Source organism: Lytechinus pictus, chromosome 12 (genome assembly GCF_037042905.1).
Source record: "Lytechinus pictus isolate F3 Inbred chromosome 12, Lp3.0, whole genome shotgun sequence".
NCBI classification, from domain to species: domain Eukaryota; kingdom Metazoa; phylum Echinodermata; class Echinoidea; order Temnopleuroida; family Toxopneustidae; genus Lytechinus; species Lytechinus pictus.
Genome location: NC_087256.1, coordinates 5530874 through 5675052, shown reverse-complemented (window position 1 = coordinate 5675052; position 144179 = coordinate 5530874). Strand labels below are relative to the sequence as shown.

The 144179-nt window shown below is 35.7% G+C and overlaps 7 protein-coding genes across 9 annotated transcripts; 5 read left to right on the top strand and 2 right to left on the bottom strand.

The window, feature by feature from the left end:
* The first annotated feature begins 19426 nt into the window (after positions 1–19426).
* Positions 19427–33288, top strand: LOC129272874 (RNA-binding region-containing protein 3-like). The gene is made up of 10 exons (XM_064107522.1): positions 19427–19530; positions 20162–20287; positions 21236–21416; positions 23095–23210; positions 25027–25283; positions 25875–26084; positions 26998–27092; positions 29990–30048; positions 30686–30818; positions 31358–33288. The coding sequence occupies exons 1-10, from the start codon at positions 19505–19507 to the stop codon at positions 31451–31453; spliced, it is 1299 nt and encodes a 432-aa protein (XP_063963592.1). The 5' UTR covers positions 19427–19504; the 3' UTR covers positions 31454–33288.
* A 52881-nt stretch (positions 33289–86169) lies between these two features.
* Positions 86170–87303, top strand: LOC129273232 (putative nuclease HARBI1). Its single transcript, XM_054910258.2, has one exon. The coding sequence runs from the start codon at positions 86170–86172 to the stop codon at positions 87301–87303; it is 1134 nt and encodes a 377-aa protein (XP_054766233.2).
* Positions 87304–93640: 6337 nt separating this feature from the next.
* LOC129272871 (uncharacterized) lies at positions 93641–109113 on the top strand. Its single transcript, XM_054909960.2, has 8 exons — positions 93641–93824; positions 95380–96140; positions 100293–100457; positions 102345–102476; positions 103037–103118; positions 103685–103761; positions 104643–104715; positions 105346–109113. Exons 1-8 carry the CDS (start codon positions 93664–93666, stop codon positions 105347–105349), a joined length of 1455 nt encoding a protein of 484 aa, XP_054765935.1. The 5' UTR covers positions 93641–93663; the 3' UTR covers positions 105350–109113.
* A 1218-nt stretch (positions 109114–110331) lies between these two features.
* Positions 110332–117286, top strand: LOC129273424 (2-hydroxyacylsphingosine 1-beta-galactosyltransferase-like). 2 transcript variants are annotated; one of them, XR_010295310.1, is made up of 5 exons: positions 110365–111394; positions 113038–113272; positions 113783–114005; positions 115598–116577; positions 116784–117286. XR_010295310.1 is itself a non-coding variant. In XM_054910451.2 (4 exons), exons 1-4 carry the CDS (start codon positions 110483–110485, stop codon positions 115830–115832), a joined length of 1605 nt encoding a protein of 534 aa, XP_054766426.2. In that variant the 5' UTR covers positions 110332–110482; the 3' UTR covers positions 115833–117286. The 2 variants fall into 2 exon arrangements, 1 of the variants encoding a protein (XP_054766426.2); XM_054910451.2 differs by having other exon boundaries at positions 110332–111394; positions 115598–117286.
* A 1-nt stretch (position 117287) lies between these two features.
* On the bottom strand, positions 117288–122413 carry LOC129273425 (aqualysin-1-like). The gene is made up of 9 exons (XM_064107686.1): positions 122246–122413; positions 121263–121373; positions 120597–120737; positions 119840–119969; positions 119378–119487; positions 118884–119025; positions 118548–118732; positions 117989–118160; positions 117288–117541 (listed from the first exon to the last, which is right to left on the bottom strand). Exons 2-9 carry the CDS (start codon positions 121368–121370, stop codon positions 117402–117404), a joined length of 1128 nt encoding a protein of 375 aa, XP_063963756.1. The 5' UTR covers positions 121371–121373; positions 122246–122413; the 3' UTR covers positions 117288–117401.
* Positions 122414–131371: 8958 nt separating this feature from the next.
* LOC129272867 (aqualysin-1-like) lies at positions 131372–137111 on the bottom strand. The gene is made up of 10 exons (XM_054909957.2): positions 137050–137111; positions 136223–136336; positions 135237–135347; positions 134570–134710; positions 133891–134020; positions 133447–133556; positions 132938–133079; positions 132602–132786; positions 132043–132214; positions 131372–131624 (listed from the first exon to the last, which is right to left on the bottom strand). Exons 2-10 carry the CDS (start codon positions 136271–136273, stop codon positions 131485–131487), a joined length of 1182 nt encoding a protein of 393 aa, XP_054765932.2. The 5' UTR covers positions 136274–136336; positions 137050–137111; the 3' UTR covers positions 131372–131484.
* A 1061-nt stretch (positions 137112–138172) lies between these two features.
* LOC129273423 (aqualysin-1-like) lies at positions 138173–143345 on the top strand. Of its 2 annotated transcripts, none has more exons than XM_054910449.2 (9): positions 138173–138246; positions 138648–138758; positions 139248–139388; positions 139888–140017; positions 140482–140591; positions 141328–141469; positions 141958–142142; positions 142500–142671; positions 143112–143345. In XM_054910449.2, exons 2-9 carry the CDS (start codon positions 138651–138653, stop codon positions 143249–143251), a joined length of 1128 nt encoding a protein of 375 aa, XP_054766424.1. In that variant the 5' UTR covers positions 138173–138246; positions 138648–138650; the 3' UTR covers positions 143252–143345. The 2 variants fall into 2 exon arrangements, with proteins under 2 accessions (XP_054766424.1, XP_063963785.1); XM_064107715.1 differs by having other exon boundaries at positions 138204–138279.
* Positions 143346–144179: the final 834 nt, after the last annotated feature.

Sequence of the window (144179 nt, the reverse complement as noted above, 5' to 3'; positions counted from 1 at the left end):
TTGTAAATGTTTGTGCAAAAGCTTGATAAGAATGCATGCCGTTATCACACAGTACTTGCCAACTTTTAGTATCTTTTATCATGATCCTAGGCCTGCCAGTACTGAAAATAAACGTATTTTAAACTGTATTATATAGCGTATATTTTTATTTACTCAAACTGCAGTTGCTTTCCATGATCATGTCCTGGTTTTATAATACTTGCTATATGTGTCCAGCCACCCCAATACCAACAATAAATACATTGATTTAAAGATTCTCATTGATCTTGAACAATCACATCCTAAGCTGTAAAATGATTTATCTTGTTAATATTGATTAATAATATCCCTCGCTAGTACTTGATTGAATGCGAATAAGTTTGGTGAGAGCTTCAACAAATAAGAGAACAAGATTTGGGGTTCTCTTACGCATGCGATGTGTAATATGTAGTTCAACTACTTAGCAGCGAGCAAAACACGGATATCAAAGTCTTGTATTTTGTCTTCAACTTTTACAACCTCACATTTTGACAATATGAAGAGTTTTTTTTCTTCGGATAAACCAATATTTAAATATGCGTTTGGAAAACTGAATTACTATTTTGGTTATTTTCTACGAACCTTCCCTGGCAACTTATTGTTGATATTTGGGTGGCTGGCCACATTTTGTTTTGTTGAGAAAAAATATCAAAGAGTATATGAAAAAAATATTTATGTAAAAAAGCTTGCCTAGCTGTTGGTATTTTCTTCTGTTGTACTTTGTCATGTAACTCTGATAGATTTAATTTCGTTACACAAAATGGGGTTCAGTATTCAGAAAAACCATTAACCTTGCCTCAACCACAACAGTACTTGCCAAACTGGATAAATCAACATTATATTAAGCTGTGTAGAAGAACTTAATGATCATGTAGATACCATTAAGTGCATACATATGTAATGTATTTCAAGCTGTATGACATAGATATTCTTTTCCATCCAACATCAGCTTCTACTATTTTTAAGGTTAGTATTTATTGTCATGTTGGCAAATTGTGAAATAGTTCATGTTGAAATATGTTGTATATTACCTGTAATGCATTTCTAATGTTATTTTTTTAAGAATATAATCTGTCATCATTTTCAGTACATAAAAGTTTATTCAATGTATGCCTTTACCAAAGTTGGCCATAAGCACAGTGGGTACCAACTATCACTGAAGACAACACGACAATTACTCAAAATATATGTATAGCCTTATAAATGTACAAGTCAATAAAATCTACTATGACTACATAGCTTTTCTTTGTGCAACACAGTCATATTTCATTTGGATCAATTCAAAATTGAGTGGTGTTTTGGGGGTAATGCTATGGTAACTGCAGTTATGTTGTCCTCAGACAGTTGGTGTTGTAATGATGTGATTGGCAGTGTGTGGACGTCATGTTATAAGAGAAAAAAGAAAGTTAAAGTGAGAGTGTTGGCTTTGAAATGGACTCAACCTATGAAAGTTAATGCTGCAGAAACTGGTGTGGTAGTGGGATGATAATGATGATGAGGAACAGGGCCGGTATTCAATGCTACTCTTAAAGCCACAATTCTAAGTATATTTTACTCAGTATTTTGCAAAAGTAAAATACTTATCCATCTTTGGTATTCAATTGCTTTTTTTTTTTTTGCTAAATATTTTGCTTAAATGTAAGTCAGCCATCTACTAGACTTAAAGTGATTGTTTAACATTGGTTCGACTTTAAAAAAAATCTGAGCTAGAAGGTCATACATGTCCCCAGTGTCTGTGATATGTTACAAAAATGAAGCCCAGAAAAAATTGCGTTCGAAAATAATTATTTAGTGCTTCAAAAATTGAAATATAAAGTGACCGGAAACACCACCTTAATTTCATCCCATACACTTATGTGTACTTTTTAGGCGTCTAGTAGACGCCTATTTACAAAATCGGGGTTTGCCTTGTAGTTTTAGCTTTTCTTTCTCAATAATGGTTGTTTTCAGGGCTTTTTAGTTCTAATACATGCACTTGTAAACATGTTTCATCTTGGTTTAAGAATTTTTTTAATCGGCTGCTCAGAAAGTTAAACAATACCTTTAAGTCTACATATACAAAATTGAAGGCACAGAAATACATTCACACATTTGGCACTATTTGGCTCAAAATTTATAACATCACAATGGGTATTAGTATTTACTTCAATTTGGATAAGGTAAATTCTGAGATCTGATCTGCATCAAGTTTAAGCATTTTGTTAAGCCAGCCAAATTGCTAAGTAAATTACTTACAAAATGAAAACTTAGAATTTAATAGGCGGCCGAGGTTTTTTTTTTTCCAGAGGACATGTTCAGATTTCTTGTTGACAAAGGATGACGTGATGATTATTTTGCATAACCTGGCTTATCAAAAAATATATTATGTATATTCCATTTCAGTGATAATTGCATTTTTGGGGAGGGGATATTACATATTTGGGGAATGGAAAAGTTCAAAATCAATGCATACTTAACCTAATTACGCAGGGGGGGGGGCTCTGAGCTCTGTGATAAAAAAAAAAGTCTTTTGCATGTTTTGAGACCAGTTTTGCGAAGCCCGGGTACTGGGTACTGAAAATTACCAAACAATTTGAATGTGCATATCAGACAAAAATGGCTCAAAATTGTGATATTTGTGTACCGCGTCAATGGAATATGCGTTTTCAACCAAAATTCATAAATGCCTAATTGTTTTTAGTTTTATTGAACTAAACTGATTTATTTTATGCTGTTACGAGAGTCCCAGCAAAGTTCGTTGAAAAAAAAAATGCAATACAAAGTACGTAGAACACCACAAAGAGTTTCTAAACCAAAAATTAGAACATTTGGAGCTTTATTTGGGGAGTTAGAGGAATAGGTATAGTATACTAATTATGCACAAATTAGCATAATCAATTAATAGCAATTTGCATGAAATAAATAACTACACAATTTTGTGGATTATTACAAGCAATTGCAATCTATTTCTTCACTATTCATTGTTTTTAGAAACCTCATTGTAGACTTGCCTCATGCACCTCCTCTCAAGTTGGCTTCATCATTTGAATTATATTCTACACTTATCATTCTTTAAAAAAAAATAATTGTAGACTTGCCTCACCTCCTCTCAAGTTGGCTTCACCATAATATTAATTCTTTTTTTAAACATCATTTTACACTTGCCTCACCTCCCCTCAAGTTGGCTTCACAATACCTTTTTCGTTAAAACATCATTGTACGTTTGCCTCACCTCCTTTCAAGTTTGCTTCTACATAATATCCATTCTTTGTTAAAACATCATTTTCATTTTACACTTGCCTCACCATAATTTGTACTACAGTTTATTCTTTTTAAAAACCTCCATTGAAACTCATTGCCTTGCCTCCTTTTAAATTTGTAGTACAGTTTATTCTTTAAAAAAACCTCCATTGAAACTTGCCTCACCTCCTTTTAAATTCGCTTCACCGTAATTTGTAGTACAGTTTATTCTTTTTAAAAACCTCCATTGAAACTTGCCTCACCTCCATTTAAATTTGTAGTACGGTTTATTCTTTTAAAAACCTCCATTGAAACTTGTCTCACCTCCTTTTAAATTTGTAGTACAGTTTATTCTTTTTAAAAACCTCCATTGAAACTTGCCTCACCTCCTTTTAAATTCGCTTCACCGTAATTTGTAGTACAGTTTATTCTTTTTAAAAACCTCCATTGAAACTTGCCTCACCTCCTTTTAAATTGGCTTCACCATATAATGCAGTTTATTCTTTTTAAAAACCTCCATTAAACTTGTCTCACCTCCTTTTAAATTTGTAGTACAGTTTATTCTTTTAAAAAACCTCCATTGAAACTTGCCTCACCTCCTTTTAAATTCGCTTCACCATAATGCAGTTTATTCTTTTTAAAAGCCTCCATTGAAACTTGTCTCACCTTCTTTTAAATGTGTAGTACAGTTTATTCTTTTAAAAAACCTCCATTGAAACTTGCCTCACCTCCTTTTAAATTCTTGGTTTTTTTCTCTTTTTTCTTTCCTTTCTTCTGTCTTGCGCAACACATCCTTTACTACGAAGACCTCTTTGTGTGAAAAGTTTTGCATTAGTTCAGTAATTATATTTGCATCCGTATGATTTCTTTTGTTCTCTTTTTCTTTCCTGTAATACATATATGTACGCATATCAGAATAAGTCTACTATACTTTTTTCATTTCCAAGGGGGATCCACACTTTACAAGCTTTGCTTTTTAGTGGATCCCCCTCATTTCCATATATTATACTGTTTTTTTTCTGTTTTTTTTTTTACGAAGTAAGAATGCCCTTCTGTAAAATTGTACTGGATTTGTATTACTTTATATTACTTTGTATTATGTTTTGAATGGAAATGAAATAAAAAAAGAATTGAATTTGAAGTACAGTTTATTCTTTTAAAAAACCTCAATTGAAACTTGCCTCACCTCCTTTTAAATTGGCTTCACCATAATGCAGTCTATTCTTTTTAAAAACCTCCATTGAAACTTGCCTCACCTCCTTTTAAATTTGTAGTACAGTTTATTCTTTTAAAAAACCTCCATTGAAACTTGCCTCACCTCCTTTTAAATTGGCTTCACCATAATTCGTAGTACAGTTTATTCTTTTAAAAAACCTCCATTGGAACTTGTCTCACCTCCTTTTAAATTTGTAGTACAGTTTATTCTTTTAAAAAACCTCCATTGAAACTTGCCTCACCTCCTTTTAAATTGGCTTCACCATAATTCGTAGTACAGTTTATTCTTTAAAAAAACCTCCATTGGAACTTGTCTCACCTCCTTTTAAATTTGTAGTACAGTTTATTCTTTAAAAAACCTCCATTGAAACTTGCATCACCTCCTTTTAAATTTGTAGTACAGTTTATTCTTTTTAAAAACCTCCATTGAAACTTGCCTCACCTCCTTTTAAATTCGCTTCACCATAATTTGTAGTACAGTTTATTCTTTTTAAAAACCTCCATTGAAACTTGCCTCACCTCCTTTTAAATTTGTAGTACATGCAGTTTATTCTTTTAAAAAACCTCCATTGAAACTTGCATCACCTCCTTTTAAATTTGTAGTACAGTTTATTCTTTTTAAAAACCTCCATTGAAACTTGCCTCACCTCCTTTTAAATTCGCTTCACCATAATTTGTAGTACAGTTTATTCTTTTTAAAAACCTCCATTGAAACTTGCCTCACCTCCTTTAAATTTGCATGTAGTACAGTTTATTCTTTTAAAAAACCTCCATTGAAACTTGCCTCACCCCCTTTTAAATTGGCTTCACCATAATGCAGTCTATTCTTTTTAAAAACCTCCATTGAAACTTGTCTCACCTCCTTTTAAATTTGAAGTACAGTTTATCTTTTAAAAAACCTCAATTGAAACTTGCCTCACCTCCTTTTAAATTGGCTTCACCATAATGCAGTCTATTCTTTTTAAAAACCTCCATTGAAACTTGCCTCACCTCCTTTTAAATTTGTAGTACAGTTTATTCTTTTTAAAAACCTCCATTGAAACTTGTTTCACCTCCTTTTAAATTTGTAGTACAGTTTATTCTTTTAAAAAACCTCCATGGAAACTTGCCTCACCTCCTTTTAATTTGGTTCACCATATAGTGCAGTCTATTCTTTTCAAAAACCTCCATTGAAACTTGCCTCACCCCCTTTTAAATTGGCTTCACCATAATGCAGTCTATTCTTTTTAAAAACCTCCATTGAAACTTGTCTCACCTCCTTTTAAATTTGTAGTACAGTTTATTCTAAAAAAAAACCTCAATTGAAACTTGCCTCACCTCCTTTTAAATTCGCTTCACCATAATTTGTAGTACAGTCTATTCTTTTCAAAAACCTCCATTGAAACTTGCCTCACCTCCTTTTGAATTGGCTTCACCATAATTTGTAGTACAGTTTATTCTTTTTTAAAAACCTCCATTGAAACTAATTGCCTCACCTCCTTTTGAATTGGCTTCACCATAATTTGTAGTACAGTTTATTCTTTTTTAAAAACCTCCATTGAAACTTGCCTCACCTCCTTTTAAAATGGCTTCACCATAATTTTATAGTACAGTTTATTCTTTTTAAAAACCTCCATTGAAACTTGCCTCACCTCCTTTTAAATTGGCTTCACCATAATACAGTTTATTCTTTTTTAAAACCTCCATTGAAACTTGTCTCACCTCCTTTTAAATTGGCTTCACCATATATTCAAGTAAGGTACATGTATATTCATTCTTTAAAAAAAAAACATAATTGTTCACTTCACTCTACTAGATCATTTGGCTATATATAATACCTTTTATTCTACACTATTCTTCCCTTTAAAAAACCTGATTGTACTCCTGCCTCCCCTGATCTGACATTTGCCTCTCAACGTACTGTACATAGTGTTATTTTATTATCTCTTTATATCGGAAACTTCGTTTTACCGAATTGCCATGCACTCTCTCCGACGCGTTTGAAGTCATAGACAGCATGGAATACTACCAGCCGATGGTACACACACGCACACACACACACGTTATTTGACAACTTGTCTCTGGAGCCAAAGTTCCTCGCATATAACTTTCTGCATGCCAGCTGTACTCAGTGTGTATTGAACACGCACGACCACGATCTAATGAATATTCATCGGTGAGAGTGACGTCATTTTACGAGTCTCCTTTCAAACTTGGTTCATAAGTACAAGTGCCTACCTAAAATTACACCAAAATTATCTCTCCCTCTCTGTCTCCTCTGAGCCCTCTGATACAACTTTGCTAATTATGGACGGGAAACGTGAAATGCAAAGCAATATCCTCATTATCAGACATCTGCCTAGCTCTCTAGACGCTTCCGAAAAAGAATCTCTTTTGAAGCATTTTGGTGCAGTTAGTGTGAAATGTATGGCGAGTTATGGAAGAATGGTGAGTTTCATTTTACTTTATTCCAGTCCCACACGTACAATAATTTGTAATGTTTGCACGGCACGCACTGAGTCTGAGGCCTGACTCCTGAGGAATTAAATTCGACCTCACATGCTAGATCGCACCTAGACCAAAAGCTTCGGTCTCTGTTATGTTGGTTGTTCAGCTGAACTCCGTTGGCTTCACTCACCAAATACAGAGACCGAAGTTCTAGCGCGATCTGTACAGGGGACTCAATGCCAATGGCCATATGTTTATGTGTACTAATTAAGTTCGGATAAAACAGGGCAGTGAAGTTGCGCGACAGCCGAGGTAAGTCACTGTTTTTGTTCCTTTTAACTTGATTTTCCCCGTTTTTTGGCAATTAATGCCAAGAGGGAATATTAATTTGCATTTCGGTTGCATTAATTTAAAAAAAATTGATTCATTAAAGACAAAAATTAAAGAGCCCCGACGGGGGGATTTTGCATTGTAAGTCCCCTAATGGTGGCTGCACGATAGCGAGCCGTCTGTGTATGAGGAGAAATTAAAAAAATAAAAAAATATGTTAAAAAACTCCTCGAAACAGACTGCTGCCAGCTGTCTAGATCGCACCTAGCCAGGAGGCTTCTAGAGAGTAAAAATCATTTACTAACGTATGCTTACCCACACGTCCGTAACGTTGGGGAAGAACAATAGGAAACAAGATGGCGGCGTAAACATCGCCATCGCATCGAGCAAGTCTCTTCCGTCTTTTCATAATATTTTTCTCATTTTTTTGATGAATTCTTGTTTAAAATTAAATCGATAGCGTAGAAATGTCGGAAATGAAGTTGTATCCCATGTACATGATTTAGGGCTAGATCTTCTAGAAGGAAAATAGAAATCTCGGGGGCGAAAGTTTCAGGTTTTTGGTTGGTGTACGTGCAGATGAATAGGAAGGAATTCCTGGCTTCGTGGAGAGTAAGCATACGTTAGTAAATGATTTTTACTCTCTAAGCCTCCTGGCTAATCGCACCGTAGGCGTAGCGGCAAGCCGGAGATACTGGCAGTACCGGTCCTCAAGATGGTTCATGTACGCTCCACTACAATGAGTGCACTACTGTAGACTTCACCAGTTCACTTGAGGTATTCGGCAACTGTTTCACTCCATGTCCATACTTCTCAGTATAAAAATTAAATTTAAAGCCCCACAAATTCACCAGTCTCAGATTAGAAAACATCGCTTCCGCTATCGCAAGTATCATAACGGCTGCCAGACATGCCCATGGCTTGCGATTTACAAAGTTCACATAATTGCATCATGATTAACCATCAATGTTTCATAAAATCATAGCAAGATCAATGATTTTCCATTAATTAATTATTTTTTTGCCTTGAATAAGTTATCAATTAAAAATGTAAACATGAGTTACAAAAGGTAAAGTAAATAAAGCAGTATTCATCTTTTCAATTTTGTTGTCTTTATTTTATTAATCTCTTTAATATTATATATTTTGCCTTCATTATTGTTATTTTTATTTTTAACAGTACTGTACATTAATCTTTTTCTGTTGGAGCAACTCCTTTAGGAACTCGGCAAAGCAACTATATGCTGCATCTCTTCAATATGTTTGTCTTTTAATTTGTTTGTCTCTTCAATATTGTATCCATTTTTTCGTTATTAATTTTCTCACTTTATTGTTATTAACTTTATTATTATCATTATTCATTTTTGTTGAAAATTTGGATCAAGTTTTATAGTGATTTCATTTTCTTTTCTCTTCCCTCCAGAAACATACCGCTTTTGCTGCATTTGAGGATTACAGTGCTGCTTCACAGGTAGAAATTATTTATTTGTACTTGTTTTTTCTTTAATACAAGACTCTATATTCTACCCATTGTCATTTTTTTTCTCCTTCAAACACATTTCAGTAAAATTAAGATAAAAATATGATGCTATTACTTTATAATTCTGTAACGCAGGGAAATAATGCTCGACACAGATGTTTGCATTTACTTCAACTTTTTATTCCAACACCAATCATGTGGTAAAACGGAAACAAGAAAAACCTGTATCAAAGATATAAAAAATACAAACATGATAAATACATGTATCAAACAGATATACCCATTTACTCTGGAAAGTAAACATTATCAAACAATAAGAATACTGAATCATGGTAAGTATGAAATCAAAAAGATTAGCAATATCAATAAATGACAAACTGAGCGTTTCATTCATCTACCAATACATCAATCAACACTTCCCAAATAACAGTGTCTTATTAGAATTCTTGTCTTTCAACAGCAATTTCACTCTATAATTCCTCTGGCAATTATAAGAAATTGTTATACTCTCATGCATGAATGCATAGTATTCTAGAACAAACAAGTTATTATCAGCCATAGATAAAGATATATATATAGCTTCAAGTAAATAAGTCAAAGATATACTTTAAATCAAACAATAGACTTGCTAGGACGCTAAACTGAACTTGTGTCATATATATCAAATAGATAGCATACTGTGAATAGTAGACAAGCAGTCTAAAATCTAATCCATTAGTATAGTTCATATGACAGCTCAAAAGTAATCCGCATATGTGATTTATAAGTATTGACAGAAGAATCAAAACATAAGTATAATGTAATACAATGAAATGCAAAGGCATACTTAGAGTAAGCCTGGTGTAAGAAACATGGAATACTGTCAGGCTTGACAAATCTTAGACAAGGAAAATATGTACAGTTATAGAAATTAATAAAAAGAATTTACATAATGACAATTAATTGTTTTGCACATTTCTTGTCACAACTCACCCCGGCTATGCAGCCTCACAGATGAACCAACATGACATTAGACGGAAACATTCCGAGCAACACACTAGCTGTCTAGGAGACTCGAGATGCTCACTCTAGAATAACAACAAATAAACAACATAAATTGGCGAACAAGAACTAGCAAATTGTACCACAGAATGAATAAAAATGCATTGTTCAATTCTTAGCAAATTTGTTCAATTCTTAGCAAATGTGCTCAAACTGTCACACAAATATGATTCAGAGTAATTAATGGAAATAATGTAGGAACGAAAATGGAAGAGTCAATGTAATACTCATTATAGAATGACCAACCTCTTTCATAAAATAGTTATACTTCAAACGAAATAGAACCAAACTAACTTTAACCCTAACACACTAGTTACTCCACTGAGGTGGTTGTCATACCAACCTCCATATAAGGAAGCCCCATATACTTTTTACAAGGTGTGTATACGCCCAAAACCTCAATACAAGTTTAATGTACACAATCCCTTCTACCTGCACACACCTCTCTCTCTCTCTCTCTCTCTCTCTCTCACACACACAGAGTAGGCCTACACATGAGTGAACATGTGCCCACTCAGCAAGATCATCACTCTCCCCTTTGTCTTAATACATTGTACAACACTGTCTGTGCAAAGATTTACATCACATGGCCTTGCTTGACCAAACTTTTGCTAAGTTTTTATACATGAATTATAACTTTCTTGAATGTCTCAGCTAGGCAAACTATGTCCCAATAATGACTATAAACTGTCATATCTAGTCTATTCATACATCATATAAAACTGAGATGTTCAAAGTAACTTTCTGAAACTATTGTGATCATTATGTGAAAATACACAGCAAATTATTTCCCGACATGAATCAGAAACTGAGACACAATAATCGTGACATTGGCAATCATTCAGGTATCTTGAACATATAACATCAACACTAAAGTAATTTCTATACTTTCATACACCATATTATGGAAATATATTTACAAAAAGAGTATTCAAATGAGAATCTTACCCCAAATAGTGATGATGGACACAGTGACATCCTCTGATAAGATTGACAACATGCAGCAGGAGTAACACAATAGCATGCCCACTGCATGGCTTACACACATTAATAGTAGATAAGGGTGGACTTCCCCATTCCGCTAGGAAGGGGGGATGGGAAAGTCACAATGAGGGACAATTTACTGACAAATTACCTTGTAACCTTGCAGTGTCAAACTGCCCTGTTACACACTTCCCTGCTTAAGGGTTGCTGTCCCAGCAATCATAAACATACACACATAGAAATAGAGTATAATAGTTTCCGTCAATCAGTCCTCAGAAATATCTAATGCTTATTTAACAATTGCAGAATCATGAGATTTGATTGAGCTATAGTAGCTATAATACTTTGGTCGACATTAGTGGCGACGTTGGCTTCATTCACCGTAGACCTAGGTAGATTGTGTCGATTTGGGTGATACCCAGCATTTATCCTCGACGACCGTCTCAAGCCATGCTCCACAGGGGGATCATTCACATTACCTGTGTCATCTACTTTGTCGTCAGAATCGCTCTCTGGTTCACTTTCTCTTGCTGAGTCAGATAAAGAAGTAGGGAGAGGGGCGTCAGGTTGTCTCTCATTTAAAGCATCAGAGTCAGAAGTATCTCTTTTCCCAATCTCTTTCTGCAAGGAGCTGTGAGCTAATGGAAGTTCACCTGGAGTGTCGTCTATTTCCTCAATGACAATATCGCCTCCTTGACTTGGGTTCTCACCAGGTTGAGGTTCTTGAGTAGCTGCTGAATTCCATGACTCTCCAGCATCTTCCTCAGACGTAGGAAAAGGTTTTGGGGGTACAATGACAAACTCGATATCCTCAAAGTCGCTTTCTGACACATCATGCTCAAAGTCGCTTTTTGACTCATCCTCTGATGGATCTATGTCAACCTGCTTCTCTGTTTCTGCGATTCTGTCCTGGCTGTTTTCTGTAGTCATGTCTGATACAAGATTCCTGCAGTCAAGGAGCTCGCCTCGATGTACCGTCCGAGATGGTCCTCCAGTGACAGGCTCTACAACATATGTGTGACCACCGGTGGCAAGTCGTTTCACAACTTTGTGTGGCTCGTCATCCCACATATCTTGGATTTTGTTTCGGCCAATTACTTTGCGGTTCTTCAAGAAAACTCTAGCACCAACAAGGAGGTCAGCATCACTAGCCTTGACATTTCTCAACTCCCTTCTTCTCAATGCTTCCTTCTCGGTTCTCTCCGAAGCCGCTTGGAAAGCTTGGCTGAGTCGCTCATGATGTTCTGTAATCCAATTATTTGCTTCGCCTACAATTCCAGTGTCTGAGTCCAGTCCAAGTAAGTGGTCTACTGGGAGAATTGGATCCCGACCAAAAAACAGGTAATGCGGCGTGTAACCGGTCGAGGAATGAGGAGTACTATTGTAGGCATATACAAGTTCAGGTAAGTGTTCAGGCCACTTACGCTTCTTCTCTCGAGGAAGGGTGCGCAAACGATCATGTAGGGTGCGGTTAAATCGTTCGCATTGTCCATTGCCCTCTGGGTGATATGCAGTGGTTCGGCTCTTCACGATTCCGTATATATTACATAGCTCTTTGATGACTTTACCTTCAAAGTTGCGGCCTTGGTCGCTATGAATGCGTTTGGGGACACCGAATCTGACGAACCACTCTTTCACGAGGACCCGAGCAACTGTTACCGCTTTCTGGTCTTTGGTAGGTATGGCTTGTGTAAACTTGGTAAACACATCGGTGAGTACGAGCACGTTCTCGGTTCCGTTGGTACTGGGGTCCAGAACGGTGTAGTCCATGGCCAAAACTTCTAATGGCCTTGTAGCTGTTAGTGAACCAATGGTGGGGTGGAGCCGCTTCCCTGCTTTTGCTAACGTACACCTCTTGCAGTTCTGGCAGTAGTTAGCCACATCCTTAACCATGCCTGGCCAGTAGCATCTTCTCCTTGTCAGAGCTGTTGTCCTCTCTGTAGCCTGGTGTCCTGCCTGGTCATGGACAGCTTGCAGTACCTGAGGTTTTAAACTTAAGGGAAGAATTAGTTGTTTCACCTCTCTACCATTGTCATGTACCAGCCGATACAGGACACCATCCTCCTCTTTGATCTTTTTCCAGCACTTAATTAGTTTACGTGCTGGTTTGGTTTCCTTCATGAGATAACGCTTTGTAGGAGGGTGTTTGGTGCTCCAGTAGTAATGTAGTCTACTAATGTCTTCGTCGGCCAGTTGGAGTTGCTTGAGCTCTTCCTTAGAGATGGAGGGTAGTGGTGAAATGGTCTGAGGTTCCGCCTTCTGAGATCTGGTTTGGATTTCATTGACGAGGGCTACACGCATACCTTGGAAAACCTCTGTTCGAAGGTCAGGGGGGACTAGAGTAGAGGAGTTGTTACTCTCTAAGGGCCCCTGAACTAGGTCGGCTGTAGTCTCCATTAGTCTAGCAGAAGTAAGCTCATCACCATGGTCTGTCTTCCTGCTGAGGGCATCAGCATTACCATTGCTTTTACCAGACCTATACTTGATCTGGAATCTGAACTGGGACAATTCAGCTGCCCACCGCGTCTCAGTGGCTCCAAGCTTGGCCGATGACTGGAGGTAGCTCAGTGGGTTATTATCCGTGAAGACTTCGAACTCTGCTCCTATCAAGAGGTCCCTAAACTTCTCCGTAATTGCCCATTTGAGAGCAAGTAGTTCCAACTTCATGCTTGAGTAATTTTGCATATTGCGCTCATTCGGCTTCAGGCTCCTACTTGCATAGGCAACGACAATCTTCTTACTCTCCTGCACTTGGGACAGAACTGCCCCGAGGCCTAAATAACTGGCGTCCGTCTCTAATATGAAGGGCAGTCGAAAGTCGGGATACCCAAGCAGAGGAGGGGAGGTCAATGCTTGCTTGAGGGAGATGAAGGCATGCTCACACTCTTGGTTCCAGGGTATCTGAATATTCTGTGTATTTCTATGTCTCGTCTTCCTTTTGCTGGCTCCTTTCTTGTCCTCTGGGACCTTCAGAAGGTTGTGGAGAGGTGCTGCTATCTTGGCATACCCTTGGACAAACCTCCTGTAATAGCCAGACAAACCCAAGAATCCTCGGAGGCCTTTCTCTGTTTCTGGTCGGGGCCACTCCTTGACAGCACGAATCTTCTCTGGATTAGGTACTGTGCCTTCACTGGTGACGACATGTCCAAGGTAGTTTACCTTTGTCTTAAAGAACTGGCATTTTTCTGGCTTCACTTTCAAATTCAGGGTGCTCAGTCTTGATAATACGGTGTCGAGTCTCTGGAGGGTCTCTTCAAAGCTCGAACCAAAGACTAGTATGTCGTCGAGGTAAACGAGCAGCGACTGGAAGTTCAGGTCTCCGAAGGCCTTATCCATGACCCGCATGAATGTCGCCGGAGCATTACAGAGCCCGAAGGGCATCCTTGTATACTCGTATAGCCCACCTGTTCCGGTCCTGAAGGCTGTCTTCTCGATGTCCTCTTCTGCCACTGGAAGTTGGTTGAAACCATGAGCTAGGTCAAGGGAGCAGAAGAATTTAGCACCTTTCAATGCTTGTAGAGCTTCCTCAATTCTTGGCATCGGATAGGCATCCTTGTGCGTTTTGGTGTTAAGTGCCCGATAGTCAACGCAGATTCTTAGTTTCCCATCCTTCTTTCTCACCAGCACGATGGGTGAAGCATAAGGGCTTGATGATTCCCTTATGACGCCTCTCTCTAAAGACTTGGTGAGGTAGTCTCTGACTTCATCCCAATGGTGAGGAGGAATCCTGCGGTAGGGTATCTTGACAGGCCTATCGTCTTCCGTGACAATCTTGTGGCTGACCAAGTCACAATATCCTATATCATCCTCATCTTTACTAAAGGTACCAGTAAACTTTGACAGGGTTTGGTGGAGAAGTTGCTCTTGATCTCCATCCAGCTCACCTATATCTAACTTGGATATCAGCTTTGCGACGTCCTCATCTTGCAAACCTTGTTTGACAACTGCCGCTGGTTTCAGTACACCTATAGGAGTTTTTGCCTGAAGGTACACATCCTTGTCACTGAAGTTTGCTATCTGCATTGGCACCCTTCCTGTTCCATCTACAGTGACCAGAGCAGCTCCTACCGTGACTCCCTGAGGTAACTCTGCCACATGAGAAATATGGCGCTCCAGGAGTACACTTCGCCGTTCTCCATTTGTAGTTGGCTGACAGGATCCTTCAATAAGACTTATCGTGCGTGCTGGGACTAGGATCGACTGGTTTCCTGCTACTCTAACCGTCCTGATGTCTGGCATAGGCGGATAAACTTGTAGGGCACTGAGTAGACTCTTTTGCTCTCCACTGCTTCCCAGTGACTCTTTTACTGTCTGTACATACTTGTCACCATAAAGAGCTTGTAACTCTACTCGCATGTCCCTGAAAATATTTGAACCTAAAACCACAGGAACATTGATTTTCCTAGACTCAACTGGTGTATTTACTGGATCCTTGACAACTAAAAATCCCAAGTTGTGGAAGGTATGGTTTAAAGCAGTCATTTGGAGCTCAACATAGCCGATGAAAGGAATGTCCAACCCTTGAGATGCAGATATGTTGATGAAGGCTGACACGTCCACTAACTCGCAATCCTGAGTTAGATTATTCCTGAAGAAGCTCGCAGTAACGGTAGAGACTTCTGCACCTGTGTCAATCAAACATCTAACATCTACGCCCCCAAGCTTGGTGCTTACTTTCGGACATTCTCCAACAGCTCTCTTGATTATTAAGCCTCCCTCTAAAATTGTCTCGCCCACCACCTGGCTCACGGTGGCAGGCCGGCCTAGTTTGACGACTGTTGGAATGATTGGGGTGCTGTCTGTGTTGGGTTTCTCGTTGGATTATCTTGTCTGGACTGGGTCTGTGGGCAGTCTCTCTTGAAATGTCCTGGCTGGTTGCAGGTCCAGCAGTTCCTTGGGTTTCCATCACCGAACCTCCTAGGTCTTGGCTGTCCAGACTTGGAAAGCTGGGCCAACAGGGATTCAACTTGCTTCTGCTGGGCGGCAATCTGCTCTGCCTGCTTGCGAATGACATCCTGCATCCCACTGTCTGCACTCACTCCCTGCACCGTTACCTCACGAGGTACCTTGGCCTTCTCACGATGCCCCATCAGTGCCAGGACACGGTCCCTTATGTCAAAAAAAGACATCTGAGGGCAGTCAGTGGCCATCCGGCGGAGTTCCATCTTCATGCTGTCATCCTGAACAGCTTCAGCCAACTGACTCTTCAGCTGAGCCTCCCTGCTGGGCTTAAAGGTAGGATCTAGATCAGTGATCCTATCGAAGATACGAACCAACTCCAGGGAGCATGTCGTTAGATCCTCTCCATCCCTTTGCCTGTAGCCATAGAAGCGTTGCTGCAGTTGAGGTAGGGTGTTTCCATCTCCAAACACCTTGGAGAGTGTTTGTAGGATCTCCTTGGAGTCGTGTTGGACTCCCTGCCCTCTTCCAAGTATCTCTCTCCTAGCCTGGCCAGTCAGGTGTTCCATTAGGAATGCGGCCCTCTCTACACCGCCAAGTCGCCGTGAAGCCATGGCTGCCTCTGCATCTTCCACCCACTCTTCCACCAAGGGGTCAGTGGACTTCTCTGGTTTTCCCTTAAACCTATCTAATTTCCTACCTTGTGTGAGGTAGAGAATCTGGGATTGGGTGGCATGCCTGGCTGTAGATCCATCATCAGGGGGAGGCTTCATGGAAGACGAGTCACTGCTGGCTGGCAGTGTCCTTTCCGGGGTCCTGGTCGACATCCTCTCTCTGCCGGCTAGGCGGTCCACCTCTTCCCGAGATGCCTGTACCTCCTCCTCTCTCTCTTTGACAAGCAGCCGCAGTTTCAGGATCTCCTCCTCCAGTTGAAGGACCTGCTTCCCCGAATCTTCTGTCATCTTCCCTGCTTCTGGCTTCTCCCTCCTGAAAGATAAAAATCCTACAGAGACAGGAAACAATACATCAATATGGACAGTTTCTGTTAGCCAACACAATTATTTTCCTTGATTTTACTCTAATTAATGTACAAAGGTCCTTGGACAAACATGGTTGTTTACATTAACATTAACGCTAGCACTCAAGCTTTTGCTTAAATTGAAGTCCATTTAATTACGAGTATTCTTTAATGTTCATTGTTCATACTGTACTGCTGATGATTTCATTTGGTTCCAATGATTCTCGATATCAGCTGCTCCGCTGATGTCATCTGGTCAGATAATCCCTGATGTCGGCTCCCGTCAGAATTCGAACATCGATTACAGCTGATTATTCAGTCCTGCCCATTCGGGGTCATTCCTCTTCCAAGGAGTGGGCAGTTTGCGTCGGCATGGCAGCTTCAGAGGGATACAGCCACGGAGTCATCTGTCATGGTCACAGGCGATCAGCAAGCCAGGGTTTGGTGTTTGTGTGAATATCCTGCCGACTACGCCAAATGTAACGCAGGGAAATAATGCTCGACACAGATGTTTGCATTTACTTCAACTTTTTATTCCAACACCAATCATGTGGTAAAACGGAAACAAGAAAAACCTGTATCAAAGATATAAAAAATACAAACATGATAAATACATGTATCAAACAGATATACCCATTTACTCTGGAAAGTAAACATTATCAAACAATAAGAATACTGAATCATGGTAAGTATGAAATCAAAAAGATTAGCAATATCAATAAATGACAAACTGAGCGTTTCATTCATCTACCAATACATCAATCAACACTTCCCAAATAACAGTGTCTTATTAGAATTCTTGTCTTTCAACAGCAATTTCACTCTATAATTCCTCTGGCAATTATAAGAAATTGTTATACTCTCATGCATGAATGCATAGTATTCTAGAACAAACAAGTTATTATCAGCCATAGATAAAGATATATATATAGCTTCAAGTAAATAAGTCAAAGATATACTTTAAATCAAACAATAGACTTGCTAGGACGCTAAACTGAACTTGTGTCATATATATCAAATAGATAGCATACTGTGAATAGTAGACAAGCAGTCTAAAATCTAATCCATTAGTATAGTTCATATGACAGCTCAAAAGTAATCCGCATATGTGATTTATAAGTATTGACAGAAGAATCAAAACATAAGTATAATGTAATACAATGAAATGCAAAGGCATACTTAGAGTAAGCCTGGTGTAAGAAACATGGAATACTGTCAGGCTTGACAAATCTTAGACAAGGAAAATATGTACAGTTATAGAAATTAATAAAAAGAATTTACATAATGACAATTAATTGTTTTGCACATTTCTTGTCACAACTCACCCCGGCTATGCAGCCTCACAGATGAACCAACATGACATTAGACGGAAACATTCCGAGCAACACACTAGCTGTCTAGGAGACTCGAGATGCTCACTCTAGAATAACAACAAATAAACAACATAAATTGGCGAACAAGAACTAGCAAATTGTACCACAGAATGAATAAAAATGCATTGTTCAATTCTTAGCAAATTTGTTCAATTCTTAGCAAATGTGCTCAAACTGTCACACAAATATGATTCAGAGTAATTAATGGAAATAATGTAGGAACGAAAATGGAAGAGTCAATGTAATACTCATTATAGAATGACCAACCTCTTTCATAAAATAGTTATACTTCAAACGAAATAGAACCAAACTAACTTTAACCCTAACACACTAGTTACTCCACTGAGGTGGTTGTCATACCAACCTCCATATAAGGAAGCCCCATATACTTTTTACAAGGTGTGTATACGCCCAAAACCTCAATACAAGTTTAATGTACACAATCCCTTCTACCTGCACACACCTCTCTCTCTCTCTCTCTCTCTCTCTCTCACACACACAGAGTAGGCCTACACATGAGTGAACATGTGCCCACTCAGCAAGATCATCACTCTCCCCTTTGTCTTAATACATTGTACAACACTGTCTGTGCAAAGATTTACATCACATGGCCTTGCTTGACCAAACTTTTGCTAAGTTTTTATACATGAATTATAACTTTCTTGAATGTCTCAGCTAGGCAAACTATGTCCCAATAATGACTATAAACTGTCATATCTAGTCTATTCATACATCATATAAAACTGAGATGTTCAAAGTAACTTTCTGAAACTATTGTGATCATTATGTGAAAATACACAGCAAATTATTTCCCGACATGAATCAGAAACTGAGACACAATAATCGTGACATTGGCAATCATTCAGGTATCTTGAACATATAACATCAACACTAAAGTAATTTCTATACTTTCATACACCATATTATGGAAATATATTTACAAAAAGAGTATTCAAATGAGAATCTTACCCCAAATAGTGATGATGGACACAGTGACATCCTCTGATAAGATTGACAACATGCAGCAGGAGTAACACAATAGCATGCCCACTGCATGGCTTACACACATTAATAGTAGATAAGGGTGGACTTCCCCATTCCGCTAGGAAGGGGGGATGGGAAAGTCACAATGAGGGACAATTTACTGACAAATTACCTTGTAACCTTGCAGTGTCAAACTGCCCTGTTACAATTCTGCTATAATTTGTGATATAAAATATATTTTTTGTCAGGTATTGTTGTTATTCATTAATTTATTTAATCTTAAGGGAGATAGGAGCATATATTGGATACTTTAATTTGTTGCTGATATTTATGATACTTGAATTGATGGATGAAAAGTCAATCTAATTTGTTTTATTATTATTATTTTTTTTTTCACTGTGTGACTTTTGTTGTTCCATTGTGTTGTTATATGCAGGCTTTGGGTCGCCTTCATCAGTTGAATGTATTGGGTCATGCCTTGACAGTGGAATTTGCCAAAACTAGGAGGCAGGTTGCCATGGGAACACCAAGCATTTCGGATAAGTAAGTATTACTTTTTGTAGTATTCTCCATCGGCAATGTGACAATGATGTGACATGAATAGATTTCCCATTACCTTTGTACCTATCCATCTTAATGTGACACCACTCATGAATCAACTAATCAAAGTTGAAGACAACAGGTATGAATTCCAATTTTTTAATGGATTCCTCTTCCAAGTGTTTTCTTTGTCACTGAATATTGTTATTTTAAAACTGGCTTAGTTTATGATTGCAAGGCTGAACAGGTTGCTTTCCCTGACAAACTGATCAGTTTTCATTCACTTTCATCCATTTCATACAAAAATGGAATGAGTAAAAGAATTAGCCCATTTAAATTGTGATTACTTTTTTCATATGCACTGTTTATTAATACTTCTCTGTTTTTCATTAGGTCATTAATAACTATAGTATCTTTATTTGAAAGCAGGTAGAAAGAATCTTATATTTGAGATTTCATCATGTGCTGGACCAAGGACTAAACAAAGAATCAGTAACTGTGCATATCAGTTTAGGTTGCTTGGGATATTTTATTTATCTAGTAATGCATTGGTTGATTAATGGGCTATTTTTGTAAATCTGATATTTTTACATATAAATATGCTAAATTTACTATATTATGTTGTACAATACAGATACCAACCGACTGTCGCAAGTAATGAAGAGAAGGAGAAGAAGGATGGAAAGTCCAAACCTTTCAGAATTGAAGATATGCATCAAAAGAGTATGATGAAGGCAAATGGTCTGGCTCCAGATTTCGGGTATGTAGTCAAACATATTCATTACAGTTACAGTAATATGAGACACATTGATATTACAACCTTGCTTACTGTATTTATTCATATGTTAGCTTAATCGATTATTCATTATGTTTTTAATTTCTATTATTTATGGGGTATACCTATCCAAATACAAGAAAAACTCCTTATCAGTAAAGGTATATTTGCTGTGTTACGCATTTATGAAGGGTTACTGCTTACTTACATTACATTTAACTGCTGCTATTGTACAACAATTTTATCAATGACTTCATAAAAAGTTTAAAACAATTTCTCACCAAATTTTTTAAAAAGAAATGATTTTAGATTTAGCGATTTGATGAACGAGATACTTTTCAATCAATTCAAAATGACTAACCACATTTTCTGTTAACCAATAATTTTTTATGCAACATCCTAAAAATAATTACAATAAATACATCAGAAGAAAACAAAATCCACAATAACTTTTGAAAGCCCATTTCCAATTTATCGGTTTGTTTCATTCAATGGGAATTTATGAATGAAATAATCACTAAATTAGCAATGCAATGGAAACCTAAAACTTGCTGTTTTATAGGAAAATTCCCAAGATTTTAATTATAAAGACATGGTTCTATCAATCTCTGATTATTTCTGATAATTCAAAAGGAAATATGCAGCCAAGAAAGAAAAATATTAATGTTACCAATATGAAGAATAAACACTGATCAAATAAGGCAACACATAATTGATTGTGAGTGTTTCATCATCATTTTTACCTCTGACAATTTGTCAGATCTGATAGCTTAAAAAAAAAAATTTGATTGGCTGAGAAGCACAGGTGTCTGACTGTTACTATGGGGACCATCTGATAAACCAGACTTTGATACAACATCCAACAAATCAATACATGAAAGCTCCCCTTAATGGGTTTATCTATAACCTATCACCTTAACAATCTTTTTGCAGGCTTTCCCATCCTATAAACCCTAAACTGAAGTACCACTATCCACCACCTACCGTCAGTATTCTAAGTAACATCGTCAATGCTTTGGCCTCGGTTCCAAAGTTCTACGTCCAGACGTTACATCTAATGAATAAGATGAATCTGCCAGCTCCATTTGGTCCTCTTACTCCAGCTCCTCCACTGGTAAATTATTCCATTTTAGCTTAACCCTTATTCTCCCGGGGGGGGGGGGGGGGCCATAATGGCTCCCCCCTCGACAATTTTCGCGATATATCTGCTGCGCAAAATTTTTTGACCTCGCCGCTCACTGACTTTTTACTTTCAAGTCTCACAAAAATTTTGAGACCAAATTTGTGACGCCCATGTACGCGATTACGACATTACGCAACATTATGTAAGTGCATGTCAGACCCAAAATTGCTCATAAACGTGATTTCATGTACAAATCCAATGCAAATTGTGTATTTAGCCAAAATTCATAAATGTATCATTATTTCTACTTTTACTGATTAAACTTAATTAATTATGCCTTTATGATCAGAATTAAGTCTGGAACGATTTCCATTCTAGGAGCTTTATTTAGTGAATCAGAGCAAAAAGTATGATTTCATGAATAAATTAGCATAATGAATTCATATGAAATAAAAATATATGAATTTAGTGAAATTTACCAATGCAACTGCGTAGATTACGTCATTCTCTACCATCATGCAAATTTTCGTTGTGATTGCGCAATCTGCGGCTGAGATCTTAAGGGTGGGCCATAATGCCGCCCCCCCCCCCCCCGGGAATGACAAGAATAAAAATACCCCGGGAGATTAAGGTTAAACAAAATGAAACTTTATGATATGAAGCAATGATGTGAGGACTTATATCAAATGCACATGAGCTTCTTCACTAATAAATAAAGTGTAAATTCAGTCATGATTAATGTGCACATATTGAATTAAGTCTTATTGGTGAATGTGCAGTAGCATGTGTGGTCTGAGCGAAATGAGGCAAGTGCACTGTTCATATTTTCTTCAGTCACAATATTGAGTATATAGTTTTTGTAATCAGATGCAAGCCCACATTGTCTTTCCATCAATTGAAACATGAACAGAAATTCTTTGAGATGTTAGATAATGAGATACATTTTGTCCTTTTTATTTCAATTTTTTTCATTTTGCTTGGTACCCCTACTAGGAGTTACCATAGAATCAGTTGATAGATCCATGCTCTCACAATCTAGTGATCAAGGTCAATAAACAAATAATGCATGTAAGCACGTGCATGCAGGCAGGGCCAAATAATGAATGATGTGCGAGAAGAGCCAATGAATATACTGCACCGAGGTCCGCAGGACCAAGTGCGGTATATCCATTTGACGAGTCGAGCGCAGAGTTCATTATTTAGGTCCTCTATGCACAAGAATGCGTGCATTGTTTGTTTTATACAACCCCCCTCCCCCATTTTAGTGAGTTGCCCTGAATGTTATATTTGATCTAAATTCTAGATAATTCTAGATAATTCCAGACCTCGCACTATCCTGCACTCTGACATCAGAGTGCAGGATAGTGCATTTTGGATGCAATAGTGCAATTCGCTGAATATCATGTGATTCGATTTGGACCAATCAGATTACAGAACATTCTTTGGAGTTGTATAAAAACTATTCATTCACTCTCCACCATATTTCCTATTATTAAGGCAATAACCCTCATTACCAAGTCCCTCGGAGAGGATGTTAAATTTGTCAGTCTAGTATCTTACAACCATTCTTGCTTTCTTCACAACAGAGTTAAATAAAAACTACCGCTGAACTCCTCATTGATGATTGCTCAAAGGGTATTATGTTTTTATCACTTTATTTTTTTTGTAGGAAGATGATCAGATAGTTGCCCCTCCAGAGCCTGTTGATAACACCCCTGCTGAAATGGAAGTATCCAGTTCTAGTGAAGGGTCAGAGTTTGAGAGCGATGAAGAGAGTAGAGAGTTGTACGTATTCTTGAAATCATATTTTAGATATCTATTCCACATATGATTCATGATATTGTTGCGATGTTACTGGTGACCCTATCTTCTGCGAGACCTGCCTTTTCATCAATTTGTACTTCCGTCAGCTTAAGTTGTAATCCAACATTTTTGGTTAAATTTTCTCTTCGCCATTGGTCAATAAGGACCAACTATTAAAGGAGAATGAAACTCTTGGAGCAAGTTAGCTTTTGTGATTGCAGAAAAATCAAAGAATAAGATCAACAAAAGTTTGAGTAAAATAGGACTACCAATAGAAGAGTTATGAGCATTTGAATGTTGAGATCACTAATGCTATGGAGATCCTCCCATAGGCAATGCGACCAAGATCTATGATGTCACAGATGAACAACTCTCCCCTTTTGGACACTGAAAATATACCCCAAAACATCTCTTTTTGCTCATTCTAATCACATGACAAACGATTCATCAATGATATAATGTTGTGAAACCTCTGTACTTGTCCTCTCATAAAGAGAACATCTCACCTTGTGATAGACTCTATAAAAGTGAGAATATAAGTGAAATAAGTACTTAAGTAATGAGGGAGTTGTACGTGTGTGACATCACATATCTTGGTCGCATTGCCAATGGGAGGATCTACATGGCATTAGTGATCTTAATATTCAAATGCTCATAACTTTCTTATTATTCATTCAATCTTCCTCAAACTTTCAACAATATGTTTCTTTGATTTTTCTCTTTGATATGGATTCAGCTGGTTTCAAGGGTTTCATTCTCCTTTAACTATTAAAATATACCAAGCAACTTTGAGGTTACATGAAAGACTTTATTTAACCATAGCCATGAGGCCAACACAAGGGGGCATGCTTACACTTTGCACAGGAACATAGTTTTGGTTGAACATAGAATCATCATATCAATTATAACAACATACTGGTGCTTGTTTTTTACAACTATGTGAATTCAAAGTTTGTTCTTTGTTGAGATTTGATGACAATTATAGAAAACATCTATTATGAGTCATGTTAAACTATGAAATGTAAAATTTGGGGGTGTCCCATTTAACCAGGGAAGGGTCATGAGTCGTGCTCAAATCATGTCTAACTAAGAAACAGCTTTATGAAATTGCCCCCTTGTACTATGAATGATGATTGTTTTTATTATATTTACCTATTACTTTTTAAAATCTTTAGTCTCTATAAAGCATGCAACAACAAACCAGCAAAATGACCCTGAGTAATTTCATATTTCACTTCTATTATCATCACAGTGGACTTTCAGCATAGCCTGTTGCCTAGTTGAACTTGGCTCCACCTACAAAACCTATGGGAATTACAAAATTCAGTAGGCAGGAGGTTGATAAAAAAACATATATAATCAAACACAATTTGTATTGCAGAGTCGAGGGTAGATATTTGAGGAGAAAAAGTCATATAAGATTTCTTAGTAATAATAATAATAATAATAATAGGCATTCGTATAGTGACATCTATCTAGAAACAATCTATTCCAAGGCAAATTGTTATTATTATTATTACCCCGGCTTTAATTTGAGCTGCCTTTCAGCGCTCATGCATTCAAGGAATTAATCCTGCCGGGTACCCATTCATCTCACTTGGGTGCAGCACAGTGTGAATAGATTTCTTGCTGAAGGAAAACACACCATGGCTAGGATTCGAACCCACAACCCTCTGTTTGAAAGGCGAGAGTCAGAACCACTATACCACGACGTGCCCACAAATTAATAATATTCCTAAACCATCCTGAGCATGTACCATACTAGTATTCATACTTCCTCATATTGCTGTTTATGCAGAGCCAAGAAAATGAATCGCCAGCTTGGTCACACAGCTGTCAAACGACCTTCCAAGAAGAAGCCAGCGGCCCAACGGAAGCGACCTCGTCTCCAGGACATGATCACCACCGCTGCTGCAGCCAGGCCAACTGACCCGACCCCAGGGGTCAGTGGGGTCACCAGGACGGAGGTGTTTGACCCAACCCAGGCACCTAAGAAACCAGAGATTAGGCTCGCTGAAAGCATCACAAGTGCTGTGGAGAGACAGATCCAACAAGGTATGTCAGTGCTGTGTCTTACTAAAAGGTTGCTATTGATCTCATTAATCACAACTATGGATAGCAAATAACCCCAATATCTAGAATGGATGTGTCTGTTCAAAGTGCTTTCTAAAGAAGATGAATATTAATGCATACATTATTGTTTTTTACTACTAATCGCAACACTTCATAGAATGAGGCTCAGGTGTCAAAGGTCATTTATGCTATTTTGCCTTTGTCAATAGTAGTTGTTAAGTGTTATGTTGACTTCTGTGTTATAGCAAAGATTATGAGGTCTCAGTTGCCTAATAAACTACAATCTTGGTAATATATTTCTTGCAATATATTTCCATTATTATTGCCACCCTGATCTGGGTTTGATGAAGTGGCAAATGATGTAAAATCCTATTCATTCTGACACGGTCCATTGTATTTTTAGATTTTAATGTTAGAAGTCAAAACAGTGTGTATCGGTTTGTTTCACAAATGTTAATCCTGTCTGCATAATCAATGTATGCTCGAAAGATTGATTTTCTGTGAGGTCAGATTTGTGATTATCTAGCCTTTGCACTATGAAATTCAAAATCATTGTCCCATGCTTTATTACAGGACAAACAGGCACCGTTGAGGACTCGCCCATTCCGACTGATACCACTAGTACTCAAGAGATAGGAGGCTTTGGGACATTCCAACCCCCGCTGAAGGCATCAGATGCTGGAGAGGAAGAAGAAGATGAAGAGGAGGAGGAAGAAGATGATGGACCAGAGTCAGCGGAGTTCATCACCAGAGAGCAACTCAAGAAGAAGCTTTCTAAAGACGGTAGGTTCAAGATTAATTCTAGTTGTGAGAGTGATCTGAAAATGAATTGGAACATAAAACAACAAAATGACCACCAGAGTTCTTGCTTTGATCATACAATTTATTTGTAAGATTGGTGACATTGATTGATTGATCATTTATTTCATTTTTGTAAAAATATTCACACAATTATTGTAAACAATGTACTGATATTATTCATACAGTAATGCATAAATAATGTTCATTGACATTAGATTGATAATGGAAAAGGAGAAACTTTGAAAAGGCCTGATATAGCTTTGCAAAATAAATATTGATCATAACGTGCAACCAAGTGTATCAATAAACCTTCCGATCGATCGCTAAGCATGTGTTATGGGCCCCACTTGATTGTATTTATAGATAATATGTGTCACATGGAAGATTTCTCAAAAATAAGCAAGATAATGTAAGCTCAGTATTCTGTGATTAGATGGACCTTTTATTGTCACGACCAAGCCATCTGCCCATTGGTGCTTATCTGTGTTGGGGATTTTCAGCATACTTGAATTTTAGCTAGATTTCATTATTTCATGTTGGACTCTCTTCAAATTTGTTTGAACTTAAAATTGTAATTCTTTGTTTCAGAATTATTGCTCAGTGGGGCAAATTCTTGCCTCCGTTTTGTTTACCTATTCATGAAACCAGATTGCTGCAATGACAAGAAACATAGTGTATGATTACAATCATAGAGATTGACTGAGTCTGTGTACGAAATACTGTTTTGGCTTAAGATGGCGCTCTTTAACAAATTGGTGTATGCTACCTTTGGTTTATATTGCCCAAAGCTTTAAAGGGCAATGAAACCTGTGCAACCATCATGAAATCTGTTATATGTTAGCTGGGAGATTACATATTTGAAGTCTCATGTTCTCATCTGTGTATTCCTTTCTAGAAATGAAACATATATCTGTCTTCAAGAACTACTCGTCGGGCGAACCAACCACCAGACTGTACATCAAGAACCTAGCCAAGCAAATAGAAGAAAAGGTAAACAACTTTTTATCATCTAGAAAATACATGTATATTTCAAATTTGCTTGTCCATAAGATATATTGTTGAAACAAATGTCTTTTAATAGGAATTACTACATTTATTACATATCCATTTTTAAAATGTCTTCCAGCAGAAATGAAAACTATACACAACAAAAAAAGTAAGTCCCCCCTTAAACAAACATCAATAATTTCCGAACCAATGCGAGTTTTTAATATATTTTTACATGAGCGTGTAGGTAATTTTATAGGCTACCCTCTGAGTAAATGTGATGGACGTATTTTACGTCATGCTTCAGTGAGCACCGTCAGAAGGCAAAAATGTCACTTTTCAAAAGTCACAAGCCACATATCATGACTTTGATTCCATTTTTATTGGAACTAATTCCACATTCTCATCATGAAAAATAGTCAGAAGGCTTGTAAAAGGTACTTTCTAAAAGACGATACAACTTTTCTGGCTAAATTTCACGGTTGAATGAACACAAGTCCAAATTTGCTATAATTTGATTTTTTACACATTTCTATCAATAAAAATGATAGATCCGTCCCTCGGATAGGACGTTAAATGGAGGTCCCGTGTAGAGGAGAGTCACCACCTTTGCACGTTAAGAACCCAATGCACTATTCGTATAAGAGTAGGGGGAAACCCCGGTGTAGTGGTCCACCTGCATTCCCCCAATCAGTTATATCGGGAGGAGAGACCTGCGGGTCACAGTGATTCATTTCGCTTTTCGCCTTCCAGGCACAGGTGACGCCAAAACAAATAATAATAATAATAATAATAATATGATGACAGTTATTTTTGGGAAGAGTATCTTCAACAATATTCATTGTTTCACGGTTCAATTAACATTTATTGAAATCAAAAGATACGATTTTCAAATATCATAGGCAAGTATTGTTTCATTTTAGTAACTGAAAATGATCTTTTCTCAACTTTTTCGTTATGTTCATGACCAATTAACATGCTTCAATGATTCAAAGGCGTTTAATTAAACATTCACGCTTGAATGAACATGTGGAATGTGATCAGCTCTTTTTTACGTTATTGGAAAAAATGCAATTTGTAACTATGGATATCTATCACAAACCTCCTTGCATGGTTCATTTGATTTGATTTTTATGAAAATCCCGATGTTTAATGCATCAGTGAGCACACAATATTAGAAAATTATGCAAATGAGAAGAAAGTTCAAGGCCCTGGCCCCACTCTGTGCCGTATCAAATGGTTATTTTGGTGTGAGCACATTTTGGATAGTGTTACACTGAAGCCATGTGCGAAGTTTCATGAAATAACTGTTGGCAGAAGTAACAAAAACCGTCCATGAAACAAACCCTCATTTCATATTTGTTAAAATGTTGACTTCCTCTCTCATAGACTTGTGTACATTATGGGTGCATATGTTTAAGAATAAGTAACCCCCTATTCAATGTGGTGGAACTTTTTTTCAAGGCTGTCTTTAGCAATGTCATTTGGCAGTAATGTTTATCAACCTATGGGCAGAATTCTGTGCAAAAATGAAATCGATTTTTTTATTTATGGATGAGTGAGCACACATCAAAGTGGGAAATTGGGTATTTTCAATGTCACAGACCCATTTTAAATGGTAATAAAGTGAATATTGGGGGCAAATTCGGTTTCAAATGTGACTTTAATTGCTGTTGTTTTTATCATCCATCATTTCTATCACCACACACTTTCCGAAGTTTTAAAATTTTCATGGTTGAGCGAGCACATTCGAAAACTTAGGAATGAATACTCTTTATACTGCATAAATGTATTTTTTCTTACAAATTCTCATGATCAGTTTAATTTATGGACAAATCAGTGGTGGATCCAGAATTTTAAAATGGGGGAGGGGCCTATAATCGGGGGAGCCACCAACATTTTCAATTTTAACATGATCTAACAAGTTGTAGAGGATACTACCATAAACCCCTTTGATGATACATCACTATACAGGGGCCGCGGAACAGTTTTCAAAGTGGGGGGGGGGGCTGACCATGCAAAAAATCACAATCGTATGGTCATTTTTACATTTTTGTACATGCTTTTGGAAAAAAGTGGGGGGCTGAGCCCCCCCCCCCCCCCCCCCCCCCCCGCGGCCCCTGCATTATTGTGCTCACTCAACCATGAACATACGATATCAAAATTGTGTGTGGAGTGGCTAAATGATGGATAGTAAAACAGCATTAACACCATAAAATTCACCTAAAAACAACTTTTGCCCAGCTTTGTATTTGCACAATCTGAAAAACGACTCTTGTGACTTTCAAAAATGGTCATTTTTAATTCAATCTTTAATTACTCATGCATGACTAAACCGATCAATCTCATTTTTCCCCAGAGGTTGCTTAATGAGTGTAGAAAACCACCACGAAATATCATATCTCAAAATAATTCCGTTCAAAAGTTACAGCAATTTAATTTAGGGGGGACTTTTTTTGTTGTGTATATATAGTTATGGGGTAGACTAATTAAGATTTTGTAATATTTTGTAATATTTAAAAGTTTTTCATATTGCTGTAAAGCTGAGATAAACAAAATTAGCATTTTTGTTTACTTCATGGACAGTTCAAAATATTACTCGCATGCACTATTTACTAAATATTTAATGAAGGTTCCGTTTCCATGCAATTGTTGAACTGGATGAATTGTATTGATATTTTCAACAGTGAGAAAAAAATCTCAATTTAGAGTAATTTTCGTTTCAATATGAATATCCATCAACATGATGATAAAAATAATAATAGCACAGAATTTGGACAGTGCACTTTTCATCTTAATTAGATGCTCAAGGCACTTCAGAGCAAATTACAGAAAGGGAGGAAAGAAAATTCATATTGCAACATTTAGTATGGTCTTTTGTGTGGTCTTTTTTTTCACAGGATTTGAAATTCATTTATGGAAGATACATTGACTGGACTTCACCATTAGACAAAGACATGTAAGTACCTGGCAGTAACAAGCTTCAGATTTCTACTCAAGATGTTTGAGTAAATGTCAGATTCTTTTTAATTTAATAACAATCTTGCACTACCTGTTGACTAGAGTTGAGTAGGTAACAATTATGGATGGCCCTGTAGTGTTCATGTGGAAAATTTCACATTTATTTTTGTTGCATGCAGTGCATTTTTTTTCTTTCTTTTTCAAAAAAAAAATTAGGAAATAGTCTCTTACACCAAATTTACATATTTTTTCCACTTTCTATGAAAATGTCTTTGTATCATCCTTAAATGTATTTAAGTTTGTGTTATGGGGCTTTGATGTAAACCTGTGCTAGCAGCTATCTGCTTATAGTGACCTCGAAAACCTATTCCCGTGGTGGCAAGTTACGTGGATAAGAACCTGACTATAGCAGACACTTATCTACAATGGCCATATCTTGAGTTTCCCTTGGGTGATCACTAGAGATAGGTTTCATTGTATTAGTAATATTTGTAATTTCATCTGTCTGTTTTATCCTACCATACCAGGATATACTGTAACATGGAAAATGTATAATCAGTTGTAATATTAACACACACATAAAAATGTAATCATATGTAAATATCATTTGTATCCAATTATGTTTCACCACCTAGGTTCAACATCCAACTGATGAAGCAAGGTCGTATGAAAGGTCAAGCATTTGTTGGTCTGCCCAGCGAGCTTGCTGCCCAACGGGCTCTCAGAGATACCAACGGTCTGCTGGTCAATGATAAACCTATCGTCGTTGTATCCTTTTCAATTTGGTCAAAATAATGAGCTTGTGACATAATGGCTATTTTCAATCAGTCATCGTTACACATCCCACCGTTTTATTGAGACAAAGCAATATTTATGTTTTTGATAATTTGATTGATAAGATATATAAATTTGATCTCAGTTGTAATCATTTAACTCCACAAAAGAAGACTGCCTTTAAAAAAAAATGTTTTGTAATTATTTTCTTAGTCAAATAATAGGGCTGTTATAGAGTTACATGACCAAGACCTCCTTTTTTAATGCTTTTATTTTTCCCTTTCCTTCTTTTTCCTTTTTTATTTATTCTTTGAAATGCGTGTGCGCTGTAATCTTAGTAATTAAGGCTGCCAAGCTACAGCTGGGGTAATAATATCCAAGTCCTTTGGAAGCGCATAGAGACATTATTCATAATTGTGATATGCGCTATACAAGAACTGTGTATTATTATTATTATTATTATTATTATTTTACTACTTGAAAAATCATAGAGGGGCAGTGTCATATTTTCCTTGACTGTTTGATTCTCTCAGAGTTTTGCACGATCTGCCAAACCCAAGGAGAAAGAAGACCCTAAAAAGAAGAAGAAAGAAGCTGCCAAGAAACCCAGAGATGCAAGGCGGATATGAAAAATGTTGCTACTTTGTCGATCAGACTCAAGGATATCACCACGGTTTCAAGGAGTGAAGAAGAAGACATAGATAACATGCTGATAGAATATCAGGACAAACAGAGGAAGATCTAGACGATTCTGACCTCAGCGTGTTGTATAGGGGTCATAACTGATGGGATTCCTAAGAACAGTATCAGCATTTTCAATGGGTTATGCAATAAGCCAGGTGCATTGCAATGACTGTGCAGAAGCCATCTTATGCATACCTGAAAACCCATCAGTTAGAAATTACCATAGAAAGTGGCACCCAAATGAAATTGGTCTATAGATCATACAGAAGGATAGATAAAGCTTTTAAGAAACTCATAAATCAGGAATTGGAAAAGGTTCTTGGTACATGTACAGAAATGTTACATATTTTTCAGGGAGTAGAAAGAATATTGTTAGAATTTCAGAGGTACATGACAGACCAGACTCAGTCTTTAACACCCTGAAGATTGCTTGCCTGGTAGAGATGAGCCGCTCAGAGATGAAAAGTGAGAAACACCAGTACCAAAGAAGCAAACCGATAACGAATGTCTTTGATTGCTTGCATTGATTGCTTACATTGATAACAAATGTCTTTGAAGATAAATCTTGGGACAGAGCTCTTGGTTACACAGTTAGAAAGAGAATTAAATGCCTATGAGAAACCATGAAGAAGTTTGTAATTCCCATTTAGAGAACCTCCAAAGATCTTGAGTCTTTCAACCCCACAGCCAGACCATGTACCCTCCACAGGACATGATTTGTGTAGTGACCCGAGAGGAAGAAGAAGATGGGTTGGTTAGAGATGAGGAGCAATATATGAAGACTGAAAAGAGCAAACAAGGGCCCTGTTACATAAAATATAATGATTGATTGTAGAGCTGATTTTTACAATTGATCATACATAGTAATCAGTGCAATCAATCACAGAAATTATGTGCAGAAATCAATCCCACAATCAAGTGCTAAGCTTTGTATTGCTAAGTATGCTTTGGGCCCTTGATTGTTTGTAGAAGTGGAAACCTCAGGGCAGAGTTAAAATGAGGAGAGACCTAATCCTATGTCCACAAACCACTATAGAAGTCAGTCATTCTAGTAACCTACTATACAAATAGTGAATGTTCATGAGTGCAATGGACAGAATACTTCATGAGGTGAAAGATGAAATGATCCATTCAATGAGGCATAGTCGAGTTGAATAAATCATTCTTTTCATCTTTCAAGTATTCTGTCCATTGCATGAATGAAAAAAAAATTCATTATTTGTTTTATATGACACCTAAAAATAGGTCATGGTCATTTGGCATAAGTGCATTCAGTGCAAACGTGGTCTGTTGATTGTCACATACATACAAACACATGCACTGTACACACAAGTTTTTTATTGTGTGTACTGCTGGTGGTCTTGACGTGCTCGTGCAATGGACAAATCATATGGATCCAATTTTGCACAGATAAATGACGTCATTGTTAAATGGCCTGAATGATCAATATCGAATGACAAGGATCTATATAGGTGTCATATAATTTTAAATATCTAATAGGGAATATAATACTTCTGGGGCCCGTTTCAGAAAGAGTTGCGATCAAACGCAACTCAAAAAATCTTGGGCAACTTGATTTTCAGCCAATGAAGCACCCGTATTTGGTAATTGCGCTTGATATTTTGACTTGTGATTAAACATAGTTTTTTTTTGCAAGAGGCCCCTGGAAGAGACTGCTTCATAGTTTCGTTTAATACTATTCTTGGTGAATGAACTTTGGTATTTGCACATTCATGAAATTTTCATTATTTTTAGTGAAAATAAAACTACATAAATGCAATTGGTGCTTCAGATCTTGTTTTTAAATTAAAGATTGGCTACGTAATTTTATTGCAGGTTTCATTTTGAACAATAAAATAATTTTTATACGGGTGTGTTGGCTTAGTTGGTAGAGGATCCGTCTCACAACTGGAAGGTTGGGAATTCAAGTACAGGCCGCTTCAGACCAAAAGATGTTAAAAGACAGGAGTTGCTGCTACCGTGTTTGGCATTCAACAATTCCAGGAATAGTCCATCTGGTGCTGCACAGTGGCTGCCGAGCCTACGATCAATTGGGCAAAATAATTTTTTGAGTATTTCTTTTTCAGATTTCATTTTGAACAATAAAATATGGATGGATGGATTCTTATTTAGTCCTATGCATATGTATTTGATGGTGCTATAATTAAGCTCAAGAAGGTCATTTGACAACTAAATGAAGAGCTTTGAGCCTTAAAATGGGTACCAAAAGATAGAGGAAGGTTCAGATGGAGACAAAATATTAATAGTTGATTATTTATACATAATTGTATTCCTCATATATGGAATGTTTCTTTCCAGTTGGGAAAAAAATGAATCCGGTAATAAATTTTAGATTTGTCTCCCCCCCAAAAAAATGGTGTTCTGCATTCTATTGATAATTCCTCTTTTTTGAGGGGGGGGGGGTGGGGGACTCAAGCTGATTTCAATTTAGTTCATTATTTCACAACTCTTTGAAATACAAAATTAGATGTATCAGATTGCAAGATAAAAACAGTGAGATATTTATTATAGTAATTATATTCATCATCAAGGCCCATATGCTTAAAACCTGAATATGTCTAGTTAGGTGATTACTAGCGGGCCCGGTTAGTCCATTCTTTATGTTCTGTAAATTAATTTAAGCAGTGGATTAAATCATGCAGAAATCATAGCAATAAGCATAGTAAATTTAGTGCCTTCTGACAAAATCATGCATTGCATAAGATTGATATTAACCATGGTTTCATACCATGGAGTCGAACCATCTATTATAATTCAGGTGACTGTTATTTGATCAGTGGCTGATCATTCATTGCGGAGATAGTTAAATCTCACATTTTTGGAGGACTGACTTGGAAGATAAATTGCCACTTGGTCTACTCCCACTACGTCTACTTTCCATTTGGCCTCATCCCACATGGTCTTATCCTAGTTCGTCTACAACCAGTTTATCTACTCACTATTTGGTCTAATTGCATTTTAGCCCATTTACCATTCTTCTAATTCCCAGTGGAGCTTTACCCATTTCATCTAATATCCAATTAGTCTGAAAACACTTAGTCTATATGGTGAGATGAATTGTTCATGAACCAAATTTCCATTTTATATATTATCAGTTCAAAGTGTAGACGAAGTAGAAATTAGACCAAAATGAGATCAATAGACTGAGGGGTGTTGAAAGAATATGTTTGGAATTAATTGTAACTTTACAATTGATAGCTCAACTATAGCAGATCAACTTATACTACTTGTTTGAAGAACAACAGCAATCAAGTTCAACTTTACAATTGATAGATCAACTATAGCAGATCAACTTATACTACTTGTTTCAAGAACAGCAATCAAGTGCAACTTTACAATGATAGATCAACTATAGCAGATCAACTTATACTACTTGTTTCAAGAACAGCAATCAAGTGCAACTTTACAATGATAGATCAACTATAGCAGATCAACTTATACTACTTGTTTCAAGAACAGCAATCAAGTGCAACTTTACAATGATAGATCAACTATAGCAGATCAACTTATACTACTTGTTTCAAGAACAGCAATCAAGTGCAACTTTACAATGATAGATCAACTATAGCAGATCAACTTATACTACTTGTTTCAAGAACAGCAATCAAGTGCAACTTTACAATGATAGATCAACTATAGCAGATCAACTTATACTACTTGTTTCAAGAACAGCAATCAAGTGCAACTTTACAATTGATAGATCAACTATAGCAGATCAACTTATACTACTTGTTTCAAGAAGAAGGACAGCAATGAAGTGCCGCTGAAATTAAAAATTAATTGCAAGACTTATGATTGATTTGGGGACCCTAAATAGACTTGCAATTGACCTCAAGTTTCTTGCAATGCTCTATGAATGGTTATAAAAACCAAGTATAGTGTAGACCAAATTGCCATTAGACCACATTTATCGTAAACCAAATGGGTATAGCCCATGTAAGATAGGACTGAATAAACTATTTGCAGGGGTGTCTTGGTCTAGTGGTTATGACTCTCTTCTCTCTACCGGAGGGACGTGGGTTCAACTCCTAGTCATGGCATGTTTTCCTTCAGCAAGAAATTTACCCACATTGCACTGCACTCAACCCAGGTGAGGTGAATGGATACCTGGTAGGAAGAAATTATTTGAATGCTAGAGTGCCTATAGGCGGCATGGCTATAGCCAGGATAATAACAATAACATTATTGTATAGGAGAGGAGACGAGGGAATGAGAAAGAATAGATGAATAAAGGAGAAGAGTAGAAGGGAGGTCTTGTGCATGCAATTGATGTATGGAGCCTGAAATATAGGAGAAAAGAGGAAAAGGAGTAGGGGATGAAGGGAGGAAGATGATGAGGAAGGAAGAAGAAGTGGAGGAAAGGAGGATGAAGAAGAAGAGGTGGAGGAAGAAGAAGAGGAGGAGAGGAGGAAGAAGAAGAAGAGGAGGAGAGGATGAAGAAGAAGAGGAGGAAGAGAAGAAGCTCCATAGAAGCACTGACAGGCATATGGATGGGAGGCTTGGGGAAGCTCCCCCCCCAAAAAAAAAAAAAAAATAGATAAAAGAGAAAAAATTAATTGACAAAGAAAGAAAAGGATTAAAAAAAAGGAAGGATGGTAAAGGAAAGAGAGTGAAATATGATATCATTTGTTGAATATTGGGTCTAAATCTATTACAAACTTCGATTTTAATTATAAAATGCACCATTTTTACTCACATCAATTCCTTTTGGGACTTTTTAGAAATGTTCCCATATTAAAAAAAAAACATGTTGGACTCCCTTAATATATAGGCCTAGGCCTGCATGTAATCTTTGAGAGACCCTGGTATATATATGTTTGTAGAGTGAACATATTAAGGAATCAATGGTTTGTTCATTTCAAAGACACAATAATTATAATAAAATGTCCTTTTCTTTCTTTCTTTCTCATGAATAATCATAATTTTGTAAAACTATTTTATTGTATACTTTACTTTTATGTGATTATGCATTCAAATGAATTTTTTTAAAATTAAAAAAGTCTTTCTTTCCCTCTTTCTTTTACTTTCTTTCTTTCTTTCTTTCTTTTAGAAAAACAGAAAGAAAGAAAGAATTAAAGAAAGACAGAAAGAAAGAAAAAAGACAAAAAGAAAGAAAGAATCTTTCTTTATTTATTTCCTTCCTTTCCATTATGACGTTTTATTTGAGAATATCACAGCTAGTGATGGCAAAAGTCTTTTTTTATATTTTTTTTTTACTCTATAGTCACGGTCTTCTTCACGCATATAGTCGTTTGTCGACAAAAAGGGAGTGGGCCCATCTGGGCGCATCCAGCAAATGACAGCAATTTTCTGGTCCAAGTGTTTTTTTTAGAATGTCCCATCCATTTGTTATGATTCAGATGATTATTTATCGGCAGGGAGAGAGAGGCATCTGAGTCGAGAACGGGGTCGAGAAATGGATGCGGGATGCAAGCTTAGCACGCATCACTTGGCTCCGACTCGGCAGATGCAAAGTACAAAGTACGCTGTGATGTGTGTATGGCCAGGGAAGTGTTATTCCCTGGTATGGCTGTGGAAGAAACGAAACGAGCGCGCATAATGCACGGCTGCTGATGATGCGATCCAGTTGCTCGATACCACCCAACACTACACACTGCTTCGGAATCCACCGGTCGGCCTCTGCTTCAAAAGCAAAGGACCGCTTTGTACTACCAAGTACCAGTCCCGAGGGAAAAATTTCTGACTGACAAGGCCTACATTAAGTATTTCATAAGCGTGGAAATATTGAAATACGTGCATCTGACATCTTTGATGGAAGCATAATTTCTACCACGCAAACCAGATGGATACTTGATTGATGCGCCGTTGATGCTAGTGCACCAACGAACTGGCTAAGGCAAGCAGTGCCGAGCTGAGCCGCAACCCAGGTATGATGTTTGCTAACACAATCACATCGGGATCTGCGTGGAGACAACACTTCATCTCATTGCAGCGTATTATAGCATTGATCCATGTATGAATAAATGTGCATGTTCAACGTTAGGGACAGTTAGATTTCAGTATTAGCTCAGGAATGGACTTCGCTCGCTCAGATCTTCTCGATATGGGTGATGATGGTAAGCAAATTTATATTCTTCAGATCAGGCCTAAGTATTATAATATAACCTAAGTAATTCGATCACTGTTGTTATTCATTATACATCAAACCATTCTGCAACAAAATTGACAAAATAAAAGGGTCTTGATCTAAAGATGTATTGTATAGGTATGATGTCTTCATCCCAATAGAAAAAATGTTTAAAAATATTAATTTGTAAGGGGGGTCCATATGGAACTGTTGCCAAATTTAATCCCATTTTTAAAAACATTTTAATCTACATTATATTTCCAAAGATTATATTCCCATTTTAATTTTGGTGAAATTGCAGGGTGTTCCATCCACTGTTTTAACCCCAGTGGTGTCAAACTGGATAATCCATGCCCTTTGCACCAGCCGAAATAATATGCCTTATGGTACAATATACCCCAACATTCGATCAAGACAATCTTAATTTACCTCTATTGAAGCTGGGAAGTACCTGCCCCTTTTAAAGAAAAGTTGATAATGCCTGAAAATCTTAATTGAAGGCCGATAATTTTTGGAAGTTTTTGTGGATTTAAGTTGTGAGTGGCCCCCGGGGGGTCACTCTCCACATGGACTGCTACTTACCCATGTCCAACAACCTCAGAAATGCACCCTAAACGACGTCTACATTAAAGGACAAGTCCACCCCAACAAAAAGTTGATTTGAATAAAAAGAGAAAAATCCAACAAACATAACACTGAAAATTTCATCAAAATCGGATGTAAAATAAGAAAGTCATGACATTTTAAAGTTTCGCTTAATTTCGCAAAATAGTAATATGCACATCCTGGTCGGTATGCAAATGAGAAGACTGATGACGTCATCCACTCACTATTTCTTTTGTATTTTATTATGTGAAATATGAAATATTCTAATTTTTTCCCCATTGTCAAGTGAAACAAAGATTAATTCCTCCCTGAACATGTGGAATTAGCATTGTTTAATATTATATGGTTCGGTCAAGTTGGTCCTTATTGTCCAATCTGGAAAAAAAATGAAATATTGTATAATTCAAACAATAAAAAACAAAAGAAATAGTGAGTGAGGGACATCATCGACTGTCTCATTTGCATGTCACTGAGTTCTGCATATCAGTGTTTCGTGAAAAATGAACGAAACTTTAAAATGTCATAACTTTCTTATATCCGATTTTGATGAAATTTTCAACGTTATGCTAATTTGATTTTTCTCTATTTATTTAAATCTACATTTTTGGGGATGGACTTGACCTTTAACTAAATTTGCAACCCTAAATGGCGTAACCCATGAGAAAAGCCACCCTAAGTGGCGTTAACAGGAAAAGCCCCCAATTCGATACCCTAAGTGGCGTAAACATATCGAAATCGATTAATTTGAGACCATACTGATTACTGATGTTACATACAACAGGTATAAATTCCCGGCATTGCAAGTAAGGCCAGCATAATTTACTCTCAATGACACCTCTCTTAGCCACTTTGAATAGCCATCTTTTAGCCTAAATTAATGATGCAAGTGAAAAATGTTGCTTGCCTTGACTGATGCATCACTTCCATTCGTTTAACCAATTTCATCAAAACTTGAAAAAATGGAATCCATACCAATTAATGTGTTGAAAAATACATACATAAATTAAACCTGTATCTTCTTTTTTTTATTGATAATTAAAAACAAATCAACATAGGATTCCCCGGTATGAATCAAACAAAATGGTAGACTATATAGGCCTAAACCCTAGGCGTGCTGCCTAGTATATAGCCTATAATCTAGGCGAAGGCTGCAGTTATGCTTCGCATCCACAAATGCGTAGTCTTCGCCAGATCAGTCGTATCTCTTGCGTTCAGCATAACAGCAAAGACAATAACTGCAGCCTCCGCCTAGATTATAGGCTACCTAGTATAGAGCCGGGTGTAAGACTAGAGACTACTGTACGGGGGTATTCTCTCATAAGTGATGCGCTGGCCGGCGTGTGCGAAGATTATTTTGTATCCCTTAAAATCACGCCCTTCATGGTGTTTATGGCTTAGGTCTGCTCCCGAATCTTCTCAAATTTGCAACCCTAAATGGCGGGAAATGGCTTAGATCTATTCATATTTGCAACCCTCAATGGCGTAATCTTCATTACAAAATTAGCAACCCTAAATGGCGTGAAGAGAGAGAGAAAAGGCTACCTTACCAGTGAATGGTCCTGAAATGCAACCCTTTTTTGCCAAAGACGTCGACGACGCCCGAGTGCCACGACGTTTTTTTTGGACGCGGGTGCGTAGCAGGTCATGTAGAGAGTGGCCCTCACCACCCACTTGTACAGGGGTAGAATAGTGGAAGATGGTGGTGGTGGTGGTGGTAGTCCAGATTGGACCTTGGTGTTTGGAAGTTAGATGTATTATAAGCATTGGTGTTGGTTGAAGTAGTGGAAGACACTGATGGTAGTGATTATGTGGTGGCAGTTTCAGTAGTGAACCCCCATTTTTACACTCAAATTTCCGTTCCAAGGCATAGCATTTTTATCTTATGGAGAAAAAGAACAAAGAAAGCCGTTCGAAAGCATAGCATTTTCTTCCTATAGATCGAGAAAAAAGAAGAAAGAAATCCTTTCCAAAGCTTCGCATATTTTTCTTTACGACGTTCTGGCCGCATTGATCTGCTACAATGAGCTGCATTTTTGGTGAAAAGCGGCCTGCAGAGGGCTGTCCGACAATCGCCTCTGCATGAGTGCACCCGGCGTCTGTGCCGCCTGGCTAGCTGCATGCATGTATGGCCTGTTCCATAGGGATGCATATGCACTCACACGCAGGCAAACCGTCCCAAGGACCCCTGTTTTCACAAACATTTAGTTCCAAAGCCCGTTCCGAGAACCATATTTTTTACAATGAGCCCGTTCCAAAGCCCTGTTTTTTTGTCTCGCCAGCGGCATATACCTACCACTTTTGTGGTCGAGTGCCCCCCCCCCCCCCCCCCCCAGCACAACCAGACTAATGTGATGGAGGGTTAGGAAGTAGCCTTAGTGTTAGACAGTATTTTGTGGTGGTTTCCGATGATGGAAATTGCAGGAGTGGAAGATGTCTTGGTTATGTGGTGGTGGTTGTGATGAAAGTTGCAGAAGTTGGAGATAGTCTTGGTTGTTTGCTGGTTCTGGTTGTGGAAGTTGAATTTGTGGAAGGTAATCTTGGTAATAATTTGGTAGTTGTGGTGATTGAAGCCAAATTAGAACTGGAAGACAGTATTGGTTGTGTTGTGGTGATTGTGGTGGTAAAACTAGAAGTTATTATCAGAAGTGTGATGGAGGTTGTGGTGGAATTAGAAATAGTGGATGGTGATGTGGTGGTGGTGGTAGAAGCAGAGGTTGTGGAAGACTTTATTGGTGATGTGGTGGTGGCTGAGATGGTGGTGGAAGTAACTGTAAAAGTGAGATTAATATTGTAGTAGAGGAAGATACTGTGCTTGTGATTTTGGTGGTGAGTGAGAGTAGCAACTAGTGGAAGACAGTAATGTGGAGTGGTGGTGGCTGTGGTGATGGAAATAGTAAAATTTGTAAGTCAGTGGTGTGGTGGAGGTCGTGTTTTGGTGGGAGTTGCAGTATCGGAAGTTATTATCAGTGGTGTGATGGTGATTGTGGTGATAGATTTGTTAAGGTGTATTCATTAAATTAGATCACACAAGTACATTAGTGTTTAACTACCTGTTACTTGTTTTATTCATCTAAATTTGCAGCAAATAACAAATAATTCATTTGACAATAATCTATTTGTATAGGGAAGATGAGTTAATGTTAAGACCATTAACATCTAGTTTCTTTCCCAATCATTCAAAAATCTTACTGATATATTTCAGCTGTTAGTAAGATACATGTATGTGTCTGTGGCAATCAAAAGCAAATTTTATTTTAAGGACAAGTCCACCCCAACAAAAAGAGAAAAATCCAATAAGCATAACACTGAAAATTTCATCAAAATTGGATGTAAAATAGGAAACTTATGACTTTTTACAGTTTTGCTTAATTTCACAAAACAATTATAAGCACATCTTTGTGGTATGCAAATGAGGGAACTGATGACATCTCTATTCCCTTTTGTATTTTATTTTGTGAAATATTCTAATTTTCTCCTTATTGGAAGGCCGGTGAAAAAAGTTTCCTTCCTCCATGAACATGGGAATTGCAATTGTTTTAACATTTTCAGTCAAGCTGGGTCTTTTCCATTCTGTAAAAAATGAAATATTGTATAATTCAGACAATAAATAAACACAAGAAATAGTGAGTGAGGGACATCATCGACTCTCTCATTTGCATGTTGCTCAGTTGTATAACTGTTGTGTGAAAAATAAGTGACACTTTAAAATGTCAAATCTTTCTTACTTTATATCCAATTTTGATGAAATTTTCAGCAATATTCTTGTTTGATTTTTCTCTATTGATTCAAATCAACATTTTTCTGTGGTGGACTTGACCTTTAACATATACTTTTTATCTTAATTCCATCTTATCAAATACTCACTGGTTTCTTCTTGCGCCTATGAGATATGTCACATAGACATCATATCGCTGATTATTCATTTCCTCCACTGACTACATCTTTTTTTTCAATTTCTTATGAATGACCTTGAAGTATGTATGTATTCGAAAATAAGAGTTGTTCAATATTTTGGATATTTGTACTATGTCTTAATACTGTTCCATTCAGAAGCTCCATTTAAGCTTTAAAAAGTAGTTCAACTACACAAGAATTTAATACAGGTATATCAGGCAATGCCCCTCTGAGAAACTAGCATCTGAATAGCAATTGTGAGATATTACAATTTTTTCTGGCAATATACTGTCTAGGGATCCCAGTTTAGATGTGGCAAACGTTATTCTTTCAAACTCAAGCCACGACAAATGTGGTCATCATTCCTGGTGTGCAGCAAGCTGTAACACTAGTTAGTCTTTCTAAGTAAATGTTTTATTTTGTCCGCCCCATGTGGGGTTTCTCTCCTATATTAACACCGCAAGTACTACAAATCAAGGAGCCTACCATGATGGTTTCTTTGAAGGGCTGTTGGGCTGAAAATATCTATATCTAAATAAATAGAGTAAATTTCACTAAGCAAAATGCTGAAAATTTCATCAAAAATGGATAACAAATAACAAAGTTATTGAATTTTAAAGTTTAGCAATATTTTGTGAAAATAGTTATATGCATCATGAATATTCATTAGGTGGGCTGATGATGTCACATCCCCACTTTCCTTTTTCTTATGTTATTACATTAAATCATTATTGTTTCATTTTTGCATACATGTGTGAACAATGCCTCCTTTATAATGAAATAAGTTGCAGCAATGAATATCTAATGCATTAAATCAGTTGTCAATCCAATTTCTTCAGTTCTTGGTAGCAAAATTTGAATAAACCTAATTTCATATTTATAATAAAATACAAAAGAACAGTGGGGATATGACATCATCAATTTGCTCATTGAATATTCATGAAGACATGCCTAGAACTGTTTCACCGGAATAATGCAAATCAATAAAATGCCATAACTTTGTTATTCCTTGTCCGAATTTGATCAGTTTTTTGTGTTTTTGTTTGTCTGATTTTTCTCCATCTGTTTATATCATATTATTACTTTCAGCCCGGAGGATCACTTTCAGTCGAGCGCATGGGGAGTTCATACAGTTCAAAATTTTATTGATCCCTAATTATACTTCTTTTAAAAAATGGCAGTTTAGGTGGAATTTCTATTTTGTGCAATACATTATGTAGATTCAGCTCAAAGCAGTGACTATCATTTACATCAAGAGTCTTGAGTCTGCAACCCTGTTTAGATCTTTACGATAATGAATCAGAAAGCATTCTATGAATTCTCATTAGGCTTAATTAACCCTCTATTTTAAGACCATTGTTGTGAAAAAGAGGTTACATAACTATGTGAAAAACAATATTGACCAGTGGCAATGTAGTCCCTGTAGGCTGTAGCTTTTATGTCTGTTCTAAAGACTTATCATGTTTGTCTGTTTTGCCCTTATCAAAATTCCATTCAATCAAAATTACTACCAGTATCTGTATTGTGGAGGATACAGTAATTAGTGTTATGAAGGGAGAGTGCAGGTAATTACAGACCACACTCCCACTTCCCTGTGTACTGCACATCACATTATAGTCAAATATCTCTCTGCACTTTTCCAAATGACTTTGTTATAGGAATTTCAGTGTCAATATGTCTGGACAATTTTTTTTTAAATAATATGATTTATTGGGCTATGTTAACTGTAAATGTATTTTATAAAAAAAGTATCCAATTTATAATCCAGTAGTATGATTTAGGATACTGTGCACCATTGAGAAAAGCATCTCAAATTCATATGCTGCCCAATTTGGGAAACTATGTGTAGTTTCATGAGTGAGTATTGGAAATGTCATGGCTGTACGGTGGCTAAAAAAAAACTATGTCTTCATCTTTACTAATTTCACAAACTATAGGGCCTTTATTAGAATAAAAATGGCTTTTCATTCTTGATTACCTTCCAATGCGGGAGTTGCATTGCCTGGCTTTATAACATGGTTGCCTAGCAACAGGGATGTATCGTTTGCTGCTTGTGCTTTTACACACACTTTGTAATTTACTAAACGTGAACTTTGGACCATTTGCATTGAATATGTGTAGACAAAGTGTGCATATTAAGAAAAATGTATGATGGATCCCTTAGCAGCATGTTATGTGTCAAAAGGCCTAACTATCCTGGTACATTGAACATGATCTCTTTGATTTGTTAAGATACTGCTAGCTCAGATCTCATCGGTTAGTTTTGATGTGGAATCTGTCCTTTGTTTACATTTAATCAAGTGATGTGGATTGTGGAGCAAGATTGTTTATTTTATTCATAAACAGGGTGATTTTTGACGATGATGGTGTACTGACTGATAGCACAATGTCAAAGGCGAGGGAGGGAGAGGATGGTGTATGTGGGGCTCACATAGAAGGCAAATTAATAATATTTGTTATTAATTTGTATCATTAATTGCATTATTAATTGTATAAAAAATGCCTCATTCAGGGAATTGTTTTAAACTTATTTTTAGTAATAATATGAAAAGAAAACAATTTAGATTGCAGAGTTTAATTAGAGGAATGGTAAGATAATATCATCACTTGCTTGTTCTTCTTCTCATACTCTTCCTCCCCCTTCTCCTTCTCCTCCTCCTCCTTCTCCTCCTCCTCCTCCTCCTTCTCCTTCTCCTCCTCCTCCTCCTCCTTCTTCTTCTTCTTCTTCTTCTTCTTTTTCTTCTTCGTCTCATCCTCCTCATTTTCCTTTTCCTTCTCCACCTCTTCCTTTTTTATATTCTGCTCATGCTCTACATGATAAATTGGTTTATGAAAACATTGTCACACAAAAAAAATGATTCTGATATAGTGATATGGATTTCTTTTAGCAATAAGGAAGATTTATATATAAGATAATAAGAGAATCTATTTTTAGATGGAAGCTAGTACAATCATTTGATTAATACTATAATTCATCAACATTACTTTTAATTCTCTCAACATTCAGTTGCATAATGTTTCATTGCCATAACATAAAAAAGAGAAACCCCCGAGAATTTTGAGTTAGGGGGAATGAGTTTATTGCCAGGCTGTTCAACAAGTACTGATTACAATAACGCTGGAGTATGGAATGCCATTATACTAACAAACAATTAAAACATACATGTAGTGGCACATTTTTCAGATCTTTGAAAAAAATTATTACTATAACACTTTCAAAATGTTATATTTTCTTTATGCAATGGCTTATAAGCATAAACTGGAGTTAATCGCTGATGTGGTTTACGGTACACCATGTGAAGTGTTGTAGAAACAGTGGATAGGAGAAGAGAAGAAATGGATAGGCGAGAAAGTGGAGATTTGAGAGTAGAGTATTCTTTCTTGAAAGTAGTCCTGAAAAGGACTGTAAACCAGGAAAGATTGATGAGTTGAGAACAGCTTGAGTAGTAGAGCTAGTGAGGAGATGCTGGCTTGAGTCGGCGAGTAGAGATGATGAGTAGTAGAGAGACTCGACGTTTCGGGCAGGTTGACTGTCCGTCTTCAGGAGTTTCTACAACACTTCACATGGTGTACCGTAAACCACATCAGCGATTGTACATACCACCATGCAAACCTTCAAACAACATCAAACTGGAGTTAATGGTTTGTTAAAACACCAACAAGCTTGCTTATGGCGCAGTCACATTTCGTCGGCAATTCGGAAACAACCATTTTTATAATTTTTGTACCAGCTTCCCGAGTGCAGTTTAGATAGAAATCCGTAAAACGACGGTTTTCGACTTACCTTAAGGACATCGTAGGTAACTGACTGCAGCATTAATCAACAGGATTTCTTTTTTTGTCCTATGAATATACAATATATTTCAGCTTTTAAAACTTTCAACACCCTCAGAGTGATTATAAATAATATTTGAAATGTCAGTAAACTAATACTATGTACTCCATCATCTCTCTGCTTGCAATCATCTCTGTGTTGAATTTCACTACCCCCTTTCCATCCCAACCAGGTACGTTCAATTATTATACTTGCTTTAACAAAACTTGCCTCCCCTGATATTTCAGCGTCTCCTTCCATCTAAGTCTAACCAGGCAAAAATAATGTAAGATCAGATAAGATAAAATAAGGTAAGATAATGTCATCACTGTCTCCGAGAAGATTGTATAATTTGTTCAGAAATCAGCATAGTCAGATAAAAGAAACAATGACAAGTAGGCATATATTTAAAAAGTCTTCTTGGTGAGATAATTCACATCATAGGAAGTCAACTTGCCAAGACAGCGTCATGTTGCAAAGATGACAGATAATTTGAAGAAGTTGACCTGTCAAAGATGATTCACCATGATGACAATGTTTTCCTGAAAGTCCATTTGATGGGAGTTCTAAAGCCAGGGTAACAATTGTGGAGTGCCAGGTATGCAGACATGAGGGCTGTAGGCCTATATAAGAACCCCCTACATGTATGTGAAACAGGTGGGTGTTTCATAAAGCTGTTTGTAACTTAAAGGTCAAGTCCACCCCAGAAAAATGTTGATTCGAATTAATCTAGAAAAATCAAACAAGCATGATGCTGAAAAATTTATCATAATCGGATGTGAAATAAGAAAGTCATGACATTTTAAAGTTTCGCTTATTTTCACAAAACAGTTATATGCACAAGCAGCACAACTCAAATGATATGCAAATGAGAGAATCGATGATGTCCTTCACTCACTATTTTTGTTTTTTATTGTTTGAATTATACAATATTTTATTTTTTACAGTTTTGACAGTAAGGACCAACTTGACTGACCCACAAAATCATTGCATATGTTAAGTTGGAGAAAATTTTGTTTCACAGAACAATGAGGAGAAAATCAGAATATTTCATATAATAAAAGAAATAGTGAGTGGATGACGTCATCAGTGCTTAAAACTGTTTTGTGAAATTAAGCAAAACTATAAAATGTCATAACTTCCTTATTTTACATCCGATTTTGATGAAATTTTCAGTGTTATGCTTGTTGGATTTTTCTCTATTTATTAAAAACAAGATTTTGTTGGGGTGGACTTGTCCTTTAAGAGCGACCTTAGAACGATTGGTGACCCTTTCTAAGGAACTAAATCAACACTTCTAGAAATCTGTTGTGTATTATTTACCTTAAGAAAGGATCACTGGTCATTTGTAAAGTTGCTTGTAACTTATGAACAGCTTTATGAAACAGCCGCTTGGCTTTAGAGTAAAACCTGTATAAAGCCCACCCAAGAGAGATAAACACTGGTCTTTATTGACAGGTTCCTTGATACATGGGAGACCTCCATCTTACAATTACATTTGAAACCAAACTTATAGTCTTTATACAGTTGGTCCTTCTATACAGATGGTAATTGAAAGCATGCAGGTTTAACTGTATTATCTGATTGGGGGTGAAGAAATATCATCCGAAAGCAAAAACATCACTTTTGCGTGGCAAAAAGAAAGTCAATTTTCTGCTTGAATAATAAATGAAATCTGCTATAAAACGTTGCTAGGATATATCGTATCCTGCACTTTTTTTTGTTAGATAAATTAAGTGCGCGATACCTCCCCCACGGCTTAAAAGAAGTGTGGAGCTTATTACACAGCCATGCATAAAGTCAAAGCAGGACATATTGCAGTTTTGTGTAGTGTTTTATGATGATGAAGTTTCATGGTTTTAATTCATTACAATGCGTTATCCCCATGCAATCACTCTTTTAAAATCATTCATAGCTGTTCATTTTCGTTTGAGCACTAAGCAGTTTAGAAAAAGGATTAGGTAATGTCTTTATATTAAAAGATTGCACAGTTAGCAGTTGATCATAGGGCTGATTACATTGATTATTATGTGTGATCATTTGGAAACAATTAGCCATACAATACTTCATGAACATTTGAGTTGTAGTTAAAACATAGTGCAAGAGTCTCAAACATTACATACATCCACTGGAAATATATTAAGAAATAATTAAAAGTTTGAGCTATCGTTTTGCAAATGATCAACTTCCCGTTCTCGCCTCATACGGCTGTTAATGTTTCACCATTCAGGTTGAAAAGAAATAGAATTTGTTACATTGATTAAAATGATATCGTCTACTTGTGAATTATATATTTTTAAAAGTCTGAATTTCTTGAATTGTAATATCTGTGGAAGGTATTTTGAATACCAAGTGTCTGAGCCGTCTGAATCTATTCCATTCTGAATTTTTGAAGACAATGTCTTACAAAGTGTAGAAGCTGCAGAACCAGGGCAGGGAGCTGAGGCCCCCCAAAATCATAAATTGACAGCTGAAATATGCAAATTAAGTAGAAGATCATTGAGGATAGAAGAGTCAATTAAAATGTAATATGATTCATAAAAAACAACAAATAAGATGGGTATGGTGGTGAAAAAGAAACTAGGAGGATTTCATAGTTTTGAAGAATGTTAAAACAAAAGTGAATGACAGAATGTAGTGATTGAAATGCTCATGAATTTAATAAACGTAAGAATAGTTCATACTTCAATTGAATAAACATAAGAATAGTTTATACAAGTTTGTCTTCTAGCTATATCATTTAGTGGGTAGTCATTACTTGTAAGACAGTTTTTAATGTATACTGCTGGGGTTTCAAATAATCAGATTTTAAGCATGCAGAAGGTTTAAACTGTCTTAATCAATCACATCACATTTTTGTGTATTTTTCATAAAACATAGTGCAATCACTTTGGAATGGCAATGATTGTATTCTCGAGCCCACCATTTGAGCTGAATCTCTTTAAAGGACAAGTCCACCCCAACCATTAGTTGATTTGAATAAATAGAGAAAAATCCAACAAGCATAACACTGAAAATTTCATCAAAATCGGATGTAAAATATGAAAGTTATGACATTTTAAAGTTTTGCACAAAACAGTTATATGTACATCCTGGTCGGTATGCAAATGAGACTGATGACGTCATCCACTCACTATTTCTTTCGTATTTCATTATATGAAATATGAAATATTCTAATTTTCTCCTCATTGTCAAGTGAAACAAAAAGTAATTCCTCCCTGAACATGTGGAATTAGCATTGTTTTAATACTATATGGTTCAGTCAAGTTGGTTCTTATTGTCAAATCTGTAAACAATAAAATATTGTATAATTCAAACAATAAAAAACGAAAGAAAAAGTGAGTGATGGACATCATCGACTGTCTCATTTGCATGTCACTGAGATGTGCATATCACTTTTTTTGTGAAAAATAAGCGAAACTTTAAAATGCCATAACTTTCGTATTTTACATCCGATTTTGATGAAATTTTCAGTGTTATGCTAGTTTGATTTTTCTCTATTTATTCAAATCAACATTTTGTTGGGGTGGACTTGACCCTTAATGATGATGGGTAACTCATTTTCAGGCTATGTGAAGATACTCCTAATGCTTTTTGTTATGGAGCATGATTGTGATTTTAAGATACAACAAAACGGTATACCTTGATGCGATAGATTTTGTGTCTGAATGCTTTTAATACATCCCCATGAGCAGGTACTTGCTACTTCTCACAACAAAACGGTATACCTTGATGCGATAGATTTTGTGTCTGAATGCTTTTAATACATCCCCATGAGCAGGTACTTGCTACTTCTCACATTGTACATAGAATTGGTTTTTAATTTTTATTTTATTTAAGTCCTTTTCTAGCCCAACAAAATTTTATTTGATTAAACCTGTAAAGAAATTGTAAAATTTGATTTCAATTAAATTTTCATTGTTACAGTTTTCCCCTGCTTTTTATTCAAATGAATTTATTAATGTGGACAGCCTATTCTTAAATAAATAAGTAGGCTCTTTGACTACCTTAAATCAAACATGAATAAACTCTTCATCTTGTGTGCGTGTGGGGGGGTTGATGGTGCATACATGTAGGTACAAAGTTTCCCACATTGGGAGTGAGACTCCCTCATAACTATTGCTTACACCCTCCTCTACTACTACTCTTATAAACACTCCTGAATGTCACTCTTAGTCCCTATTCCATGTCTATTAAACTCACAAACATTGCTGTCTTTAATACCTCTACCTACACCACTTTGAAAAATTCATAGCAAATCATCACAATTTTCTTTTCCTGGTGTTTTTCTGTTCTAGATTGCGATGATGAAGACAATCGTGAACCTGAAGACAACATTGTTCTGGCACATCAAGCCGCATCATCCGGCAACATCCCTCTTCTCATGGAGGCATTTAATCAGGATCCAAGTGTATTAGAAAGCTGTGATGAAAAAGGTGAGCTGTCATTTTGTTATTGTGGGAGCTTGGAGGCATTTCCTGATAGCTTTGTACACTTTTTTAACAAAAGGTGACACAACAATTACTCCAGGCTTTATTTCGTCTAAGATATAGGGTTAGGGTTGCAGTAGGGTTTTATGCTATAGGGTTAGGTTTAAGTTAGGGTGTTGTGTTCAACCATTCAACCATACATTCAAAAGAATAATGTTTTACCATTTTGGGGGTTCTGTCAATGTAATTCATTAGTTGTTTTGGCCAATCCCTTTTCACAATGAAATCAATTTATTTGAATGAATATTTAACTTTAACATTATTCAGAATCAAATAACTCCAAAATCATTTTAGTGAAGTTTATGCAAAAAAAATGATGGAATAAGGTTATGAAGATTAAAAAGGTATCTAAGTGTTAAACAGATCATGATAAAATACTCAATACCAACATACATATTCAGCTTATGAGATACCTTGACATATTAAAACTGAATCCCGAATTACAATGTCAAGAGATAAGAATTAAATTGTATTTTTTTAAATTGTGGGTCTCAGAAAGAAGAACCTTCTTGCACACAGCATTATAGTTACATAGGAAGCCTCAAGCAGCGTTAAAATTCAAATATACATCTATTTTCCAACTTTTAAGTTTCAAACTGTTACTTTTTCTTGTTTTTGATGAAGGTTATTGGACTTTGGGGCTTCATTTTTTAAAGTGGTTTTATTCTTTAACAAATGAAGCAAGTCATGTAGTAGTGCATGCCTGGGGCGGTGTTTCTTGAAGATTTCAAATACTCTTCTGAAAGAAAACGATATTAACTCTAAATCCGCTTCAATTCATGCAGTTTTATGCATTACTTGTCACAGATTTCTATATGACCAATAAACAATGAATTATACCTTGTATTACAGGCCTATAATGTGCCTCATTAGGAGGCATGTGCTGCATCAGGATGTATATTAGTTACATAAAATAAGTACAGTCATTTTGGACAATGAACTTTGCCTGTTTGAATGTAGCATTTTGGCATACCGGTAGTTCATTGCACTCTGAAACCTTACCTTGCTCCTGATGATCATGCTCTTGCTATATGGTTACTATATTTAATGTTCTTTCCAGTCTTAAATAGTGGTTTTTAAGTGTTTGGCTCAACCGTGAATATTCGGGGGTGGATTTTGCATGTATTCCCAAAGTAATTCAACCACATTTTAGGATGTTGTCAAGGGAAAAATCCATTTATATTATGGATTGCTTTTGAATTCATGTCCCTTCTGTAGATACTAAGTTGATTTATGAAATGTGTGGAAAATCCTGTCTTATACTTGTCATTTGATGGATGAAAAATCAAACCATATAATTTGTTTCTTTATAAAACCTTCCTGCATTAACTTGATACAGCATTGTCTTTTTCTGGGACATAGTTCTCTCCATATAGTCTTCATTTTTCCTTTACCTATAAATCTTGAATTCATAGAAAGTGAAATTGAAACTTTATTTACCACAATCTTCATAAAAAAACATACAAATCAAGAAATGTGAATATTTCAAATAAAATACATTATAACATAAGTGAGAATATTTAAGAATAGTGGAAGGATCACATAAAAGTTACAAAAAACTTATAAATTAATGATCCTGAAATTAACATAAAACAACACAATAAAACAACAAAAACAAATGTAGTTGGGAGCTACAAAACAAACAAACATAACATATATACGATTGAATCTATATCATTATTAGTATTAGACTTTCTGCATTAAATGGATTTTTAAATTCATTTAGAAATGAAGGTAGTCTATTTTTTTTGTAAATTCAAGTTGGAATGCACAATCTTCTTACAGAAAACTTCCAAGAAATTAACCAATCACAATCCTAGTTATCAATCCTGTAAATAATTATATTTTTTTATGTTGAAAATCAAACAGGTTGATTAAATTACTGTAGTCAATTTTAAAAAAATCCTGCAATTATTTTAATTTTAATTAAAGTGTTGAGTTAGGTAGGCCTAACATTTGTTCAAAACTGCAGAAACTTAACAATTGTAAGTAATGTGTAGAATGAGAACTGGAGAAAAATAAATTAACCCAAACTAAATTGATTGAAAATCTTAATTGAATTATCAACCTTATTGATTTGATTATTAATCTGGTGTAAGACAAATCCTAATGTAATTTCACTTTTCATTTGATTTAGGTATATTTGAATGAAATTAGTCTCTATTCTATGCTCCAAGGATATGTCTGAGGAGGTAATTAAATGTAAATTATGAGAGAAATATGTTGTTTAATTCCCATCAATGTAATTGAATCTTCTGTCAAACACTGCTTACAAAGCAGATTGGGGGAGCATTTCACAAAGACAATTTGTCTGGGTTTTTTTTACTGATAAATGTTATAAGCCACTGAAATCCTTAAATCTGATTGGCCAGGTGCATAGTGATGAAAGTCTCTAACAAACTGATTCATGAAATGCTTCATCTGAGGGTTTTCAGTTATCTGGAATGACTATTTCCTGCCAAGAAAAAAACTCTTCTAAGTGAAACTAAGAGTAGTAGATGGTGGATTATTATAATGGATGCTTGGGCACTGATGGATGTGGGCAGAAAATTACATACTCTGGGTTGAAATGATTTATGAAATGTATAATCTCACTCTGGTTTGTTTATTGCTTTATTTCTGAAGACCAAGAGAAAGAGAGAGAGAGCAAGCGAGAGGGTGAAGAGGAAAGTATTAGACAATGAAACATTGAAAGGTCTATGAGACCTTTTGTCTTCCTTGTATGAGTTTCTGTGAAAAGACACATGCAGTTTGAGTATGATAGACAATGGGTACAATTAAAACCCTAACATATTGAATGAAGTGATTTTATTCAGGTATACTCAATGATACTTCACGTTTTGTGATTGCATCTCAATGAACTGATCGTTAGATTTTTGTCAAGCTTTCACTCCGATTTTCACTATTCAAATTTATTTGCATGACATTGTGCGATATTACAGTTGATCTTTTTACCCACGACTCAAATTATACCATTTTCAAAGTACTTAAATCATTATATTTTACACAAAAGATTGCTTTGACCATTCTCATTACGCGTTAAACTAGTTTATGGTAATGAGAATGGGGTCATTTAGGCCCATCTATTAGGCATCCAATGCTATGGAAAGAGTAATGACCCAGTGAAAAAAAAACACTACATTTGGGGGCATATTCAATCAAATCAAATTCAATCAAAGTTTCGTAGCTTCGTAGTTTGGTGGCTGTTGTTGTCTCTAAAAATCATCTCTAAATTAGGATCATAAATTCATACTTCTGGACTGCATGTTACCATAAATACATCTGAACATCTTCTGCTACCATGTAAGAACTACTAGATGTCATTTTTTGTGCATGTGTGAAGTAAGCATTTCATGGGAAATTTGTGATACATGATGCAGTGAATCTGGATAGACTCAAGTATGGTCCCATATGTACTATTTTTTGCTGGAGCTTACTCAACTACAACTTGCATGTCCATCTATCTTGACTTTGTAAGTTCTTAATGCGATTTATATTGCAATGGTGCTTCTATCTATAGCTATGATATACTGTTAATCTTGAGGGCTAGTCATTGGAATGTGAATCCATCATTTGAAGGAGAATTCTCGATGAACTTTTGGATAATTTGAACTTTGTCCAACATACATCTACTAGACTAGACTCTAAGCCTATGCAATATTCAATTTCTTGTTTGAACTTGGACATGTAAGATGTACTACAAGCAAGCTGTCTCAACGTTATCTCAACCACTCTTACAATTACAAGGCTCTTTATTTATTGGTTGGATAAGGATTTGAATGCTTTATCATATCCTATTTGACTTAACCTAGCACCAGTGCAGTGGCAGTGTCACTATGGCTGATAATCAAGAGGACAGTTCACGACGGTCACGGAGAAATCAGAAGTTGCTTCCAACACCAACAGAACACCAAGTTCCTGTTAAAGACCCCCTCGTTGATACAATTGCATCTGAAGTAAGATCCTATTTTAATAGTGTCAAGTTTGCCAATTTGTTGAAATCAACAATCTCTGATGCCATGAGTAAGGAACTCCACGATCTGCGTGTCCAGCTTGAATCAGCGGAAGGCCAGATTCTTCAACTAGAAAATGATCTCAAATCTAAGGAAAAGGTCATCACCAACCTACATGAACAACAGGAATTAGACCATTCTGCAATCAACTTGCTTCAAGAGAAAACAAATGATGCCGAGCAATACCAACGAAGGAATTGTTTACGATTCTACGGTATCCAAGAATCTGACAACGAAGACACAAATCAAAAGATAAGGGATGTAGCTCATTCCAAGCTAGGCATTACACTCGGGCCAACTTCCATCGATCGTTCACATAGAGTGGGTCCACCTCGGGGTAGACAGTCTGGCCCAAGGGCAATTATAGTGAAATTTACCCAATATGATGTAAGGCAGAATGTGATAAAGAACCGCAGAAAGCTCAAGGGCTCACGGATGGGAATTGATGAAGATCTTACTTCCAGGAACAGATCATTACTTGAACATGTAAAAAAAGCTGTTGAAACCAAGGACTATCTTGATGCAGCGTGGTCTGTCGATGGGAAGATTACCGTCCTTGTGAAAAAACCTGGTTGTAGACCAGAAAAGAAACGTATAAAATCTGAAAGTGATATTACGAAACTGTTACTATAGTGAATAGGACATTACATGTATCTGACTACTTGGCAGAGTCTGTACTTCTGTCTGTGCCTTGCAGTAGGACCACAGAAATTGATGAACATGATAGACTACTTGCGGACTTTACATGTGCACATTTTTTAACACATTGTATTTTGTTTATTTCTTGTTTACATGTGTGCTGATTAATATCCCTGTTTTTATTGTGTGCCTGTTGGTGGTGTGTGTGCCTGTTGATGATGCATGACTTCAATTTTCCCTTTTCATCTCTCTCTAACTTAGAGTTGAATAATTTGTTTAAACCTGATCAAGTTTTCCATTCTTCACCTAACCAATTACTTCAAGATAATTCCATATATGATGACCATGATGATGTTATTAATGATATTGATCCTGATAGGAACTCTAATCTATTTGATGTCTGTAATAAATATTGGTTGCCAAATGAATTTAATGCAAACCCAGAGTTTCAAGACAGTAACATGTTTAACTTACTGCACTTCAACTCACGTAGTCTGTATAAGAATTTTGATTCTATTCATGATTTTATCTGTCAATTAGACCAAAAATTCTGTGTATATGGATTTAGTGAAACATGGATTCACAACAATACCCCTGTTTCATTATTTAATTTATATGGTTACACTTTTTTTCATAGTGATAGGATGAAATGTAGAGGTGGTGGAGTTGCAATGTTTGTAAAAAATTCTTTCAATGTGTCTGTAAGAAAAGACCTATGTTTATCAAATGCAATTTGTGAATCACTCTTTCTTGAAATTTGTATGCAAAACAAAAGAAATATCATTGTTGCTGTTATATATAGAGATCCCCACTCTAGTGTTGACGACTTTAATTGTGAAATTGATTCTTGTTTACATAAGCTAGGGAAAGAAAGTAAAGACATTTATATAATGGGGGATTTTAATATCAACCTATTAAATTATTCAAATGTGAATCAAGTCAATGACTTTGTAAATATTTTATATAATAGATCTTTTCGACCATTGATTGATAAACCTACACGTATAAGTAAATCATCAACAACACTTATAGATAATATATTTACAAATGTCTGCAGTAAAAGTGTAAATTCAGGTATATTTTATAATGACACAACCGATCACTTGCCAATTTTTTCTATTACTTATAATACTCTGAAAGAGAAGAGAAATACAGATGTTGATAGAGAAAGAATATGTTTTAATCCTGCTATTATTGATGCTATAAAAAAAGAGTTAACTCATCAAGATTGGTCTGATCTTACTTTATTTGACAATGTTGACCATGCTTATGATCATTTTGTAAATAAGCTTAATAATATTGTTTGTAATGCATGTTCAAAGAATGATTGTAAAAAGAAATCTTCACCAAGAAAATCATGGATCACTTTCTCTTTATTAAAATGTATCAATAAAAAGAACAGGCTTTACAAAGCATACTGCAAAACACAAAGTGATAAGTCTTTTAACAAATTTAAAAAGTACAGAAATGTACTGAATGGTGTATTGAGAAATGCTCGCAAAAAATACTATTATGACTTATTACAAATAAATAAAAATAATCTTTCAAAAGTTTGGCAAATTATTAATGAGTTAATAGGGAGAACTAAACAAGACAGATTTCCCACATATTTTATGAAAAATGATGTTAAAATAGAAAGTGATAGTGATATTGCTGAAGAATTCAACAACTATTTTTCAAGTATTGCTTCTTTTGCACAGTCTAAACTAAATCAATCACCGAAAAGTCATTTCAGTTCTTACCTCAATAGATATTGTAATAACTCAATTTTTTTGTATCCAACATGTGAAACAGAAATTATTAACATTGTTAAAAAAATGAAAAATTCAAAAAGTACAGGATTTGATGGTGTAAACATGCATCTTATAAAGAATATCATTCACTCAATTGTTTTTCCTTTAGTCCATATTGTTAATTTATCTATGTGCACTGGCTCTGTGCCAAATAATATGAAAATTGGTAAAATAGTCCCAATATTCAAGAAAGGTGACAAGCACCTTTTCTCTAATTATAGACCAATTACCTTATTGCCCTGTTTTTCAAAAATACTTGAAAAAATTATGTACAATCGTATAATTAATCATATATGTAAGAATTCTTTATTAACCAATGCTCAATATGGTTTCAGGTCTAATCATTCTTGTGAACATGCTTTGATTGAATTGCATGATATCCTATTACATAATACTCATAATAATTTACATTCATTCGGTATCTTTCTTGATTTGTCAAAAGCATTTGACTTGATTGACCATAACATTCTTTTATATAAATTGCCATACTTTGGAATTCGTGGTGTAGCCCTTCAGTGGTTTCATAGTTATTTATTGAATAGGAAACAATACACAACCTTTAATAATAATAACTCATCTTTTTCAAATGTGGAATGCGGAATTCCGCAGGGGTCCGTACTCGGCCCCCTGCTTTTTCTCTTATATGTCAATGATATATGTAATGTTTCATCATTTTTCCATTTCATTTTGTTTGCTGATGATACCAACATTGTCTCTTCACACCAAGATTTTGATATACTCCAGCGTAAGACAAGTGAAGAACTCCGCAAACTTATCGACTGGTTTGATTCCAATAAGTTAGCAATCAATTATGATAAAACATGTATTTTGTATTTCTCCAAATCAAATATTAAGTCTCCTCACCACAAAGTCAAAGTAAAAATAAATAATTTATATTTGAACGTTTCAAAGTCAGTAAAATTCCTTGGAGTCTTACTGGATGATCAACTTTCTTTTCGAGACCATCGCATGAATTTACTTAATAAGATTTCCAAGAATGTTGGTATCATCAGTAAATTACGTTCTATTTTACCCGAAAAACAATTATTTATGTTGTACAACTCACTTGTACTTCCTTTTATCTATTATTGTAATATTACTTGGGGAAACATAGGAAAAAATCAATTAGAACCCTTTCATAAATTGCAGAAAAAAGCCTTACGTATCTGTACTAAATCTTCCTATTATGCATCATCTGCCCCCCTCTTCTTTGAATTAAAAACACTAAATATTTATCATATTTATGAATTTAAAGTTGCAGTTTTGATGTATTATATTAAACAGGAAATGGCACCTGTAAACATAATGAATTTTTTCAATTATAATAATGATTTTCACCAGTATAATACTCGTTCAGCTTCTCATTTTCATCTTCCACTGACCTCTAATAATCAAATTCATAATTCTTTTAAACATGCAGGACCTAGAATTTATAACAACTTAGATCCTATAATTCGTTCTTGTTCAACTGCCTCCTCATTTAAAATTTTACTTAAAAGACAATTAATTAGTGGTTATTCATCTTGATTCCCTTTCCCTTTTTTAAACATACATGTACCCTCCTCCCCCCTCTCTCTTCTCTCTTTCTCTCTCTCTCTCCTTTGTTTGAGTGCAATGGGTCATGGATGTGTGTTGGGTGTGGGTGATTCTGTGTTTGATGTATGAATATATAATGATTACCTTATGATTATTAATGATTATTTGAATACCTGTAAAGGGGCAACTGCCTAACAAGATTTTAATCTTTTTGGTTGCCTCTTACCATATGTTGATTTTTCTTTTACATGAATGTATAAATTATATTTATTTGTTGTATATTTATTTGTTTTATGTTTTGTTACACTTATGCATTTATATATTATGTTATTTTACATTGTATCTGAATATTTTTATATGGTTAATAAATGAATTGAATTGAATTGAATTGAATATTCCATTCTCATCTACTTTACGTATCATCTTTAGTAGATGTGAATGTAGTAAAAAAAATCAATGAACAGAGGTGTTGTGGAACAGTGTTGAGTCACCAAGCTCAGAACCCTGAGGTCCATGATTCATATCTCTCGATAGGAAAAAAAACTGTCAATGAACGGAGGTGATGTGGAACAGTGGTCGAGTCACTGGGCTCAGAACCCCAAGGTCCAGGATTCATATCTCTCAACAGTATGTATATGTATGCTAGACATCATTCAACTGAAAATTAATCCCTTGAACTTCTTTCAGAATTATTTGCCACATATGTGGTAGAAATACTGCTATAAATGTGCAAAATGTGTTTCACAGTTGTTTTTCCCTAATCCCCCATTGTTGTGTCAGCGATGAATTTTAAGATAAGTGATGAAAATATACTTGATGGAATTTCTGCTGAAAGACACAGTTTTGTCTTTTTAAAGGTTCCCCAAAGCACTCTTAACCTTGGGAAGTGTTTCAAGAAATGTTGGTGGAATGCTCCCTTGGTGTGGAATATAAAACAGCCAACATGAATTCTTTGAATGATATCAGTTATTTGTAAGTGGTAGTCTCACCGGACTTGCAATGCTTTGTACACTTTCTGGGGTATATGGCATACAGAGGGGAGGGGGGGGGGGGGCTATTGTTCCAAGACCAAGAAAAAGAAAGGAGGAGAATAAATGGAAAAGGATATGATATGACATCGTTTTTTTTTACAATATTTTAAAATCTATCAGAAAATGAGATCTTCATTGAAAAAATGTGAAAGTTTTTGCTTGGTTGCTTTGAAAAAAAAAATTGTCACATAGTCCCACACCATGTTGCACCCCCTCAAATATTCTGATCATGATGCCACCACTCGATATATGCTGTATCGATATCAAATGTTATGATTGATTTATGGATAGATGTCAAATATTATGATTGATATATGCTGTATAGATATAAAATATTATGATTGATGTTATGGAACAACCATGCATCTAATTCAGTGTCGTCAGAAGTCCCATCGTAAATGTCAGCATGGATGAATTCTTTAGTGAACTCTATTCTTGTTTTCCTCTCAAGATTTAATATCCTCTTATTTGTTATGACAACCTACAACGTCTCTAGCGTTGATGCAGGATATTAAATCAATTTAAAGGTTACCAACAAAGTCCATTGCTGCATATAATTGTAATATTCAAAGAAATTTCCATATTTGGGTGTTTGACTTGCAAATGATGTTCGTTCACCCAGGGACATCTTTTGAGATTTATTATTCAGCTTGTTTATCAAAAGCTCTCTGCTATTGTATGTCAAACAATTGTGTTTATTGTCTGAGCTTTCTTTAGCATTACTGCTTTTGAAGTCTGATGTTTTATGGTTGATATTGGACAGAAATAATTGACAGTAAATAAGAATGTATAAGGGGTGCACACCGTGCAGTATATTGAAGACTTACAGGGATACAATAGTATGAAACCCATATTCATTCTTCGCATCCCAAATTTTTTTTTGTCTGCAAGAACATAATTAATTACTGCTGTGTCACCCAATTCCGTTGCTTTTCAAAAATAAACCCTCAGATGGTTTGGGTGATTGACAAGAATATAATTTACTGATGGATGAAAATCAGATTTTTGTTCCTGAAGAAAAAATTTCAAGTCAATTTGTCTTTGTGCTCATTACTCCAGTGTCTGGGCATGATTATCAGCCCATGGCATGGACACCGTCAGGTTATAGATACGCATCTACCTGCCTCTCAGAAGTCTGACATCCTTTAAAGCTCTTCCATCATCATACAGTCAATTACATCAAGCCCAGTGTGTGTATTTGACCAATTGATGTGAATTTCGCTTACAAAAGAAAAATAGCTGAAGTGATGCAGCGGTGGTAAACTGGTATTCTTTCATTAGGGAAGGAGAAAAAGCCTTTCAGCTTTGCATGAATTGTGTCAGCATGCTCAAGCGATGTCAGTGTTAAGCTATCATCTTTTTTGCTTCAAGACTTTCAGCCATACATGTAGCTTTGTATCCAGGAAAGTTTTATTTAAACTTAGGTATTTACAACAAAATGTAAGGAAAATTTATGTTGCATTGAAGAACAAATTTTGATTTTAAGAATGAGACCTCCTCTTCCTATCTCATTGAGCTTTGAAATGCCAAAGGGGAATTTCTTTATCTGTTTTTTTAAAGGAAATGTCCACCTTGTCTTGAAATCAGACTAGCAGCATATTGGATTCGTTTGGATCAATAGAATCAGCAAATTTGATTTTGCAATTTGTCCAACCTCAGCCTTGAGCAATATGATGTGTTCAATCAATTAAGATACACCTGTGAGATATGTATGTACATTATTTCAATTTATTTCCGATTGGACTACTGAATCATGCAAGTCATCTAGATTTTAGCTCCTACAAATGTATACTGTTCAGATATGTGTTTGTGACTATTGATTTTTTTTCCTTTAATATTATTTTCATCTATTATTGTTATGATTATTATTATCATTATTATTATTAGTAGTAGTATCATTATTATTATTTTTATTACTATATCATAATTATTATTATAATGTTATTACTGATATTGTTATTATCATTAGTAGTACTAGTAGAAGTAGTAGTAGTCATGCATTTATTAGCGGAAGTTACTGTTATTTGTAGATGTTTTGGATAGGTGGATTGTAAGAAATACTAGAATTAAGAAATGGATTCATAAAAATATGTAATGATATATTCTATTAGTGATACTCTACATACTCTGGTAGGTTAACCTCTTGTACATATGCTCAGTGTTGGTTTTTTTTTTATTGGTATTACATACTTGAAATTTCAAGTTTGTAGATTCCCTATAATGATGATAATAATCACCTAATGGCATAATGGTTGTTTTATTTTACTAAATATGCTGTGTGTATGAGGCAATTATTGGCATGCTATAGCATCACATGCATGCTAATGAATATCCAATCATCATAATTGCATCCATTATGGATAGCTGACCTTTAGTGTACGCCTATAGCTTGAACTGTTTAATAGTAGTGCCATGAGCCTGTTTATCATGATGCTGACAATTTATTTTGATAATTTTGCTCTTCATCTTTGCTGATATCTGTGAAGGGTCTCATTGTCTCATTTTCAAATCATGTCTTCATAGAACTAATATTATGTATCCCCATTATGATTATGCTGCTATCGCAATTCATTAATGGGGATCTAATAATAGCAAATATTTTTTTTAATGGATGGAGGTCATTGTGTTAATCAGCTGTCTTTCTCTTGTAGAAGGATGAAGGAGAAACTAATCATGGCAATTATTCTTGCAAGGTCTTCAGTCCACAGTTGTTAGCAAGTAATAGGTTAGGTTACTTTAAAGAGCCTATCTTAGTTCTTATGGGTATCACATTTTGAAAATGGTAGATTAAACATTGGACATCTATAGTGGAATCGGGGATATCCAAATAAAGGAAATGTTTTTTCTTAATTTCTAAGGATTAATTTTGAGGTTTTATAGATGAGCACGAGGAAAGAACTAACTATTGGACATGTCATGTTTGTAAGAAAAATAATGACTCCTTTCTGATTTGAAAAAGTAGTCTTAAATAGAAAATCCTTAAATTATTACTTGAAGATTTTACATGCAGGATTTGCATCGTCATAGTCCATATTGGTACTATGCATGTTTGATATTATACTTCATTTTGTTTTATGATATAGGCCTATACTGGCACCAATTGGAGGTAATTATTTTTATACTAATATGAATAACACAATATCTTGAATAAGAATATGAAGTTGTTGAAATGAAAGACAAGGTTACAGAACAGATCTATTTTTTGGTATATGGAACAGAATGGAAATACTTTGGGGTATCGCATTGCAAATTGATATCCATTTTTTAATGACATAAATATGTCACATAATAACTAAACAAAATGTCTTTTCTCATTTGTGCTTTAGTTTGTGCATATAGGAAACATTGTGCATTTGAAACATTTCCCCAGCAGCCTAATATGCTAATCGAATTTGAGAAATTGAATTATTCCCCAAATCGCATTAAGTCGGTAATGTAAATTGAATTGCCCAAACATTTCATCCCAAAGAAAGAATGAATTATCCTAAATTATTTTAATTGGTTACTCACATTTATTCTACAGTAAGAAGAGGCTGAATTTCACATGCATCTTTCAAATAGTATGAACTGAGTTGATATATTAGAATGCCAACATGTTTTTTCTTTCTTTAAGGGTCTTTTTCTGTTTTAAGCTTCCAACTTATCCAGCTCCAAGGAAATTGTTTTCAAGTCATTTGATAATACTAACCAACTGATATACAACTCTTTCAGAAATTCTGTCTGAAGATATTCTATACCCTGCCCCAAGCATTACTCTTCCCTTTATACTGTAAGGTCTTTCCAAGATGGACCCTCAAGTCTGGGAAAACTTCCTGTTCTAGAGATGTTCAAGAAGAACACTGCAGGCAATGTTCTATTTTCATATGGAGTACCCCAAGGATATATTTACCACCATGTATCTTCATAGTACTCAACCCCATCGACTAATAGATCCCGCCTCTTGATTTGCTCTTGAGACTTCCAAAGAAGTCATAATTTTCCCCTGATTATAATGCATGTTTATTTGTGTGAACACTAATGTTCTTAGCATGCAACAGCAACTTGAGAATTAAAGAAAAACAAAACAAAGAGAGAGATTTGGAGAGAAAGACCAAAAGAGGGAGAACAAAAAACATGGGTTTATCAAAATGCATTTGACAAAGTGTCAAAACTTGAAGGCAACATATCTAGTACAATGCTTGTGAACTTCGACCCTTGTTCCTCACCCATTCTGCAACATCTCTTTTCAATTCCTGACAGTATTATAATCATCACTTGTTACTCTTCACAGTCATTCATCCTGCTAATTTTTCTTAAATGATAAGAAGTTGGAGTAATTATTTCAAATTTTTGAAGTGCAGTGATATGTTTTGTTGTAATGATCGACTGCTGTTCACACTCCTGGCTGCTTTTCATCTTTGATTACAATATCTGACACCCGTGTTCTGATTATTTATAATAATAATAATGATAATAATAATATAGGTATATTTACCCAGGGTAGCCACTTCAGTTCCGAAAACTGTTCTCCCAGCGGGCCCTGCTATTATTACAACCCCGACTTATCTGAGCTGCCTAGGCGCTCAAGCATTCAAGGAATTTCTTCCTACCAGGTACCCATTCACCTCACCTGGGTTGAGTGCAGCACAGTGTGGATGAGTTTCTTGCTGAAGGAAATTACGCCATGGCTGGGATTCGAATCCACGACCCTCTGTTTCAAAGTCAGAAGACTAATCCGCTGGGCCACTATGCTCCACTTATACTTGTTTATGAATAATATCCGTAATTTAGTATTATTTTCTAAATGTCACATAATTAATATGTAACATGTTTTTCATCATGTTTTATTTAACAATAAATGCATAAATGCGGAAACACCCCCTAAAAATTCTGACTGATGAGAATGGTTCCTACATGTACAGTATAGCTCAAAATTTAGTGAGCCCACCTGAAAATGAATAATTTGAAGTGTTCAACTTCTGCCATGTCTTAGTTATTTAGTTGTACAGTCAGGTGATAAAATATAACATTCAATGAAGTTTGTTTCTCTGGGCTCGCCGAACATTGTAGTGTTGTTGTCTACATTCAACACTCAGCATGAAGGAGTGCATTTTGTGGTGGGGTTCACTTTTGAGCATAACTGTATATTCACCTTTTTTGTTATTTTCTATTAATGTCAGCAGGCAATACTCCATTGTCTCATTCAGTCCTGAGCAAAGAACTGGACATGTTCAAGTTTTTACTCAAGATGGGAGCAAATATCAACACCCAAGACGCCCTAGGGAGAACTCCTCTCTGTTTAGCTGCTTATGAGGTAAGCCTCCCATTTCATTAAAAAAACTAGAGTGTAGTGATGAGACATTTTCCCGGGGGGGGGGGGGGCAGTCAAATGTATTGCTGTACACACGCGTGACCAAATTATTTCCAAACACCCCCTAAACAAGTTTTTTTCTCTGTGTGCAAAATAACCCCCTAAACAAGTTGTCGCCAAAATATGACCTCGGGGAAAAAGCTTGGGGAAAAACATACCCTAAACACGTTTGGCTAGTCTTTAAAAAAAAGCTTTGGGGAAAAAAACATACCCTAAATACGTTTGACCATTGACCAGTCTTTCAAAACCATCCTTTTTCTTGAAAATCTGTGTTTTTAGATACCCTTAACGAGTCCACGCGCAGACCGCGTCCAAAACTGAAAAAAACCACCCCTATAAACGCGTTTTTTGGGTCACGCATGTGTACAGCAATATATTTGACTGCCCCCCCCCCCCAGGAGATTTTGAAAGTTTGGTGTAATATTCCAAGAACTAATTGAAGGCATATCTATTTTCCATAAAGCTCAATTCCACTTTCTGTATTAAAGCCTGTGATTTTTAATGGTTTGCCAGATAATGTTTGTACCTGCATGGTCACTAGCAAGAGAAGGGAAAATTTAGATACTGTGAATATTTTTTCCTCTACTTGAGTTTTTAGTTATCATGTGTGTTTTTTCCATGTGTGTGCACCATGGCAGCAATTGACTTAAGACAAATTGTTCTGATGTATGGTTAGTCATGGTCACAGTATAATAATCTTGGGGATGCCTGCAACTGTACGTTTAATGTGACACAAAATGCAAAAAGAAAATATGATGCGGAAGACTATTAAAGAGAAGGATGGTTGCAAAGCAGCTACTGCTTATTCACTCCCGTCTTGCATTAGTTGTTTTCTTTTAGTTGACCAGGATTCGGTGCAGGTTTTTAATAATAATATTAATAAAACCAATATGCTTATACAGCGCATGTCACTACTAAATGCGTCGCTATGCACTCAATTGGATATTATTATGCTGGCTTTAGCCCCGCAGCCTTTTACAGCATGGTGACATTTCAAGGAATAAATTCCTGCCAGGTATCCATTTACCTCACCTGGGTCGAGTGCAGCACAATGTGGGTAAATTTCTTGCTAAAGGAAATTACATCATGGCTGGGATTTGAACCCATGACCCCTGTTTCAAAGTCAGATGACTTATCCACTGGGCCACAATGCTAAAAAAACAACGGCCACTAGACCCTCATTAGAGGCATAAAAATGCAATAAGATAAGTGCATTTAGGATGAAATTTAATATTTGATATTTTCTTCTTAATTTGTTCAGTTTTGTTGACTTTTCAATTGCCCAAATCTTCCTTGATAGTTTTGATACACATGTAAAATGTCAATGCCCTGATGTATCTTAATTTTAGCTGTTTCCTGCATGGACTCGGCTTTTATATGATGAATCAATGTATATGTATTAAGCAAAGTGAAATGGCATTGTTCATTGCACTCCAAGTCAGAATTCATTAAATATGAGTGCCCTCTACATTTTCAAGAAATGAGTAGTCTTTTTGTGCAGTTTACATTACTTAGGGACACACAAACATGCCTGATCACAAAACCACAAACTGGCATTTTAGAGCTCTAGCACAATAAAGTTGATTTCAAGTAAATTGCGTTTACCGGTAGATTTTTCATATTATTTAACTTTATATTTGGATTTATTAATCATATTAACTTACACTGAATTTGATATGTAGACTAGTTAATCTATGTGACTCAGGCTTTTTTAACGTTCATCAATTTCAACCAAAATCCAAGTTCGTGGTGACAGCGACAAATTATGAGCACCGCACATCTAAATACCTAATGATTATTTCCTACATCTGTGCTTGCCCGTTGGGTCTGCAACAAGACTAGCATTTTGATAATGATGATGGTACGCATACGCTTTCTTCTTGCGTAAAAAAACTCACAAGTTCACTTTCACACTGTAAATATCCGCCACAACCTTGGAAAAATCATGTGAAATTATTGTTAAACCCAGTATATTGCAGTATTTCACATTTATTACAATAACTTTGCTTTCACAGTGACAACTGCCAGATATTTTTTTATGATTGTGTAGATTTTGAAAGTACCTTAATTGAATTAGGCCTTTTTGACTTGTGGTAATATTTTAAGCAGATTATCCAATTCACTCAAACCCAGGTCCTTTAATACCGAACATCATAATTGATTTTACAATTGATTTGCAATGATTGATTTCACATATTGATAAGTACTGTCAATTGTATATTTGAGCAATCATTAAGATAAATCAATAATGTTTGTGTTGTGAGGAAGTACCTTGTTTCATGAAGCTTATTTTTCACATACAGTGATGAGTCACTGTGATCCTGATAATCTAATAAGATTGATAAATAATGTCTCTGAAAGTTATAACATTATATGTACATATAAGTGTATTACCTTTTTGGAATGATCCTGATCTATCTACTGAAGTCGTGTATAACTGTAATAATATTTCTGTCGACGCACATGATGATAATTCAACCGAAAATAATGATTTTGCTCTAAAAGATATTAAAGGTATAAAATTAGCTCATCTTAATGTCAGAAGCATTGTTAATAAAGTTGCTGATTTACAATGTTGGCTGAATAATAACCCTTATGATCTACTAGGAGTGTCAGAAACATGGTTAACAAAAGAACATTCTGATAGCTTGATTTCTGTTAAAGGTTATAAGTTTGAGAGGAAGGATAGATGTACTCATGGAGGTGGAGTGGGATGTTTTATATCAGAAAATTTATTGTATATAAGGAGATTGGATCTTGAATCTGTTGCCTTAGAAATAATTTGGTTGGAGTTGCAACGTAGCAATAGTAGCTCATTATTTATTGGTATATTGTATAGAAAAGCGGATAATCATTTAGATTTTTTTGACAGTCTTGAAAGTAATCTTGAGAAATTGTATACAGTTACAAACAATGTCATCCTTCTTGGTGATTTTAACTGTAATATGCAAACCATAAATAATCTTTCTAGAAAAGTTTCCAGTCTCCTTACTACAATGCAAATGACACAGGTTATATCTGAACCCACTAGAATTTCACCACATAGCCAGTCAGTAATCGATTTGGTATGTATTTCTGATGCACTTGTTGACAATATTATTAAGTCAGAGTGCAGTCAGCTGGACTTAGTGATCACTCTGTGATTTTTACTGCAATTAAAGGGAAACATCAATCCCTTTTTCCGAAAATAACTAAATGTCGTTCATTCAAGTACTTTGACAGTGAGAAATTTAAAGATGATGTAAGGAAAGATGATTGGCATGAGTTTTATTCCTGTGGGACTGACGTTGAAAAATTGTGGCACTACTTTAAAAACACACTCCTGGACATTTGTGACAGGCATGCCCCCGTGATATCAGTGCGGCAAAAACAAAGAGGGGTACCTTGGATAAATGATGATTTTTTGGTGTTAGCACGCGAAAGGGATTATTATAGAAAGCAATTTAGAAAAACAAGATTAATTTATTGGTGGAATAAATTTCAGTTTTCCCGTAACAGAGCTAATAACTTGATTAAAAATTTGAAAAAGAAGTATTATCAGGACAAATTTAAGGACTGCGAAAATGACATAAAAAAGAACTGGAACATTTTATCGAAGCTCATACCTAAGAAAAATAAAACCACAAGTCATGATGTTAAATTAACGATTGATAATGATCAAATACCTAACGATGAAATAGCTCACGTTCTAAACAAAGCCTTTAATGAATTCGGCTCACGGTTGCAAGCCGCTTCGGTAATTTCTCGAAAGATTTATTTAACAATTTACAAACTCTGTTTATTCCAGATTGTGAATTTAAATTTTATGCAATAAAAAAGGAGTATGTTTTGAAAGAACTATTACATATTGATTGTTCGAAAGCAGTCGGAGTAGATGGCATTCACCCTAAGTTTCTTAAGCTGGCAGCAGAGAGTATAGCTGGCCCTTTAACCCATTTATTTAATGCAACTTTACAAACTAGTGTTATTCCAGAAGATTTTAAAACAGCAAGAATTACTCCTGTACATAAGGGAGGATCATTTGATATTGACAATTATAGACCAATTTCTGTGCTTCCAGTCCTGTCCAAAATACTAGAGAGAGCAATACATGATCAATTGCATAAGTACTTAAATGTAAATGATATACTTGCAAATTGTCAGTCTGGCTTCAGATCGTCTTATTCTACTGCCACTTGTCTAACTGAGATTACAGACTTTTTGTATGATAAAATGGACCGAAAACATGTTGCTGGTGGTATTTTCTTGGACTTACGCAAAGCTTTTGATGTTATTCCTCACAATTTTATACTTGCAAAACTTAAGTACTATGGTATTACTGGCAATGAATACAACTGGATGGAATCGTATTTAACAGACAGAAGGCAATTTGTAATGATTAATAGTTGTCGCAGTGAATTTTTAAAGATAAAATCAGGTGTCCCACAAGGATCTATACTGGGTCCATTGACATTTTGTATTTTTATTAATGACACGTGTAATTTAAAATTGCATGTACATTCTAAAATGTCTCTTTATGCTGATGATACCGCCATTTTTAATCACGGTGAATCAATTAAGGAGGTACAAAAGTATTTGCAAGATGATTTTGATTCAATAAGTAAATGGCTAGACTTAAATAATATGCATTTACACCCGCAAAAAACAAAAGCCATGGTATTTGGTCAAAAGAAAAAGTTGAGGGGTGCTCATTTGTCAGTGAAATTCAGGAACATACAATTAGAAAATGTAAAAAAGATTAAATACTTAGGTGTCATGCTCGATCCGGGCTTGACTTGGTGCGAACATATTACTAATATCGTTTGTAAAATATCTTGGGCAATAGGTTGTGTAAGGCGGATTAAGCACTTACTGTCCTTTGATATCATGAAGAAGCTGTACTTTTCTATGATTTTACCTAACATTGATTACTGTATTACATCTTGGGGAAGCAGTGCAAAAATACATTTAGATAAGATACAAAAACTTCAAAATAAATATGCCAGAATGCTTTTGAAAAAAGATTATAATACATCACAAATTTCTTTGTTGCAGTCACTGAAGTGGCAATCAGTAGATCAGCGTATAAAATATCAGTATTGTGTTCTTGTATATAAAATAATGAATGATTTAGTTCCAAATTATTTAAAACCTTTAGTATGTAAACGGCCCGTGAAATACAGGACACGGTATTCTTTACGATGCCCCCTTCAGCTTCCCAAAGCTAGAATTGAACATAAAAGAAAATCTTTCGCATATGTCGGACCCAAATTATTTAATGCACTTCCTTCAAATTTACAAGTTTGTACCTCCTTGTTAGTTTTTAAAAAATTATGCAAAGCCTTTCATACGAATTGATAAAGAGCGAAATGATATTCCATTGATTTACAATGCTATGTATGTTTAAATTGTCACTTCCCACTCTATATTTTGGTGTTAATTGTTTCTGATGTTAGATATTTTGTATTTTGTATTTTTGATGTTGTTTGTTGTTGTTGTTGTTGTTCATAGTTATCTTGACATGTATTTTAAACTGCAGGGCGCCTTTGTAAAGCAGTTTTAAGAACTGAACAGGCCTACCCTGCAGTATGAAATAAATAAAACAAAATAAATATTTGTCCCCCCCAAAAAAGAGTAATTTTTAAGAATTTGGTTTCATTGCTAATTTTAGGATTTAATTGATTGCTTAAAATTCCGTTCAAAATTCACTTGACCTTGAACCAGAAAATAGTAAAAATTAGTTCATTTTTTTTATTCTTCCATATGAATTATTTATTTAAAGGGATTTGCACAAAATATTTAGCAAAAGCAGAAAATGTAGCCACTTTGTTCTGAATAGGATGTAAGCCTAGTATTTTTATTACTCAGCTGTGATTCAACAATTGCAATTAGTTTGCAATTAGCCTGTATGGGCCCAGGTGGACGAGTTCTATGAGTGTGAATATTAGAACCTTGAAGTCAATAATCGCGGAAACATTGTTTCTAAGTTAGATTTTAATAAAGTGTTATCTGAAAGCTGAGTGTCAATTTTAGAAGTCACAGCTTGGCTGATTTCATAATAAAATGACAACTTTTTTACACCCAAATTATGGATATGCTAACGGTTTGGAAAAAAAAATATCACTGAAATAATTAACAAATTTCAAGAAAGTGCAAGAACTAGCCAATGACCTGATTTTGTAAAATTATCTTATATTCTCTCCTCTATCCTTGCCCTTTCCACAATTTTATTTCACCATCTTTGATTTCAAAATTTATTTTTTGCCATGATATAACTGCCTCCTTTCATATTGTTCAGTTCAGTATGTGTGTTGTTACCTTGACTGCGAATATTGAGAGCCAAACCAATTAGTTGAGTTGAAATGATTGTGCAGCGGGGGGGGGGGGGGGATTCAATTAATAATTTCTTCATAGCTTTTTTTCATAAGTGTCAGAATTTTCACCTGTACAGTAAATATTAGATATTTGACACTCATTGTAGGCTTCTGCTTATCTCAAGTCATTTACATTTTATTTTAAGGGCATCAGATTAATATATTGTGAGTATTTGCTCAGTACAACAATGGAAATTATATTATCATGATGAAATTTTAGAAAATGAATCAAATTGGTATTTCGATGATATTTTATCTAGTTTAATTTTTCTTTTCAATGAGCTTCGGCAAAGAAAATATGATCTGAATCTGAGTCAAATTACTTTGCATTTGCATTTACAAGTTGATGAATGAGGTTCAATTCAAAGATTATGATATGTACCAAGGGGAAAAAACATTTCAAATGAACCTGAATCTATCAATATTCTTAAGCATTGTTAATAGTTTTGGTGACATCCAACATCGTAATCTTACTGAAGTGTAAGTTGCAGTTGAATCTTTTAATATTTTTTTGTATTTTTTTTTAAATATTTTTATATTTTAATATTTAGCAACATCTCTTGGCAATGGTGTTAATTATTTTTCTTCAGAGAAGACCTCTTTTCAAAATTACAAATTCGGTGAAATTTTCAGCCCATGTTGCATGCTTGAGAAGTTTTGATATAAAAACAAGCAAAAAAAACACGGATTTTATTCATTTATTTTTGGGGGAGGAGCACCCTCTGATCAATATGAATTTTCATGTAAAATCACAAAATTTATGCAGTATACCATATTTTTTTATATCGTCCAGATCACAACTTCATGTGGCATGTACATGGTGAAGATTGTCTTCATAATTTGGAGATATACCTAAACTGAAAATAGGCTTTATAACTTGTAATGAACACTGCTTTGCTAAATTGAGTTCTTCATTGATTCATATAGCTGCGTTTTCTTCCATCTGTTCTTCCAGGGTTGGTATGAAGGTGTGGTATGCCTACTACGTCACGGAGCTAAGCAAACGATAGCAGACAAGAGTGGGCGTCTTCCTCTTCATGCCGCAACATGTGACAAGCAATCCAGGTAATAGATCATTAAAAAATTATATTATTTCATCAACACTTCGGGAAGTTTAAATCTGTCAGCATCAGTGGTGGACTTAACTCGGAGGAGAATTTGCTTTTCATTAATTGATTTCAGCTTTTTTGCTTTTGCTTTATTAAAACTGAAAATTTTGAAGAAAAGAAATTAAAAGAAAATGTCAAATTATGTATATTTTATTCTGACTAGAATATGAGCCTTTTGCCTGCTGGTAGTTTTTAAGTCCCTGCTGTAATTAAGTCTCTTGAAACATTAATATTCCTGCAATAACTACCTTGGTACTTGTTAACTTTTCAGACAAATTTTCAAAATTTTCAAAATGTCATACAGTATGTCCCTTCCTTTTAAATTATGAATGATCCTTAACTATTGTTTTTACACTATAGCCATTTCCTGAATGGTCATAAAATGGGTCATATAACAGAGCCGCATGATATGTGTGGTTTTACGAAGTGATTTAAACCCCCTGTTTATTAGAAATAAACAGTTTCTTGAATACCTACCTTGGTTTCGTTTCAAATATTGAAAAAATGAATTTGAATTGGAAACAAAAATCTGCATTATTATTAAAGGATAGAAATTCATGCTTTAAATTAGTATAAATAGTTGCTCTGATATTTTCGAAGCATGAAATTATGAGCATCGGAAAACATCAACTTTGAATGTGGTTATGTCAAAAGTGTTGTTTGGAGACCAGTCGAGATTTAGGACGGTTTGTAAAATCACTGATGGTATCTGAGCAATTACAATTGGCAAGTTCGCAAACCCTTTTATCCAATAACAACATCTGCTGAAGAAAACTGCATTTAAATAACGTTTCTTCTTAAAGATTTTATTGGTTGTGTCATACTGTCATGTGTGTGAGTCCATGAGCGGAATGATGAAAAATATTTATTCATAGTTCTTTGGTTCAAACATGTTTTAATTTCATCTGAACAGACTGAACTTTTCTCGTTCGGATGGGTTGGAGCTATTGATTTATTTTGAATAGTGTCTAGATTGATCACTATAAGAATCAATCCAATCACAAATCCTTTCAACCAATCAAATTCTAATATATCACTGAAGATGACTTTTTTGTTCCTTAAAGATCATTCCAACTCGCAGGATATGGGTAGTCAATTTGTGCATTATATAACAAGCATTCATCTTTATACCATCGGGTAGGAGATTGCATGATGCCAGAAATTGGCTAAGTCAGTGCTCTAGAAAAATTACTTCTTTGAAATCCAGTTGTGAAAGGAGAATGATTACGGTTGCTTTTTAGTATGTCATGATATTCCTGATGAAAACTTATTACCAAATAGGAAGCCCATTGTTCTCGGAATTTTAACAAAGTATTTATATTTTCTCAATAATCTTATCTGAATTGGGCAAAATATACTGCTCAAGAAAGAATAGTATGAGTGAGAGACCATACATGTGTAGGTCTACTTCCAACTTGAAAATTGAATCCTTGATAACTTTAAACCTTGTGTTTGTTTCACTATTATCATTTTCCCTATGAACTTGATTTTTTAGGATGAAAATTATGACTTTTCTCAAAAATGGGAACCCCCCTTTAAAAACACTTTTTCATACTTCATTATAAAAAATAATAATAATTATTGTGATAATATTTTTCTTGTTATGAAGCCTGCAAAAGTGTAAATATTTGGCTACAGAAGTTTTAAGAAATTGAATTCTCAAATAATTTTTTGTTCAAAGTTTCTGCACTTTATTGAGAAGTATAGAAAAATAATGAATAATATAAAACAAGTACTAGTAATGGAAAATGCATGTTACATTCACAATTATGAACACTATCACATTAAACTCTTCCTCCCTCAAAAATAGCTTGTCTCTTTGCATGTGTTGATTATCTGCTCATTGCTGGAAAAAATAATGCAAAAAAAATCTGCTGCATGTATGAAAATGAGAATAAGCAAAAAAACAAAATATAGGCCTAGATTTCTCCTCGCTATTATCAAGTACAATCAGTCTTTACGTAGATCCTTCCACATGTTTTCACAGGGACAATATTGAGTTGTTTGATTGGATGGCGGACTATATGTAAGATGGTATTTCAATCAGATCATTTCCTTGGATGGTTTGTTCAGACTGGTGCACAGATTCTCAGTGATGCAGTTTCGCTATTCTCTCATGTTTATCTTCGTTTTAGAAGTTTGTTTGCACCTGCACAAAAAAATCTATACGACTCGCTCTCCTGTTCCGTGACATTTACAAACTCCTATATGCATTCCAAATTTAGAGCAATGTCCATGAAACTACTCTAGCTGCATGCTTTTACACCTGTGTCAGTGACGGATCCAGGCAGGGGCTTATCTGGCCCATGCCCCCCCCCCCCTTTGAGAGCCATAATGAATATTTGCAAGGGGAATATGGTGGTGCATACGCAAGTGAGGACCCTTTTTTTTTGCTTGTCAAATTTTTCCTGACAGAAATCACCTTTAATCTTTAATTGAGAGTGAAGACAATTTGGGGGAGGTTTGTTAATGTTTTTTCTGTACAAAAAGCCCCCCTCCCCCCTTTTGAAGATCTTTGATCCACCCCTGAACTGCGTGTTCACAAAATATACCTGGTATTTTCTGATTTGGAACTCCAGGTTTTATTTTCAAATACTGTAGTGTGAAACCAAGGTATATTCTTATTTCTTATTTATTTATTTATTTATTTATTTATTTATTTATTTATTTATTTATTTATTTACTTATTTATTTATTCATTCATTCATTTATTTGTTTATTCATTCACTCATTCATTCATTCATTTGCGTGATCACAAAATATACCTGGTATTTTCTGATTTGGAACTCCAGGTTTTTTTTTCAAATACTGTAGTGTGAAACCAAGGTATATTCTTATTTCTTATTTATTTATTTATTTATTTATATATTTATTTATTCATTCATTCATTTATTTGTTTATTCATTCACTCATTCATTCATTTGCGTGATCACAAAATATACCTGGTATTTTCTGATTTGGAACTCCAGGTTTTTTTTCAAATACTGTAGTGTGAAACCAAGGTATATTCTTATTTCTTATTTATTTATTTATTTATTCATTTATTTATTCATTTATTTGCTTATTCATTCACTCATTCATTCATTCATAAGCAGGGTCGCCCAATCGGCAAACAAGCTGGGTTTTTTTTTTGGCCCTTCAATTTTAAACATAATGGCTTCAAATATAAATGAGAATGGAGCAAAAATGCAAATTGTCATGCATACCAGGTTGATTCAAAATGTACAGATTCAATTATGAAACTTAAGTTTTGTTTTACAATCAGGTTACTTTAAAAAAAAAAAATTTTGCGCATCATAAAAAGAAATATGTGTACTGAAATCTCAAATCCATGATGGCAAGTTCTTGAGCACTGTTAGAACAACCTGCAAGAGAATCTTTTTATTGACACTCCTATTTAGTTCTCAAGGAAGAATATATTCGGCATTTTAGCGCTAAAAGTACTGTCTCATTTTGTTTTTCCCCAATTCCGAGCCCTCACATCTTTATCATTAATAATCATTATGCATTGTTTTACTAATTATTCAAAAACTGAAAATCCCCAAAGCTACAGATAATTCGATTTTCCTATGACCATTAACCCAAAATGGTGTGCCAATTCTGTCCAAAAATATCCTCTCTGTATTCAGTGTTATTTAGCATCGTAATACATTACTTGATTAATAATATATTTTGTGTACAAGAGCACTTGTACATGCAACTAAACTGAGAATGTTCACTTCGCCTACATCCACTTATTTTTCAGACAGTACCCATTCCAATGTTGTCAAATTCATTTCTGTCCAAAGTGTCCACTCTGATAAAGGAAGCAATTGACAAAGTGTGTACTTTAAAGATTGAACCAATGTAAAACAAAAATAAGTGAGTAGCCTTCTGCTTCAAAATTTGAAATATATATCATATCATGTGTTTGTAAAACAAATTAAAAGTGAGGAAAAACAGCAACTTTTTTGTCAAATGAGACAGTTTGATATACCCTGATTGTAAAACTACCCTTATTATATATAACATTAATGAAAATTGTATGGAAATATATGCTTGCAATACCCTTGAAATAAAATGCTTGCAATTTTCCTAGATAACAAGAAATGTTGTAGGAATTATCTTGATATCCGCAAGGCAGGAAGTCAATATGCATGACTATTTAAAAGGAATGCAAGTCTCGTTGCAGGATTATAATTAGAAGAATTGTAGTTGGTTCGTGATCAGATGTGAGTGTGGTGCATGTATTTTGAGGCTTGAACAAGATGAAGTAGCAGTGTTTTTGTGTGATGGGGCATACATGTGTGGAAACAACTTAATTAAAAAAGTTCTCTTTTCTTTTGCCAAACTTCTTTTATTTTCCTTTTGGGAACAAGATGCTAGGAGTGCTCTATAAAACCCAATTGTTGAAAAGACAGTTAATTGAAGTTTTGCATTTTCAATTTCTGGGTTTTTTTTCTAAAGAAATATTTTCACTTTTACTATTAAACAATTCTAGTATTAAGGATAATGGTCTCACTCTCGTATCAGCGATGTTGTGACATCCGGGGGGGCCTGAGTCCTGTGACTGATCTTTCTTTCTTGGGAAAGTCTGTAGAAATCATTTTTTTCTTGATCCCTTTCTGTAAACCCCTACTTTTTTTTTCTGGAAATAGGGACTTAAAAAAAAGGATTTATTTTTTGTGTGTGATTCAAGGTAATGATATAATGTAGGTGTATTGTCTGTAGAATCATCATTTTCTATCCTATATATAATTTTTTATATGCTGCTGAAACTTTTTTTTGTAAAAATCATTTATTTAAAGAACAGTTCATTAGAAGCTATATTTTAGTATTATTTACAACATTTTGAATTGCATCGCCTTAAAATGGTCTCCTAATCATGACTAACAGCATTTTCTGAGCTTTTCTAAACATTTCTGAAATCTAGAGATGTTACGTAATTTTCGTTAGTATTTCATGTACTGTAACATAACAACAAAGCTTTAATACTATAGCTCTAAAATGTGGTTGGAATTCTGTACTTTAAATCATGACAAGTAAACACTTAATCATGGAAGGAAAACCCATAAAGCAAAATATGTATATATCAATGCTTGTCGCTTTTCACATTATTCGTGTTCATTATTATTGACTGCTGAAGCCATTCTCGTTGTGCTATCATGCAAAATGCATTATATATTGTAAAATGCCTACAATATAAAGAGATGATGAATGGACTGAATTGATTCTGATAGGTTCTCTTTTAAATGAAGATAAATATAGTACTTTGTCTATGAACATTTGTAACATTAACAATCACATATATTTTCAGTGCAAGCAAAAGTAATGGATGCAATCGTGTATTCTGGATAAAGAAGAGATTCATGCTTTATTTAGTAGTAGCTGTATATGATTGTTATTGAGCAAGGAATGAAGTATTGGAGTATTGCTAGAATTGAATTACAAGAGGTTCATAGAAGAAAAATTACAGAGGATGAGAATATGTGAGGTGTGTGTACATTATTAAAGATGTTTTCACAATTTGTTATAATGTGACCGTTAATGTTTACAATTTAGCACATGTTTGCAATATTAGTCATAAATAAATGGTTGCACTATCTTGTGAAAACTCCTTTAAGACAGAGATGCAGTAATATAGAGAATAGACCAAGATGAAGCAAGACTGTCAGGCGATAAAGAGATAGAAGTGACAGACAGATTCTGAAGAAGAGAGATAACCAGAGACAGACATATATAGAGCTAGAGGCCAATTTTATATGCACCATTTTGAATCTTGTACATGTATATCTTGAGTATGATATATGCCAACAGTTGGTGGGAGCAAAAAGAGATTTAAATAAAACTTTGTTGAAAGTTTGAAAGATAATATTGATTGATTTGATTTCTGCTTATTCTAAGAATGATGATTGATTGTAATAGATTTACAAAATGAAATTGTATTTAAAGATAAGACTTTTTTAAACATTTTTTTATGCGCTTGGATTTAGTTTGATGAAGATTAAAAAATATAATTTTCTGGAGGTAAAAATGAAACTGGGAACAAGAAAATATATACAGATATAAGGGGAATAAAGGGATATGCTACAGGGAAAAATAGGAAATTCCAATTTGTCAAAATGCCATTCGTATTCAGATATTTGTTCCCGTGAAATCTCAAGTTGCCAATTTGCTCTGGACAAAATCACTCTGTTAATGGCTCAATTATATTGGCCATTATCTGGTGTAACAAAAGGTGGATGGTTAGCTCTTGTGCAATGCATAATTTGTGTTTATCATCCTATTACTCAGTATAATATATCCTATGGGGCCCATTTGTTGGAAATTGAATTCTAAGGCCTTTTTTTTGTGTATGTTTGTTCATTTTGGCATTTTATCTTTTCACAATATTCCGCCAAGGGGAACTCATTTAAGTTATTTTTTATGAAGGAAATCATATGTTCCAAACTTTCTTGTATTATTTCATGAATCAGTTTGGCTACTTTAATTTCAGTAATAGACTGAAATTCACTGTAAATCATGAATGTAATTTTGGATACTTTGGCCCGTATCCTGAAGTCAGGTTTAACTTAGATCATGGTCTAACTCTGTGCTAAAATTATGGGAAGCCAAAAGTCAAAATTTTTATTAAGTTGTATGTTTCTTATGTTCACTGTGCTCTTTCCTGATTCATCAATGGTGAAGACAATCATCTAGTTATACTTCCTAGACAATTATGAATGATTTGAGAGCCAAATGAGCTGAAATATGATATCTTTACTGTTAGTGATTTATGTAACAATTGGCTATCCATACTTAAACCACAACTTTAAACCTGAGTTTAAGTTAAACCCGACTTTAGAATACGGGCCTTTGTCTACAGTTATTTATAATCATAGCAGTTTAATGTATATAAGTTTGAGATCAAACTTTTCTACCTAAACTGGAACGGCTAAAAGCCAGTACATTGACTGATATCATTATCAACGCTCTTCTAATTAGTTTCCCACAGAACACTCGCATCACTCTTCCAGTCATTAGGTGTTTATTATGAAGCTTTAGATTTACAGCCAAAACTACACACATTCATATTAGGCAAATAGGCAAAAAGTGTTGTTCAAGACATTTAACTCGCAATCCTTGTTTTTCACCTTATTTCTCATGATGGTTTTGTGTCAATATATCATCCTCTCAAATCTTTGATGTATTCCTGTGAGTCACACATGTTCGATATTGTAACATAATTGGAAGTGGCCTGCATGCAGCTTTAAAGCGCCTATAACACTACGGTCCCTATAGAGGTGTTGTGGCTCAGTGGATAAGTCTCTGGACTTTGAACCACAAAGTCTGGGGTTCAAATTCTTCCACACTTCTCGCATCCTTTGGCAAGGCATTGACATTTGCCACTGTACATCCTGTGCCCCGTCTTACAATGAGTTACGATTGATCCAATCAATCTCTAGTATTTGAAAATCCATCAATGTCAAAAAAAATTTCATCAGGAAATTTGCACAATGTCCTTTAAAACAGAGAGAAGCACAGAGAATTGTCAAGAAAACAGTGAATGTATGAATATACATCATATCTAGAAAATATTTTGAAGAAACATGTATTTTAGATGTTGACATTGCTGGCTTTCCATAGTTGTGATTGATTGGATCAATTGTAAATCTTTGTAAGACAGGGCCCAGGTGTAGTAATTTTTTACCAGAGGGATAGGATTCCTTGAATGCACAAGCATATAATCAAGCCATGTATAACCATTGTTTCTGGGGATTTAAGAATTTTTTTTATAATTTTCTATCATCCCTGGAGCCCAATCAATGTGCAGAGACTGTAGCTTTTGGTCTAAGCCATGTGAAGCCAGGGTAGTATGCAGCGCTTAGAAACATTCCATAAAGTGCTGTATAAATTTTGCATGTTTATTATCATTAAATTGTGCACCTGAATCTCTGGCAATGATATCTCTATTCCATCCTTACAAACATAACGCAAGTTTGCAAATATTATGCTAGTCAAGTTTCAAGGAAAACGCTTGTCATAGTATAGAAAGATACCTCATCATAGAAGTTGGGCCTACATTGTAAATTCAAATCTGCATATCAGATATGAGACACAAAAGGGCAGTGACATACAACTCCTTGCTATGTCTCTGGATCTTGTCTTAGATTATTCATGACTCTAATCCAATATCTGACTTGTTTTTTTAGACAGACTCTCATGCATAATTGATTATGGATAAGTTTCAAACTAGACAAGGGAACTACAGGGTGTGTGTTTGCTCTTTAGCATTTGTTGGATTCTCATGCTAGCATGTTTAGTTATATTGCTTTCAAATAGCTTTAAGTAGACTCCGATCATCATGACTTTTTTTCTTTCACCAGCCATATAATACTCCCCCACTAGGAGACATAATAGCTCTCTCGGTAGAGCAGGGGTTTCACGATCCAGTGCCCTTTGGTGAGGCATTTAAATCCTCATTACCAGGTCCCTTTCTCAGCAATCGGGTACAAAATAATCATCACCATGATCACTATTTGGAAATATTATTCTGAAATACCCATAAAAATATAAGAACTCACATTGAATATATGAACTGGTGTTCAAACTTCAAAGCTGAAGATGTTGATGAGTTATTATTTTGTATGTTCTTTTCTGATGTTGGTAGTTGAAAAAAATCTCTCATCCATCAGTTTTCCAAGGTTGGTTGCCTTTAACCTTCGGTGTGACAATGTTTAGTATGGCACTGACTTCTGACTTACTTTTCTCAATTATGCTACAGTCACATCAATGGATCTAACTACAAACCGACCAATGGTTTTTCATTGGTAGCATGTAATAGTTTTGGTCTGGAGACAGTTTCGTCAGTGAAACTGTGGCCTAACTCTCTCTCCCTCTTTCTGCAGTGTTTAACTTGTTTGCAGTCATTAAAATGAATAATGATGGGAATTTTGTATGGTCTTCCTCTAGAACACTGTCGGCTCTTCTGCAGTCACTGAGCGTCAACGACATTGACAAGCCGGACAACGAGGGCATGACTGCGCTCCATTGGGCCGCCTTTCACAACCGTCCAGAGCACATCCAGCTTCTCATGCTACGAGGAGGTGACATTTATCAGACGGATATCGATGAGAAAACACCACTCCATTGGGCAAGTCAGGTATGTCTACAGTCATAAGTCATAAATCATAAGGCTTGGATGTGGTTGCATCGTGGTCTAGTGGTTCTGACTCGCGCCTTTCAAACAGAGGGTCTCTCGAGTTTGAATCCTAGCCATGGCATGTTTTCCTTCAGCAAGAAATTTATCGACACTGTGCTGCACTTGACCCAGGTGAGGTAAATGGGTACCGGCAGGAAGAAATTCCTCAAAAAGCTGTGCGCACCAGAATCGGTAGACTAGCTTAGCCTGGGTAATAAAGGAACGCCTTGATCACCTAGCAAGGTGGATACATGTGCTATACAAATCCTATATTATTTATATTTATTTTGATTGCATGATCATGGGGGTCATTTCTTGGATTGAAAGAATTGATTGACTGTTGTTTATGGTGAATCACATAAACCCGTTGACCAATTAATATTTATGCTATTGCGCCCAGGAGTGTAACATGGCTCAAAACTTCAGATTTACTTTTTAGAAGTGAAGTCCACCACTTCAAAATATTACTTGAATGAATAGAGAATTTAATTGGATGGAAAGTAAGAATTTTTTTCTTTTATTTCACAAAAAAGTGATATATGTTCATCATGAGGGGTATATATGTATGAGGGAGTTTATTATCACACTCATTATTTCTTTTGTATAGAACTATCCCATATTTTAACTTTTACTTAATTATGAAAATTGATCTGATTCCTCATGTGGAGAAGATCCTCTTCAAATCTTCAAATCAATAAAAAATATCTTTAAAATAAAAAACCATTTAATTTAATTTACACCATTGGTTCCTTCATTTGCATACTGACCATGATGGGCATAACTATTTTATGACAATAAGCCAGACTTTCTTACTTTATATCTGATTTTATTAAGGTTATTTTGAGACACGAGTCATTCCCTTTATTTTTAAAATAAACGTTTAAACCACAAACGAGTGGTTAAAACCAGCTGGGGTTAAGAAAAAAAAGTTGCTGAAATTTCACATTTTCCATCTTTACATCCATGAAATGGCCATCTATTTTCCATATTACCTTGAAATTGTTTTGAGTTAGTTGGAAACTATCAAAAAAATGATGAATATTCCCCTCTTTCTTGACTCTGAAAGATTATTTTCAGTTGATGTCACAATTGGTCTACCTACATGAAAGTCTATGTGTCGGTCTACAATATATACAATATTGGGGTTCAACTGCAGGTAGAGTAATGGTATAATAGTGCAATAGACTGCAGCTACTCTATATAAATGGACGTAATATAATCATTACTGTGATTTCGCATCACCAAAAGAAAAGCAGTATCCCAAAAGGAATGTGATCATTTGGAATAAGCCCCCAAATAGCCATCAGCTGCACGTGAACCTTGTTAAACAAGGTTAATTACAGATTGCTCTTTTAACCTGCCCTAGGGTCTGTAATTATATACCATAAATAAAATGTTTCCATAGTAACCAAATGTGTCCACAGAAACCTAAGACAAAAAAGAATGAAATCAATTCTGGAGCACTCATTAAGAATTGATTAGAAATCTTCTGATGCATATTTGTAATATTTTACATGCTCTGTGAGATGAATCTGATAAAAAGCCAAGTTGCCATGGAAACAGCACTGCTGCAAGAAAGAAAAGCTCTAATCCACTTGGCACTAAGAATGAATTGAGAGTAAGACAGGGATAAGTGTTTCCATTCATACAGCACCAATCCATAACCCATATACCTGTTGTGTTAGCCATCAATGCAAATAAAAATTGAACTCCTTTTTATCATGCTGCAGAATTGAATGGCAAGGGCTGTGGAACGGTTTTTAAAATGGGGGGGGGGGGGGGGCTGACCATGCAAATAATCACAATCAGATGGTCATTTTTGTGTTTTTTTAACAAGGTTTGGGGAAAAAATTCATGTGCATATTGGCACTTAAGTATGATTTTAGGTCATAATTAAATCTTTGTGAAACACCCTGGGTTGTATATCATTTAGAATTGTCCCTGAAATATGAAAAAAATGTCCACTGTAGTTGAGTTTTGAGGGAAAGATACCTTTAAATACAAGGCAGCCCTGTAGCCAGGGTTTTCAATTCTCGCTACCCCAAATAGCGATTTCGCCGAGATCCGGGAAAATCCCTGTAATGCGCATTGCATTATGGGATAGCTTTTCGGTATTACAACTTCCTGTTCGGAATTAAGTCCAATGCACTGTTTTGCCATTCAGATCAACAGTGCCGTCATGCACAACAACACAACGTCGCTTTCGTTCGGAAAGTTCGTGATAACAACCCTCTCTTTCACGATACAGTTTAACGGCCTTTTCTGCTCAAGTCACTAATTCTGCCCGCGACGCTTTCCATTGCACGATATTCCTCTGTCAGTTAAGATTTTTTTAAGTTCCGAAACTGATTTTTTATCCATTTTGTGGTCGACGAAAAATTGAACGGAATGAATGATTTTTATATGTAGCGTCTAGTCGGATACGATCGTGATGTCAGGCCGGTCGCTAAATGCAAAATTTTAAGATATTCATTTTTTGTTTTGATTTTTTTATAACCAAATAAAAACATAAATAAAAATTATTTTCACGTCAGATATATTTTTTATTTTTATTTATAATTCAAATGGAATCAAAACTGACCAAATTAAATAAAAAGTATTATAATCTGTACATATTACGCTGATTGGCATCAATTTCAGCGTGGTGGAAAACTCAGTATCGCGAACCTCGCGCGAGCATGACTCTGAACTGGAAGTTGTGATGACGACCCGACGGAATGAAAATTATCTCGTCTCGCGCATTATGAGATTTTTGTTCCTATTTGGGGTAGCGAGAATTAGGGAGTTTGGTTCCTAGTTGTCTTCCTTGGCTGAAAATGTGACAATTTGACAGGTACACACAAAAAAAAGAAAAAAAGGATCATCAGTCAAAATGTTACGTGTTGGACCTTCGTCCCAGAAAAATTTTCCAAGTAAAAGAAAGGGTTATCAGTCAAAAATGTTTAGTGTGTTTCGTCCCCTAAAAACTGTTTTCGTAGTCTATTTTTCTTACTTTGGAAAATCTAGGTGTTTCAATTGAATCCCTGAACCCCCCTGGCTATGGGCTTGCAAGGGGACTATAATGATCAACTGCAAATAGTGGCATTGATATACCATTTTTAATTTGCAGTTGATTGAAATCTTTATGCCATGGGGTCCAAATCAATCTACTGCAGATATGAACATAGTAAAATATGACTTTTTAACATTTTCCCGCTAAAACTTAAAAAAAAATACAATTTTCATCCAAAGTCAGAACGTCAGATATTTATCAATGTTGTATGTTTCCTTTTTGGTGGGCATTCTGTATACAAATGAATAAAACAAACTGTATGTTCAAGGGTATTTAACTCTACGAAATTATTGAATCGCTCATAAAGTGTGGCCTTCCACATTTAGCCACGGAAATAATAGCTAGCTAGCGCGCGGAATCTCAGTTCAGGGGATTTCTGGGAGGAAAAAAAATGACCTCTGATGTCATTAAAGAGGAAAAGTTCTCCGGTTAGCTTTCATACTGGCCGTTTTATGGGCGAACTTCGCCGGGGAAACAGTTTCACCGGCGAACTTCGCAGGGCAAACAGTTTCACCGGCGAACTTTGCCAGGCAAACAGTTTCACCGGCGAACTTCGCCGGGCAAACAGTTTCACCGGGGAAGTTCTCTTGTTTACCTTTCATACTGGACACTTTCCCCTTCGCTGGCGAACTTCACTGGCAAAGTTCACCGGGGAAAAGCGCAGTATGAGAGGGGTATAAGATGACTAATGCTATTTAGATCCTCGCATTGGCAATATAAGATCTGTGATCACACATACTTCCCAAGTACTTTAGTACATATTTCACTTAAAGTTTCTCTTTTATCTAGTCTGTTGCAAGAGTGTGTGTTCGTTTTGTGGATGCATTATTTTGTCCATTAGAATGAACAAAAAAGGAAATGATTTAGGGTATTTTTTCAGTGTCCAAAGGGGAGAGTTGTACTTGTATGACATCACACATCTTGTTCGCATTGCCAACTGGAGGATCTACATAGTATCAGTGATCTTATTATAATTCAAATGCATAGCCATATAATTTTCTTATGGCTTTTACAATTTTACTTATACTTTTGTTTATCTTATTCTTTGAATTTTCTGCTTTCATACAAGCTAACCTGTTCCATGGGTTTACGTCTACTTAAAGCCCCTTACACAATTGTTGCCAAACAGACTACAACGGCTTGCGACTCGAAATTTTTCCCGTTGTACGACTCGTTGTAGCCGTTGTACCACTTATTGTACGATCCAGATGCGACAAAATGGTCGCATCTCGGTCGGGAAAAAAAACCGTGCTGCTCCGATATTTTGAGCGACTGACGCGATGAAAAATAATTGCACGACAGGCAGTACGAGTGTTGTGCGACTTTGCACGCACTCGTAAGACCCCGAACGAGTGTTGCACGAGTATTTTCATGTTGTACGATGATGCATCCTGTCGTACGAGTCCGTTGTACCACCCTAAGACTATTGGAAGACCTGTCTTGCCCCCTTTGCAACGTTGTACGATTTTTTTTCACCCCCAATATAAGCTCGAGAACTCCTGAGCTTTCATCCCTAATGTCTGGACCATCCATACTGTAAACATGGCTGCTGCTCGACCAATAGCTCCTGGGAGGCTCTTGCATTTGCTAGGTCTGAGAAGGCAAATCCAAAACGTTCAAGACAGACATGTCATATTGATGGCCTTACTCATCCGTAGACGTCAAAGACATGGATTGAGAGACGTGTGCTGTTTGGACAGTATGATAATCTGATGACGGAGTTGCAGAGAGAATGTCAGGGTGACTTCCTGAACTACATGAGGATGCCACCAGAAACGTTCCTTGAACTGTTGCAGCGCATCACTCCGAGGATAGAGAAGTCCTATCGCTACCGGCAGCCACTGGATCCTGGGCTCAAACTGTCCATCACCATGAGATATCTTGCGACTGGCAACAGCTACAAAACCCTGCAGTATGCCTTCCGTGTTGCCCATAATACCATCTCTCTGTTTATACCAGAGGTGTGCCAGGCCATCATCAGTGAATACCAAGATGAAGTATTTTCCTGTCCAACTACCCCAGATGAATGGAGAGAAGTGGCACGGACTTACGCTGACAGATGGAACTTTCATCATGTCTGCGGAAAACACGTGGCCATCAGAAATCCACCAGGCTCTGGTACGATCTACTACAACTACAAGGGTTTCTACAGCCTCATCCTCTTGGCCCTAGTTGATGGCAATTACAAGTTCCTCTGGGCTGACGTTGGTAATCCCGGTTCATCATCGGATGCCCAGGTCTTCAACCACAGCCCGCTGAGACGTGGACTGGAGAATGATACTCTTGGCCTGCCAGATCCAGAGCCCCTGCCAGATGATGACCGAGACACCCCTTACTTCTTAATTGGGGACGACGCCTTCCCTCTCAGGACATGGATGCAGAAGCCGTACTCCAACCGTGAGCAGACCGACGAGGAGAGAATCTTCAACTACCGTCTCTCGAGGGCTCGCCGTGTGGTGGAGAACAGCTTTGGCATCCTTGCCCATCGCTGGAGATGCTTGTTGAGTACCCTACAGCTTGATCCAGAAAAAGCCAGGACAGTCATTATGGCCTGCATGTGCCTCCACAACCTAATGAGAGATCGTTTTCCTGGGCTTCAGAACATTGACGTTGACCATGAAGATGAGTTGGGCAACCACATCCCTGGGGCATGGAGGAACGCAGCAGTTCTGCAGGATGTTGAACGAGTTGGCGGAGGCTACCAGGCAAACAAAGAGGGCAAGAAGCTGAGAACTTACCTGAAGCACTACTACAACAGTCCAGTTGGAAGCCTGCCCTGGCAACAACACATGATATGGACTGCCACTTGGCGCACTACTTGGGATACAGCACAGACTCTGCCATAAAAATGGCATGTAAACTTCGATCATGATTTTGTGGAATGAATCATTTCAAAGTAGAAATGAATGACCATGTCAACATTTATTTCAAACATACATTACTTTTACATCGAAAGGTAGTTTGAAATTTAAAAAGTTAACTCTCCTTAATAACATGTGTTTGAAATAAAATAATGAAGGAGAACATGTTTGAAAAAATGTGATTTATGAGAATAAAAAAGATGTACAGATATAACATATTTTCTTTTGTCATTAATCATGTTGTTTTAAACATGATATATATTTTTCAAAGACATTTTATTAACAATAATTAATTTTATTGACCATGTTAATGTTTAGAATAAAGTTTGAAATAAATGTTCCAAAATGGGTCAGTTGTAAATTAAATTGAGAGAGTTCATCAAGTAACAATAACAATCCAAACAAAAGTTCACTGTTCATTTTCTTTATTTGACAAGTCTGACAAGTTCAAATGGATGATGATTGATGTGACGGCGCTGTTGCTGCTTCCTTGATTTAGTGGAATTAATCATTTCAAAGAAGAAATGAATGATCATGTCAACATTTATTTTAAATAAAAATTTCTTTGACAATGAAATGTTTGAAATAATGAACGTTGATTCTCCTTTAATAGCATGTATTTGAAATAAAAAAAAGAACATTTTTGAAAAAACGTGATTTATGAGAATAAAAAAGATGTACAGATATAACAAATTTTATATTGTCATTAATCATGTTGTTTTAAAAATTATATTTTTTTCCAAGACATTTTGTTAACGAAAATGAATTCTATTCACCGAGTAAATGTTTAAAAAAGTTTGAAATAAATGTTCCAAAATAGTCAAATTATAATTTGAGTTGAGAGAGTTCGTCAAGTAACAATAAAAACAATCCTAACAAAAGTTCACTGTTCATCTTCTTCATCTGACAAGTTCAACTGGGTGATGATTGATGTGTTGGCGCTGTTGCTGCCTCCTTGCTGCTGCTGCTGAAAGGGGGCCTGCTGTTTTTGCTGGAAGTGGGGGTGCTGCTGCTGGAAGGGGGCACGCTACTGCTGGAAGGGGGCCTGCTGCTGGAAGGGGGCCTGTAAATTGGGCTGCTGAAATCCTCCCTGAGGGTTCTGAGGGGTCCAGGTGCTACTTGGCCCGAGCATCCCAAGGAAGGAAGCAGGTTGAGCGTCCTGGGTGAAGCCGATCGGCGCTGACTGAGGCCTGAGTGGCTGGATCATCTGGGGAGTGCTGGGGCGAGATACTGGGGTGGTGGAAAGGTGGTCCGCCCAATCCTAGTAGCGGCTCACCAAGTTGAAAGTGTCCCTGGTGAACTCTCGCCAGAGGGGTCTTGGGAGTGGGCGGACGGCCTGCAGCATCCATTCTAGCCAGGCCTGTCTCTCGTCAGCGCCTTGGGTGAGTGCCGCATCCACCTGGCTCCGGATGGCCGTCTGCTCGGTGGATGTTCTGATGAATTCCAGGAGGGCCTTGTCCACATCGGTGGGCGACCCCCTCTTCTGTCTCTTCTTGGGAGGTGCAGCCCCCTGGCTGGAGATTTGGTTGGAGCTGGGTGCTTGGCTGGCATCTGGACCCTCCTCATCTAAACCCTCTTCGTCGGAGGCGGCTTCAGTAATTCGGCCACTGAGGTGGCCCAGTTGGCAGCCCTGTGACCGATGGACTATGTGCTTCGTCAGAAAACCAAGGTTGTTATTGACCCATCTCTGCCTGGGGGTAAGGACGATGGCCTTCTGATCACTCTTCTTTCCAGCGGTCTTCATCTTCCCCAGGATGGTCCTCTGGCTTTTATACCATAGTCTGATGTCGGCCACTGAAAATATACAAAATGTAGAAGCAAGAAATTAGTCAACATCCAAAAAATTGGCATGTTTAACTAATAAACATCATCAATAAATCGGAATGTGCATATTTTTCAGCTACTACTTACCGGTGACTCCCAGCTTTTCCGCCATCTCCATGTACTTGCGCTCCTTCTTCTTAGAGTTTTTGAAGTCCACCTTGCTCTTGTCGTAGATGAACTCATTGTCAGCGAAAAACTCGGCCAGCTCCTGCTCCATGGCTTTGGTGATACCGCAGGTAGCATGGCCATCTGTCACGTTGTTCTCATCACTGGCGGCGGCTGGTGGATCTTGGCCCCCTTCCTGCAGCATTTCATCATCCTCGGTCTGGGCTTCACCAAATTCATCACCCTCATCACCAGCTATGACAGAAGCAGTAGCTTTCTCCTCGGCCACGGGTATAGGCTGGGGCCCTTCCTCCTCATCAGGCTGATTTTTCCTCTTTTTCCTTGACTTCTTTGGGGCCTTGCCGATGCTTGTATTTTGGTTGTGTCTTGTTCACTGTAGCAGCGTCTCGTCAGGCATCAGCGGTTGTAATGAAGAAAGTCGCATCGCGTGTCGTATTTATAGGCCAACACCTCGCGCGACAGGTGGTGCGGTGTGTCACACAATGGGTCGTAGCCTTGTACGATCGGTTGTAGTAGTCGTACAACGGGTCGCTAGGTCGCGCGACATATGGCGCTACAAAACGCATATGTCGTGCGACTTGGTCGCATCATCGTTCAACCGTTGCAGCCGTTGTACGACTGTTGCACCCGGAAACATGAAAATAATCGCACGATTACGTCTCACGACTGTTGTATCCTGGTGCAGTGGTCGTTCACCTCTCATACGATTTTATATATTGCTTGCGACTCAAAGACAACACTTCTACAACAGGACGGAAAAAATATTTTCGAAAAAAAAAATTATTGCACGAGTGAGGCGCCAATTGTGAAAGGGGCTTAAAGGACAAGTCCACCCCAACGAAAAGTTGATTTGAATAAAAAGAGAAAAATACAACAAGCATATCACTGAAAATTTCATCAAAATCAGATGTAAAATAAGAAAATTATGACATTTTAAAGTTTCGCTTAATTTCACAAAACAGTTATATGCACATCCTGGCTGGTATGCAAATTGGCAGACTGATGAAGTCATCCACTCACCATCTCTTTTGTATTTTATTATATGAAATGTGAAATATTTTAATTTTCTCCTCATTGTCAAGTGATACAACGATTAATTCCTCCCTGAACATGTGGAATTAGCATTGTTTAATACTACATGGTTCAGTCAAGTTGGTCCTTATTGTCAAATCTATAAAAAATTAAATATTGTATCATTCAAACAATAAAAAACATAGTGAGTGATGGACATCATCGACGGAGTCACCTAGTTGTGCATATCACTGTTTTGTGAAAAATAAGCGAAACTTTAAAATGTCATAACTTTCTTATTTTACATCCGATTTTGATGAAATTTTCAGCACTATGCTAGTTTGATTTTCTCTATTTATTCAAGTCAGCATTTTCCTGGGGTGGACTTGACCTTTGAGCTTCTTAGAATTCAAAACCTCTATAAACATAGTTTTATGAAATGTATATTTGGTGGCAAGGTCTTTAATTAGGAATGTGTTTTCATAGAATTTAGATATTAATTTTGCCAAGATTGAGGTGATCAACATGTGATAAGATTTTCATAATCCATTTGATTTGAGAATTTCTATAACCTTCAATCAACTAATGTCAATGCAGCACATTGTACAGTGGGTTTGTCCACAGATTTTGAAAAACATTTTGCACAGATTAGATTCTTTTCAAATTATTTATAGGAGCTCCGAGCTCAGTGAGCTGTATTCCCCAATATTTTGAATGTGGAAATATATTTGTCAATTTGTATCAAAGAAAAAAATTGAACTCTTCTTTCCTTCATATGTAAAACATAATGGACAACAGAGAGCTGTCACTTTGGGAGAATGAGAAATAAGAAAACTAAAAAATTCAGGACTTTTCCGGATATTCAGGACAAACAAATTAATAGTCAAATGAATACGCTGTCTGATGAGATCGTCTTATCTTTCACGATGCTTTGGCTTTATTTATTTTTTTTTAGATATAAAGCATAGAAAATGGGTAATTGCTGAGAAATAAGCAAAATAAGCAAGGAATTTCATAAAATGTCAGGTATTTTTCGAAGCAATATTAATAAACTGTCCCACATATGCTTTTCTGTGTTAGTGATCATCAGAACTATTGATTTTGAGCTAAGATTTCATTTTTTTTTACAAATAACCTTGATTTAAAAGACTTTCTCATGAAATAATTGTTTGCTGCAACTATTGTCTTTTACCTTTAAAGGGGAAGTTTACCTTGAAGAACAGTTTGTTGTAAAAATAGCAGAAAAAATAATTTAAAAATATTGGTGAAGGTTTGAGGAAAATCCATTAACAATTAAAAAGTTATTCAAATTTAAAGTTTTGGATTTGTGACGTCATAAGCGAGCAGCTGCCCCATATGTTATGTAATATAATTTGCATAAATTTCATCTTTTTAGTGGTTCGTGATGACTTATTTTTGTTTGTTTTTTAGCAATGGGTGTGAAATGATTTGCCTATTGATATACTGAAGGTACAGTAAAAACCAGTTTCAGTTTTCTGAGAAAATGACATTTCATTGATTTTTTTACCATACCGTGTATTAAAGAAAGCTGCTCGCATATGACGTCACAGTTCAAATAACTAAGATTCTAATAACTTTTTTATTCTTTAATAGATTTTTCTCAAACCTTCCGCAATATTAAAAAAAAAAATTCTGCTATTTTTACAATAATTTGTTACAAGTTTTATGAAATTGATCCCTGAAATGTGGATGGTTTCTGAACTAAATGGTGATTTGATGAATTTTATGATTCCAACACAGGAAGAATTAACAATCAAAGAAATGTGTAATATCTGACTAAAAAATGGTTAGTTATTTAAGAGAAAACTGGAGGGGGACATAATGGTGAAAAGCAAGTTTTCAACCAGGCATTTAGATCGTGTCTGTACTTAAGAATGAATTGACAAATGAACTGTCACAATCAATCTGAAGTTCAGAACTGATTGGCAGGAAACGCAAGAAGAATATAGCTCTTTGACAAGATGTGTATAATTGCAATTTGAAAGTAAATCATGCAGCCAAAAATTCCCAAAGCTGTTTTCCCAAACCTTGCCCAAAGAAAACTTTGGTAATTTCTAGTGTCTTGTTAGGGGTGTTAAAGTATGGAAAGCCAGAGATGACTTAACTCATTATCCTATTAGATGTAGGCACTGGATTGGAGATCAAAAGGACCACTATGATTGGTCAAATAGATAATGCATTACCTTCATGAATATACATTACATCCCAATCCCATTGAATCCATGGACATAAGCATTCTGTATGGCTCGGAGTCAGTCTCTCTGGCTTTATTGATTGGCATCAATATCACTCCTTTTATAGAATAAGCCTGTGACAGGATTTATCCTTTTAAGCATTACAATTATCATCCCACTAATACACACATGCACATTATGCCTCTGCACGTGCACTTAACAGCCCTTGTAATTGTTGTCATGGATACCATTTCACCATACTTGAATATTCCTTTTTTAACAGTGTGGTGTCTTTTTCTAGCAAATATTTGAGTTCCAGGGAGCAGAGTAAGAAGTATATATGTTCAGTTTGTTTACTAGACACGTTCATCATACCATGAGAGAATATCTGACCAAACGGACTATTCACAATTTCTCACATCAATCCACTTAGGAACACTTACTTCATATTACAAAACAAAAAATACAAATTGGATGAAATAATCGCTTTCAAATATGTGATAACTTTTTTTCAGCAATGTTACAATGAATTTTCGTTATGTCCGATATATGCCAGATTCCCAGATTCACAACAGACAAGTGCAATGGCAACGGCCATGAGACTTGTCTTAGACCAAGGCTCTGTGTCTTACATTAGTTTGGACATCATCAAATCAAATTCTTAAAGGCGTTTCAATAAGATCCGAATAGTTTTTCTAGCTTATCCCTAATTGCATTATTTCAGAAGTAAATACCTGAGATAGCGACCACAGGCCTAACCAGATAGTGGTAGTAATCATTTTGGTTTATAGCTGACAGAAATGTAATGTAAACTGCCTGCAGATGTCCAATATGAAAGAAAACAGGAGGTTTTAAATGTATCATTTACCCCCCCCCCCCCTCAAATCATCATTCGAGGCTGATCACATTTCAGTTCCTAGCTATCACAATTACTACTTTTATAGAAAATCAAAACCTGCATTCAATAATTCACCATCTAAACCATTTCCTGAAGATAATTTCATTGCCATTTAAGGATTTTAGGATAATTTTGTTCTCCATGGAGCATGAGTCTCATGATTTTTTTGCTCTCTCCCTGCTGTATCCAGAATGTATTTTACTAAGCCAATATTCTATACCAATTTCTCAAAAGAACCTTTTAATTCCATTTATGTCTTCCTAGAACGGATGTCTAGTTTGCAGTTCTGTCATGGCCAAGTGCCATAGTGGGGGTGCCCCACTCATCAACTCAACAGAGGCTACAGGAAAGACTTGTGTTCATCTGGCAGCTGCTGCTGGGCACCATGAAATCTTGTTAGAGTTTGCTCAGATTCCCAATGTAGACTTTGAAGCCTTAGATCCAGATGAAAGGTATGTTAGCTCTGGCTATCTCACAAAGCTAGTTCCACACCAGATGGGTAATTCATAAAGCTGCATGTAGGTTATGAATGACTCTATGAACTGACTCTTATTGTTGATCCTTCGGAACTAAATCACCACCAATGAAAATCTGGTGTACATCATTTACCACAAGAAATGATCTCCAGTTGTTCATAAAGTCACTTGTAACATACAAAAAGCTTTATGAAGCACCTTCCAGGTGTCTGTTGGAGAAGGAGTTGTAATCAAAAGGAACTCTGAAAATTAAACGCAACATTAGTTTCACTTGATCATATAATTTTCTGCATTGCAGTAAATGCCCTGGGGCTGGTTTTCATTTCAATGTATGGTGAAATCAGAAAAATTAGTATCTTACTTTCATTTTTACTATGATGTCATGCTTAACCAATCTTTGTATTTATTCATGAATGTTGTTTTTAAGTATTTCATCCTGAATTTACCTTTAAATCATGAGCTGCAGAGATGTGCAATGCAGCACATTTGGACTATTGATGAGACATGGTAATTATACATTTGTTGGCGTTGGCAGTGTAATGGTCAAAATGTTCAAGAGTGTGGGCTTGATTTCCCTTACAAAGAAAAAGGCTGAATTTTTAATTCAACACAATTTTGAACAAGTTTCTAAGCTAAGGAATATGTTTAATAAAGTACTACTTATCAAAGTATTGAGTGGAGTACCTACCCAGTCAATAATGATATTATATGTGATTGATCATTGATTGTATACCATGTAATTGCGAATTGTTTCTGGGCAGTTAGATGATGTGGGTATGCATCCCACCGCTGCCACCACAACAGCAGTGGGTGAACTCAGTTGACATAATGCTTGCAGCAGGGTCTTCATGGCTAAGAGTAGACCAGATAAAGCTACAATCAACATGCTTCTATCAAAGATGGGTTAAAATTGATGTAAAAGTGAATGAAATTTTATTGGTAGTGTGAAAATGCTGATATTCATGTTAATTTCAAATGAAAAGGTGATCAAATTTGCAATTATCATACAGCTTTGGCATTTAAAGTCTCCACAGCTTTCAAAGTGATGAATTGGTTTTTAATCCTGATGCAGGCCAATACAACCTTTTCAGTTTTGTTGTCTGTAGAGAAACACAGATGACAATTAATAAATTAATAGAAATGATTGATGATAGCAAGCTTTTAGCCTTTGGGTGTATGATTCAATATATGATTTGCTATAGACCTGTAGTATGTCATACCAATGAAGTATAAAGGCATCCTTTGCCTAGGAAATATTGATAGGAAATTTATTTTTCAAAGTTAGCAGTCAAATAGAGATTGCATTGTGTTCTAAGCCTTGTTGACAGGGAGAGCATTTCCATTGACATATGTCATCTGACAAATTTCTTAGATTTTGATTGGTTGAGAAGCACAGGCGTCATAATGTTACTTCTGCAGGTATTCAATGCAAGATGTTTAACACACTGTCTCTTTGATATGTAGTATGTTCACAGTTATTCAGACCCATTTGTTTGTATGTCTGACTTTGTTGTCTTACTTTCATCAACAGGACACCCTTACATTGGGCAGCGGTCAAAGGCCATGTCATTTGTGTCAAGGTGCTTCTGGAACTAGGGGTATGTCCCTCACCTGTGGACCTTGATGGGGGCACACCACACCAGTACAGCATCCAGGCCAGAAAGAGCGAAGCAACAAAACTACTCAAAGGGACAGAATGTGGGTTCGGCCAGGAGACGGAAGAACCTACAGAATCGGAAGGAACCAAAGATGGGGTGAAGAAGAAACGTTTTGCCTTTCTTACCAGTTGGTTAGACAAAAGAAAGAATGCTAAATCACAGTACAGCAGTGGAGAGAACAAACAGGACGGAAACTTTCAAGATGTATTTAGTGGTTTGCCACAGGAGGGCAGCGCAAGGAAATCAGAATCTATACTGAAATCAAAGAATGAAGCCGCAAAGCTGGGATCTACAAAAGGTGCGATAGGTTTTGATGTAATGACGAGTGATCCCAAACTCTTGGAGGACAAGAACAAAAATGCAGACTTAACAAGAACTAGTGACATTGTTGGGCTAAGTCTTTCGGATGATCAGAACTCCTCAAGTGATCTTCGCCGCAGAACAAATCATGACACGCAAATTTTGAATAGAAGAAAATTGCGAAGGAGACAGCTTGCAGAAGGTGAACTGCAACATGCTGTGTCGGAACCGCATATAGGTTCTAGCTACCCTCCCCCAAAGCATGTGGACTTACTGGATAACCTCTCCCTTAGCTCTCATCAAAGCCAGGTTACCATGGTAACTAATGGATCAGGTAATTTTATTCACTGTGTTTTTTTTATCTCATAAGTGACAGAAATTCTGTCTGCTGTGTGTTTGCTTATCCATCTATTACAGGACTTGATGCATACTCAGTCATCAGCATCAGAAATAGATCCGCTGCTATTGATGTTTTAGATGAGAGTGCGTATCTAGGAGTGATGTCTTAGATTAATAATGGATGAAGACAAACATTTAATAATGAATATATGCACTTTCTAATGTCAGAACAATCAGGTAAATCCTTATTTGTTGCATAATTGAAGTTTATGGAACTTTTCTTCATGAATATTGTGTATGATAAAATTTGATTCAAATGTGAATTACAGCTATATATAAACAATTGTGAAACAAATGTTCATGTAGCAAGCTGAGTTGAATAATGTCGAAAGTGATTAAAGGAAAGCACAAGTGAATATGCACTATTGGGAATGAAAATAATTAATCAACAATTTTTGTGAGGATTTTTATTCTTTAATTTGTTTTTAAATGTGACCAGAGGCAGAGAATTCGTGACATCTTATGTATTAAAATCTCTTGTCAAAAAAATCCAGCACTAACGCGGCTAAGAAACATTTGTATTAAATATTCAGTGGCATATTGCATATAATTTATATTATACAAAATTTCTCAATGATATTATTAGTGTGGGCTTGCCGTGGTGTCTAGTGGTTCTGACTCTCGCCTTTCAAACAGAGGGTCGTGGGTTCGAATCCTAGCCATGGCGTGTTTTTCCTTCAGCAAGAAAATTGTCCACACTGTGCTGCACTCGACTCAGGTGAGGTGAATGGGTACCCGGCAGGATTCATTCCTTGGATGCACTAGTGCTGAAAGGCAGCTCGAGCCGAAGCCGGATTAATAATGATAATAACAACAATGCACCTCGGAATAGATTGTTTCTAGATAGATGGCGCCTGGATGGCGCTATACAAATACCTATTATTATTATTATATCTAAGATAGTAATTGTCTTTGCCCCCTCTGTTTTAAAAATTGCATATGCTCCCTCTTTTTCAAATCCTTGATCTGCCACTAAATGTTGCTAAATGTTATTATTATTATTATTGTTATTATTATTAGGTGGTCTGTCTCTGACAGATCACCTCTTAATTTCGTCAGAATTTTCTTTATTATTTAGTTATTTATTTTTTGCACCTATGTTTGTCGCCAACTTTTCTCCGAATCGGCCATATCAATTTTGCTGAATATTTCGTCATATATAAAGTCTATCATAGAGACGCGCTACGTAGCTTTTCAAGGTCATCTGGTCATGACGACGTCATCTACGCGCCATTTTGTAAAATTCTTAATTTGATCATATCTACATAACGGATAATCAATAGTCAATCATATTTATATCAAATAAACTTTAAGTCAAAGGTCGTCTGTCAATGTCATCAAAGGTCATGTAAAGGTCATGACGCGCTTGTCAAAATTAAAAAATGCTCAAAATCGCCTATAATTAATTTTGAGTACGTTTCAGGTCATTTTAAGCATTTCAACATTTTGCACGCACGTATGTGCGCGCGTTTTCGTGCGTAACAGCGTTACGCAGCATAAATTCGCTTTTTTTTCTATGCTTATCTATTATTGATATAATTCTGATCAAATTGATACCTCGATCAGCTCTCTACGATCATTAATGAGGGAATGAGCACCCATTAAAGTTTGCAGCACGCGTGCGCGTGAGCTCTTTCCATAGGCTCTATATGGGCAAAAACATGCCTAAGATTAAAAATTTACTGTAGCTCTTCAGAACGAATGGGGATCCCCAATTTTTTTTCATATTTCGATAAAGTTTGAATCATACATATGATTTCATGTCTCATTGGACCCTAAAGGCCACCGCACACCTTACGACTGGTCTGCGACCCGATTTCAGAATAAAATGTAATAGAATTTGATGCTAATATTGAGACTTGGAATATCTTACTGTATAATGTTCTAAATCATTGTACGAATACCTATGATCAAATTCCTGACTATGCTATCATCCTTCTTAGAATAAACGTGAATTTAATATCTAGTCGTAATGACGTCATAGCAGTCGTACGATTGGCTACGATTTGAAACTAATTTGGACTTAACACCAAAATCTTGCAATCTTTCAAAATTGTTATAATATTATTATTTCAATTAATTTTAACCTCAAATAAAATGATATATTCCATTCACATCTTCAGAAAATGAGCAAAATGCGATTTGTTCCAAAATCGGGTCGCAGACCAGTCGTAAGGTGTGTGGTCGCCTTAACATATATTATGACGTCATCAAAATGGCGTCGGAAGTCAAAATATCCATTTTGCGTGTTATGACGTCATTATAATTATGCAAATTTGGCTCTAACTCCGTGAATATTGGTCAATTTTTTTGCCCAATTGTTGATATGTGTAGCTTAGGTCTTACTCTTTCTGAGTTATTGCCTATATTTTTCATTTTGATAAACGGATCATCCTGAGAAATTGCAAATAATAGAGGCATGTCATTTTGCGTGTAATCTCTATGGGACATGACTTTTTCTCAAAACTAGATTCTACATTTCTCTATTTCGTGAGCCATATCTCAATTTTTTCTTGTCAGTTATCACTGAGCTTTTAGTATGTCGTAGCTGAGATTTTAAGCTTTCATGAATGTTGCCTTCATTTTCCGATCAGATGCCGGGATCATGCCCGTATTTCACTTGCAAAATTGGATTTGAGATTTTCGTATTTTGCATACGTGTAAAGTCTATGGGAAATATTGTAGCTCAATCGGTAAGGCGTCAGACTTGCATCTCATTCAGTCATGCGGGCAGGGGTTCGAGTCCGAGGGTGAACATGATTTTGTTTTACTATTATGCGCACGATCATTTATAAGAATTCCAATGAATAATAGTTAAAATATTGCCAAATAAAACAGATCATAATTACTTTTTTCATATTATATCTATCTAATCATATCCGTCTATCTATCCGCTTTCCATGTTATAAATCTATCTTTCTATCTATCTATCTATCTGTCTGTCTATCTATCTCTCTGCCTAATATATATCTATCTGTTTGAATATGTCTATAAGTCTGTTTGTCTGTTTATCTATCTGTCTATCTACCTACATGATATATCTATCTATCTATCTGTATGTCTATCTGTCTGTCTGTCTCTCTATCTATCTATGTATTTTCTATCTATCTATGTTCTATCTAACTATCTATCGTATATCTCTCTGTTTGAATATGTCTGTCTATCTGTATATCTATCCATTTATCTTTCAATCTAATAAATATTTATATTTTTCAATTTATTATGTATGTTTCTATATCTATCTTTTATCAATCTATCCACCTATATTTTATACATCCTCCAATCCATCTATCTATCTATCCGACTATCCATCTATCTGTTTCAATATTTATGTCTTTCTGTATGTCTATCTTTTTATCTTTCAATCTAATGTCTATTGATCTGTTTGAATAATTATGTCTGTTTATTTGTCTATCTAATATCTATCTATCTATCTATTAAATCTGTTTAATATGTTATTCTATCTGTTTATCTATCAATAAATATATCGATATATTTTCTGTCTGTCCATCTTTGTACATATAATATCATAATCACCGTTATCATCATCTTATTTGTCATCAATCATTATTATCATTATCCTCACCATCATCGTAATTTTTTTCATCAATCGTTATCTATTTATTTATCTATCTATCTATTTATCTATCTAATCTATCTATCTAACTATCTCTATAATGTCTATCTAATACATATTTATCTGTTCATATATATTTCTATATCGATCTATCTATCTATCTATCTGTCTATATATTTAAAGATATAATTTATCTACCTTTCTTCTATCAAGCTATCCACTTATCATTTATCCCTCCATCCATCTATCTATTTATCTATCTTTCTTATGTGTATCTGTTTAAATATGTATGTCTATCTGAGTGCTATTTATCTTTCAATCTAATATCAACTCACTTGTTTAAATAATTATGTCCGTTTATCTACTAGTATTTATCTTTCTACGACAGACCACCTAATTCGTCCGCATGACGAATTGAAATCTAGTTACTATTATTATTATTATTATTATTATTATTATTATTATCATTATTATCATTATCATTATTACTTTGATCTTTTGTCTTTGTAGGTGGTAGGAAGGATGGTAGAGATGAAGACTCTCCAAAAATAAATATTCAAAACCTACATGATGGATCCTCACTCCTTGTCAAGCCATTCTTTAGGGCTTTGCCAAACGCAGAGGTTCTTCAACAACAAGCTAAGGAAATCCTAGAGGCACAGAAGAGCCCAGGAGGTAGGAGTCTGAAATGGATTTTGAATTTATTGGATGTCATTTTCATAAATAAACCCAGATGTAACTCCATTTGTGGTTTAGTCCTCAGTTCTACGAAATACTTATCTTATATTATATTAGATTAATAGATTATATTATATTATGTTATATTACATTATAATATTATATTATGTTATGTTATATTATATTATATTATATTATATTATATTATATTATATTATATTATATTATATTATATCATATCATATCATATCATATCATATCATATCATATCATATCATATCATATCATATCATATCATATCATATCATATCATATCATATCATATCATATCATATCATATCATATCATATCATATCATATCATATCATATCATATCATATCATATCATATCATATCATATTATATTTTATTATATTGGATGGCCAGAATGCAAAACCAGAAATATTTCAAGACTTTTAATAGGCAGATATTCCACAAATCGCAGATTGGCCATAATGAGTGGAATATTTCTTTCTACTCCACCCTTTTGAGTAAATTGATGTCATCACATTGCTAAAAGCATCTAGGTGGTATAGTAATTATATGCACCAAAAGTGAAAGAGAATTTGAATCCTATTACCTTTTCAGTTGTTAATGTGCAATGCATGTAACACTAATGAATTATTCAGACTTGGGATTTAGAATGTATGCGGGGAGAGGGATGAAGTTAAAACGTTGTAATAAAGGAGGGCTTGGCTGTCCTAAAAAGCAGGCGCCGTTCTTGATCTGTTTAATGCCTTGTGAAATGTGCTGGTTGTGGCTTTGGTAATGGAATTTATTTCTGTTCTACTGAAAGGGGCTGTTTCCTGTGAAGTATTAGAGGCCGTTCTCATTACGCTTTCTAAAAGTTTACTGGAAACCGATTCAGGAAACCACTTTGGAAGATCGCTTTGCTAGCGTTCCCACTTGATCACACAAATGTGGTTTTCAAAATCACTTTATGTAAAGCGCTCTTGTTGCTGTGGAAACGCTCTCAGTGGGGTGACACGTTTCGCGCGAAATTCGAAACCGCAGCATAGACATTCTACACCTGTCGTGTGGAGAGCGCGCTCAAAATGTGCGAAGATCGCTTCCCGAAGAACGGTTGTGTCCTCACTTACGCTAAAACCAGTCAAACGAGGCAAAGCAATCTTGGAAACTACATCGCGAGGTGGTTTTCCAAATTGGTTTGGAAGATCGCTTCCAAGACCGCTTCGACCGTTCTCACTATGCGTTAAACTAGTTTCCACTAAACTAGTTTCCAGTAAACTAGTTTTAGGAACGTAGTGAGAACAGCCTCTTAGATTGGCTCTCCTTTGGAGTGTAACATGAAGATATGCCCAAACCAATGGCCTGTACTTATACAGAATCGAGAATACACTGAATCTACAATTAATTTTTACTGCAATCAATCTTAAGTACATTGTTTGTCACAGATTCACACACGATAATGATTGTCACATTGATTGTATAAGTTCAAATTACAGGTCATTATAAGTTATGAAAAATCATTTATTTTCAAAAAATCATATTGCTTTATATCTTGTCAGTATTGTGACAGAAAATAGTTGTGAATCTCCATATTGTTTTAAGGAAAATGTCTATAAGTATTCAGGGGTTCTATTTTTGGTTTCTTGTTATTGCAGTTTTGTTATTATTGAAGCTAAAGTTTGTGTTTTTTCTTTTCTTTTTTTATACAAATTTTGTGAATATATCATCAGAAACATTGACCTTTTTATATGAACATAATTGTTATTGTTACATTGAATGAAAGATTAAGTGATAATCTGATATTAGTAACTCAATTTTCATTTAAATAAGTCTTTGAACCAATCCCTTCTCATATCTGTTTATTTTCTTAATCAGGGGGCCATAAGCAGGTGAAATCTGGAGGATCGGCTGGTGGACGAGCTTCAACTAGTCTGGATCACTATGGGTTCATGGGACGACCAAACAGTCCGAAACTTGCCCCTATCTCAGCAAAACCTAGGAGACTCGGTAAGGGGATTAACTCTTCCTTTTAAGAGAAAATGATCATATGATTGAAAAAAAAAATGATTCTCATTGGCTACCCATCTCAGTGAAATCTGGGAGGCTTAGTAAGGATTCGTGCTTTCTCTTTAGTGATTTCTTCTTTGAATTGATTAAAATTCTGAAGCCAAAAATTATGATTAGTTGTCCATGTTTGACAAAAATATATGACATTGGTCAATATTCCCTCTTTCTCTACTTTAGTGCAATCATAAATTGGAAGAGATAATTAAAAAAGAATGATTGTCCTTAACAGTATTAGAGATAGTGAAAATACAATATTACATCTTTTATATAGCACTCATGTCTTTTGGTAAACCATTTATTGCATTTGCCATTTTAAGGTGTTTTAAGGGGGGGGGCGCTAATAGTTTGTAGTTCTTAGAAATGTTCTATTTGCTATATGAATGTTATGTATTACTATTATTATTGTTATCATCATCATTATTATTATTATTGTTATTTTTTTATTATCATTGTTATTATTATTATTGTTGTTGTTATTTGTTTGATTGTTTTGTTTTTAGATTCACCGGGTGAGCTATCAGTACCACTCCCTGCTGGGTTTATTCAACAAAGATCATCATCTCTCACATGGGAATCATGGGAGTAAGAAAAGTCTCCTCTGTTATTTAACATTTTTAAAGATTAAGTCCACCCCAACTATAAACGATTGTCTTTTTTTATTTTTTTACTTTTTTGTTGTGGAAATTCGTAACTTGACAAAATTATTTTGAATTGTTTATTTAATCATCTGATGGGTTATTTCATACTTTATTCTGTCGATAGTCTGACCTATACATCTGAAGATAGTCCATTTAACAAACATTGTATTAAAAATATATATATATGCATGTATATCATACTTTACTAATTTGTTTCACTACCTTGAAATGTAAGAATATATTTCAATTTCCTCCTCTAAGATACTTTATTTTAATGAATATGTACTTTTAACAACTTTTCTATTAACAATATTATAAAAAATTGGTGAAATGAAATGAAGAATTTTAATTTAAGAAGTATATAGTTTAAAAGAGAAAGCAAAGAGTGAAGAGAGGTAAAGAGAGAGAGAGAGAGATGGGGTGGGGGCATGAGTGTAGTAGGAAAATAATGAAATGTTCATCATGACATTGTGTATTATTTTTTAAATTAAATGTTTATTGCCTCACCAGAAATCATTGGAAAGAAGGGAAAGATCAGATAAGACAGCGACCTGATGTTCTAGAACCGATACGGCACAATATAGTTGGTAAGATATATTATTCTTGTCAGTATTGAGTTTAGTTTTGTGAAATTAATGATGTGCCCTAGATTGAAAAATATCTAGGGCATATTGCATAAAGAATTGTATTTGAATGATGTTATAAATGCATTAAACATGTCAAAGGCAAGTCCCAAATGTGCCTTTCTTGAAAAGCATTTTTCTTTGATTTTTAGAGCTGAAGTTGTTTTAGTTTATATGGCGCATATTCAGTTGTGAATGTTCATCTACAGTAAAACATAACTTTGTAATGCATTGCAAGTCAGAAAAAACTTTACAATTTGTTAATTACCCTTTGTTTAAAGGGGGAGATTATTTTTTTAATTATTTTTGTCAGCTTAATTCACTCCTGTTTAGTCAATCGTGAATATCCCAACAAATGTGATATCAAAAGAAGCAGGAAGAATTACTAAATATGCAAGAATAATTACAAAATTAATCTCCCTCTTTAAACAAAGCGTTATTTTAATAAAAAAAAAAATTCTGACTCGAACTGTACATCTAACTTATTGTAAGATGTAGACATTATTAACATATTGTTAAGATGTATACTATAAATAATGAATTAAATTGTAATTTGTATATTGTGAAGGATGTAGTCAAATCTGATTCCAAGTTGATTTGAGAAGATATTTTAAAATTCAAAGAGAACAATAAAAATTTCTGCAGAATCAATTACAAGTAAAATAGGGTCTTAGAGTGTACCCTATTTCATGAAACTTATGTTTTCATTATTTGCGTACTCCCTGATGAAACTCTGCAATACATGGCTTCCTTTTGTTTTGCAATGAAATTAGATGATTAATTAGGATCATGTGTTTGATTTTTAATGGTGTATTTTATTATCTTTTTTTATTATCTTTTTATAGATAAATCAAAGAAAAAAAGAAAAAAGAAGCCAAGCTCTAATCATCTTAGGGAAGTAAAAGAACTTGACAAGAGGTGAGTATACCAAATACAAATGAAATGAAATGATTGATGAGGATAGGGAAAATCGTGAGGAGGGAGGAGGGGGATAATCCAGTATATAGGAGCCACAACTGAAAAGGCTCTGTTGCCATGCGTATGAGAGGTTGCCTTGGATACAAACAAATGAAAAAAAATGAAGAGGAGGTAGACAACAATGAGAAGTTAAAGAGGTGGGAGGTAATGTTTATTATGATTATTTAGTTAATAACAGCATATGATCCTCCAATTCCAGTTCTCTGGTTACCCTTTAAGTTTCCAAAACCCGGGCGGGGGGGGGGGATAATATTTCCAATCATCTTCTAAGTTATGGAACAGCCTTCCTGGAGATATTAAACAAATAATGTTTAAGCTTTCTGTTCAATTCTTCTTAATTTCCTTTAAAATTTCTTGAAAAGCATCTTGAGCACTACAGAGTGGATTTAGCCCAACATAAGTTCAATTTATTATTATTGTCATCTTTATTATTATTAATTGATAATAATAAGTGGTAACTATGAAAGCTTTTAGCCCCGAAGTGTCTGTTACACCTATTATTAAGTGCTAGTAGATTGACTTAATATTACCTTTCTAATGACATTTATTTTCTCTTTGTTCACTCTGTAGATGATAAATAAGACTCTGATTGGTCGTCAAAAGATTTAAGACTGATGTGTGCTCCTGGCCAGTCACTTACCAACTCAAATCCAATGTGCAATTCTTGCAGCTTTAATTTGTTCAACAAGTTGTATTTTTATGTTGTGTGCTGATCTTTTATGAAGTCATCAGGGGATTCTTACGCCCATTCCAGTGGATAGATATAGAATTGTATGAATGTACAAGCTTCAAGCATTCCCTTTGTAATTTGCACCTTGTATTAAACGAGAATATCATAGTTAATGAAATACCCCCTCTGAATAGTTAAATGGTTATCATTCTTTTTAACCTATTTTGTGCAACATCTTAATTCCACAATTGAGCTTCTCGACCATCATCTTGCAATTGTGAGAGTTGACCTGTCAGCTGTTGTTAAAGGCAGAAGTTAAAATTGGTTTTACATTTAAAATCTGAGCTGCAAGGCCACTCTTGACACCAGTGTCTGTGATATGTTTTAAAAATGAAGACCAGAAAACAAATTTGTGCCGCCAAAATAATTATTAGTGCTTCAAAAGAGTGAAATATAAGGTGACTGGCAACACCTCCATCTTGATAGCATCCCATACACTAGCTTATCTTGTGTTTATCTCCCCCAGGAGATTTAGTAAATGATGATTTTACTGCCAGCAATATCTAGAAAGTGTCTGGATGAATTTGATTTTTTTTTGTTATAGTAACCTATGCCTTTAAGTTGTTCATTGTCATTTGTATATATACCTGATTAAAAGGAAACAATGTATATTGAATGCCTTGCCTGAGACTGCTTGTGCCAAGGGGATTTAAAGAGCAGGAATTTCCTATCCTATACAAGGTAGTTGATATTTTAATGCTTGATGATCAGGCCAATGTTCTGAATAGTAATGATTCTTTACCTTATTTCAGTTTATTTTGCAAACAAAACAAAGTGATATAAGGCTATGGTTCTTTGCATGCTGGTCTATTGTTTGCATGATTCAAACTAATCACAGTGACACCTTCAAAATTTGTTTTGATTATTGCTAGTGTGAACTAGAAAAAAATAGTGAAATCGTTTTTAAACACTGAGGCAGAGATTTATTGACAACTCAAGAAACATGTAAAATAAAGGCTCATGCAGGTCGCCTTTATGTGTTTGTGATATCTGCCCTACCAAACTAGATAAGTAAGGCTTTGTAGCAGCTCTATATTTAACACACAGTCTCTGCTTCTTCTCCTCAAATTCATAACAGTTGTTAATTTTCCTATTTATGTTCATACTTTGAAAATTATTAAATATGGATATTGGTCCAACACGAGTACAAATGAATTATAAATGTTTAATTTTTTTTCAATATAGCTAATTTGAATATTTAAACAGTTTTAAAAACATTTTTTGATTTGATACTGCACTGGAAGTGTTTGTCTCTTTCCGACCATATTCCATGTGTTCTCTTACATGTCAAATATTATATTTCTTGTTGTTATATCAATATTGCTTCTGAAATGATTGTATCTCATTAATGCTTTCTGTTCCTGTACATGTACTTCACTGTAGTCGTGTCTATCAATCTATATAGATCTTGTCACTACATGTTTTCAAACAAACACTTCGTCAAAATGCCTGAAAATGATTAACTGCAACATCAGTTTAAAGAAAATTGTAAACCCATCTTGTTTTTAAATCATTACCATGTAATATTTTGTAAGAATGATAAACAGTATAGAATGTGTGGAAATTCTAGTTAACTTTAGTGCCTTCATTCTCGCTCAATTATTGTATATGCACTGAAGAAATCGATCAAATTGTCCTTATAAATGTATTTGTAAGTTATGTTATCAAAACAGATGTTCTTTATCTAGAAACATAGAGTACATTATTTTTTTATTTAGGTGATGTTTTTGTTAATTCAAATATGTGTAAAGTCAGTGTGCTGTATTTACCATTGTGAATCAAGGTCGAGCTATGCTCTTGCTCATTCGGATTTGTTTTGGATTTGTTGAATATTTCTTTTCATCAAATTCCATTACATAGAAGTTGCTATAAAAAATCGGCATAAATGGTTACTGCCATCAAATCCTTGATATTGATTGGTTGATGACCATTTCTATCATGGAATTTTCCACTATGGTAACTTGAATTGAAGCTTTGATTTTGATTGGTTGTTGAAGCATGATAACAAGCCTGATTACCATGGTACTTGGCATCGGATTGCAAAGTTACAATAATAGTAGCTTTTGTGTAATTGGGCTTGGATGGTTTTTCATAAAGCTTTCTGCAAGATACTTATGACTTTACAAACGATTCAAACATACCTGGAACATGGTGCTTAGTCAGCTATGTAGGGATATATTTTAAAGCACAACAAAGGGTCATCGTAAACTCTTGTTTGAGTTTAAAATCAGCTTTATGAAAGGGCTCCCTTGTATATGGTCTTCTATATCGAACTCAATAAGGGAAAAAAGTGCTGAAGAATCATGATCAATTCTTTTTTTTTAATCTTTGACAGCATTTTTTGTAATAAGCTGCATGTTCTAGGTAAACAAATTTAAAGCGATCAAACTGAATCATTTTTTTCTGAGAATGTGTGCTGGTGTATTATATTTTTACTATGCCAAAATTCGAACAACTCATTTTAGGAACATGTCAAGTGCAATGTTTTTCCAATACTGCATGTATTTTAAGTAAAGATATTTGTTATCTTACGTTTCTTGTATATATCAATGAAACCCATTTCCAATGTTTGATATCATTGTGATTGAATGCCAAATTATAGAAAAAATCTTTGTACTTTGACAATCATTAACGTCATGAACAAATCATTCACAAATTGTTTTTTCATGTCTGTCAATCGTTTTAAGATTTAAAATTTAGTATTAAACTTTATGTAATAATTTTGGTTAGACAGCAAGTTAATATGTTGTTCATTGATGTTTATCTCTTTGATGGTTCATATGAACCCAATTTAGAGGGCATATACATATACATTTACATTTACAGTTAAAAGTAAATATTTGTTTACATTATAACATTTGATTGATTTTGATAAAGGTATGCTGCAGTATAGTCAAAAGATGAGAAGTGCTCTTAAGATCAAAATCAATATGAATTTTGGTTTTAATTGATCTCAACTAAGGAAAGCCTCATCTAGAATGTAGAAGTCCTTTTGGTTATTTTGTAAACATCACAGACGAATGCTTTTGCCAGCATAATTGATTTACAAACATGCTCTTTTTTACACAAAGTCAAGACCCATATTGATGAAGAATGATGATATTGATCGCATTCCGATAGTGTTATTGATAGGATCAGTCACAACCCTTTGATAGATGAGGTCTTGATATATGTAGCTGTTGTTGCTAAAACTCTAGTACTCAAGTAAACTATTTGTGTCTTAGGCTGCATTGAAATTGTCACTTTTATAATTCCAGTATTTATTCACTTCTACAGAAATTTATAATTCTTTTAGAATGTCATTGGTAATGAATTTTATCTTACATTTTAAAGAGTGTGTGTTATTACTTCATCCATATGGTAGAACAGAGTTTCTTATGTTCTTGTATATGACAGATAATGGTAAGTTTGCTCTATCAAAACTATGTTTAGAGTTATGGCTTCAAATCATGTTTATATTCTTGATTGACTATATTGTGAGAAATATTGCTTAACTGTTCACATGAACTATATAATGTTTGTAATATAATTATTATAAATAATTGTTTATTTTCCGCACTGTATAGAACATCAAATAATATTTGATTAAAGAATATTGATTAGGGAGTAAAATTCCTTATTATTTTGTGGACTATTTTGTTGTCTCCTTGAATTAGTTGTAAGCCACAGCTGTTAAATGTTTGTCTCAATGATAAGAACAATTAAAGAACATATTGTCTTGCAGTAGGCCTACTAAAAGGTGAAGTCCATGAAAAGATAATGTTGATTTGAATAAATAAAGAAAATCAAACAAGTGTAACAACATTGAAAGTTTCATCCGAATCGGATATAAGATAAGAACTTCATGACATTTTGAAGTCTTGAAAAATTTGCACAAAATGTTGATATATATAAAATAGGTGGTATATTTAGAACAAATGACATCACACTATTCCTTGTGTAATTTATTTTTTCCTCCAACAAAGTAATTCACCTTGGAAAATATTTAGTCATATGATTAATTATGATATGGTCAAGATCCTTAGTATCAAATTTAGAAGAAAATCAAAATATTTGGGACAGAAAAGGTTAACTAAATAACTATGGCAATTGCCTTCTGTCCCAGTTACAAGGGAAGTAGTATTTATATTTTAAGGGCAAATGTTATGCACACTGCATTAACAAAACATTTAAGACCAGATTAATGTACATGTAGTAGAAACAGCAGTTGAAGTAGCAGTAGCAATAATTGTAGAATTACTTCTGTTACTATTACCACTTCTACTACTACTATACTAGTGATGGTGGTAGTGATTATAATAGTAGTAGTAGTAGTAGGAGTAGTAGTAGTAGTAGTTGTAGTAGTAGCAGTATTAGTGGTAGGAGTAGTAGGAGTAGTAGTAGTAGTAGTTGTAGTAGTAGCAGTATTAGTGGTAGGAGTAGTAGTAGTCCTGTACTATTACTACTGCTACTTCCAATATTACTACCACTGCTGCTGCTTCTACTACATGAACATTAATCTGGTCTTGAATGTTTTATTAATGCAGTTTGCGTAAGATTTACCCTTAAAATAATATTATATTTTGCATATGCAAGGGGCGTGCGATGTTAGAAAAGCGGACAACGCCGATGCATAAACCGCTTAAATAAAGCAGAATATTATCTTCATCTTACTCATGAAAGGGATGTTTTGGAATCATATTGATTGTTTTCGAGAAAAAGAGACACATTAACACAAAAGGAAGTGAAGAATTTCTGCTGGTCATTTGTGGAACGCTGGTGCTCTAAGAATTTCCAATGACTGAGTTTGTGCTCATATTTCTGATGCCAAGCTTCATTCCGATGATATTCTTGCTGGTACAAAGTGTCTGTTATCAATTAGTATCATCAAGAATGTTTGTGAGTTGAAATGCACAACGGGAATGTGCATGATAGAGGCCATTGCTTCTTATCATCCTGTGTCAGTATGTATGATTTACTTTTTTCTGTCTGGTGATTATGAGAAGTAGACTTGTAATCACGATGATCTTCCAGTGGACATTTCTTGTTCTGTGCGCCCTGAAACTTTTCATAAATTTCCCAACCTGTGGTGCCCATGACCTCGTCCTGCCTTCGAACTTGGAGAATGACGAGGGCGGACGCATTTTGCTAATGTTTCAGGGTTGCGGTGTAAAGACAAGTCTTTTCAACCTTGGTCTAAGACTAGGTGAGATACTAAGGTCAGAAGGCTATAACGTGACCTTCATGACTGTAACCCTACCGGGTGATCAGAATGAGGTAGATGATGACAGCGATCTTGGTGGTTTTTCCAGGGTTGACATTCATTCCGAGGGTGTGATAAACGAGTGCCATTCCTTGAAGGACAAAATATTATCAATGAGTGGAAACAGGATAGTTGGCATGCAGCAACTCTTAGGTCTTCTGAAGCCTCAGAGAATCCTCTGTGAGGCACTTCTGGCAAACCAAACCACGATGGCTCATCTCAGGAGCCTTGAACTTGACATGATTATTAGTGAGTCCTTTGGTCCTTGCCACGTAATCCTGTCCCATCTTCTTGGTGGAATTCCGATCGCCAATTTTTTAGTCGTGTCTCCAACTATTCTTCCCCATGCTCTATTTTCTCAAACAATTATGGACCAAACATCTATCCTTGGGAGACTCCAATCAACTGCCGAGATGATGAGCATCCATCTATTCTATCATAGATTATGGAGTTTCTACAGCGAGATTGCCAACAAACATGGCATCTCTGAACTAGGGAATATCTTTGAATTTTCGTCTTCATACGCTAATGCATCTCTTTGGTTTCTGAATGCTGACCTTGTCCTTGATTACCCTTTAACTCTGCCACCAAACTTTGTTTTTTTAGGTGATCTCACCTCCCACCCACCTCATCAAATTGTTGACCAAGTAAGTGCTTTAAAGGTTTTCCACATCCGATGAGGAATCCATCCGTTTATTTATTCTATCTATTAAACTTGTAATATATACATCCCAATAAACTGTATATATCAAATTTATAGGATCAGTAGTGTGATGAAAAACAAGAATTATTGCTCAAAATATAGTGTAATATGATGCAAAAAATAATATTGAATGAAGAACGGAATACAGAATGCCCTTTTAATAGGCTGTGTTTTATTATTATCGATAAAAGAGGTATCGGTGGTGAGGGGACCTTTCAATAAAACTTGCCATATATGGTGACTCTCATTAATGGTAGCAACCATGGGGATATTCATTCGTTAGGTACCAACACACCCCCCACACCGTGACGGGATAGCTAGTGAAAGCCAAGATGGCTTTAATCTTGAATCATCATCGTCGTCAACACTCAAGTCATCATCATTATCGATCGTCATCTTCATTATTTTTTTTTTGTATTAAGTAGTTTTTATTGACAACTTCAATTCATATACAAAATAAAATATATATAACAAATAGAAGTTTGATGTCTTTACAAATTGATAAATACCTTGACAACTTATAAATTTAACATCATTTTTTTTTCTTGAATGTTACAATAAAACACAATCATGTCAGACATCTTCTAAAACATAATTATAAATAACATTGATAATAATAATATGCATTAAGAATAAACTTCTACAATAAATTCAACATATTGAAATTTTTTTCAGTGTCAAATACACAAAAATAAATCATTAATAAAACTTAACGAATTGAGGCCATCAGCATATTTTTTTTTATAAAAAACCCATTGCCTCGGCCTCTTCACTCAAATAAAATCAATCTCAACAACAAACTCAGCCCTGGACCCTACCCCCCTCCTCCCGACCCTCCCTAAAACACCCCCATCCCCTATCCGGTGGAGAGCTGGCTCTGGGCTCCAATAAATGGTATAATAATTAAGTTTTCCCATTTAGAGAAATGGATTGTAAGAGTCCCCCTCTTTGTTGCTAAATTCTTTTCTTCTCTTTGATCCCCCCTAATACTATTTTTTATTTCATTCAATGAAGGAGATTTTTTTTAATTCTCGGTTTTTGTAAATAAGATATTTAACTAAAATCAAAACATGATTAATTAATTGATATTTACCTTTACTTTTCTCCTGCTTCCCGAAAAGAATTTCCTGCCAACTAAATTTATTCATTTCAAAATTTAAACTTCTTGCCCACAGATCCCAAAGTGATTTTGAAAATTCACAAGTATAAAATAGATGTTCATACGTTTCTTCTTCCTTTTCACAAAATGAGCATAAATTGGTCGAAACAAGACCAAAACGGAAAAGGTGGTGGTTAGTGTATATAATATTATGCAAGAGTTTATACTGAAACTCCCTTAATCGACTATTCAGTGTGCAATATCTTAGTCTTAAAAATATACTTTCTACTTCCTTATTGGTAAGATCATAATTCGTTCATTATCATCGTCGTCTTCGATCATTATCATCACTCATAACACCACCTTAATCATCATCATGACATCATCTTCATCATTATCACCATCATCATGTTTGAATATCATAGTCTCGCTCGTTTTTTTTTTTTTAATAATCAAGCAGCTTCATTGATTTACCTCCATCCCAACAGAGTCTTCGCCTGGCCATAGCTGGTGCTCGCTCCAAAGGCAACATCGTTGTCGTTTCCATCAATACCTTAGCTCGTCAGCTGAAGGAAACGACTGAAGAGGCCATGGTGGAAGGGTTGTCCAGAGTGCCCTTTCAGATTCTCTGGCGGAAAGGTAGACCGGAAGTTCAGACATCACCGACCGACAATATTCATTACACTGGATGGATAAAAAATAATGACATGAATGATCTCCTCGGTAACAGTTTACTTTGTCATAAGTCTTTCTTTATCGTCATAAGATCTCATTCTACTATTATTCCCCCATTTATTGCATTTCATGTTTCATCTATTCCGTGGTAGCTTTCTAAAATACCTTAGTCATAATTTGGAAGAAGAAGAAGAAGTTACGTCCAATTCGTTACAGAAAAGAAAACATATCTCTGTTTAATACAAAAGGTATGCTTGCATAAACTTACATAGAGTTACATACCGTGTTAGTTATGAAACGGTAATAGTGATAATAGTTTCTCTATGGTTGTAGTAACCATGGTAACCATGTTGGTTTATTAAAATTTCTGTATTATGGCCGTTAGAAGTTGGATTTCACATTTGAAAAAAACTTGATCTCTATAGAAAAATATAATAAATCAACCACGATTATCAGATAAAGTATGCATTTATATAAGAGAGATTAACACATTATAACTGATTGAAGAAAAGTATAAAACGTTATTCTGAATAAAATCTTGGGTTTGCTATCATTCAGGTCTGAACGAAACTGTTGCCCTCGTCACTACGGGAGGGCGTTGTGGTATAATGGAAGCGATTTACCATGGAGTACCGGTGCTTTGCATCCCTCTGATGTCTTCTGAACACCATGAAAACTGCGCCAAAATCAAGAACATCGGCATGGGGATCATACTGGATATCGATTCCTTGACGGAAAATGACGTTTACAATGCAGTCGCGAAGCTCACGCTTGACAAAAGGTAACATGACTCATTTATAAAATTAAAATATGTTTACAAACAAAACTGGTTAGGCCCTACATACGATTTCATGTACAGTTGACTTCTCAAACTGTGTACATGTATATCATTGTATATCTTTATGTTGAAATGATATCTTGATAGGTCAGCATTGTAAGATAATTCATGTTGCCAAGTCTACATAAAACTTAATAAAATAAACATGGCGGGATACCTATAATATCGCCATGCAGGCCCGTCGCGACGGAGCCACTGAATAACGTACAAACAATATTGTTTAAAAGAATGTAAAATTAGGGAGAAAGAAAGAGGGAGAGAGAGAGGGGGGAGAAAGGTGGATAAAGTAGAGGGGATAACTTAAAAAGGAAAGAAAGCAGAGACAAACATCCGAAAACGAAAGAACAGAAGGAAAAAAAGAGACGGTGTATGGGGGTGATGTGATTTAATCAGAGAGCATGTGTTATTTTTCATATTTCCTGGCTGAACTGTAAATTGAGGACTATTTCTCACGATTTATTTTTTGAAAGTACAATTTTGTATGGCTTTGTTTTAAGATTAATAGCCATCCTTGCCCTCTCTGCTATATACCTTATTGTACCTTGTATTCATGGCAACAATAAAAGTGTTTAATTGTATTCCTACAAACCTTTTGTTTTAGCCCATGCTTTGGTTTCTCAGTATTTTGATTAATGAGTTGTGGCCTGGAAACAGGGAAATGTATGTATCCTGTTCAGGATTACGAAATGTGCTTAAGATATCTAGTTTTAGTATATTGGCTCGCGCTTCGCGCTTGCATTCCAGGAAATTATAAACAAAATGTCCCCTTTGAGGTTAATATATCAAATATTTCAGTTCGCGATGCGCTCGCATAACGCGTGATCTGGGTACGCCTATATGCTTCACGTTCGCGATTAAAAAATGTGCTAAAATACATGTATACCTTTCAGATCAATATATCACAAAAATGAAGACATGTTCCCGAGATATATTTCATCTTCATGATTACAAATTGTGCTTAATTAGAATTTCCCTTTTTTAGGTCAATATATCCATGGACATATTACACATTTCAACTCGTGTTACCACTATGTTAAATTTTGCTTGTTTCAGAGAAACGTTTCATGTTCACGATAACGATTACAACAAAATGCCCAGTTTCGGGGAATATATCAATTGAGCATTATCAATTGAGTAAGATACCATGTTCATAAAATTTGTTGATCCTTTTCAGGTCAATTACAGTATATCCAAGAAATTGTTCTTGCATTATTATTCTTTAGCGAGATACGCATCATGTTCATGAATTTCAAATCATACGGTATCTCTTTCAAATTCGTTCCGACGGGTCTGTTGTCATGTGAATTTACAAGTTTGATAAGTCAAGATTATTATGCTATCTAGTCGACTTTTCAAATCACTTTATCTCGATCTCGTCAAGTAGATGACATTATAAATCCTCCGTAATGGCAACGGGAATTTTATTTCATTTTTTCAAATCTCATAGCGGATCCGTTAATGACAATTTCACACAAGCCTGCTCTCTGACCCCCCCCCCCTCTCTCTCTCTCTCTCTCTCTCTCCCTCTCTTACAGTTTCCAGACGAATGCACAGAGAGCGTCACGCACCTTTAAGTCGAAGCAGCAATCTGCTGGAAAACGAGTTGAATTCTGGGTAAAACATGTCCTCCAGAATGGAGATGGACACCTGAGGAACGTCGGATCTGGATCGTTCTTTAGTTTAATACAATATGCGTGTCTAGATCTCATCATTCAATTATTTATATTAACTTTCATTGCCATTCTAATATATCGTAAGATGAAACAGTGAACAATCAGAAGTCTTGAATACACTATGTTTTAATTGTTATGATATTCATTATATCAAATTGGCAATCGGGCGTAACGATTGTTGTAAGTAATACACTTTTTTAATTCGAAGCGATTCAATCTCCCGTTTAAATTACAGACGCACTTAGTTTGAAATTGATTGAAAGTATATTGATGCTGTAGACAATATACCATAATTTCAATCTTTAGAGTTTATCGTACTTAAGATAAAATGAGTAAACGGAAGCGATTTGATTCTGAAATATTGTCCCCCCCTCTATAATTATATACCTCTCATTTTTATAAGGGGAAGTGTATTAGCTTTGAACCCCCCCCCCCCTTGTACTCGTCTTCTGACTCCATCATATAGAATGTTTGATGATTTCCCTCCCTACATCATATCCGCACGTCAAGATACCCTTTTTTTACCTTCTCTAATATTCTTTCCATTTTTTCAAATGGATTTCTTACGAGAAAGGACGTTGTGACACAGAGTGAACACTAAGTCACTGTGTTCAAATTCCGTGAATTGACAAAGTAATTATGATGAATCGGAGGATGTTAAAGGGGTACTCCGGGCAAAAAAATCATAAGATTTGAAAAGAAAAATTATACAAAAAAACATTGAAAATGTAATCAAAATCGGACAAGGAATAACAAAGTTATAGCATTTTAAATATTTGCATTATTCCGATGAAACAGTTCAAGGCATGTCTTCATGAATATTCAATGAGCAAACTGATGATGTCATATCCCCACTTGTTCTTTGGTATTTTATAATATAAAATAAGGTTTATTCAATTTTTTCATCCAAGAACTGAAAAGATTTTATTGACAACTGATTTGGTGCATTAGATATTCATTGCTGCAACTTATTTCTTTATAAAGGAGACATACCATTCACACATGTATGAAAAAATGAAGCAATTATGATTTCATGTAATAACATAAGAAAAAGGGAAGTGGGAATATGACATCATCAGCCCACCTAAATAATATTCATGTCTATGTGCATATTACTGTTATTGCGCAACTTTAAAATTCAATAACTTCGTTATTTGATATCAGATTTTGATGAAATTTTCAGCATTTCGCTTTGTGAATTTACTCTATTTTATTAAAATATAAATATTTTCAACCCGGAGTACCCCTTTAATAGCTTTGTGGTTACATTGGGTCAACTATGTTCTTTCCTGTAGGAAAATAAATCCCTTTGAAAATAACAAATATGAAAAATCAAACACAAACAAAAACATATACATAAAACTAGAATATAATGATCACGTAACTTAATAGTGATTACAGCCCGCACCCACCCCCATTATGGCCCATACACACACACACCACATTCACAAGAACACACACAATAATACTGCACTCGCACAAGAACCAACATTGTATGATTATGTAACAGTTGTAGCCGACATAAAATAAAAGGACCAACAAAGACTTGTACTTCAATTTTCAGTGTTAACTTTATTAAATTATTCTGTCATAATACTATGTAATTTCTCTTAACAATAATAATTCATCTGAGACATCTTAAGGTCATGTCAGCCATGCATGTAGTTCAGTTGGTGTAGAGGAGAAGGTTTGGTGAAAGCCATCCCCTGTTGCTAACCTTACCGCTGGTGGCGCTGTTGAGGATTGAACTGTAGACGGAAGATGGTGACATGCTTGGGCTGGCGGCAAGGATAAGAGCAGCAACTCCTGGAAAAAAATCACACAAAAATATATGAAGATGAGTGGCATGCTCATTTTATGCAATAAGTATTCATTGAACAGAGATATACCTCTAGATTGTGCTATGAAATTAAAGGTACATTGATCAAACAAAGTTATTCCAAAATACAAGACACTGGTTGATGTAAGGGTGAGATATTCTTCTTCTGCTCTTACCCCTTCCCATATTCCATTTCCTCTCCCTCTCCTATCTCTGTCGTCCATTTTTTTCCAACTCCCGGTGTATGCAGTTAAGAGGACTCCCTCAAAGTGTTAACAGCAACCAACTTATTTCATCATTCAGTGAATAATTTATCACATTTGTGCCCTTTCAGAATATCTGGGTATCACAAGGACCTGTGGCAAAAAGCTTTGCCGTCATTCGGGCCGTCATTAAAGTCATCATTATAAAACATGTACAAATAGTCCATTTACCTGAGACGTGTGGGCAGGCCATTGAGGTACCACTGATGGTGCTGATGGCACTGTCAGATCCCTTCCAGGCAGAGGTGATGTCAACTCCAGGTCCGAAGATGTTCAAGCAGGAGCCATAGTTGGAGAAGTAGGCACGGGCATCACTGTCATCGGTGGCACCAACGGTAAGGGCCTAGAGTGGAAATCAGCGAGACCGTTATCGTCACTCGCACCCTACTGTTTTGGTTAATTTGATCCTGCATTTAGAATAGACTGTCTGGCAGCAATAGATATGCTGGAGATGATCAGTCTATAATTCGAATAATTTTGATTTGATACCCTGATAGCTTGAAAGGCAAAGCATCGAAACGTAGTATTTCTGGCTCTTTCAAAGTTTTATTTTTTACATATTAAAAGCTTCAAAGGGTCACATTCTGGATTGGACAAAAACATAATCATGCTAAGCAATTTAAAACCCTCGATGATGACCGAAATAGTACCATCTGAAAAGATTGACTGAAATCATACTAAAGACTAAGAAAACAATTGCTGATTGAATGATGACTTGATGAATACTTACATATCCAGACCTGGCTGGGGAGGTTCCACAAGCATCCTCATCACTGTTACCAGCGGCGACGGAGACAGTGAAGCCAGCATCGTACATGCGCCTGACAGCAGAATCAGTGGTGCTGGAGGCACCACCTCCAAGAGACATGGACACAACTCCTGGACGACGACCGTTAGAGACAACCCAATCCATTCCTACAATGACAGTTTAAGACATGCCAAAGGTTATAAAACTTATATCAAGGTGGTCCATTGATGATATCTACAGTGGATATGAAAGTAGTTTATTCCGTAACAAGCTTAATGGTTCATTTCACACTTCTTATAAATCACATGATGTAATTACCGTCGATGATTCCAGAGTTTGATCCGGATCCAAGACATCCGAGAACACGGATTCCGTAGATGTTGGAACTCTTGGCGACTCCGTAGTTGGTTCCACCAACGGTTCCTGCGCAGTGGGTACCGTGACCATTGCAGTCAACTCCCTATAAGATTGGGGCAGAAGTTTTGATAATGTTTGAGGTGATCAATATGATATGCAATACTTCTAGAACAAAAATTACTAAAATTCATGTTAAAGGATTCGCTTCGACCACTTGGGCTGTTGAGTGATTTCGTAATTGGCGCCATTCATAGGTACTTTTGTATATATTGCTAACCTTTGTAGCTCTAGTTTAAAAAAAGAAAACCATTCTTACAGGGGAGCCTGTAAAAAAATACTACAATGGGAAACGTCCCCTCTAAACTAAGAATAAAAAATGACGAATTGTACGATAAATGTATCAAGTGCGTCAGGGAAACAATATAGGAACAATATTGCTGCAACGTGGAACTAACATTGTTGTTGCCGATAGCATCGTAAGCAGCGACAGCACGGCCTCCGAAGTCGTTGTGAGTGGGCCATACACCGGTATCGATCACGTACACATTCACACCAGCACCAGAGTCTGTAAATGAATAAATAGGATTCATTTGACCATGTGACTTTCTATTTTGAGATATTACATTCTTAAATTGCCTTCAGTGAAAAAAGCGCTCGCTACATTAACGGTGAGTGTTCTCAGTTTAGTCAAAGATTAAGATTCGTACATTTTTCTAGACATATTAAATAAGGGAAGTTGTGAATACTAGAGCTCGAAAATTATCAAACTGTTTACATATACATTTAAAGAAATCAGTTAAATCCTAACGCTCATGGTTTTCTTAACGCCTTTCCCGTGCCATCTAATCAATTTCACCTGAAAGGTGGCTTTCTTATTTACCAAAAAAATGTCGATTATAATTTTCTTTGAATCTTACTCATTGGGTTGTATGAGCCATCAAGAGGAAGATTCCTCTGGTCAATACGGTCAAGACCCCATGAAGCGACGGCCTGAGTACGGACAACACCATCCTCCTCAACGTGTACGACTCCATCGAACCTGCGGAGCTGTAAAATAAGTCAAAGAAGTTCTTATAGTAATAAAAATATAGATTGAATCAATTAATTTAAGCCTTTAAAACTTCTGCAGTCATGTTTTGTGTGTGAAACTAACATTTAAGGCCTGCTCCTTGAAAGAAATGTCTCCGGCCTGGATGCCTAGTTGAAAGGTAGGCTTAACCAAAAAGAAATAGCCTTCATGGTCTCATGCGGTTAACAAGTGACATACTGATCCTCCCAAATCCTTCACCCCCCCCCCCCAAAGAATCTGTCAGGTCACATTTTTACGAGAGCTTATAAAGATACTCAATTGATAAATATATGTGGTTGGTTGTTTTTATAGCTTTTTTGGCCAAAGCGAAGTAAGGCACATATGGCCTAGTTAGGTCTATTTTATTTCGGTCATAGTCAAAGGTGAAGTATTTTGTGAAAATATCACATATCCCATCTTGGCATTCTCTACGCCAGGACCTAACACCTTCCACGTCAAATCCATCTAGGGATTAGATAAATGGACTTGAATTGTAAACTGGCCCCTTGTTTCAACGATTTTCTCGAATTAAAATTTGGACATTGACCATATTCAAAATTAAGTGTTTTTGTGGTCGAAACATCCATTGCAGACTGTATACTTACGAATTCGACAGCATCCTCGCTGAGCTCAAGAGAGAGGGTATGCATGTTCTTGAAAGTCTTGAGGATCTTGGCAAGCCTGAAAGTGCGGGATGAGAAAGCTGAAGAAAGACGGGCACCAAACTCACTAACGTCGATATTGTCCTGAAATAATGGGAACAAATATATGCATGTACGTGTTTGATAACTGCTAGAGTGAAGAGAAACGTAACTATATTGGGGATAATCGGAACAGATCGGAATGTAATTTCGAGGTTTTACCAACTTTAAATTTTATAGGCAAACTTCATATACATGCGGAGTTTATCAAGACAGCAGACATCGTTTCTCAGTCAAACTATAATCTAAAGCAATTTTTTTAAATATTGTTTCCTACTTTAAATAATTTACATTGAACATGAGTTTTTAAATAATATTAGTAATAACGTTATGGATATTTATATTTGTAAATATGCTATGAGAAATTGAGAATGGGAATGGCGTTGCGCGGTGTCGAGCCCCTCAAAAGGATCTCAGACTAATTCCAACATCAAAATTATAAGACAAGATATTAAAACGATTCTTCTCTTGCTGAATAATAGGGCTCAACAGTGAAGATATCATCCTAGTCTCAATTAAAGGATAGTAGAAACTTTTATTCACGAAATGCGAAATTAAATGCAAACTTACATCGATCATGACAAGGTACTTGTCCTTGATGCTCTCCTTAGCACGCTGAAGAGGAGCGATGCCATAGGCAACAGCCAAAAGGGCGGTAAATACAATCAATCCACGCATTGTCTAATGGAAGGAAATTTCATAATAGTTAAAACATTATGAATTATGTTTATATTGATGACAAGAATTAGCCTTAGTGCAAGTATTATTCGTCATGATCAGGCTCGTATCAGAATCATCGCCCATTAAAGGCTTTTCACCTAGCTCTTCTAAAAGACACGGCAATCCTAACGTATCAAATTAATTTGAATGAATACAGTAAATATCAACAAGTAACACAATAATTAATATATATTTGTAATCAATTTTATACAAGATAAAATTTCGACGTCTGATCTGAAAGGGACTGTTGCATCACTGGAAAAGGGAAGAAACACACACTCCAATGCATTTTCTTATGACGAAATTTCAAATATTACAGTTTTTCGCATTTTGCAACATCACTTTTCGTATCATTGAGTGATCATTTAAAAAAAAAAGGAATAATTATGGACAAATCCGTACTATATTTGAATCAAGAATTTTACGCGATTTTAGCCCTTGAATTCTGACATCTAGGCCGATAGTATCTTTTGGATACAAGACTAATTCTAATATCATTTGCGTCAGTAATGTCAGTATTAACAAAAAATAGGAATCATAATAGAAAATATTTTGGAAATTAACTACTTCTTGACCACCGTTTAGAATTTCAAATGCAATGGATGAACTAACATGATTGTGTTAAGAATTTCTTGTTGAGTTTGGTTCAAACTTCTAACGTGGTCTATCAAACTCACTTTGAGAGAAAACCTTATAACAAAAGTGTGGCATGAAAATACTGCTTTTCTGATTTTCTTCTCAATGAAAACAAAGGTCCCATCAATGATTTTTAACTTTGATTAACCTGATGAAATAGTAACAAATATGTAAGATAAATTGTAGCATAAACTCACCGTCGTTGTCTAATGGTACGTTGGTCTGGAAACTGGAACCAATGTAGATCCATGTACTGCCATCGTCTTATATAGATGCCCCGGACCAATGTTTTCTCAGAAAAAATGATGTGGTAGGCCTACGTCATATAATATTTATCATGAATGCAAATAGATTTTGATAATGTGATTAGATTAGCTATTCGATGTCTGGTGGTGTTCTACATGAATCATTTTTTTTCACTAAGGCAACACAACGATACGATTAAATCGGAATTGTAAACTTATTCAAGGTCCCGGACTAATGGTGGCAGCGGTGGGATGAAAAAACTAGTGCAGATTGTATGCAAATGAAAAAGCAAGGGAGAATGGAGACATACACAAACCAACACACCATCACTCACACTTACACACGCACAAGAGTGAATTGCGGAACCAAATGTTATTTTGTTATATTTTTTATGTAAAAATATATATGTATATTATTTCAGACATTCAACTCATAACGATGAAAAAGAATGAAATGTTAAACTCAAATTATTTCCCAGTTTAAGGGAAAATAACTCGAAAGATTACGAGAATAATATAAACTTGGCTTGGTTTTCAAGTTTCAAATTTACATGAATTGTATTATCATGAAAACCATGGAAGCTATTTCAGATTATAAACCAATTATTCTACGTTTTCTGTATATTATTTGTCACGTTTTGTGATATAATGTAATGTGATATGATAAAATATGTTATGATATGATATAATATAATATAATATGATATAATATAATATGATATAATATAATATAATATAATACATGTACTGTACAATAAAATATGATATATTACAATAGGTCTATAATATAACATGAATAATAGGTATATTTTTTTCTCACTCTGCCCCCCTCTCTCTCTCTTTCCGTGTCTCTCTGTATTTACATATTTAGATAAGTGCATGTGGTACAAGCCACCTGTTGTGCCTTTGTTAATGCCCTGCTTCCGTCTGCTATTTCGGATGTCAGAATGTGGGGTGTAAGGCCATATTTGCATAATATATTAAAAGATTATAATTATGCATTAATCACTCATGATATTAACCGTTAACCAGTCGTTGTAGGAGCAATATCAGTGTCCATTCATTTGCAAAGTAAACAGTCACTGGGGGGGGGGGGGGGGGGGGCAATGACCAAAATCTTCAAATGTACATTTAAGAATATTCACATTATAAAAATTATAAATTTAAAGTATTCATAACCGACCGTACCGATGTGAGCTTTGCTTTTAACTAGTTACAAAGCATCGGAAAGCGAGAAAATTAAATAAGAATGTTATTTAAGATAAAACTGAAGTTTCAAAAGAAACTTGAAATAAGTGTTACTAATGATTTTGTTGCTAGCTTCACATTCATGTGAAGAGATCAATATATATTATCATTGTACAAGAGCTAGGTCTATCAATTAATATTTCACGTGCAATTGCACAAGGAAGACACCAGCTAATACCATAATCATCTTATTGATATCTGTATGTTCTTATGATAATCCTTTGATGACGTACACAACAGCTTTCCTCATAAGGCACCATTGATCCATTGATCTTAACCTAAGGTTAAGTTTTTGAAATGTCATCATAACTTAAAAAATATATGGACCTAGTTCATGAAACTTGGATAATAAGGTTTATCAAGCATTACATCCTACCTGAGTTTCAAGTTCCCGAGATATATTTCATCTTCATGATTACAAATTGTGCTTAATTAGAATTTCCCTTTTTGTCTCGCCTGCATAGCAGAGCGAGACTATAGGCGCCGCTTTTCCGACGGCGACGGCGTCGTCAACATTGAAATCTTAACCCAGGTTAAGTTTTTGAAATGTCATCATAACTTAAAAAGTATATAGACCTAGTTCATGAAACTTGAACATAAGGTTAATCAAGTATTACTAAACATCCTGCATGTGTTTCGGGTCACATGATCAAGGTCAAAGGTCATTTAGGGTCAATGAACTAAGACCATGTTGGGGGAATCAATGTCGAAATCTTAACCAAGGTTAAGTTTTTGAAATGTTGTCATAACTTCAAAAGTATATAGACCTAGTTCATAAAACGTAAACATAAGGGTAATAGTGTATCACTGAAGATCCTGCCTGAGTTTCAGGTCACATGATTAAGGTCAAAGGTCACTTAGGGTCAACGAACTTTGGCCATGTTGGGAATATGTGTTGAGTTGGCTTCATAACTTTAAAAGTTTATGGATCTAGTTCATGAAACTTGGACATAAGAGTAACCATGTATCCTTGAATATCATGTGCGAGTTTCAGGTCACATGACCAAGGTCAAAGGTCACTTAGGGTCAACGAACTTTGGCCATGTTGGGAATATGTGTTGAATTGGCATCATAACTACGGAAGCTTATGAATCTAGCTTATGAAACATCGACATAAGCCTAGGATAATCAAGTATGAATGATTGTTTTGCACATTTCTTAGGTCACAAGATCATGGTCAAAGGTCATTTAAAGGTCAATTAATTCTGGCCATGTTGGGAATATGTGTTCAATTGGCATCACAACTAAGGAAGTTTATGAATCTAGCTCATGAAAAATCGACATAAGGATAATCAAGTATGAATGATTGTTTTGCACATGTCTTAGGTTACATGATCATGGTCAAAGGTCATTTTGGGTCAATGGGAATAATATTTTATTATCATATAAGTGTTTTCTTCTGTGAATAATATTCATTAGCTATTTTCAAAGGAAGCACTGCTGCTATATCGCATTGCGTAATGCAGGCGAGACTGCCGGAGGCGTTCCACTTGTTTAGGTCAATATATCCACGGACATATCACACATTTCAACTCGTGTTACCACTATGTTAAATTTTGCTTGTTTCGGAGATACGTTTCATGTTCACGATAACGATTACAACAAAATGCCCAGTTTCAGGGAATATATCAATTGAGCATTATCAATTGAGTAAGATACCATGTTCATAAATTATGCAAATTGTTGATCCTTTTCAGGTCAATTACAGTATATCCAAGAAATAATTGTTGTCGCATTATTATTCTTTAGCGAGATACGCGTCATGTTCATGAATTTCAAATCATACGGTACCTCTTTTAAATTCGTTCCGACGGGCCTGTTGTCATGTGAATTTACAAGTTTGGTAAGTCAAGATTATTATCTCAACCTTTTTTTACTCGAGGACCACTTTGACTCTCAGATTTTTTTCGAGGCCCACCTACCAAACTTAAAAAAAAGGATGTGACTTCTCGATCGACTCAAAGATTGTCTCGACAACTATAAGGAGCATATTAGTGCATAACTTTATGATCTTCTGCTGCAGTGGCGTAATGAGCCAAACAAATAAAATTGAGGGGGCTTGATATGGCGTATTGCGTACAATTGATAAAATGTTGCGAGCGAGCATGGCGAGCAAGCAACAATTTCGACATTTTTATTAAAGAAATCTAAGTTTGTGATAGATTTTTGACACAATATTAAAAAAATAATCTCATATTTCACCTTATCCCTTTTCCCTTTCTTTTCTTTTCTTTCCTTTTCTCTTTTTTTCTTCTTGGTCATGAAATATCTGGGGCCAAGAGCCCCCCCCCTATCTGTACGCAAGTGTTCTGCTGTGAATTAAATCCAGCCTTTTTCATCTCGAAACACTCTTTTGGCTTTCCTGCACTCTTCTGATGTTTTATGTTTGCATGGTAATAGATGTCTCTGAAGCATTGACGATTTAAGCGCCTTATTTGACAATAACTTCAGCACATTCGACACACATTGCTTTTGGTTTTGCATCACTGCGCAGTTATGATAAATCCAAATTTAAACTATTCAGGGTCATATTTTCTTAGTTACCTCCTTGGACTTTTCAACAATAGATTTGATTCCTCCCTCACCATTTCGCTTTAAAACACAGTCCATTTTGGTGAAAGTATGTTTCGTGAAATTTGAACATATTAAAGCTCTCATTAAGCACATTCGAAGCAATCAGTTTGAGAAATAAATGCATTTGCAAAGGTCCGGTGAATGGGAAATAATTAACTACATACACAATATGCATGCAAATGAGGCCTGAGGATCATATCAAAGTTAGATCGAAACCATCACAACAGGCTACCTATAGGCGTGCCTTTAGCTTTGTTTGACCCACGGAGACCGATCAAACATACCATTTTCGGACATTAAATAGAACATGTTAATATACTATAATTTTCCCCCTATTTCTTTCTTCTCTGGAGCTTCTCGCGGCCCACCTGGGAGAGCTTCGCGGCCCACCGGTTGAGAAGCGCTGTCCTAGACTATATCTAGTCGACTTTGCAAATCACTTTATCTCGATCTCGTCAAGTAGATGACATTATAAAGCCTCCGTAATCATGGTAATGGCAACGGGAATTTTATTTCAATTTTTTCAAATCTCATCGTAGTGGATCCGTTAATGACAATTTCACATAAGCCTGCTCTCTGACCCCCCCCCCTCTCTCTCTCTCTCTCTCTCTCTCCCTCTCTTACAGTTTTCAGACGAATGCACAGAGAGCGTCACGCACCTTTAAGTCGAAGCAGCAATCCCCTGGAAAACGAGTAGCATTCTGGATAAAACATGTCCTCCAGAACGGATATGGACACCTGAGGAACATAGGATCTGGATCGTTCTTTAGTTTAATACAATATGCGTGTCTCGATCTCATCATTCAATTATTTATATTAACTTTCATTGCCATTCTAATCTATCGTATGATGAAACAGTGAACAATCAGAAGTCTTGAATACACTATGTTTTAATTGTTATGATATTCATTATATCAAATTGGCAATCGGGCGTAACGATTGTTGTAAGTAATACTCTGTTTTTAATTCAAAGCGATTCAGTCTCCTATGGAAGCTTAAAAGTGCCACCCAGATGTTCATATAATCATCTCGTGATGTCTGCATCTCTTAGGGAAAGGATAAGATGACGAGAGCTCGGATTTCGTCATGTCTACATCCCGTGTGAGAGATGATCAGATGACAAGATCTTAGATCTCGTCATGTCTTCATCCCGTGTGAGAGATGATCAGATGATAAGATCTTGGATCTCGTCATGTCTACATCCCGTGTGAGAGATGATCAGATGACAAGATCTTGGATCTCGTCATGTCTACATCCCGTGTGAGAGATGATCAGATGACAAGATCTTAGATCTCGTCATGTCTACATCCCGTGTGAGAGATGATCAGATGACAAGATATTAGATCTCGTCATGTCTTCATCCCGTGTTTGTTTGTTTGTTTGTTTGTTTTATTTCCGTCATAAAAAATACATAACAATATATATACAAGAGATACAAGGAGTAACATACACATACATAATGAAATAAATTCTAAACATTGATTAAAAGAAAAGAAAAGAAAAAAAATGATTGATTGAAACATGTTAAGAAAGTTAAAAGATCAAACTTAAGACAGGAGACGGTTGGATAACCCATATTCAGCTGCACCAATTATATGTGCAGCTGGTCTTCCATGGGGACCAAGTAAAAAGAGAGTCATAGGGAGCGGAAAATGAGAACAGAAAAGAAAAGACCAAAGAGGGAAATGAAGGAAGAAAGAAAAGAAAAGGTAGAAAAAAGAAAGAAAGAAAAAAGGAAAGGAGAGAGAAAAAAAAAATCACTATCAGTTTGCTTACTCCTACCCCCCCCCCCAAAAAAAAAGAAATCAATGTCTCAAATGTGACAACGCTGATCTAAAAGAATTTAAGGTCATACAATTACGAATATTATTTGGGATACTGTTAAACAACTTAGTCCCCCTATAGAAAAATGTGCGTTTGCAATAATTAGTTCTGGGTTTGGGGAGGCACAAATTATTTTTTCGAAAATGGTAAGGTCTTGAGGTGTAAAATATGTATTTTGTTAGATATTTGGGAGCCAAATCATGGAGGATCTTAAACATCATTGTTTGAATATGAAAGTTTTGCCTAGACTTCAGGGTTTGCCATTCCATTATTTCATGAATTTGAGTCAGTAGAAACATGTGACCGATTATTAATATTAAGGATAATTCTACCAGCTCTATTTTGCAACTTTTGTAGCTGATCTGTATATTTGTCATAGGAAGATTGCCATATTACATCAGCATAATCCAAGTTGGGTAGTATAACGCTCTGATAGATAATTTTCAAACTATTCCTATTGATAAATTTACTTAATCTACGGAGGAACGAGATCATATGACCCACCTTTTCACTTAAGTGGTTAACATGAACATCCCATTTCAGTTCTGAATCAATATACACACCCAAGTATTTCAGCGAAGATACTTGTTTGATGGTATGACCATCAATTCTTAAATCTAATCCATTGTGTTTTTTTTAGCATATGTCTATTTCCAAAAAGCATGCACATTGTTTTGTCATAATTAAGTTTAAGTCTATTAATGTCTATCCATCTATCAAGAATGAGCAACTCTCTATTTAACGTTGATTGAACTACGTGGGGATCTTTATGAGAAAAGTAAATCACAGTGTCATCTGTATAGAGATGGATGTTGCATGACTTGAAAATAGTAGGTAAATCATTAATAAAAATTATAAAAAGCAGCGGACCTAGTATCGATCCTTGAGGAACCCCTTGCCTGATTGGTAATTCTTCAGAGTTGCGGTTATGAATACATGTTACAATTTTTCTGTCTGAAAGGTAGCTATGAAACCAGTTCAAATTTGTTTCTTTAATCCCAGCTCTTTTAAGTTTTTTCAAGTAGACATTGAATGTTAACCATATCAAAAGCTTTTTTGGGGTCAATGAAGACCGCACCAGTGTATTTTCCATCATCAAGGTCCATTAACCAATCATCCGTGACTTTGATTAGGGCGGTTGAGGTAGAATGTTTAGGACGGAAGCCTGATTGGTCCAAAGTGATAATGTTATTACAATTCAAATGTTGTACGAGCTGTTTATGGATTAATCTTTCAAGAACCTTCGATAAACAAGAAAGAATAGAAATCGGTCTGTAGTTATTAGGATTTGATCGATCACCTTTTTTGTGTAACGGAATAACTTTAGCAATTTTCAATTTCTTTGGAAAGACACCTTGAACGATGGATTCATTCATAAGATAGCTAACTGGACGTATAATTTAATTTATGGACATTTTTAGTGAGAGATGATCAGATGATAAGATCTTGGATGTCGTCATGTCTACATCCCGTGTGAGAGATGGTTGGATGGCAAGATCTTGGATCTCGTCATGTCTTCATTAGAAGAGATGATCAGATGGCAAGATCTTGGATCTCGTCATGTCTACATCCTGTGGGAGAGATGATCAGATGGCAAGATCTCAGATCTCGTCATCTCTCCCACGGGATGTAGACATAACGAGATCCGAGATCTTATCCTTTTCCATAAGAGATGTAGACATGAATATACGATTATAATCATCTGGGTGGCACTTTTAAGCTTCCATAGTCTTCCCTTTAAATTACAGACGCACTTGGTTTAAAATTGATTTAAAGCAGATACGAACCAATAGCGTCATCTCGAATCCTCAACTACTCATACCTGGCCAGTTTCCTGAACCACAATGCTAGTGTAGTCTAGTAATATAGACCCAATTGAATGATAGCATGCTAATTAACTACTCCATACATTTATACCGCAATGATTATGTTACCAAGTAGCAAAACAATTACTTTTCCTCTCAAAACATTTTAGTTTCTCTATACAAATACAATTATAGGTCAATTTATTCTCTGTAGTATTAGTAGACATCTGAAAACGTATATTTGAAGACTATGTACTTATAACACACAGTCAATGAGAGACCACATACAGTTCACTCCCCCTTTAAAGTATATTGAGGCTGTAGACAATATACCATCATTTCAATCTTTAGAGATTATCGTACCCAAAATAAAATGAGTAAACGGAAGCGATTTGATTCTGAAATATTCAATGCTTATATAGTCGCCCCTCTATAAGTATATACCTTTCATTTTTGTAAGAAAAATGTATTAGCTTTGAACCCCCCCCCCCCCCCCCACCCTTTAACTCCTTTGTACTCGTCTTCTGACTCCATATAGAAAGTTTAATAATTTCCCTCCCTTCATCATATCTGCACATCAAGATGACCTTTTTTTAGTCACATACTCTTTCCTTTTTTTCAAATGGATTTCCTACTAGAAAGAACGTTGTGACACAGTGAGAACACTAAATCACTGCCTTAAATTTCCCTCGGAGATTGTTATAAAAGGGGTACTCCAGGCTAAAAAAATGATTTGAAAAGAAAAATTATACAAACAAAACGTTGAAAATTTAATCAAAATAGGACAAGGAATAACAAAATTAAAGCATTTTAGATATTTTCATTATTCCGATAAAACAGTTCAAGGCATGTCTTCATGAATATTCAATGAGCAAACTGATGATGTCATATCCCCACTTGTTCTTTGGTATTTCATAATATGAAATAGGGTTTATTCAATTTTTTCATCCAAGAACTGAAAAGATTTTATTGACAACTGATTTAGTGCATTAGATATTCATTGCTGCAACTTATTTCTTTATAAAGGAGACATAACATTCACACATGTATGAGAAAATGAAGCAATTATAATTTCATGTAATAACATAAGAAAAGGGAAGTGGGGATATGACATCATCACCCCACCTTTAGAATATTCTTGTCTATTTGCATATTACGGTTTTCACAAAATATTGCTCAACTTTAAAATTCAATGACTTCGTTATTTGATATCAGATTTTAATTACATTTTCTGCATTTCGCTCTGTGAATTTTACTCTATTTATTTAGATATAAATATTTTCAACCCGGAGTACCCCTTTAATAGCTTTGTGGTTACATTGGGTCCACTTTGTTCTTTCCTGTAGGAAATCACTTTGAAAATAACAAATATGAAAAATCAAACACAAACAAAAACAGATACATAAAACTAGAATATAACGATCACGTACTTTAATATTGATTACAGCCCGCACCCACCCCCATTATGGCCACACACACACACCCTCACCCACACACATGCTCACACACACACCACACCTTCACAAGAAAACAAACAATAATACTACACTCGCACAAGAACCAACATTGTATGATTATGTAACAGTTGTAGCCGACATAAAATAAAAGGACCATCAAAGACTTGTACTTCAATTTTCATTGTTTATTTATTAAATCATTCTGTCATAATACTATGTAATTTATCTTGACAATAATAATTCATCTGAGACATCTAAAGGTCATATCAGCCATGCATGTAGTTTAGTTGGTGTAGAGGAGAAGGTTTGGTGAAAGCCATCCCCTGTTGCTAACCTTACCGCTGGTGGCGCTGTTGAGGATTGAACTGTAAACGGAAGATGGTGACATGCTTGGGCTGGCGGCAAGGACAAGAGCAGCAACTCCTGAAAAAAAAACACCCCAAAAATATGGAGGAGATGAGTGGCGTGCTCATGTTATGCAATGAGCATTCATTGACGAGAGATAAACCTGTAGATTGTGCTATGAAATTAAAGGTACATTGATCAAACAAAATTATTCCAAAATATAAGACACTTGTAGATGTAAAGGTGAAATAGTAATCTTCTTCTCCTCCTACCCCTTCCCATATTCCATTTCTTCTCCTATCTCTGTCGTCCATTTCTTTTTAATCCCAGTGTAAGCAGTTAGGAGGACGCCCTCAGAGTATTAACAGCAACCAACTTATTTCATCATTCACATTTGTGCCCTTTCAGAATATCTTGGTATTACAAGGACCTGTGGCAAAAAGCTTTGCCGTCATTAAAGTCATCATTGTCATCCTTATACAAATAGTCGACTTACCTGAGACGTGTGGGCAGGCCATGGAGGTACCGCTGATGGTGCTTACAGCACTGTCAGATCCCTTCCAAGCAGAGGTGATGTCAACTCCAGGTCCGAAGATGTTCAGGCAGGAGCCATAGTTGGAGAAGGAGGCACGGGCGTCACGATCATCGGTGGCACCAACGGTCAGGGCCTAGAGTGGAAATCAGCGAGAGCGTTATCGTCACTCGCACCCTACTGTTTTGGTTAATTTGATCCTGCATTTAGAATAGACTGTCTGGCAGCAATAGATATGCTGGAGATGATCAGTCTATAATTCGAATAATTTTGATTTGATACCCTGATAGCTTGAAAGGCAAAGCATCGAAACGTAGTACTTCTGGCTCTTTCAAAGTTTTGTTTTTTACATATTAAAAGCTTTAAAGGGTCACATTCTGGATTGGACAAAAACATAATCATGCTAAGCAATTTAAAACCCTCGATAATGACCGAAATAGTATCATCTGAAAAGATTGACTGAAATCATACTAAAGACTAAGAAAATAATTGCTGATGGAATGATGACTTGGTGAATACTTACATATCCAGACCTGGCTGGGGAGGTTCCACAAGCATCCTCATCACTGTTACCAGCGGCGACGGAGACAGTGAATCCAGCATCGTACATGCGCTTGACAGCAGAATCAGTGGTGCTGGAGGCACCACCTCCAAGAGACATGGAGACAACTCCTGGACGACGTCCGTTAGAGACAACCCAGTCCATTCCTGCAATGACAGTTTAAGATATGTCAAAGGTTATAAAACTGATATCAAGGAGGTCCATTGACGATATCTACAGTGGATATGAAAGTAGTTTATTCCGTAACAAGCTTAATGGTTCATTTCACACTTCTTATAAATCACATGATGTAATTACCGTCGATGATTCCAGAGTTTGATCCGGATCCAAGACATCCGAGAACACGGATTCCGTAGATGTTGGAACTCTTGGCGACTCCGTAGTTGGTTCCACCAACGGTTCCTGCGCAGTGGGTACCGTGACCATTGCAGTCAACTCCCTATAAGATTGGGGCAGAAGTTTTGATAATGTTTGAGGTGATCAATATGATAAACCATATTTCTGCTTACGCAATACTTCTAGAACAAAATTACGAAAATTCATGTTAAAGGATTCGCTTCGACCACTTGGGCTGTTGAGCGATTTCGTAATTGGCGCCAATCATAGGTACTTTTGTATATATTGTTAACCTTTGTAGCTCTAGTTTAAAAAAAGAAAACCATTCTTTCAGGGGAGCCTGTAAAAAATACTACAATGGGAAACGTCCCCTCTAAACTGAGAATAAAAAATGACGAATTGTACGATAAATGTTTCAAGTGCGCCAGGGAAACAATATAGGAACAATATTGCTGCAACATGGAACTAACATTGTTGTTGCCGATGGCATCGTAAGCAGCGACAGCACGGCCTCCGAAGTCGTTGTGAGTGGGCCATACACCGGTATCGATCACGTACACATTCACACCAGCACCAGAGTCTGTAAATGAATAAATAGGATTCATTTGACCGTGTGACTTTCTATTTTGAGATATTACATTCTCAAATTGCCTTCAGTGCAAAAGACACTCGCCACATTAACGGTGAGTGTTCTCAGTTTAGTCAAAGATTAAGATTCGTACATTTTTTTTTAGACATGCTGGGGAATTTGGGAATACTAAAGCTCGAAAATTATCGAACCGTTTACATATACAATTAAAGAAATCATATAGCTTGACGCCTTTCCCATGCCATCTGATCCTTTCATATCAGACTGAAAGGTGGATTTCTTTTTTACCCAAAAAATGTCGATTATAATTTTCTTTGAATCTTACTCATTGGGTTGTATGAGCCATCAAGAGGAAGATTCCTCTGGTCAATACGGTCAAGACCCCATGAAGCGACGGCCTGAGTACGGACAACACCATCCTCCTCAACGTGTACTACTCCATCAAACCTGCGGAGCTGTAAAATAAGTCAAAGATGTTCTTACAGTAATAAAAAATATCGATTGAATCAATTAATTTATGCCTTTAAAAATTCTGCAGTCATTTCTATTAGCCTTCAGGGTCTCATGCGGTTAACAAGTGACATACTGATCCTCCCAAATCCTTCACCCCCCCCAAAAAAAAAAAAGAATCTGTCAGTTCAGATCTTTCGAGAGCTTATAAAGATATTCATTTGATAGATATACGTGGTGGGTTGATTTTCATAGCTTTTTTGGCCAAAGCGATGTGAGGCACATATTGCCAAGTGAGGTCTATTTTATTTCAGTCATAGTCAAAGGTGAAGTATTTTGTGAAAATATCACATATCCCATCTTGGCATTCTCTACGCCAGGACCTAACACCTTCCTCATCAAATTCATCTATAGAGATTAGATAAATGGACTTGAATTGTAAAATGGCTGCTTGTTTCAACGTTTTTCTCGAATTCAAATCTGTACAACGACCATTTTCAAAATTAACTGTTTATGCTGTTGGTGGTCAAACATCCATTGCAGACTATACTTACGAATTCGACAGCATCCTCGCTGAGCTCAAGGGAAAGGGTCTGCATGTTCTTGAAAGTCTTGAGGATCTTGGCAAGCCTGAAACGGCGGGTTGAGAAAGCTGAAGAAAGACGGGCACCGAACTCACTTACGTCGAAGTTGTCCTGAAATAATGGGAACAAATATATGCATGTTCGTGTTTGATAAATGCTAGAGTGAAGAGAAACGTAATTATATTGGGGATAATCGGAACAGATCGGAATGTAATTTCGAGGTTTTTACTAACTTTAAAGTTGATAGGCAAACTTTCATACATGCGGAGTTTCTCAAGACAGCAGACATCGTTTCTTAGTCAGACTATAATAGAAAGCAACTTTCTTTAAATATTGTTTCCTGTTTAAATTAGTTTACAGTATACATGTGTTTTTAAATAATAACGGTTTTTACGTTGTGGATGTTTATGTTTGTAAAGCAAGGTGCTATGAGAAATTGAGAATGGGAATGGTGTTGGTGTTGAGCCCCCAAAAGGATCTCAGACTAATTCCATAATCAAAATTATAAGACAAGATATTAAAACAGTTCTTTTCTTGCTGAATAATAGGGCTCAGCAGTGAAAGATATCATCCTAGTCTCAATTAAAGGATAGTATAAACTTTTATTCACGAAATGCGAACTAAAATACAAACTTACATCGATCATGACAAGGTACTTGTCCTTGATGCTCTCCTTAGCACGCTGAAGAGGAGCGATGCCATAGGCAACAGCCAAAAGGGCGGTAAATACAATCAATCCACGCATTGTCTAATGGATGGAATGAAATTCATAATAGTTAAAACATTAGAAAATAAGTGTGTCTTGATGACAAGAATTAGCATTTAGTGTAAGTATTATTTGTTATGATCAGGCTCGTATCAGAATCATTGCCCATTAAAGGCTTTTCCCCTTGCTCTTCTGAAAGACACGGCGATCCTAACGTATCAAATTAATTTGAATGAATACAGTAAATATCAACAAGTATCACAATAATTAATATATATTTATAATCAATTTTATACAAGATAAATTTTCGACGTCTGATCTGAAAGGGACTATTGCATCACTGGAAAAGGGAAGAAACACACACTCCAATGCATTTTCTTATTACGAAATTTCAAATATAACAGTTATTCGCATTTTAAACATCACTCTTCGTATCATTGAGTGATCATTATAAAAAAGAATAGATATGGAAAAATCCGTACTGTATTTGAATCAAGCGTGCTATGCAATTTCAGCCTTGAATTCTGACATCTAAGGCCGATAGTATCTTTTGGATACAAGACCAATCCTAATATCATTTTCGTCAGTAATGTCAGTATTAATAACAAATTGGAATCATAATAGAAAACATTTTGGAAATTAACTACTTCTTGACCATCGTTTAGAATTTCAAACGCAATGAATGAACTAACTTGATTGTGTTGAGAATTTCTTGCTGAGTTTGGTTCAAACTTCTAACGTGGTCTATCAAACTCACTTTGAGAGAAAACCTTATAAACAAAAATGTAGCATGAAAATACTGCTTTTCTGATTTTCTTCTTCTCAATGAAAATGAAGATCCCATCAATGATTTTTAAATTTGATTAACCTGATGACGTAGTAACAAATATGTAAGATGAATTGTAGCATAAACTCACCGTCGTTGTCTTGGTACGTTGGTCTGGAAACTGGAACCAATGTAGATCCATGTACTGCCATCGTCTTATATAGATGCCCCGGACCAATGTTTTCTCAGAAAAAATGTGGTAGGCCTACGTCATATATTTATTATGAATACAAATAGATATTGATAATGTGATTAGATTAGCTATTCAATGTCTGGGGGTGTTCTACATGAATCATTTTTTCACTAAGGCAACACAACGATACGATTAAATCGGAATAGTAAACTTATTCAAGGTCCCGGATTAATGGTGGCAGCGGTGGGATGAGTAGGACCATGCAACACTGAAAATATTTGCTCTGAAAATACTAGTGCAAATTGTATGCAAATGAAAAAGCAAGGGAGAATGGAGACATACACAAATCAACTCACACTTACACACGCACAAAAGTGAAATGTGGAACCAAATGTTATTTTGTTATATTTTTGTAATTGTTCTGGATAAGATATATAACAAATATATATGTATATTATTTCAGACATTCAACTCATAACGATGAAAAAGAAACGAAATGCTAAACTCAAATTATCTCCCAGTTTAAGGGTAAATAACTCGAAAGATTACGAGAATGATATAAACTTGGCTTGGTTTTCAAGTTTCAAATTTACATGAATTGTATTTATCATGAAAACCATGAAAGCTATTTCAGATTATTATTATTTTACGTTTTCTGTATATTATTTCTCATGTTTTGTGATATAATGTAATATGATATGATATAATATAATATAATATGATATGATATAGTATAATATACTGATAAATATACATGTACTGTACAATAAAATATGATATATTACAATAGGTCTATAATATAACGTGAATAATAGGTATATTTTTTTCTCACTCTACCCCCTCTTTCTCTCTCTTTCCGTGTCTCTCTGTATTTATATATTTAGATAAGTACATGTAGTACAAGCCACCTGTTGTGCCTTTGTTAATGCCCTGCTTCCGTCTACTATTTTGCATGTCAGAATGTGGGGTATAAGGCCACATTTGCATAAAATATTAAAAGATTATTATTATGCATTAAAGTGATTGGTTAACATTGGTTTGACTTTTTTAAAAATCTGAGCTAGAAGGTCATACTTGTCACCTGTGTCTGTGATATGTTACAAAAATGAAGCTCAGAAAAAATTGCGTTCGAAAATAATTATTTAGTGCTTCAAATATTGAAATATAAAGTGACCGAAAAGACCATCTTAACTTCATCCCATACACTTATGTGTACTATTTAGGCGTCTATACGACGCCTATTTACAAAATCGGGGTTTGCCTTGTAGTTTTAGCTTTTCATTCTCAATAATGGTTGTTTTCAGGGTTTATTAGTTCTAATACATGTACTTGTACACATGTTTCATCTTGGTTTGAGAATTTTTTAAATCGGCTGCTCACAAAGTTAAACAATACCTTTAATCACTCATGATATTAACCGTTAACCAGTCGTTGTAGGAGCAATATCAGTGTCCATTCATTTGCAAAGTAAACAGTAACTGAGGGGGGGGGGCAATTATCAAAATCTTCAAAGGTACATTTAAGAATATTCACATTATAAAAATTACAAATATAAAGTATTCATAACCGACCGTACAGATGTGAGCTATGCTTTTAACTAATTACAAAGAATCGGAAAGCGAGAAAATGAAATAACAGCAAATAAAAATGCTATTTAAGATAAAACTGCAGATTCAAAAGAAACTTAAAATAAGTGTTACTAATGATTTTGTTGCTAGCTTCACATTCATGTGAAGAGATCAGTGCACAAGAGCTGGGTCTATCAATTAATATTTCACGTGCAATTGCACAAGGAAGACACCAGCTAATACCATAATCATCTTATTGATATCTGTATGTTCTTATGATAATCCTTTTATGACGTACACAACAGCTTTCCCGATAAGGCACCATTGATCTGGGGCATCTATATAAGACGATGGCAGTACATGGATCTAACATTGGTTCCAGTTTCCAGACCAGAGTACCATTAGACAACGATAGTGAGTTAATTCTCTTCGTTTGCCATATTGAAGGTTATTTTGAGGGATTTTCAATTTCACGTCACTTCCAAGCAGACAATAGGCCAACGTTCAAAGGAACGAGAGAATCAGCCTGTTTTTTTGTTTTTGGATGGTTGTCAATCATTTTTAACGAAAACTAATAGGAAAACTTCCAGGAAGGGATTAGTTTAATCAGCGATGCTTGATATCAACTCGTTGTAAAATAGAATTTATTTTCTGAAGATTTATAGCCTTTAATTTTCAAATCTATTTCAACAATCAAGTCTAATGCAAAACTATTTTCAGTGTGGAAATTCTTTGTCAGCATGATTTATTTTTATTTTCCACTTTCAATTAGTGCAGTAAATTCAAGATATTTTTTTCAACGTTTCTTCCATCAGACCATGCGTGGATTGATTGTATTTACCGCCCTTTTGGCTGTTGCCTATGGCATCGCTCCTCTTCAGCGTGCTAAGGAAAGCATCAAGGACAAGTACCTTGTCATGATCGATGTAAGTTTGCATTTTCCTTCTTATATTTTCTGTAGATGTTTCTAAATGTCTTCTAAAGATTTCAAATATCCCATAAGATCATTAATATTAAAAAAAAGAATAGTACGCTCTTAATATGTCGTCTCCAATATTCTATGACTAATTTTACAAATAAAATGTAATTTCAAAGTCAAATTTGCTTAAAATACAGTGCTTCATTAATTAATTACATTTTAAAATGAAATATCCAAGTTATATTTGATGACACCCTATGAGAATCCACAGTCGTGTCATCAATATCTTGTATACCAAATTTGAAGAACTTTGTTAGAACCTTCAATTGGCGTAGATTAGAGTATCAAATCTATTAATGGGGATGATCTGTTGTATCATCCCCCCATTATTTCAACATTACAAGTAGGCCTATTATGACTGTATATAGCAAAGCTGTGAATGATGTATGTGCACTTTCACATACTTCATTTTTAATGTATGCGAATATTATATTAGGACAACGTCGACGTGAGTGAGTTCGGTGCCCGTCTTTCTTCAGCTTTCTCAACCCGCCGTTTCAGGCTTGCCAAGATCCTCAAGACTTTCAAGAACATGCAGACCCTTTCCCTTGAGCTCAGCGAGGATGCCGTCGAGTTCGTAAGTATTATCTTAAACTTTAAAATTAACAATGCGATGTCCCTTACCAAATTAAGTTATCATGGCTCAGTCTTGGCTTGCAACATCGCTGCCAAAATTGCCTTTCAAGGGTACAATTTTAGTCCGATTTGAATTTGATTATTGAGTCACTGCTTCTCTTGACCAACAGGAATAACCTGGCAGTGATTTGTTCTTTTTGAAATCGAATACCAGTAAGCCTAACTTGTCCATACATTACCCTTCGCCAAATATCTGAACCATTAACAAAAAGTTAAACTCGTCATTCCAATAGATGGTACTTCGTTTTATTGTATCGGAAGTCTCAGTCTGTTCCGCATAATGTCCCTTCTCAAGTTTTGACCTCCAAAGAGGCAAATACCAAGAAACAACCGATGTCTACATGTAGAATTACTGCCCAATGCAATTCTAAAACCCAAATGATTGATAAAACTCTTTCATAAACCTTAAAAAAGAAACGAATCTTTGTATGATGTTACAGCTCCGCAGGTTTGATGGAGTAGTACACGTTGAGGAGGATGGTGTTGTCCGTACTCAGGCCGTCGCTTCATGGGGTCTTGACCGTATTGACCAGAGGAATCTTCCTCTTGATGGCTCCTTCAACCCAATGAGTAAGATTCAGACAAAAAATTACGATTAGTTTATTATTATTATTATCATATTTTTTTTTACTATCAGCTTCATATTTGACCATTATTTTAGGATATGAAGAGGTAAAGTGGACGTTTGGGTTAAGAAAACCAAGTACGCTAATAAAAGACTACTTTTCATACATACGGATCAATATAAGGATGTATACGATTTGATAAGCTTGAAACTTCCTTATTCCCAATTTCAAAATGTTATCATTATCCTTTAATTCCCTAAATAAAAATATCTAGAAAATAATGTACAGATCTTCCCCCGAATATATAATATCATTACTGAGACGAGGAAACTTACCATTAGGCCAGGGTTGCATTCATGCTCCATTGGCGGCAATACTTTGAAAATGATACGTGAGACAGACATAGATGCAAAATTTCAAGAGATAGTCAAGTTGACAAAATTAATGATCGCCTCGATTCATTTACAGACTCTGGTGCTGGTGTGAATGTGTACGTGATCGATACCGGTGTATGGCCCACTCACAACGACTTCGGAGGCCGTGCTGTCGCTGCTTACGATGCCATCGGCAACAACAACGTAAGTTCATTTCCTTGATGCAGTAATATTGTTCCTAGCTTCCATGACGCACTTGGAACATTTATCATGCAATTTAAATGAGGAGGAGCCGTGGTGTAGTGGTTCTGACTCTCGCCTTGTAAACAGAGGGTCGTGAGTTCGAATCCCACCGCGGTCTGGCGTCCTTTGGCAAGGCGTTAATCCACACTGTACTTTGGCAATCTCGACCCAGGTGCTAAATGCATGGGTACACGGTAGGATGTGAAGGTCATTGTAGCTTGTCCAGTACTGTGTGCGCCTCACTGGCGACTGACTGGAATACTCCCCAGGGAGTTGAGGATGTGCATACATTGTGTGCGGTAATGACTGATTGAATCCGATGACCGGGGTAATAATATATCTGCAAAGCGCATAGACACGTCGATCCGATGTATTAAGCGCTATATAAAAGCGGATTATTATTATATTATTATTAAAGGCGATATTTCCCATTGTGGCATTTTTCACAGGCTCCCCTGAAAGAATGGTTTGCAATTTCTTAAACTAGAGCTACATGGTTGGCAATATATACCAAAGTACCTAAATGGCACCAATGACGAAATCGCTCATCAGCCAAAGTGGTCGAAACGAATCCTATAACATGTGGGTTTTCGTCATTTCTGTTCTGGAAGTATTATGTAAGTAGGAATATGGTTTGTCAATGAGATCACATCAGACAGTATCAAAACTTTTGTTCTCCCCACGTGCAATCTTATAGGGAGTTGACTGCAACGGTCACGGTACCCACTGCGCAGGAACCGTTGCTGGAACCGACTACGGAGTCGCCAAGAGTTCCAACATCTACGGAATCCGTGTTCTTGGATGTCTTGGATCTGGATCAAACTCTGGAGTCATCGACGGTAATTCTATTACTACGTCATGATTAGGTCATGTTGGGGTGTGAAATTATTACAATGAACCATTAAACTTGTTTGGGTAAACTCCTTTCATATCCAATCTAGATATCAGCAATCATTATGAAAACAAAAGCTGAATACAGATTTGGTTGTCGACTGAATTATTTTTATAAATTCGTCAGAATCGCCACGAGAAATGGACTTGAAATCTGAAAAATAAATTCTAACCGAAATGGCATATTCCGAAGACGAAAATTTGTTTCGTAAGTCTGTTGAGCAAGTCTCTTCATGCAAGGTTTTGTTTGAGCAATGCCTTTACCTAATTGAAAAGAAACCTGTTTAAAACATTTAAAAATGCATGATTGATGTAGTTATTGAGCTATATCCTCTCGGGAACGTTGCACATAAGCCTGACCAATTTTATAAGTCGACCGAATGCCTGATATTTTTTTTTTATTTAACCTTTGGCATGTTTTTTACTGTCATTGCAGGAATGGACTATGTTGTCTCTAACGGTCGTCGTCCAGGAGTTGTCTCCATGTCTCTTGGAGGTGGTGCCTCCACCACCACTGATTCTGCTGTCAGGCGCATGTACGATGCTGGCTTCACTGTCTCCGTCGCCGCTGGTAACAGTGACGAGGATGCTTGCGGATCCTCCCCAGCCAGGTCTGGATATGTAAGTACTTAACAGATCATTGAAGAAGGGATTCTTTGTTCCATGTTTAGTATGCTTTCGGTCAGTCTTTTTTTGAGGATATCCTAGCTGTTTCATCTCGTTATTATCGAGGGTTAGAAATTGCTTCGCATAATTATTGTTTTTGTCAATTTAAAAAATGTCACCCTTTGGACTTTAGCCTGTAAGCTACCAGTGTATATTAAATCAAATATTATTCGAATTATATACTGATCATCTCCAGCATATCTATTGCTACCAGACAGTTTATAATAAATGCTGGCTTCAACGTAACCATTACGGAATAGTGCGAATGACGAAGTTTCTTTCAAGTAAACGTCTCACTGTTTTCAACTCTAGGCCGTGACCGTCGGTGCCACCGATGATACTGATGCCCGTGCCTACTTCTCCAACTATGGCTCCTGTCTCAACATCTTCGCCCCTGGAGTTGACATCACCTCTGCCTGGAAGGGATCTGACAGTGCCATCAGCACCATCAGTGGTACCTCCATGGCCTGCCCACACGTCTCAGGTAAGTCGACTGTCTGAATACGTTAAAAATCTATCATGTAAAGGACGAAGAAGCTTTTGTGTGGGGACCCTGAGATACCAAAGTATTCTGAAAGAGCACCACGGCAAATTAGTCATCATGGCCATTGAATAACAAAAACTCTAGCCCAATCATATATATTCCGTTTCTTTTCTGTTTTGGGAAGTGCTTTTAATTGCATACACTGATATGATTGAGAGACGAGGAAAATAACCGAAAAAGAGAAACTGAATTATGGGAAAGAGCAGAAGATGATTAATATTTCGACCTCACATCAACCCAGATAATTTTATCTGGAAATTATATTGTTTGAACAATTTGCCTCTTGAAGATTACTTTCTTTGGGTACTCTTTTCAATGAATATCCATTGCATAACATGATCACACCACTCATCTCCATTATGTTTTGGTATTTTTTTCAGGAGTTGCTGCTCTTGTCCTTGCCGCCAGCCCAAGCATGTCACCATCTTCTGTCTACAGTTCAATCCTCAACAGCGCCACCAGCGGTAAGGTTAGCAACAGGGGATGGCTTTCACCAAACCTTCTCCTCTACACCAACTAAACAACATGCATGGCTGACACAAAGTTTAGATTATGATTGAAGTAATTATTGCAGAGTATTATGACAGAATAGTTTAATAAAAAATGAATATAAAAAAAATCGCTTGCAAATTTGCTCGTTTCTTTTAAATTGTGGCACACAAAATCTGCTATGATAAATTCTGGCGTGTGAGTGTGGGGTATTATTATTCGATGTGTGTGTGATAAGAAGAGAAAGAGAGATCGAGCGATGGGTAGGAGAGGGAGAGATGGGAAGGAAAAAGAGCGATGGGTAGGAGAGAGATAGGGAGAATTCGGAGAAAGGGTAGGAGAGAGAGAGAGAGAGAGAGGGGGGTGCATGGCGTACAGAGAGAGATGGAAAGAGAGTGAAAGGTGGAGGCCTGGGGTGGGGGAGGAGAGCGGAAATGTGGGAGAGGGGGAGGGGTATACACAGAGAAAACGCTTCATACAATCTTTTGATATGTACAATGAAAAATTATCAGGTATTTATTCATAGGCTTACATCTTAAACAAAATATTGAAAAATATAAGCAGCAATGTTCAATATCTAACATTTATTGATTATAATCACAAATTTTACAACCAGGTTCAACTTTTAAAAAAGTGGAACATGGTTGTTAAAGGTCAAGTCCATCCCAGAAAAATGTTGATTTGAATAAATAGAGAAAAATCAAATTAGCATAACGCTAAAAATTTAATCAAAATCGGATGTAAAAAAAAAAGTTATGACATTTTCAAGTTTCGCTTATTTTTCACAAAACAGTGATATTATGCACAACTCAGTGACATGCAAATGAGACAGACGATGTCACGATGATGTCCCTCACTCACTATTTCTTTTGTTTTTGATTGTTTGAATTAAACAATATTTCATATTTTACAGATTTGACAAAGGACCAACTCGCCTAAACCATATAGTATTAAACAAT

Coding starts and splice junctions, on each gene's coding strand:
- LOC129272874 (XM_064107522.1), top strand. CDS start 19,505: ATGGGAACACCAAGCATTTCGGATAA. Junction 19,531..20,161: donor ACACCAAGCATTTCGGATAA/GTAAGTATTACT, acceptor TGTACAATACAG/ATACCAACCGACTGTCGCAA. Junction 27,093..29,989: donor CCAAGCAAATAGAAGAAAAG/GTAAACAACTTT, acceptor TTTTTTTCACAG/GATTTGAAATTCATTTATGG.
- LOC129273232 (XM_054910258.2), top strand. CDS start 86,170: ATGACGGAGTTGCAGAGAGAATGTCAGGGTGACTTCCTGAACTACATG.
- LOC129272871 (XM_054909960.2), top strand. CDS start 93,664: ATGGCCAAGTGCCATAGTGGGGGTGCCCCACTCATCAACTCAACAGAG. Junction 100,458..102,344: donor GGCACAGAAGAGCCCAGGAG/GTAGGAGTCTGA, acceptor TTTCTTAATCAG/GGGGCCATAAGCAGGTGAAA. Junction 102,477..103,036: donor AGCAAAACCTAGGAGACTCG/GTAAGGGGATTA, acceptor TTTTGTTTTTAG/ATTCACCGGGTGAGCTATCA.
- LOC129273424 (XM_054910451.2), top strand. CDS start 110,483: ATGAGAAGTAGACTTGTAATCACGATGATCTTCCAGTGGACATTTCTT. Junction 113,273..113,782: donor TGACATGAATGATCTCCTCG/GTAACAGTTTAC, acceptor GCTATCATTCAG/GTCTGAACGAAACTGTTGCC. Junction 114,006..115,597: donor AAGCTCACGCTTGACAAAAG/GTAACATGACTC, acceptor CCTCTCTTACAG/TTTCCAGACGAATGCACAGA.
- LOC129273425 (XM_064107686.1), bottom strand. CDS start 121,370: ATGCGTGGATTGATTGTATTTACCGCCCTTTTGGCTGTTGCCTATGGC. Junction 119,970..120,596: donor GCGAGGATGCTGTCGAATTC/GTAAGTATACAG, acceptor CTTATTTTACAG/CTCCGCAGGTTCGATGGAGT. Junction 118,733..118,883: donor AAACTCTGGAATCATCGACG/GTAATTACATCA, acceptor CTGTCATTGTAG/GAATGGATTGGGTTGTCTCT.
- LOC129272867 (XM_054909957.2), bottom strand. CDS start 136,273: ATGGATCTACATTGGTTCCAGTTTCCAGACCAACGTACCAAGACAACG. Junction 134,021..134,569: donor GCGAGGATGCTGTCGAATTC/GTAAGTATAGTC, acceptor CTTATTTTACAG/CTCCGCAGGTTTGATGGAGT. Junction 131,625..132,042: donor GGCCTGCCCACACGTCTCAG/GTAAGTCGACTA, acceptor TTTTTTTTTCAG/GAGTTGCTGCTCTTGTCCTT.
- LOC129273423 (XM_054910449.2), top strand. CDS start 138,651: ATGCGTGGATTGATTGTATTTACCGCCCTTTTGGCTGTTGCCTATGGC. Junction 142,143..142,499: donor CCCCAGCCAGGTCTGGATAT/GTAAGTACTTAA, acceptor TTTCAACTCTAG/GCCGTGACCGTCGGTGCCAC. Junction 142,672..143,111: donor GGCCTGCCCACACGTCTCAG/GTAAGTCGACTG, acceptor TATTTTTTTCAG/GAGTTGCTGCTCTTGTCCTT.